Source organism: Capra hircus, chromosome 13, assembly GCF_001704415.2.
Source record: "Capra hircus breed San Clemente chromosome 13, ASM170441v1, whole genome shotgun sequence".
Lineage (NCBI taxonomy): Eukaryota > Metazoa > Chordata > Mammalia > Artiodactyla > Bovidae > Capra > Capra hircus.
Window position 1 is genome coordinate 15,943,526 of NC_030820.1, and position 127,086 is coordinate 16,070,611.

Here is a 127,086-nt window from a genome sequence, read left to right on the forward strand (position 1 = left end):
TGAGACTGCAGTCCCGGCTCCAGCATTTACGAGCTTGACCTGTGGGTGGGTTACCTGATATCTCTACCTCTGAGTTTCCCATCTATAAAACAGAGATCACCGTGCCTATGGCATGGGGCGTGTGAGTCATGAGTGGGCTGGTGCTGGTCAGCAGGCCCTGGGTGACACCAGCCACCCCTACTCCTCAGCATCTTGGGGCCTCCACTCCCGAAGCATGGAAGCAAGGAAACTGTTCCCACACCCAGCAAGGGACACTGAGGGTGAATGTCTTGCAACTCTAGCAGGTTCTCTGTGTGTGCATGTTCCCCTCTTTTTTCTTCTCTGCTTTCCTGGGTCTGGCTTCTCTACAGAACGGAGGGAGGCAGGTGACTATCCCCACCTGCCCCCCAGAGAATTCACATGCATGTGTGTGTGCTCACTCGCTTCAGTCGTGTCCGACTCTCTGTGACCCCAAGGTCTGTAGCCTGCCAGGCTTCTCAGTCCATGGGATTCTCCAGGCCAGAATACTGGAGGGGGTTGCCATGCCCTCCTCCAAGGGATCTTCCTGACCCGGGGATTTAACCTGCATCTCCTGCACTCCACACGGATTCCTTACCACTGAGCCACTGGGAAGCCCAGAGAATTCACACCAGCTCTCAGTCCAGAGATGGGTCTGCAAGGGCCCTGTTTGTCTGTGTTCTGGCCCATCATGACCATCGACAGGATGTAGCTGAGGACAGAGGAAGGCGAACAGGGCACCTGGTGCTCGCTAGAGACAAAGGGTGTAGGGTGGGGGGCAATGGCCCGGGAAGCCCTTCAAGCATCACGAAGAACATCATCACCATCAGCCCTGGAGCCCAAGGGGGCTGAGGGGTGCTGGGCAGAGGCACACCAGGAGAACATCAGGGTACTTCAGGAGGATAGAGGAGGACTTTGAGAAGTGACCCCAGGGCCCCGAGGGCAGGGTCCATCCTTGTCCAGTTCCAAGGGCAGTCCTGATCAAAACATGAACCCATCCACTTCCTTATTCACTTATCACTCCACCACCATGATTCATCTCATTTCTCCAGCACCCACTGACTAATGATAACACTAGGAATATTGAGAGAAATCTCATTGCAGCAAAACTCATCAGAGAGCAAACAGAAGCTTTGGAAACAGAATCAGATTCTGTCAAAAGTCAGACACCATGGCTTTGACCTGGAGATGGCTGGACTCCGGGGAACTTTCTCCTTTTAGAGACCCAGGACGTGTGGAGGTGCAGGAGGAGGGTAGGGGCCAGGGCACTGCAGAGCCCAGAGCTCCTGACTCTCCTGCTCAGGCCTTCTGTGATCTCCTTGTGATGGCCCTCTCACCCAGTGTCCAAGCTTTCTCCTTTTTCATTCATATTCTCAAGTCCATCTTTGCGCTCCTTGTACCATGTTTTGTCCTTGCAGCCTGTACTCTCCACTAAGGTTCCATGAACAGTTTCCACCTGTGATTTCACAGAGTTTTATATCTGGAGCAGTCAGGTTTGTACTTCTTAAAACTCTTAAACCTTTAAGTAAACATGAGCTCAGAAACACAGGGCAATCTGCTAGCTGCCCTTTTAGCTCTGTGTAAGGTCCAGACTGCGCAACGTGAGTTTGCACTTATACAAAGCCAAACCTTCATTTCAAAAATATTACTGGTTGTAGAAAAGCACTAAGTCCTGCAGAGCAGGTCTCTACCAACCAAGATGATATATGACTGTGACCAGAAGGGGATGTCCTGTCATCACTGGATGTTTCCACAGTCCATGGTGGGAGTAATCAGGTGGGAACTATGCTCCTCTGAGCTTTGTGGAAATAAATTTAACTATTGTGTATGGTGAGTAGACTCTTTGTCTTTAAAATCCAGGCAACTTTTTTCTTTTCATGTATTATTTTCTTTTCACTGAATAAAATGTTCCAGGAAGGTACAGAAGGTTATCTGGGTTATCCTGTGGCTCTGTCTGCTCCCCAGAACATCAGTATATATCCCCAGGGATTCATGATCCCTGTTTCAGAAGCCCAAGACTGAGGTCATGTCTAGCTTGTTAAAAAGATGGACAGAAAGGGGGGCTGCAGAGCTTTAAAGGGATCAGACACTTGAAGCAATCAGTCATTTACACTATAGTCTAAATTCGCCTCCCCTTTCCTAAGGAGATGTTGCAAAGTCAGGAGAGAGGAGCAAGGAAGAGGCCCAGGACAGGTAAGGGCAGCAGAAGGTACAAAGAGAGAAGGAAGCCGGGATTAACAAAGTCAGCCTTCACCTCTGCATCCAGCCCAGGGCCAGCCCTAATCCTCTGACATCAGTGAGCAAGCATTTGTAGTATTTGTTACACACCTGCTAGTACCAGAACATTCCATTCTGAGGCCCCCTGTCAGGGGAGGGCTGCATGGAAGCCCCAGGGAGACCAAGCCTCGCTGGGACCTGACTGGGAGTTCAAGCCACAGTATTGATCAGCCCAGGAGATCCTTTCAATCTCCAGGCACCTCTGGCTCCACATTGTCTCAGATTTTAGGCTGCCTGTCCCACCCTTGGAGAGCAGAAGGCCCTGATCTGGGGTGGCCAGACCCACCCAAAATGTGACTTATAGATTGGGCCAGAAATGATATCATGGCTCTGGGCCTTGAGAATTTTCCTGCAGGGCCCAGAGGATAGGTTGCTGGAATGTTCCTTGTGCTGTCTTCAGTTCCGGCTGCTGCACTAGCGGCCAGCTGCACTCCCAGGTCTCAGGGGTCTCGGGAAGGGGTTCGAGATGGCACATCTGAAATTAAAGCAGCCTGCCCCAGGCATCTCTGGGACCCCAGGAGCCCTTTCAACTGAGGATGATTTGGGGCCTGCTGGGATGGCAGGGGGTCTCCCTGACATCCCTAGCCTGAGTTTGTGATGGGGGTAGGGAGCAGAGTCTGATTATGAGAGCTCAGTTTATTGTTTAGGGCCTGGGAGACTCCTGGGAGGTGAGACTGTGCTGCTCGGGGTGAGGCTGGTCCCTTCACGTCTATGTGGGGACTCACTGTCTTCACTGCCGAGTCAGCAGTGGGCACCTCGGGTGAGCGTGCTCATGACCCATAACCGGTGGGAGCACCCAGGTTTTAGCGTTTCTGGGCCAGGTATCATGTTCAGGGCTGGGCGTGGGTCACCTTAATTTCTTCTTGTGACAGACTTGTGCAGTCTTTCCTTCACCATCTCCACTGAAGGACGAGGAAACTGAAAGTTAGAGAGGCCAAGGCCAAGGTCACAGAGCCAGCAAGTGACCAGGCGACCCTGGACAAAAAACCCGTCCTCTGATACCGGCTGACCCCACAGCCAGCGCCCTGTGGGTGGGAGGAGGATGCTCCAGGGACCCCCGGGCTGGTGAGGCAGCGTCCCCATGTCTGAGGTTGATCAGCCGGGCCTGGGGCACCATCTAACATCCTGTCCCCAGCTGGTGGATGTAGGAAGACGTACTGGTAAACGGAGGGCTTAGAAGAGGTCATGAGAAGGGGTTACAACCTCCATCCTTGCAGGGTGGAACCTGAGCACCCAGGTGAGGTCACACCCTGCTCAGCGGGCACCGGGACCCCAGGTAAAGGAGTGTTCCAGGATGGGTACAGATTCTGCCACGTCAGCAGGAAGCAGGGCCTTCCTCCATCCACAGAGGCCACTCTGGTCTCACATGCACTCATTTCTTCAGTAAACCAGGTGCTGAGAAGGCTCTGTGCCCACTGACCACACTTCCCAAATCAACAGTCTCCACCAGGGGCTGCCTCTGCAGACAGTGGAGCCAAGTGTTGGAAGCCAGGACTAAACCAAATCCTGGGTCCCGCCATCACTGGGTGTGACTCTCCCTCCCTCCACTCCCCCTCTCCACCAAGGGTGGGCATGGCCAAAATAAACTGAGCAAGCCCCACCAGCCTGGGTGGTTCCTCCACTGGCCAGCAGGTCCACGGAAGTCATGAGGTGGGGTGGAGCGTGGGATCCCATGGAGCATGGCTCTCTCCCAGAGCAGTCACAGTTCCAAGAGGTGTGTGTGTTCTAGAACTCTTTCAGAATCTCTTTACAGGGATAATGTGACTTAGATTAGCTGTGGCCGCACAGGCTTGGGGGCAAGTAGGGTCCTCAGCAGCAGACAGCACTCCCGTCCTCCCCATCCCCACCTCCACCATAGGTGTTCTTCCTGACCCCCTCCCAAGGGGTGATGCCTTTATTACACGGAGCCAGAAAACACTGGACTGAGGGCAGGCCTCTCTGGAGTGTGTTCTCCCACCACAAATCAGGAGGGACAGCGCTCAGAAAGGCAAACACTCTTTATGACCCAACAGGGCGGGTCTCAGGATCTCCTAATTTCCTAAAAATGGCATGTGTGGATCTGAAAAGGATTGCCTGCATTCAATTTTCAATGAAAACATTTTCTCAAAAAGAAAAATTCTTCTGGGAGAGGATCAGTACAGAACTTTGTTGTCAGGGGTGGGTTGTGGAGGGATGGGGAGCGTGCAGAGACTGCAGAGACAGAACAGCCTGGGAGAGCAGAGGGTGGACAGGGAGGGGAGGAGGGCGTGGAGACGGGCCTCTGGGCGGGGCTGCAGCTGCTCCTCCCCTCCTCAGGCCCCACCACAGCCCCTGACCTAAGGCTGGCTGCCCACTGCTCCAGACTGACCTTGCCCACCCAAACGTTGACCCCATCTGCAAACACAAACAAGGCCACTTATCTGCATTGCCTAACCAAGGTAAACAGCCCTGTGAGGGCCCAGGCCCTGCCCTCACCCTCAAGGTCGAGCTGCTGGGCCAAAGGTATGCATGGGGTGATTTTTTTTGGTGACTTATTTCCTCCTGGCAGGACTTCTGGATTCAAGTGGTTTCAGTTGAGTAGGTCTTTAATTGTCATCAGAGAATCCTAAGTCTAGGAGGAGCCTGAAGCAGTTGTAAAGTCCCTCCCCTGCCTCTTTGGCCAGCTTTCTGCCATTTTCAGAGGAAGAAGCCCCATAACCACCACTGGTCATACTTGGCAGGGACAGGAAGCCTTTGTGAGGTCTCAGCTAAATCCTTCTGGTTTCAGGGTGGGCTATTCCCCTCTGGCCCTGTCTCTCACATAAACACAGGGCTGGTACTGGAGGGCACGTCGCCGCAGGCCTCAGCACAAGCCTCAACAGCTAGAAGACACTGTCCTTTTCCTAGCACATTTGGGAGATGATGGGCCTGACTTCCTGTTCTGGATGTGCTGCCAGCCAGCTGTGTGACCTTGAGCAAATTCCCTAATGTCTCTGAGCCTCCGAGTCTTCACCAGTAAAGTCACAGGGCTGGACTAGAGGGTTTCTTAGATGTCTGTCTGTCCAAATTCATGTGTTGAAGCACCAAACAACCCATATTTGAAGACAGGGCCTTTTAGGAGGTGACCAAGGTTAAATGAGGTGGTTAGTGCTGGGGTCCCTGGAAGAAGAGGAAGAGACACCATAGCATCCTTCTCACTCCCACCAATGTACAGAGGACAGTCCGTGAGATGGCAGCGAGCTGCAAGCCAAGGAGGGAGGCCTCGCCAGGGTCCAGCCCTGCCAACACTGTATTGTTATTATTTATTTATCAATTTACTTGGCTGCACCAGGTCTTAGTTGAGGCACTCATGATCTCCGATCTTTGTTGAGGCATGCAGGATCTTTAGTTGTGGCATGCAGACTCTTAGTTGGGGCATATGAGATCTGGTTACCTGACCAGGGATGGAACCCAGCCCCCTGCATTGGGAGCATGGAACCTTAGCCACCAGGGAAGTCTTCCTGCCGACACTTTGACCTTGGACTTCCAGCCTCCAGCACTGTGAGAAATAAATGTCTGTGAAACTTGGTTATGGCAGCCCAGGCAGACAGGCCCTTCTGTCTCTGCCATCCTGGAGTCAGTAAGATGGCTGGAACCCCAGTAGGAAACCCTCGTCTGTCCAGAAGTTCTCACAGGAGCTCTGTCTCTGATGTCACCTCTGGCAGTGAGTTTCTGCTTCTAGACTTCTTTAAGTGTAGATCTTTCAATCCCTCTGGGTTCTGGGATCCCTAAGCTGGGGTGAGGGTGGGGGAACTGGGGCTTCTCCATCCTTCCCCAGGCTCTGGAGCATAATATGTGTCTAACAAATGCTGGTGGATGGCGGACAGATGTTAGGTAGGTGCACAGGTGTGTGGATAGATGGATGGATGGGTGGACACATGGATGGATATCCTTTTAGTTTTGCCTGCTCTGTCTCTCCATTGAGTAATTTCCAGGCTAATCTTCCTAATGTCCAGCTTGGCTCATGGCATGACCCAAATACCTTCAGAGGTTGTGCACTGCTTGCCAAATACAGTTCAAACTCCTCTGCTTGGAATCTGGCCCCCACCTCCTTCTCCCGTTCTGCTCTCCTCCTTTCCCACTGTTCTGCAGCCAAATCACATTAGGCAATCTCTGCACTCCTGCTACTCAGGGTGACTCTCCGACCTCCACATCTGCCCCACCTGAGAGCTTGTCAGAACTCTCAGGTCTTTCCCCAGACACACGGAATGAAAATCTGCACTTGAACAAGACCTCGCGTGAGTCATGCTCGTGAGAGTTTGAGAGCCACGGTGTCTGCAAAGCTCCTGCCAGTAGTCGTCAGTTAAAACCTTTTACATCATTTAGGGTTCAGCCTGCCTACAGCCCCCACCACTGCTCACAGCCCCCATCCCACCTGGCCTAACAACACCCCCTCACATACACCCCTACACAGACACGCACACACGTGCTATTTCCTTTCTCAGAACCACCGCAGCACTTGGTTTATGCCTCTCTAGCCCCAGGGCTCACATTGTTCCTAAGGTATAAGCATTTGAGATGCATCCCTGTGTTGTAAACTACAACTGTCTGGTGAGTAAGGACCTTGTTAGTCTATTTCATCCCACATTGTGTCTCAAAAGAAGCCTTGCACCAAGCAGGTATCAGACAAATGCATTAAATAAGTGAATGGATCAATAGAGGACAGGTTCCTAACAGGGAAGGAAGGTTCACAGGATCCTCATTGATGGCAGCTGCCCCAGGCATCCTGGGGCAAGAGTTTCACATGCCTGGTCCTGCCTTTCAGGAGCCTCTCAGTTTGCCTGCCCCGCTCCAGACCCCAACTCTGGAGTGATGGGGCATCACTGTGGGGCACAGGACCCCTACAGGCTGTCCGTCTGTCTCATTCATGGGTATGGTGGGGAGGAAGAGGAGGTCGACCTTGTCAGGGAAGGACAGCTGAGCTTGCAATAGCATCAGCAATGCTGAGTCTGTCCTCTTCAGCTGTCAGTTCCCACACTGGGATGTCAGGACAAATGCATAGATTTCCTAACCTCGGTGAGCTCGTTTTCCTCCCAACCCATCTTGTTGGGAAGCAGCTTCAGTTGCCCTCACCCATTCCTTCCCCCTTCTCAGGACCCTGGTATTGGGTCAGTATATGGTGCTCTCTGTAGTTCTTATATTACATGGTTAAAAACAGAATGATTCTCCGAAGATCAAGAGCAAGGCAAGGATGTCTACTCCCACCACTTCTACTGGTTACTGTACTGGAGATTCTAGCCAATGCAATCAGGTAGGAAAAAGAAAAGTCATCCGGATTGGAAAGCAAGAAGTCAAACTGTATTTGCAGATGACATGAATCCATTACTAGAAACAACTACCAGAACTGATTGGGTTGAGCAGCATCACAGGATACCAGACTAGTGTGGAAAACTCAGCTGCACCTCTAGAAATTAGTGATGAACAATCTGAAAGTAAGATTACAAAAACCATTCAATCCATGACAGCTCAAAAATAACACAATTTCTATGGAAATCCCAGCAAGATACTTTGTAGACAGAGAAAAGCTTATTCCAAATTTTATATGCAAAGGCAAAGGAACTAAATCAGTTGACAAGTTTAACAAAGAATAAAGTGGGAAGACTCACTCTTCCTGACATCAAGACTCACCATAGAGCTACAGTAGAACAGTGCGGTATTAGTGAAGCGACAGACCCAGAGGTCAGTGGAATAGACTAGAGAAACCAGAAAGAGACTCACATGGTAGGTTCTGTGGTTGTTGTTGGTTTGACAAAGGTGTAAAACTTACCCAGTGGAGAACGACAGCCTCTCCAACAAATGGCATTGGAGCAACTGATCATCCATGGGCAAAAAAGAAAAAAAAACCCTTAAACCTCATATCTTATATCAAAGTTAATTCAAAGTAGATCATGGACCTAAATGGAAAATGTACCACTATTAGACTTTTAGGAAAGAAGAACAACAGAAAACCTTTGAGTCTAGGGCTAGGCAAAAAGTAGAGTTATCACCAAAAAAGATAAGTTGGACTTCATCAAAATTTGAAACTTTTGCTGAGCAAAAGATGCCATTAAAAGGATGAAAGACGTGCTACAGATTGGGGAAAATCATTTGAAAACCACATATCTGACTTATACCTAGAATCTCTAAAAGAACTGAAAGAATTCTCAAAACTCAAAAACAACACACAAAAGCAGACCCTGCTTTTAATTAAATTAGAAAGGAGGAAGACACGAATAGACATTTCACCAAAGAGGATATGTGAATGACAACCACACAAAAAGATGCTTAATATCATTTGCCGTTAGGGAAATGCAAATCATAACAAGGAGACACCAGTACCCACGGACTATGGCAGCTAAAATAAAAAAAAAAAGCAGTGATAAGACCAAATGCTGGCAACAGTGCGAAGAAATTGGGTCTCCCCACATTGCTGGTGGGGATGGACAGTGGTGCAGTCACTCCAGAGCACAGATGGGCAGCTGCTTCTTAAGAAACTAAACATGTACTAGGCACAGAACTCAGCAGCTCTACTCTTAGGTATTTGTCCCAGAGAATTGAAAACTTACATGCGTACAGAAACCTGTACACACACTAAACTGTACACTTGAAAATGGTTACAATGGTAAATTTTATGTATATTTTACCAAAATTAAAAAAAAAAACAACTTGCACCAAAATATTTACAACAGTTTTATTCAGAATAGCCTCAAACAAATGTCTTTCAGTGGGTGCATGTTTCAACTCAGGGACATCCACCCAACAGGGTTACCACTCATCCATAAGAAGGAACCATATGCATTGGCGTCAGTGGAATCTCAAGGGCATCATAAATCCATCATTGATCTATACTGTGCAGTTTCATTTACATAACACTCTCAAAATGACAAAACTCTACAGAAGAAACCAGGTTAGTTGTTTCCAGGTACGATGACAAATTTTATGTGTCAACTTGACTGGGCTAAGAGATGTGCAGGTTGTTGATGAGACACTATTTCTGGGTGTGTCCATGAGGGTGTCTGCAGAAGAGATGAGCATTTGAATCAGTAGACTGAGTAGAGAAAACACCCCTCCCCAATGTGTGTGGGCATCCACCAGGAGATCAAAAACGTGAAAAGAAGAAGGTGGAGGAAGGGGTACCTGCTCACTCTGCTCGAGCTGGGACGTCCGTCTTGCCCTGCTCTCAAACAAGGGTGCTCTTGGTTCTCTTCTTCAGACTCAGAGTAGACTCACACCATCGGCCCCCAACTCTAGGGCCCTTGATCTTGGACTGTGAGCGCCTCTGGGTCTCAAGCCTTCAGACTTGTGTTGAACTGTAGAATTGACTTTTATGCTTCCCCAGTTTGCAGATGGAAGACTGTGAGACATTTCAGCCTGCATAATTCCATAATTGCCTAGTCCTATAATATTCCTCAATATTCCTATAAATAAAATAGAAGAAAACATACATCTGTTTATCCTTCGTTCTGTTCCTCTGAAGAACTACTCCATCAGGGATCAAGGAGTAGAATGCCAGGAAGGACTTCCTTTGTGGTGACAGAACATTTCCGTACCTTGAGGGCGGCAAATCTACCCATGCAATCCATTCTGCGGAAACACAGGTACACGCACATGTAAAGCTGTGGAAACTTAATGGGGCCTACAGTCTAGTTACCAATGTTGAACCAATGTCAGTTTCCTGGTTTCGATGTTTACTGTTGTCATATAAGACGTCACCACTGGGGGAAGCTGGACAAAGGGTTTGCAGAACTCGACTATTTTTGCATCCTCTGGTGAGTCTGTAACTATTTCGAGATAAAAAGTTTTTAAAAGTAAAGCACGATTAGAGATTTTGCAGTTGTTTTTGATTTCCTTCCTGCACTAACGCCGGGGTGGTCGACTGTCAGGCACTGGCCCTCCGTGCTTGTCTGCAGATCACAGCAGCAGGAACAGAGCACCCGGGAGCCGGTGCAGAAACCTGGGTGGACCACGCAAGGGGCAGGATACCAAAGTCAGAGGCTGCCGGCTCTAGGGACCTAAATACACAGATCTCTCTCACACTCCAGCACTTCCTCAGGCTTTCTCTTGAGGGGGCCGTGTGGGCCAGTGGCTCTAGCAGGTTCCTGCTGCAGCAGGCAGTGAAGAGGAGGTGAAGAGAGGCCCTGGTGGGTGTGGTCTGCCTGGTTCTGTGACTGTAGGAAGCCAGGGGTTTGCAGAGGGAGGCCTGGGCCTCTGGGAGGGCCAAGGGCAGGCTGAGGCCAGAAGGCCCTGGCCTGATCCGGATGTGCAGCCCAGTGCGGGCTGTCTCAGGTCTGTCTCCAGGGTCTCTCAGAAACAATGCAAAGCAAACAAACAAAAGTCAAATTAAAAGGAAGGGAAAATCAGGTCAGGCAGAACAGAGAGATCCATTTACAGTCAGCCCGTCTCCCCAGTCTGCACTCGGTCCAGTGGGAGCGTCTCCTGGCTCCACACTGCCAGGGCCTGCTCCTCACAGCAGGCCTCAGCTCCAATGCACAGTGGGGCAGCACTCTGGAGCAAGGGCCCTGTGCCCCTGCCCAGGGCCACATCATGGCCTCAGCTCTCAGGCTCAGACCCTGGCCTGCCCACCTGCAGGCTAGGCAACTCCAGAAACCAGAGCCATTTGGCAGTGGCCCTTTTCCCCAGCAGGCGTGGAGCCAGAGTATGCAAACCCTTGAACGGGGCCGTGGGGGCCTCCGGGCAGCACCCCTACATGAACAGCACCTGGGGACTGTCTGTACTCTCCATCTGTCTCTGCATGCCCCGCCCACCCAACTGCACAGCCCAGGACCCCACACTGCCTTCATCCCACCCTTTCCTACATCGACCCCTCCTAAGCCAGCCCTTTCCCCTTACCTAGGAAATCTGTCCCCTTCCCACCATCATCCCATCGTTTCTCAGCCGGGCTCTTCCCATTTCCTGCCTCCAGGTTTCCCCAGTTCTACTCCAGCCCCTACAATCTGACCTCCACTCAGCAGCTGGATGATCCCATGAAGTCGGACCGAGTCAACCACACCACACCCAGAAGAAAATTCACACGCCCCGCTCTGGCTCGACTCCTCTCTGTGCCCACCTCTCACTGGTTCTTCCCTCCATTCCTCAAGCAGGCCATGCTCATACCCCCATCTCCAATCTCTCGTTTGGAATGTCCTTCCCCATCTTCCAGGGGCTGATCCTTGTCACTCAGGGAATTGAGCTCAAGGGGCCACAGACCACGGCGCCTCACCCCCAGAGCACGTGGGCTGCAGTCTGGGTCTCAGGGGAGCAGAGCCTGGGAAGGCGGTTAGAGTGCAGCGTTCATGAGGGAGCACTCTGGGGACCAGCAGCCAAGCAGCAGGTGGGCAGGGCAGGCTTGATGACAGCTGGACTGGCCCGTGATGTCCTGACTCAGGCTAAGGACACCAGGCCTTCGTGCTCCTGCTCCGAGGAGCCCTTGCATGTGGGCCCCCAAAGGCCCCCTACCTCACCTGCAGCTAAGTCCGTCCCAGAATGGGGCCTTCGGCATCGCAGTATCCATCTCAGCTTCTCTCATTTTGATATTCTTCTTTTTGTTCCTGTGTGCTCTTCCCTCAAGAACAGAAGCTCCACAGAAGCAGGATTTGCTGTGTCGCCAGGACCTTAGCCTAGCACATGGCAGGTGCGGAGTGAATGCTCTCCACTCTCCATCACCCTGAAAAACCCACTATTTGATTCTCATTGCACAGGCGACATCAATGAAGCTTCAGCTGAGAAACTTACCCGAGGAATGGCAGGTGTGCAATCCCAGCCAGTGCCCCTGCCTTGCTGGAATCAAGGAAGAGGCTGCACATTCATGAGTGGCTTGGAACAGATTATCAATTACCGGAGGATTGGGGTCATACCTCACAATCCCTCCTGGGCTCAGAGTTAAGTCAATGGCCCCCCTACACAGAAGTCATAGCACCATGTGCCCTGCGCTGCACCCAGGCGGGAGTGGGGCGGGGCAGAGATCTGATGAAGCTGAAGACAACCTGCTTCCTCTTTTCAACTCTGCTGCATGTTCTGCTCCATCCGCTTCTTCCCCTTCACCATGCCCTCTCGAGGAAGCCTGGCAAAAATCCCACCCGCCTCAAGGGGGCTAAATCTTGTCAATCTGACCCTCATCCATATCTGTTCTGGGTGAAAGGGTATATTTCAGACAAAAGCCCATGCTTTTCTGGGATGCTGGAAGACCCCGAAGCCACCTGTGCTACTTCTGGAGTCAGAGGAACTAGGACCTTGTGTGTTTCTCCTTAATATTCAACCCTGTTACTGGCAAGAGATATATAGAGAAAACAATTAAGAAAATAAAGAGGTTTATGCCTGAAATCAAGTGGCCAGTGATCTCTGGGGAGAGACAGAAATTGTCTCTCTCTGACAAGGTAATGGGACGTGGTCCAGGCCTGTTTCACTGAAAGGTGGCATTCCCACAGCAGTTCAGGAACATTTTTCTGTGGGTAATAAAGTGGAGCTTGTTGGAAGTTCTCTGTGATCTTCAGCCACCCAGGTCTGAATGCAGGATTCTCTGCACACTTGAAGGGTCTACGAACTCAAGGGCCAAGCTTGGCCAACTTTGAATCTAACTACGTATGATGTGCGTAGCACACAGAAGCTCTAGTGTTAATATTACTACCACCACTGGTAAACCTTTATTGTGCACTTCCTATATATCAATCTTTGTTAAGACCCTCAAGTCCATTATCTTGTTAATTCCTCAGACAACCCTAGTAAACTGTCTACAGACTGAAGTTTAGAGGTCAATGACCATCCAAGTTCATACAAGTAGGAAGACAGGAGTTGGTGCTCAATAAACATCTAATGAGTTACTGAGGGTGTCCGCCTGGCACCTCCACATCCTCTTTGGGAATAGGTGTTTCAGGCCTCTGGGCCACTAGTGAGAAAATGTTCCAGGCCTGAGGGCTCCTTAGTGGCAAGTGTGTACAGGTGCACACAGATCTCAGGGGACATATGAAGTCCCCCTGCTCACCTCCTAGATTACAAAGCAAACAATGCATGGAACTAGATTGACAATTTGCCCGTCAGTCCAAATGAGAAATGCCCTGCGAGTGCTGGCCCCAAAGTCTTCAGGCCAGCATCCAGAGTCAGAGTGAACTGGGAAATGGGAGACTAGTGGGACTTGTGTCCAATTCCTGAGTTCACCTGGTCAAGCAGATGAGAACCCATCACATACCCAGCCTGGGGTTCAGTGGCATTTGGGTCAAGTGCAAAAGTCCTGCTGTGGAAATGGCAGGACAGGTGGTTGAGAATATAGCCACATGCGCTTCCTGGGGTAAAGCAAGTTCCCTCAGATTTCTCAGCGTCTAGGGGGAGCATGTGATGAGCACCTTCTAGGGTCCCCTAGTGCAGCCTGGTGCTCCTATAGATAGGAGTTCCGTGTAACTCTTGCAGAACAGCTGCTAAGCACCACCCTGCAATTAATCTCATCCTCACCCGGGGGCAGGTGGGCAGCACCTTTGATGAAAGCTCAAGGTGGTGGTTTAGTTGCTAAGTTGTATCCGACTTTCGTGACCCCATGGACTGTAGCCCACCAGGCTCCTCTGTCCATGGGCTTCTCCATACTGGAGTGGGTTGCCATTTGCTTCTCCAGGGGATCTTCCCAACCCAGGGATTGAAGTCGGGTCTCCTGCATTGCAGGCAGATTCTTTACCAACTGAGCTACAAGGGAAGGACAGCATCTAAATCAAATGAGGGATGAGGGAACAGCAAGGTGTCCTAGAGGAGACGAAGCTTGAACTACATCTTGAAAGTAACCAAGCCAGGCAGTAAGGAGAGAACAAGGATTCATAACAACAGTGCCATCAAAGGGACCCTTCCTACATGCCACGCACTGCATAAGCAGTTTACACATATGGTCACCTAACTTCACAGAATTGTCACATTTCTCCCTTACTGGAGTATCAGTCCCATGGGAGCAGGGATTTCCCCCCCCCGCCACCTCTGTATCCCCAGTGCCTGGTAAACAGAATGGGGTCAATCAATCCTTTCCTTTCCATGGTCGCAAAGTATTCATTAAAATGTTTAAATCCATAAATCCAACCAGACTGACTGTCCAGTGTCACATAGGAAACCAAAGAAAAGGTTAAAAAAAAAAAAAAAAGCGCTCTTGTAGACATACATGCACATACTCAGCAGAATCTGAAATGCTTTCCCCAATAACTATAAAACTAAAACCTCCTCCAAGGAAACAAAACATCTGAGTAATAACCCAACAATTTCCAAAGTTACTCCTCCAGAAAGCAGCACTTACTGAGATAACAGAAGATGGCTGACTGTCCTTTGTACTTTCCAAAGGTTTAAAAAAGCATCACAATAACAATGCCAAAACGTGATTTTACTCATAGCATGCGAAGTATTTTTAAACTGACTCCACCTCCACTTTGTCTTTATTCAAAACAAGCCTAGGGAAGAGCACTAGACAGAGCTAGCGCAGCTACTCCAGTGCCGGCCACACAGAGCGAGAGATGTTTTAATGAGATATTGTATAGATAAAACATTTGGAGTTCTTTAAAAGCCAAACTTTAGAAATAAACGTGTAGCTATGTGGAAAAGCTTCACGTTTAAAATCTGAGTGAACCCCAGTTATGGATGAGTGTAGGAAGTGGCCTCGTCCAGGTAATTCTTAATGCTCCTGCCTGTGAAGCCAGTGGTTTCACAGAACTGGCCCCCTTGACCGCTGATCACTGGTCCAGGGATGGATGCTGTGCCAAGTGGGGCCGGCAAGTAAAATGGCAATGAGGGCTGGGAAACAGTGTTGAGAGAATTGAGTTTTGAAACTTTATTGTCTTTTTCTTTTCAAATATGAATGACTCTCAGTTGAATTTTGGCAAGAGTGATTGACTACAGTCCCACCTTCTGGATTGTCTCAGTCAACCTTGGAATGAACACCTGAAAGAAACGGAAAACAATGGTTCTCGCGATTCCCTTCTGAGCTGCCCGGTCTTACAGCGGCGTTTATCAACCCTGCACACCCTCAGGTAACAACATAAACACCACCCAGACCAGATGGTGCTGTGCCAGCATTTTCCATTGTAACTGGTTCAAGCCTCTTCAAAACATGTTTATTCGATCGGATTCCATGGCCTACTTTCTGTACTGACCCCAAGGTAAGCTGACTCAGGCACCCAAGAAAACAATGCAAATAACAGATGCTAAAATGAAAGCAACGATACAAGTGAAATGCAAACAAAATCATCTCTAAGACTATGAAGAACAAAGATACCCGTGGAAGATACTGATTTACCCATTTAATAGGTTTCCAAAACCCAAACTAAATAAAACACAACCACACCAAATCGAAATTACAACACTTTATTGCAGCATCGGCAAAGGTCAGATTTCTGAAGCTGGTGAAGATCGGGCAGCATTTCCATGTGAAATGTTACAACTTTACAGTTTTGTTTCTTATTTAATTCTACATGCAGAAACTAAAATATGGTGAAAGAAAAAATGCAAAACAGCTAGAAAAAAAGATGTAATCAAGTTGTAGCTTACAGATGTGCTTGCTCTTCAACTAAATTCACTATGCCTACTGGAAAGCAAACGAAAGACAACTATCCTAATAAATTAACAGATTGGCCAGAAACAGACTAAGAACTCTCATTTCTATGTAGTGGGGGGAAAACAAAACAAAACAAAAACAAAAGCAAAATAAAAGCTCTACTGTTTCCATACTTTGTTTAGAGACAGAGGCTGTAAACCCATGAAGGTCAACAAAATCTCCGGATCCTCTTCTCGCTGTCCTTCGTCCATCTTCTGTGGTGTCTGCCTGGCACGCTGTTTGTTTTCAATGATACTTACAATGGGCTCGCCTATCCCTGTTCTGAGGCTGGTGTCAGACTCCCCTAAGCCATCTGGGTTCATGCTGTGTGTACTAATCGTCTTCACATTTTCCCTTTACCCTAACAGGCAATGTTGTATTACTGACTCAGATGGATAAAACTGATTTTTCTCCCCCATCCCTTGTTCCTCATGAAAGAGATTCCTAAACAAAAGCCTTCCTGGTGGATTATCTGGTACCTGGATATCTTTCATCATTTTGCTGTCCTGCATGTAAGTTTTCACTAGAAGATTTCACTGCTTGCTCTATACTTTTCTACTGTAGTTCTGGAGCCCCCAAATGTATCTTCTTTCAACATAGGATGTTCAATTCAGAGACACTGAAACTCAAATCAAGTTTAAACTCAAGTTCATTTCCCCCATACCATTACCATTACAACCGTCTCTTCTCCGGCTCAGTCATCTCACTGACGCTCTTCCTGGTGTAACTGCTCAGGAGTCAAGTCAACCACCTCATTTCTTGACTGCCATTCTCAAGAGAAGATGAACCCTCACGTGATTTCCATTACAAAAGGCCTTTTCCGCCTTGTCTGGAAGCGTCGGCTTGTTCCGGTGTTGGCAGAGGCTGCTGTTTCTGCCTCATGGCCCCAGCCTGTCCCAGGTTTAGATTCACAACTCTCTAGACCGACATGCTGAGATGTGTCCACTGCTCTCATTCAATTGCTGGAGGACTCCACTATCCACAACATCAGATACAGGACCTAATGAAATGACACGTGCTGCTGGATCAACGTCTCCTAGAGGCACAAACAGGGCAATGTTAAAGAACCAGGACTGAGGATGCCCCTCCAGCAAGAAAATGCCCCTTGAGCACCACCAGCCACTGTTCACTGACTGCAGAGAAGTCAGTGTTTTTTAAAGAGGGTACAGATTCCTACTGAAGAAACAAGAGGGGGCAGAGGGGCACTAAACGGGGCAATTCTGACAGTGATGGGGAGGGTGGGCCCGTCAGCTTTTCTATAACTACTTTCTAAGATGCTGAAAACTCATGGTTTGTGTCACAGCTGAACTGCGTAACCCCCAAATTTATGTGCTGAAGTCTAACCTCTGAACCTCAGAATGCAACCTTATTTGGAGAAAGGGTCACTGCAGATGTAATTAGTTAAGAGGAGGCCGGACTGGAATCCGATGAGCCCCTAATCCAGTATGACTGTCCTCATAATAGGAGACACCTGGACAGACACACACCTGAGGAGAGCCCCACATGAAGAGAAAGGCAGGGATCAGAAGGTGCTGTGGAAGCCAGGAGTGCCAGGGGCTATTGGCAAACCACCAGGAGCCAGCAGGGAGCTGGGAGCAGACTGTCCCTCTCAGCCTTCAGAAAGAAGCGACCATGACTTGACCTTGGATTCCGGCCTCCAGAGTTGAGATGGGAGTTCTGTTGTATGAATCACACCATGTACTATGCTGTCTTTTGGCAGCTCTAGCAAATTAACACAGGTTGCCTACACAAGGCCAGCTGCATTAGCAAGAAACTTCCCAAGACTAAAATGCAAATAAGGAAAAGTCTATCTTCAGTTGGATACATCTGCAAGTTGTACAAAACTGAACAGAATGGAAAAAGGTCAGTAACAGGAGTACTCCCTGAGAGAAAGAAACAGTCTCTCTCTTGATGTCAAGACAAAGCAATGGTCTAAAACAGAATATTTCAGACAAACGCAGTGAATAAAGGAAAAGTGTTCACAGTCTTTGATAAGTGAGACACACTTGCCATATAATCTCTCACTATATATAATCACTCTGAGAGTGGTCCACACTCCAGCAGCTTTGACATCACCTGACAACTTGTTAGAAACTAATGAGAACCAGCAGTTTAATGACAGTCAAGACGGTTAAAATGTGTATTTAAAGTTTGAGGAGCAACGGTATAATCCACACGAATTTACAGAGTGTAAACTGTGTTAGTACTGACATTTGCCAAAGATGCTATTGTTCAGTTGCTAAGTCATGTCTGACTCTCTGCAACCCCATGGACTGCAGCACGCCAGGATTTCCTGTCCTTCACTATCTCCTCGTGTTTGCTCAAACTCATGTCCACTGAAGTCAGTGATGCCATCCGACCATCTCATCTTCTGGTGCCCCCTTTTCCTCCTGCCCTCAATCTTTCCCATGATGCTGAGTTTCACAGTTTTTTCAACACTAGCAGAGTGGAAAGTAACCCTGTCCTGCCTTACAAAACACCTGGGTAACTGTATTAGTTAAGAGTGCTATTGCCATTTTAATTCATTATAAGCAAAACACTTATACTTTGTTAGAACATTAATACCCAGGGAGAAGGGCTGAAATTTTAACTTACAGCCTATTTCAATCCTGATTAGAAAATATAAAAATCATTACAATTAATGTCTGAGAGCCTTATCAAAATCTAGGGATAAGAAAAACTTAAAACTGCTTTAATAACCAGGTTTCCAGTTTCCCTTCATCTGCCATACAATGTCAACAATATTAATAACTTTTAAAAGAATACTAGCCAAGTTAGGAGTCAACTGAAAACAGTTCTTTAGACCTCACAGAATTTCTTCTGCTTCCTCCTATAGGAATTCAGCACCAGGTAGCCAAGGATCATGGCTCTAGATAAACAGCTTCCCAATGAGTCTGGCCCAGCATTAAAAATAGAAGAAAATAAAGAGGAGCCAAACCACCAAAAGACACTACCCCATCAGCTAATGTTCTTCCATATGACTACACTTCACTTAAATTTAAGTTTAAAAAACAGCAAAAAACACATGGTACTTGAAAGGCTCAGAAACTCATTTTTATGCATTTGTTTGTTCCTCCCCAATATTCATCCATACCGGCATTTTGAGAGCTCTGGCTTTAAAAATACCACAATACCATGAGACTTTACAGAGGGTCATTTTAAAGAGCACTGTACAAGTTAGGATTTTATTTTCCAAATCAGTATTTTAGGAAGAGATTTAAAATAGGTAAAGGAAGTAGCTGAAGAATTGGAGTCTCACAAAATCAGGAACACAAAAGGGAATGAGTGCTGGGTAGCATAACATAGGAAGAAAGTTTATTAAAAGATTAAACACAGATTGGTTTTTTTTTTTTTTGAAGTTTCTCTGTCCATTCAACATTTACTGGGGATCTACTACATACTAGGCACCAAAAGCTGTGTAGGAGACAAAACGGAAAGCAAGACAAGGCTCCCTGGGTCCTCAATTTTCTGGGGGACGGAGACAGGCTGGCAGGTGATGAAGCACTGTAAGGTTTGGGGAAGCACTGTGACTCAGGGCACCAAAGTGAGACTTCTGAGTATCAGGGTGAGACCAGATGGAGAAGCAAGAGTTATCCAGAGGAAGAGCCCAAGAGGGTTCCAAACAGAGAGAGGCAAAAGACAGCAAAACTAGGAGAACTAAGAGGCCAGCTGGGTGGGGAGGAGGGCAAAGAACAGTAGGAGAGAAAGCCAGTAAACAGAGTGCACCCTATCATCCAGGGTCGTGTTATCAAGTGAGGAGCTGGGACTTTATCCCATAAGCCATGAGTAACCCTGAAGGATGTGAGAACTCAGTGACAAACCAATTTCCTAAACTTTGAAATTAGATTAGAGTTGTCTGAGCATATGTGAAGTGACAGTCACTCAGTCACGTCCTACTCTGTATAGTCCATGGAATTCTCCAGGCCAGAATACTGGAGTGGGTAGCCTTTCCCTTCTCCAGGGGATCTTCCCAACCCAGGGATCAAACCCAGGTCTCCCACACTGCAGGCAGATTATTTACCAGCTGAGCCACAAGAGAAGCCCAAGAATATTGGAGTGGGTAGCCTATCCCTTCTCCAACGGATCTTCCCGACCCAGGAATTGAACTGGGGTCTCCTGCACTGCAGGTGGATTCTGTACCAACTGAGCTATCAGGGCCTGGGCATATAGTTCAAAGTAAAACGTTAGCAGGAACACAAATATTCTTAGTGAGTAAAGACACAGGATGAACATCTGCATTTTCTACAGTGCTACTACTCCAGCAGTGGACCATTTCTGCAACCCCAGCACCTTTCTCCTACACCTGCTCGCCTATTCCCAACAACACGTTGATATCTGACAGCTCTGACAGCCTCAGTCTAAACACTAATACCCCGAGGCAGACCTGTCAGAGCAGCGAAGCCTATGCCACTTTTGATAATAACCCAAACACAAGAGAGAGAACAAAATCGATGGGGAGGGGTCTTCAGATCAGATCCTGGCTAAACTTTCAACAATTTTGTTCCTTAAAAACAAGATGAGTGAGGTCTTATTAGGGAATATCTTCTATGTGAAATACCTTACAGTTTCAGTTATTTCACATCAGGCAACTCAAGTTTAAGAAGAACCGGCATGGGTCTCAGCAGGATATTTTATAATTTAAAAACAAACAAAATACCCCCCAAAAAACTCAATCTGCATGCCTCAAAGTCTAACAACAGGTTTTAGGTTTTTATAAACATTATGATTACTTAACACTGGCTTAAGAAATTCTAACAAAAAGCCTCTGACTTCTCTCCAATTAATTAGTAACTAGTCCTCTCGATAAATGCCAAAGAGAAAACTTTTAAAAATCCAAAAAAGTCAAAGAAAATGAAAACCAATACTGGTATGACTAAAATCAAGATTTTATAAAACAAACAAAAAAAAGGTAACTATTTTATAAACAGGTTTTTTTTTTTTCCTCAAATATCTGCAACTCAAAGACTTTTCTATTGTGCTAATCCTTGGGCCTTTATCACTAGGTATAATCCAGAACTATCTAACTTACTCACACAGACACCATGAAAAAGAACTAGTTAAGGCAGAAACAAGCGAGATCGTCATACCTCCCACCAGTCTTAAAGATTAGATCCGCATTAGGTGCTCCCTTTGGGTGTTGGTAACGAGGCCGCCGCTCCCGATTGGTGTTTGCTGGAGCTGGGCGTTGGGCAAGAGACTGCAGCATCTCTGTAGTTAGGAGCAAAACAGAAAAGGCATTAACATTGGTAAATGTACTTCTCCCAATAAGCAAATAAAGGGAGATCAAATTTATTAGTTCTGTCAGGTAGCTAACTAAAGAAAAATCACCATTATATGGACTAAAATAATTGAGAAGTACTGGAAGAGCAATCAAGAGAGGAGATATGCTCTTGTGTACCATATAACACCATGCTCCCTTACAGGCAATGGGGCCACAACTGTGTGTCTTGTGAGGCAGTGAAACAGCATAAGAAGCAGTAGAGTACAATAGCTGAGAGCATGGTGTTTGGAGCTAAGCAATATTAGATTAGATCCTAGCTCTGCCACATACTAGCTATGGGGCTTTTGGCTCAGTTTCCCTAAATATAAAATTTCATTTATCTCATGGAATTATTGTGAGGATTAAAAGCTATGATCAAGTACACAAGCATCTGGCCATAATAAGCACTTCTACTGAGTGTTAGCTACCATTATTTTATTATTAAGAACACTGAGTATTGGGAATTCCCTGGTGGTCCAGTGGCTAGGACTCCATGCTTCCACTGCAGGGGGGACATGGGTTCGATACCCAATCAGGGAACTAAGATCCCGCATGCCTTTAGTCATGACCAAATAAATAAATAAACACAATTACTTTTTAAAAATTGGCATCAACCAAAAGAGAAGATTCTAAAAGTGGGATTTAAAGATAGAAAATCAAATACTTATTTATACAACAATCTCTTGCACAAAAAGCAGTATGTGAGTACAACACTATATAAAAGCCATGTTATAGCTCCGAGGGCCTTTTAAGGTGTCTGTGGACTCCATATGTAGAGTTTAGCTAATCCAAGTGTGCTGAGTATGTCTGCATAAAACTGGAATCCTAACTTGATGCCCTCAAATCTGGAAGGAAGAGGGTCCTCAAGACCAGGATTCCCAAGCAGACAAGAGATGATATTTGCTGAATAATAATTTGCTCACAGTTGACTGGTAACACAAGGCAATTAAAACTTGGTACTATCTCACCTGCAATCCAGCTCTTACAGTATGGAATCTAACTGAATTATAAGGGAAGCAAAATATGATAAAAATTACATTAGTGTTATTTTATAAATAAGTTAAAGAAAAATAAAGACAGAAAGGAATATAAGAAACAATCAACTTCTCAGGCTAAATATAAACAAGTATGACATGAAAAGGAGCAGAATAATAGCTCTGATGTTCTATATTTTAAAAACCCAAAAGGCATCACAATTTTCCACTTCTGTCCTGGAAATGATCTGATACCTTGATAATCTTCTTGTTCTTGCCGTTCATTGATATCTAGTGTGAGCTTTTTCATTCTCATCCTCTCTTCTTGTTCTGCTTGTTGCTGGTTCCAATGATTTGCAGCAAGTTGGGAAGACATGGGTACATTAAGGATCTTAAACTGAGAAAAAAAAGTAAAGAAACCACAAATGGCTTGAGAAAATCAAGAAACAAAGATTTCAAATAAATCAGTGCATGCATTTGTTCTCAGTCACTCCCAGCTCGCTGTGACCCCAAGGACTGCAGCCTGCCAGGCTCCTCTGTCCATGGGATTTCCCAGGCAAGAATGCTGGAGTGGGTTGCCATTTCCTACTCCAGGGGATCTTTCCCAACACAGGGACTGAACCCACAAGTCTCTTGTGTCTCCTGTACAGGCAGGCAGATTCTTTACCACTGAGCCACCTGGGAAGCCCAAATAAATAAGTAGAGCTAAATGAGGTTAGAAAATTAATTTTTCCTTTCCTAATAAGTCAATAAAGATAGTACCATCTCAAAACATACACAGACAATAGTGTTACTCTACTTAAGAGATAAACTCATCAGGGTTGGATAAGAAGTGGAAGGCCATCAAGTTCAACGTCCATAAAAAGCAGACACTCCTCTTTCCTTCACCCTGTTTTGAAGCAACACATCTAAGAACAGGGGATCATTTTCCACTGTGCAGACCCTGTTACATATGGCTAATTGTCAGAAAGGGTCTTATACAGCAACCTGTAATCTGCACCCTTTTCATTTCTACTCTCTGGACTATACAGAACAAATCTAATCCACCTTTAGGATTATCAAGTCTTCACAGTCTAAAGATAGCTGTGATGCTGGAAAAGAGAGAGAGTTTAGCAACTGAACAATTAGTTATGGGGGAATAATTCTTATCTATGGAATGTTTTGTTTTTAGCAGGATGTTCCTGGTTCAGGATTGTTAACAACTATTAAACCAAAATAACTATCTTTTGCATTTGCTTAAAACTAAAAATTCTTTAAAACATTACATAATGGCTCTATTACATTAAAACTTTTGCTTTAATAAGACATTTTCTTTCAGTTCATTATTCTAATTCATAGACATCTGAATCTAGAAAGAAATTATCAACAGGATTTTCCTTTCTTTTCAACTACTTACTTCACTGGTACAAATTTTTCTTTTCCTACTGACTACAGAAGAAGGTTATTTCTGGGCACAAATTTTGTGCACAAAGAGATCTTTCACTTAAGAACTAAAGATTCCTATAAGGCTACGCATTTTACATTTCTAGAAAAACCGTTGCACCAGAAGAACCAACTCCCAAAAGTCAAATAAAGAAATAAAAAATCAGAACAAAATATACTTTTTATTCAGACCACAAAATAACAGTGATGTTTCTTCAAATAATATTCCTAAAATTGAACATATTCCAAAATTCCAAATAATGTTTATGAGTTGAAACTTTACTTAATAACCAAGTACTCTGAGCTCTCATGTTTGCTAACATTTCAAAAATAAAGTTCAATAAAAATGTTTCCTTAAACAAAATTTCACATTTTAAGAAAGACTTCACTCCTCATTCTGAAGTTGCATGGGTTACACAGTATATAATCTATCTACTTTGAACCAAAAATATGTCTGTTAAAATACAGACACGTAGTCTTACTTTGACCCATAGAATTTAGAATTCAGGGCTACTGAAATGAATTTACTTTTCAAAGCTCAAAAGTTTCTGAAGGTAGGTTTTAATTTTATGCCTACACATTCTGAAAAGATCAAAAGGGTGTGCAAACTGACACAGGTATTGTGAATTTTTCATATGTGCCTCAGGAAACAGAGGGATGAATGAAGAAAATTGATTATTTATTGTTGTATAAGTTGATCATCCCCCTTAATGGATCACTGCCTTATTGTGGTAAAGGGGCTTGCATAACTCAAAGCTGTGAGCCAAGCCAGTCAGGGCCACCCAAGATTGACAGGTCATAGCAGAGTTCTGACAAAACGTGATCCATTGGAGGAAGGAATGGCAAACCTGGTTATGCCACATTATACCCACGTTATACCACCCTAGTATACCTGCTGAGAACCTCATGAACTGTATAAAAGGCCAAAAAGATATGACACCAAAAGATAAGTCCCCCAGGTCTGAAGGTGTCCAATACGCTACTGGGGAAGAGCAGAGAACTACCAATAGCCCCAGAATGAATGAAGCAGTTGGGCCAAAGCAGATACGATACTCAGTTGGGATGCATCTGGTGATAAAAGTAAAATCCGATGCTGCAAAGAACAGTACTCTATAGGAACCTGGAGTGTTAGGTCCATCAATCAAGAAAATTGGACATGGTTAAGGAGATGGTAAGAATAAAGAGAGACATCCAAGGAATCAGCGAACTAAAATGGATGAGAATGGACTAATTTAATTCAGATGACCATCATATCTACTACTGTGGGCAAGAATCCCATAGAGAAACGGAGTAGCCCTCATAATCAACAAGAGTCCGAAACACTGTATTTGGGTACAACCTCAAAAATGACAATAATCTCGGTTCATTTCCAAGGCAAGCCAATTCAACATTACAGTAATCCAAGTCTGTGTCCCTACCACCAATGCTGAAGAAGCTGAAGTTAATCAGTTCTATGAAGATCTAGAAGACTTCCTAGAACTAACACCTAAAAAAGGTGTTCTATTCATCACTGGGGATTGGAATGCAAAAGTAGGAAGTCAAGACATACTTGGAGTAATAGGTAAGTTTGGCTTTGGAGAACAAAACGAAGCAAGGCAAAGCTTAACTGAATTCTGCCAAGAGAATGTACTAGTCATAGTAAATACCCTTCTTCAACAACACAAGAGATGACTTTACACAGGGACATCACCAAATGGTCAATAGCAAAGTGGAACTGATTACATTCTGTGTAGCTGAAGATGGAGACGCTCTATACAATCAGCAAAAACAAGACCTGGAGCTGAGTCTGGCTCAGATCATCAGCTTCTCATAGCAAAACTCAGGCTTAAACTAAAGAAAACTGGGAAAAACAATAGGCCAGCCAAGTATAACTTAAGTCAAATCCTGTATGAATTCATAGTAGAGGTAATGAATAGATTCAAGGGACTAGATCTTATTAACAGTGTGCCTGAAGAACTGCGGACAGAGGTTGTAATATTGTACAGGAAGTGGCAAACAAAACCACCCCGAACAAAAAGAAAAGCAAGAAGGCAAAGTGGTTATCTGAGGAGCCTTTACAAATAGTGGAAAAACAAAGAAATGAAAAGCAAGGGAGAGAGGGAAAAGTACATCCAATTAAAACTAGAGTTCCAAAAAATAGCTGGACGAGGTAAGAAGGCCTTCTTCAATGAACAATGTTTAATAACAGAAGAATACAACCAAAGGGGAAAGATGTAGATATCTCTTCAGAAAAACTGGAAACAGCAAGGGAACATTCTGCCCAAAGATGGGCACAATAAAGGATAAAAACGGTAGAGACCTAGTAGATGCTGAAGAGATCAAGAAGAGATGGAAAGGATACATGGAAGAGCTGTATAAAAAAGATCTTAATGAACTGGATTACTGTGATGGTGTGGTTAGTCACCCAGAGCCAGACATTCTAGAGTAGGAAGTCAAGTGGGCCTTAAGAAGCACTACTGTTAATAAATCCAGTGGATGCGATGAAATTCTAGCAGAACTATTCAAATCCCTAAAGGATGATGCCATCAAGGTTTTACATTTGTTACATCAGCAAATCTGGAAGACCCAGCAGTAGCCACAGGACTGGAAAAGATTAATCCTTGATCCCAATCCCCAAGAAGGGTAGTACCAAACAATGTGCTAACCATCAGATAATTGCACTCATCTCCCATGCTAGTAAGGTCATGCTTAAAATCTTACATGCTAGGCTTCAGCATTATGCAAATGAAGAACTTCCAGATGGCCAAGCTGGGGTTAAAAAAGGATAAGAAATAAGAGATCAAATCACCAATATTCGCTGGATTAAACAGAGAAAGCAAGGGAATTTCAGAAAAACATCTGTGTCATCAACAACGCCAAAGTCTTTGACTATGTGGATTATGACAAACTGTGGAAAGCCCTTAGAGAGATGGGAATAACAGATCATTTTACCTGTCTCTTGAGAAACCTGCATGTGGCTAAGAAGCAACAGCTGGAACCCTGTATGGAACTGATCCATACAAGATCGAGAAAGGACTATGACAGGGCTGTCTGCTGTCACCCTGTTTGTTTAACCATACGCTGAACACATAATGAGAGATGCTGGGCTGGATGAATTACAAACTGGAATTAAAAGATAGGTGGGAGAAACATCAACAATCTCAGATATGTGGATGATACCACTCTAATGGCAGAAAGCGAAGAGGAACTAAAGAGCCTCTTGATAAGAGTGAAAGAGCCAGCTTAAGAGTAAATATTAAACTAACATCATGGCATCTGGCCCCATTACCGCACGGCAAACAGAAGTTGAAAAGGTGGAAGCAGTGACAGATTTCCTGTTCTTGGTCTCCAAAATCACTGCGGACAGTGACTGCAGCCATGAAATCAGAAGACAATTGCTTCTTGGCAAGAAAATGATGACAAACCTAGACAGTCTGTTGATAAGCAGAGACATTACTCTGATGACAAAGGTCCGTAGTCAAGGCTATCATTGTCTCAGTGGTCATGTACGGCTGAGAGCTGGACTGTAAAGAAGGAAGAATGCCAAAGAATCGATACCTTCGAACTGTGGTGCTGGAGAAGACTCCTGAAAGTCCCTTGAACAGCAAGAAGATCAAATCAGTCAATCTTACGGGAGATCAACCCTGAATATTCACTGGAAGGACTGATGCTGAAGCTGAAGCTCCAGTACTTTGGTCATCTGATGTGAACAGACGACTCACTGGAAAAGTCCCTAATGCTGGGAAAGATGGAGAGCAGAAGAGGGCATCAGAGGATGAGATAGCTGGACGCCATCACCGATGTAATGAGTATGAACTTGGACAAACTCAGGAGATGGTGAGGGACATGGAGGCCTGGTGTGCTGCAGTCCATGGGGTAACAAAGAGTCAGATGCAACTGGGTGACTGAACAAGTCGAGCTTCACAGAAAGATATTCCTAAAGCTCCTTTTAAATAAGAAAAATCAAGGCTCAGTAAATGTGTCAATGTAGCAAAGAAAGTTCAGGAACTGTATAGGAATAGGAATCAATTCCCATGTGATAGTTCAGCCTATGGAACTGAAGTTGCCATGTACTGCCCTCGACAATTATTAAAAACAAACAAACAAACAAACAAACAGGGGAAGTCTGCTCAGAGAACTAAGTTATCCCTAGAAAAGAAAAGCAGAAACTCTGGACTTTGAGAATCCTGCGAGCCATGGTCAACCAGCAGTTCCAAGTGCTGAGATGAGTAGTTTTACAAAGACTCCAGCACCAAGTCTAGGGTCTTGATCAAAAACAAACCCTTATTTTTCTAGGGACTGGGTAGAGGATGAGGGAGAAGGGAAATGTCAGGGCTCAACTCTGGCCTGAAGGTGAGAAAGTGGGGAGCTTTTGTAAAACCTTGATAACCCTAAAGTCTAGGACAGAGGAAAGTCCTGTTGACTTTACGGAATTATGAAGAATATCTGACAAAGATCCAACAGTGCTCAGAAGTGAAGTCAAGTTAACTATATACACGTGAGTCATGATGGAAAGCCTGTTCCCAGCCCTCCATTATGTGATCCTAACTGGTATTCAGCTTTCACATCTCAAGACTTATTTGCACCACAGCAAAATGATGGTATGCTCTACAACTTTGATCTTTTGAGTAACAAGAAATTACCTGACAAAGCAGAGATAGAAGATGAAGGTAGGCACCATCTCCTTCAGCCTGTTCTGGAAGGGAGGGAACAGAATGTCCCTCGCGTCACAGAGGATATTCTGGGCCTTCCTTGGTCACCCTCTACAACAGCAGTCTCCCTCTCATCACCTCCTTCCCACCTCAGTCTCCTATCCTCTTAACTTGCTTTATTTTCCAACAGAGCATTGTCCTCAACCTGACATTATTTCTTGTCTGCCTCTCAATACTAGAATGAAAGCTCCGAAGAGAGGAGGGACTTGGTTGACTGCTGTATTTCTGCACGTGAACAGTGCCTGGTATGTAACAAGTCAATAATAAGCAGCTGTTAAGTGACAATTTAAATGAACGTGGGAACCAGGTATCAGACTGGTCTGACAAGCTGTTCTAGCCACCATATTTCATAGATGCTTCTGTTAATTATAAGATGCACCATTATTTTACATACCACTAAAACAGAAAAAAATGCTGTCAATTATCCTAAGATTCCAGCAACTCTAAGAGGCAGCTTGAACTCAGAAATAATTAAGTATGAATTTTTTTTTTTAACAGAACTAGTAATAAATGATGTATCCTTGAGTTAGATCTGGGAGCTGGGCTCCATTTCCTTCAGGGCACTTTCCACAATCAGCAAATGTAATATTATGCTTGTCTCTCTCCTTCAGCTGGTGTGTGCTCACATGGCCAGGGGCTACATCCTGCTCATCACGATAGCCTCACACTAGGGCTGGTATTTGGCAGAGCAGACAAATAATATTTGAGGACTGAATGTATGAAGCAAAGTGATAGCTTAGTAGACAGGGGAATGATTGTGAGGGCCATCTGTGAGATAAGGGAAAGAAAGAGGAGGTGGTTTAAGGAGAATGGAGGAGAAGGATCAGGGGTCAGAAAACAATTTTTTTTTTTTCCCAAAAGCCATTTGGCAAGTGAGCATTTTTTTTCAAGACTATCTGCCATCACCCTCCTTTCTTTTCTCACTGTAAGCTTACTGATGAAACCTTCCTACTGAAAGTCAGTATGTGTATCTTCTAACAAATGCATATGACTTAAATTTTAAATGTTCTTTCCATTAAAAAACACCCATCTATTTGATGGAAGTTACATGTGTCTTCTGTGCACAAAACAGATAAAATTATTTCTACCACTGAATACCAGTCTTTTCCCCCTGTAAGCAAGAACCTATAAAACAAAGTTACCACTTACACTTGGTAACTACCAATGAACTGGGAATACACTGCGGACAGATTCTCACCTGTTGCTTATTGCCTTTTCGGGTTAACATGACAAACGGCATTGTGTCTGCAGACTCTGTCTCTCCCTCCCCACCACCAAGTGGGGGTCCTTTCCTCAGCTGGCTTTTGAGGTGCAAGGGAATGGCAACATCAAGTTGGTGCACTTTAACAGATTCGCCACTTCGTTGCTTAAAGACAGAAATGAAAAAAATGTAAATAGCCCAATAAATTGTTTGTAATTCCTTCAGTGCTATATATTTTGGGACAGTCATTAGAGCCAAGTAATCTTTCTGAAACCAGGGTTGCCCACCACCAGCACACATCCCTTAAAAGAATACAATTTGGCTCCTGCTGATGGGTCAGGCCTCTCCCAAACTCAAATACACAGTGCTGCAGGTTCTGCTGTCTTGTCTAAGTACACTGTGCCCTTTCATTCACCCTCAGAGCACACATCTTCCTTTGTAATTATCATGGGCCACAACCGCCTCCTTATCTATGAGAACCTCTACCTGACCGATGGGTTCATCACTGTGCCCTTTCTCAGTTTCCTGCTGTGAGCACATGCGGTCAGAGCTCAGTATTTAAGAGTGAACAGATTAACTTCCTACTTGTTAGTATCAATTCTTTTTAACATTTACACTGGATTTATCAACAATTATTAAAACAAATCTTCACTGATGGATGACTTACTACGTGTTAAGCTTGGAGACACTAGTATTAAAAAGATAATCTCTATCCTCAAAGAGCTCATAAGCTTGTTAAGAAATAAAGAGAAATTAATTACGATTCATCTGAGTTGTGTATAACGTGTACAACAGACTGAGTACATACGACTGGTTCAGAGTGGGTGGGTGCTGAGATTTCACAAAAGGTTGAATGAAAACGGGACATTTGAGAACGTTAAAGACTTCACAGGCCTTCTTCCAACCAGATGGTAAAAGGGCAGTTTGGGGGACACACAGAGAATTTAGAGAGTGGAAGAACAGGTGCAAAAGCAAAGACGTGAAACAGCAGGTGCATTTAGGGGAACTACAAATAATTTTCTAAGTCTGAATGAATGGAGCACGAATGAGGAAAGAGATGAACATGATACTTCAAATCTAAGCAAGTAACGCTAAAAGGGCATGAAGGTATTAAAACTTCTTTACTGCCATTTAAATACTCTTTTGATACAGGCACCATATTTGCAAGAGACTTGCAAATCAGCAAAACGGTAATAAAGGTGTAAGGTTTTATTGTTTTTGATTTCTCGCTCCAACTGTTAGAATTTGGCTGAAGTTCTCCCAGGTTCATAGATTATTTATAAAGATTTTTTAACTTAAAATTTGAAACAATCATGTCAGAGGAATTCTGATATGTAAATTATCTTTCTTTCCTGACTATAAAATTAACATATTCACTTCATAAACTAATAAAAAAATAAATTAGCAAATGTGTCCATACCAATTCCTACAGCTATCTCCCTCTGCCTGGCTCTAAGACGCAACAATTATTAACAATGGGTCGTGTCTTTCCAGATCTTTTTCTTGCATATATACATATATGAACATATATATATGTGACACATACAACACATATGAACAGGAACAACCATGATGAATATTATTCTATACTAAACATACATGTTCCTTCTTCTTTTAGATTCTTTACCTTAGGCATCTAGTACAGAGCTAATTATTTTATTGGCCCTCTACTGACAGCTTAGACTTTTTATTTCTATTACAGTGTCACACTTATCATGCACTTGAGAGACTATTAAGGCTACACTTTTAGATCAAATGGCAAGTCATTCTGACAGGTTTACTAAATTTCTCTCTAAAAAAGGCTGGACTCACATTTACCAAGCAGAGATGTTTACCCACACTTAACCACAATAGGTACCATCACTTTTTAAATCTTTTAATATTTTATGACCTGATAAAAAGGCCCTGCTTAGTTGGCTTGTCATTTGATTATCAGTGAGCTTTAGCACTATATTCTAACAACAACAAAATGAGTCATTCATTTCTTCTCATTGGTTTGTACAATCACTTTAGCTTAGTACAGATACTGACTCTTGTGTTGTGTCAGCTGTAGATTTTTTTCTCCTGGTTAGTTATTTCTAAAAAGATTTCTATGGCATTTCGTGCCGGAAAGTAGTGTAACAAATGGTTGATAGAAGACTGCACCACTCACTACCCTTTCACTTTAAGCAATTTTTTTTTGTTTTTTTCTAAGCCTGTTTCTTTAACTGAAACATGGGAATACGAATAGTATCTAACAGCTAACGGCACTGTATGAAGAATAAACGTAAAGTCAGTGCAGTGCTCAACAGTCTTTATAATCATTAAAATTATTTGAGAGATTTGCAATTAATTATGGGGTGGAAATTAAAAACAGAAATCCAGCATTATTTTTTATTGACAATTTGTTGAAGATACCATTTTCCTTCATATGATTTGAGATGTTAACTTCATCAAGATTAAACTGCCATGTTCTAAGGTCTATTTTAGATTCTGGCAACTCACTCCAGTATTCTTGCCTGGAAAATCCCATGGAAACAGGAGCCTGGTGGGCTACAGTCCATGGGGTCTCAAAGAGTTGCACATAACTGAGTACACACGGAATGCAATGCAAGGTCTATTTTGGACCCTCCTCTGTTTGATTAATCTATCCATTCCCGTACCAAACTACTGTTGTATGTTTAAAATGTTTTATTATCTTGTATGTCACTTCTACAAGTTTCTTAACTGTTCAGTTATGAAGAATTTAAGAATAATTTTATTAGGTTCATTCTACATCCATGTCCCTGTTCTTCTCTTCCTCCAACCCTCACCTCATCCCCCAATTTCCCTGATGGGACAGAATGAGGACTGCATGAAATTTAAGGACATGATTTATGGAGAAATGATGTCTTTACAATACTGTGTCTTCCTATGATTTTTAGCAAGAGGAAAAAGTCTGTACAACTGTTCATTTTGGGTATCTGATAATGATTTAAAATCAGGGCCTAACAGTGGATGAAGTTTTCTCCTGTACATAAACACAACTGCAAAAATGTGTATTCAAACTTCCCTCCTCTCTGATCACAACCTCTCACCCTTCCAGCTCGCTTCTTAAGAACTCTCAGTAAGTGATGACCACGGAACCACACCGAAATCTCCCATTCCTTTGACTTCATCAGCTTTTCCACCTTTTCTAAATGTTGGTGTTTGTCAGGGCTCAACCCTGAACCTGCTTCTCCTCTGTCTCCACACTTTACATCTGGATGAGCCAGTTATTGCCATGGCTTTAAAAGTACTCTAACAACTGTTCTGTTTATGTTTCTCTTCTGCTCTCCAGACATTTCCACTGACGCCTCACAGGCTCCTCAAACTTACCAAGTGCAACTCCTACTCGCACTCTCCTGTTTCTTAGAGACAAGCCAGTGGTCCAAGCCACAGGACTGGGTGGCATCCTTGACTCCTTGGGCCCCACATACTGCTACCTAAGCAAGCACCAAATAAATCCAGTTCATTCTGCCTCCCAAAGAGCTTTCAAATCCAGACTTCTGTCCATGTGCCCTGCCACTCTCCTAGACAGATGACCATTATCTTTCAGCTAGGTTACCACCACAGCCTTCTAACCACACCCCTGGTTAGTCTCTCTGCTTTTAGTCCTGTCTCAGGAGACCAGGGTTTGATCCCTAGGTTAGGAAGATGCTCTGGAGAAGGGAATGGCAAGCCACTCCAGTATTTTTGCCTGGAGACTCCCGTAAACAGAGGAGCCTGGTGGGATACAGTCTGTGGGGTTGCAAAGAGTCGGACACGACTGAGCGACTAACACACAGTCTGAGTGTGTGTGTGAAGTCACTCAGTCATGTCCGACTCTTTGTGACCCCGTGGACTGTAGCCCGCCAGGCTCCTGTCTCCATGGGGTTCTCCAGGCAAGAATACTGGAGTGGATTGCTATTTCCTTCTCCAGGGGATCTTCCCAACCTAGGGACTGAACCTGGGTCTCCAGCATTGCAGGCAGATGCTTCATCCTCTGAGCCACCAGGGAAGCCCATAGTCTGAACCAGCTCCTTCAAGGACTGTGCCACTCCCAATTACCTGTCTCATGCTGTGACCCTCCCACAGACAATGTTCTATTACTACTGGCGCCCTTTTTAAAGTTTTTCAGACAAGTACTTTTCTGCCCTGATCTGGACCTCTGACACAGTTTTTGCATTAATCCTAATTTTTCACCTGGATGGTTCCTTTGTACCTGTCTTGTCCACAAGTCATGATCTCAGAGATGTCTTCTCTGATTATCTCATCTGAAAAAGGCTCTTCCTTTACACTCTACCAAAGTATTCTGCTCCTTTGGTTCCTGAGACTAATGTACCTGCACTGCTAATTTATACATTATCATAGCTTTTGGCCTTAGTAGCGACAATGAAAGTAAAACCCATCTTCTCTAAAGGATTATTCCATCAGCATGTACTCCATAACACTCCTCTTTCAACTGACTTTCTCTAGCCACATGTCCATTTTTCTCCTCTTTCTAGTAAAAACTTTTCAAGTCAGCTCTACCTGTATCCAGTATGTTCACTTCTCCCTTTTCCATTTTCCACTGAGCCCACTCTGTGGAGCTTTCACCTACCACTCCAACGACAAAAGCCCTCAAATCACCAAAGGGCTTAACAATAGCTACAAATAGGGCTTAAGTAAATAGTTCATGGGATTTTACTCCTAACTACAGAAAAACATAAAACACAATTACCTAAATCACTGGAAGATGGAGCTTTTAATAAAATCCAGTATCTTAATATCATGAGTACTTTAAACATCAAATAACCAATATTCTTCCAGATATTTATATACAAGTTATTCAAATTATAAATCAAACTAAAGAATTTGCTAAATTAAATTTCCCCAAATTCTAATCTTCTGTAGTTTGACTCCTAAACAAACTGCAAGTAAAGGGTCTTAGAAAGAGAAAAGGCAGAGGGTGATACAATGAAATTACTCTGCTCCAAGTCTGATAACATTTATTTTTTCTACTCTATTTCAAAGAAGCATGGCAAATCAGGATGTAGGACGCCAGAAGTATTGGCAGCCTCAAACTGCCTAAGTTAGGAAAAGCTGCTGCAGAGGTAAATGTTTAGAGAGCAGAGACTCTCCCATCACAATCAAGTGTGCTGCAATATTTTATATTAAAGTACTTTGGAATAGAGCAACATTTAATACCTGAAGGTTTTCTAGCATCATTTTATCCAGAGCTTGAATGAAGTCTTCATCTTCTACACAAGGTACATGTTTCAGTCCACCTCCTTTAATCATTACCTCCTTATGAAAACAAAACAGAAACAATTCAAACTGGGAATTCTAACTGTAATGTTTTCTACGGCAGAGCCTTCTGTATTGATAACTTGTTCAACATAAGTCAAGGAATGAGTTAGGTAAAATAATAACATTATTAAATATTCAAAGAACCTGCAAATAAAGAAAAGTGTTTAGATAATAAATCAAAAATGAATTTCTAAAGAAATATTTCAGTAATCACAAAAATCAAAACCTTGGTGGCTAAAATTGAAATATGATGAACAATTTCAAAGAGCAAAGTTTTAATGATACGTACAGTATTTTCTTCATCAGTTTCATTCTCTTTATTTGAATCCGTGAGATAATCTGTATTCTCTTCCTCTTCCTCCTCTCCTTCATCATCATCATTATCAGAACCCTCCTGAAATTGTTTAATATTTGTAGAAGATTAAAACTTTTGAAAAACTTTACTAATAACTTTACATGCCTTAAAAAGATGTTAAAATTTATGTATAATTATTTCTTATTCTCCAGTTTCAGGCTTTTATGCAGTCTGCCTAGAATGGTAGGGCAAAGTCAGCTGGCAACTCTTACTACACACCAATAGCTAAAAAACCCATTTTACATCTTCCACTGACCTAGTAATACAAAGATCCTTTTTAGAAACTTATCCATGAATTCCACAAGGAACAAGTTTCTCACACCTTTCATATTTTTCTCCTTCCTAACAAACTTGAGACTGATTTTTCTCACAGTAGTTCTTTAATACCCATGTAACTCTGCAATGAAAACTGACAATTCAAATTTAACATCATTACCATCTGAAAGCAATGACACTATATTTTATAAAGTATCTCACTGCATAAAGCATCTCAGGGTGGAGCGTACTCTCACAGCGTTTTGTTGCTCACCCAGTTCTGAAGAAGGACGGATAAGCTTTATTGTCTTCATTTTTATATGTGAAAAAACTACTGCTTGGAAAAGTTAAATGACTTGCTCAAGGACATGTGCTTTTTTAAGCCAAAAAGCTAGACATTCTGACTCCCTTTGCTGGTGGCTTTCAAGTATTATATCTCCCCTATCTCCTGTCAGTACCCTGACATCCTCGTCTACCAGCCAAAATTCCTCTTCAAATGGAAGACTGAGCAGAACTCCAATGGATTTTCAAAGAGACACAAAAAAGAAACCATAACCAAACCCCCCTCCCCCCCAAAAAAAGCCACACAGTGGCAGCATTCCATCTGAGGAACCTTTCAACACAATTCACTCCCACTTTGTTCCATAAAAGTTAAGGGGAAAAAAAAATACTGCACTAAACCCAGCTGCTTCTCATTGTGCTGAGAGAAATAAAGTGAATGACAAATAATTCCTATGAGAAAACAAATGATTTAAATGTGTTATAATACACTTAGTATACCTAGCAATTAATTTCAAAAATCTAAACTATTAATACTTTACAGATACTTGAAAACTTTTAGAATTTCTGAAGTGGAAATATTTGAGCAAAGTACAGAAATGCATTAAATTTTTTGACAAAATTCTATACTTCAAAATTAAATCTGCAATAGAAATGCACTTCAACTGGCTCTTGGAAAAAAAAAAATCATTTCTTTACACTGGAAAGATACTTCCTATTCAAAAACTAAGCTAAAATGCATGAATTTTTTTCTTTCACCAATTTTTATATTACTTTGGCCACCTGATACAAAGAACTGACTCATTGGAAAAGACCCTGATGCTAGGAAAGGTTGAAGGTGGGAGGAGAAGGGGACAACAGAGGATGAGATGGTTGGATGTCATCACCGACTCAATGGACATGAGTTTGAGTAAACTCTAGGAGATGGTGGAGAAGGCAATGGCACCCCATTCCAGTACTCTTGCCTAGAAAATCCCATGGACAGAGGAACCTGGAGGGCTGCAGTCCATGGGGTCGCTAAGAGTCAGACATGACTGAGCGACTTCATTTTCACGCATTGGAGAAGGAAATGGCAACCCATTCCAGTGTTCTTGCCTGGAGAATCCCAGGGACGGGGGAGCCTGGTAGGCTACCATCTATGGGGTCACACAGAGTCAGACACGACTGAAGTGACTTAGCAGCAGCAGCAGCAGCTGGGAGATGGTGATGGACAAGGAAGCCTGGTGTGCTACAGTCCATGGGGTCGCAACGAATTGGACACGACTGAGCGACTGAACTGAACTGAGGTGTTAAGAATAACTTCAAAAGGCCATCCGGAGCTTGGAAGAGTTGCGGAACAAGATGGAAAAGAGAAATACAACGTTTCTGTAGAGTTTCACTCTAGCCCTATTCTTTTCTCAGTCGAGGCACATATTTATAGGATATTCTACACACTGTCCTCACTACTTTATAATCAACCCATCTTCTCTCTCTAAAAATATTCTCCTATGTTTGGAGGATAGTCATGGGAAAGGGTGGTCCTGGGTGGGAGAGTAACAATTCCAATTCCATTTCTTAAATAAACCAACCATACTCCTTTCACATCTCCTCCCAGCCAAGACTCAGGAGTCATCCTGTTGAATTTGTTTTCCTATTTAGCAAATTCACATATATTATGTATAATATCCACTTCACAGCCAGAAAGAAATAGTTTAAAATGATACAATTTTTAAAATTATAAAGTTCACTTTTTAAAAGCTGAAATGCATTTGGAGAAAATATCACAAGTATTCAAATGAGGAATCTATAGGAAAATGAGCTATTCTTTAATGTCACATTTACTGAGGATGTTTCATTTATTAGTTTCTTTATCAAATTAGTGCAAAATCCATAGACAGCTATAAGATTAGTCTAAAAATACGAAATGGAATATTAGTCTAAATATACAAAACACTTATTTCCTTTTGTTGTTATAAAATACTTAATAAGCCAATTTAAATTATATAATTGAATGTTTCTATGATCTCATTTTTTAGAAAAGCAATATAGCAATATCTATTTCATAGAAATGTATTATAGAAACATATTCCAGTTCAAAATTTTTATCAGCTTATTTATATCTACTTTAGGGGAGCTGTCAGGTTGGAAAGAGAAAGTGATGACAATACTGTACTGTTTCAAGTTTGCTAAGAGAGTAGATCTTAATAGTTCTCATTACAAGAAAAAAACATTTATAACTGTGAGGTGATGAATGTTAACTAAACTTATTATGGTAATCATTTCTGCCTTTCTCTCTCTCTCTCTCTAGATTATATATATCAAATCACTGTTGTATGTACACCTTGAACTAATGCAATGTTATTATCAACTATATCGCAATAGAACTGGGGGGAAAGTGGTAGCAAAATAACCCAATATAAAGATGTACTTCCACTGCCTATAAATGCTAGCCAAATTTAAAGTGAAAGTCCTTCAGTCAAGTCCGACTCTTTGCAACCCCATGGAGTATACAATCCATGGAATTCTCTAAGCTAGAATACTGGAGTGGATAGCCTTTCCCTTCTCCAGGGGATCTTCCCAACCAAGGGATCGAACAAACCCAGGTCTCCCACACTGCAGGCGGATTCTTTTACCAGCTGAGCCACACAGGAAGCCCAGCCAATTTAAAAAGCCAAACAAACAAGCTGCCTTTTATACACTCATTCATTTTTAATAGCGAAGCTATTTGCTATGTAGTCAAATTAAACAAAATGTTCACTAATAGCTACAGACCCTCAGGGCTAATAGAAACAAAGACTTAGGGATTTTTACTTCTAACTATAGAAAACCTTAATTACTTTAAATTATGGGTCATTTAACTCACTCCAGTATACTTGCCTGAAGAATCCCATGGACAGAGGAGCCTGGAAGGCTATAATCCATAAGGTCGCAAAGAGTCGGACACAACTAAAGCTACTTAGCATGTATGCATGCATGGTCGTTTTTCTTTCATGCTAAATGAAGCTTTTAAAAAATCTAGTTTAGGGCTCCCCTGGTGGTCTAGTGGTTCAGAATTCACCTTGTAAGGCAAGGGACACCAATTTGATCCCTGGTCTGGGAAGATCCCACAAGCTATGGAGCAACTAAGCCCAAGCACCACAACAACAAAGCCTGTGCACACTAAAGCCAGCACTCAACAACAAGAGAAGCCATCACGATGAGAAGCCGTCGCACTGGAACCAGAGAACACCCCCCGCTCACCACAACTAGAGAAGCTCATGTGCAGCAATGAAGACCCAGCATAGCCAGAAATAACCCAGTTTATGAACCTATCTTATGAATGCCTTAAATAATCTATACTCCTTTATACATTAAACAACTCATAACCTCTAAACATTTGCATTCTATTTACTATGAATCAAAACTTTAAAATTTAATAAATTCCATTTCCATAAAACACTGTATTGATTATAAGTATTGATTATACGTTTATACTTTTTCAGTATTTAATTAAAATCACACTTCTAAATGATCACTCTCTCCTAAATGCTTTTAGCACCCAAGCACAAAAAGCCATGCACATGATGTCATATTATAAGCTTAAAAAGTGAAAAGGTCCTAATTTCATGGTATACATTTTATTCATCAGTATGTTATTGTAATTCTTACCTGACTTTCCATTTTCTTAACCTTCTAACTTATATATATATTAATGTAGACAGAACAGCATAACAAACCCTTACTTATTCATTACACAGCTGAACAATGATCAGCTAACCAGTCAGTTACAGTGTCTTCTATATCCCTAACTCACTGCCCAGTCTACTTCCAAATGATGAACCCAGACACTCAGTCTTTCAGGTGGAATTTTTAAAACTTAAAGCAGGCTTAAAAGAAAAAAGTGGAAAGAATTAGAACTATTATGTTGAATCATATATAAAAATGACAGTTTGGTAGGTCCAAAATGGTAGAACAGTCATTTCATACGGTCTGGCCTAACAGACTTGTAACAAAGACGATGGTACATGATGATTTTCAGATTTCTTATACTATCAGATCTGGGGAAAACAAAGTTACTAGTATCTAGTCAGCAACTTCTTCATAAAACCCATAGGTTAAAAAGTCCACACTCAAAAATGAGATTAAGTTACAAAGCAGATCAAATCATTTTTTGTCTTCAAATTGCTTATTAAATAAAAATCCTAACCATACTGATGGTTAACATGTCATTATACTTTTACCTAACTCACAGAAACTATACCACCAAAAGTCAACCACAATGTAAATGACGGACTTAGGGTGATTATGACGTGTTGCTGTAGGTTCATCAACTATTAACAAATGTACCACTTTGGTGGGGGATGCTGATTGGGGGAGACTGTGTGAGTAGATAGGAGAAGGTGATATACAGGAAATCTTGCTATCTTCCCTTTAATTTTGCTGTGAACCTAAAACTGCTCTTTAAAAGTAATTTAAAAAAATCCTATCATCAGTATTTTCTTACTCATAAAAACCCCTCTTAATTAATCCAGCAGTTTTATAATAGACATAAACTACTAGTTACATTTACTCTAATAAAACTAAGAGGAAGATCTCTTTTATAAAGAAAATTTTGGCTCTTATAACCCAAATACTCTTGCACAAATGTTATCTGCTATAAATAAAAGTCATCACCTCTTCCTCTGGCTCATTCACTTCACTTTCATTTCCAGATTGTTCCTCTGTTTCAGCTCCTCCTTCTTCTTCTTCTTCATCTTCTTCAAGATTTTCTCCTTCTGTCATAGAATCTTTAGAGTCTTTGTCATTTACGAGGCCTTGAAGTGAGAGGAAAGTAGAAAAAGACTTTACAAAACAAGATAAAGGCAAAATTTCCAAAGTGAATATTATACCATTTAAAGTATATATGAAGATAATTCAACAGTCATGTTCTCAGTTCAGTAAATTAAGAACAGAATTTAAAGCTATTTTAAGAACCATTAAAAAAAACTAAACAGTCCTTTATTTCAACAAAGGAGCACAGATATATTTCTTTAAAACTAGCAAAAAAATAAAACACAAAAAAACCCCACAATTATTTTTTTTACTTCCTCAGAGCTTCAGACTATCTGAGTCTCAGATGAACAAACAGCAGCCCATATAGTGCAGCTTTAGCCACACACAAGGCAACCACAGTTACATATTTTATCAAATGGCATTTCAAGAATCTCTAAAAACTTAAAGATACAATAAAATTACACTGCTTTAATGCAGAAATCACATTTGACTCTTAATTTGAATATCTGCAAATTAAGACAGAGGAGGCAGATACACGGTGACACTTCTAACGTGTGTCATCACAGAGCTGTTTTTTCCTTCCTAACAGTGTGTTCCTCCAGAGGCAATGCCCTCGTGTGAATATGGGCCACCTACCATGTTCATCCACATCTCACTGCCTAGTAAATTCTTTATTATTATGTGAGTTCCAAACTACACTCTACTTTGAAGGTGCACATTCCACAGCCTCATATGATCTGACTTTTCCCCACAATTTCAAGTCTTAATCAAGCCTTCTCCCGTAGTTGGGGCAGACTCTTCTGTATCATAAAGCATATTTCCTTGGGGTCCTGCTCACCAAATTGCTTCTCAATATAGAATATCTTTCAATATGCTCTTTTAAATCCTATACATTCTTCAAATTCAGTCTAAGTTTCCTTTCCTGAATAAACTTAATGAGTATTACTTTTCCTCCTACTTGTTCCTAAAGCTACTTGGAGAATTGATCATAGAATTGATAAAGCTACTTGGCGAACTGCATTTAAAGATACACCATGCAATGGTTTTTCTAATGATTTCAATAAATGTTATGTCACAGTACAAGGCCTTTGAGAACAAAAAACTTCTTTTATATATTCAAAACTTATTAGAGGCCATATATTGATAAATACACAGTAGGTATTTAGTAAACCCTTGTTTATTCACAGAATCTTACACAATTAGAGCAGACAGAAACTTTAGTAATGATAGGATTTAGCCCTCTCTTTTATGAGGTATACTGGAGTCCAGAAAGTCTGAAAAATTAACACAATCAACAACAGCAAAAAAAATTACTCGTGTCTTAAGTCTGAGCAATTAACTAAGAACTGACAAAAACAGAGACTACAAAGTGATGAAAGCAGTACAATCAAGTTCGGAAATTAAAAAGGTGAGGAGAGATGGATGAATCTGAGCTAGATCTATTTTGAAAAAATATAATAATACTGACAAAAAAACCCTGCTGTCTCTGATTGATACCACTAACTCACTATTTTATTCATGTATTTATTTGAACGAGAGCAAAATACTGGGCTTTTATGTGATCAAAGGCAAAAAATTAAAAATCAGGGCCGTATAAACCTAAAAATGTCACAGCACTGATAAACGACATGACCTAATATATCATTAGAAGGCAATGGCACCCCGCTCCAGTACTCTTGCCTGGAAAATCCCATGGATGGAGGAGCCTGGTAGGCTGTAGTCCACAAGGTCGCTAAGAGTCAGACGTGACTGAGCGACTTCACTTTCACTTTTCACTTTCATGCACTGGAGAAGGAAATGGCAACCCACTCCAGTGTTCTTGCCTGGAGAATCCCAGGGACAGAGGAGCCTGGTAGGAGGCTGTCTATGGGGTCGCACAGAGTCGGACACGACTGATGCAACTTAGGAGCAGCAGCAGCAATATATCATTACATCTTTTTTATAGCCACTTTAAAATATATGTCATGAGGAGAACTGTAATGGTAAATACCTTTGTTTTGATAGCCATAATTTGTAAGGAAAATACTACTATTTCTAACACATTTTCATTTGCATTGCAAGTTAGTTTCAAAAGGAGTTTATAAACATATTTTGCATTTGCTAAGCTGGATAATAAACTATTCAGTTTCTGACCTCTAGGACACACTCAGTCTAAAATAAGCAAGGCAGATAAAAATGCACATATAAAGGACATGACGTTAATAAAATGTAAAACCTAGAGAGTAAAATGTTTACAGTATGGGTCAGAATGAAGTGTACTTGGACCAAAGTCAAATATTGTTCTCTTGAATGTGAGCTACTTTGGTGCCTCAGTTTTCCTGTTCTTGACAGAGAGTAATAATTGTAACACTCCCTCTCTTCCAAATGGTTTTTCATCTGTTATTTCTTTGCTCAACTAGACATACTGAGCATTTCCCCCACACACCCAGTATGTCAGAAAGAGCAGTTTGAATTCTGGCTCAGTTGGTTAACCCAGTGTTTTGATTTGGGCGTTACCTAACTCTTTGGTCAAGTATGAACAATACCTTCCACTTTAATTTTGGGAAACAGATAGTACTTAATAAAAATACCAACTCTTCCTGCCCTCACTTATTTGACTATGTCATGTTCATTCATCTACTGGGTGTTCTACTTTCATCAGTTTGCCTGTGCTCTTTATGTAAATAATAGCTCCTTGGCACAGGAGCTATTTTCACTTCGAACTTATTTTTTCATTGTACGAAAGTCTTAAAACCCAAATATGTCAACGTATGCATGCTTTCCTGTATCATTTTAAAATTTAGGAAAATTAACACCTCTCCAAATATCTGATGATCAGATCTATTTTTAACTTTTTAAAAATAAATATTTAACTCTTTAATACATCTGGAGTTTGATGATGTAAGACGTGGCTCTGTATCAATTTTCCTCCCAAATGCTCACCTGTTGCTCTTATCCTATTTTAAGACTCCTATTTCATCATACACTAAATTGTTTTATATTAAACTGGATGACTTCTGGGCATTTTATTCTGCTAATTTTATTTCTAATTTATGAAATATACTCTTCTGTTGTATAAACAATTTATTCATGACTTCTTTCATTTTTATTACCTCCATTTCTGTTCCTTATGATATAATCTACAACTTCCAAACCAGAGTTATATTACATTGCTTATTACCATGTTGGTTTTGTTCTTAAAGAGAATGTCATAGAGCTAGTAATTCTCTCTACCTTGAGACAATCAAGATACACACAAAAATAACAATGTTATTTACAGTGATGCAAAATTAGCAATAACCCAAATGTCAAACAGAATTAATGCATTCACACAAAGGAAAATAAGACCGCTGTTTTAAAATTAAAGGTTTAGAAAAGTATTTTGTCAGAAAATTTCATTATATATTAGACAGAAAAAAGTCCAGTTATAAAACTGCAAACGTAAAAAAAATTTTAAACAGAACATGCATCAAAATGTTAATAATGTGATTATCTTTGCATACTAAATAAGTGATTTTTGTTTTCTTACAATTCTTCAAATTTTCTGTCATGAACATTTTTATTACTTTTAATAATATTAAAATGGTTTTTAAATATAAGAAAATTCTATTAAGTTAGCACTGGGTTGCTATAAAATTAGAATGATAATAAATTTACAAGTGGTTGAAAACAAAAAACTACCAAAGGCAAGACGCTGTATCATCTTATGGTTTAGCAAGGAAACAGATTTAATATATATATATTCATGTGTATCTTCTCTCTGATATTTAGACTCTAAAACAGAAGGGAAATGGGTCTACTTGAGGGCATAATGATCCCAGTTGACACCATCTTTAGAACTGCATTTGCAAATGACGGCCTATTTTTTTCCTTTCCACATTCTAAAGAAGGACAGATTCTTCAAAAGAAGCCTCAAGTTCTTTAATTCTTTGCTCTATAACGTGTAAATCATACTGCTCTCTTTACTGCTACCAAATTGGGTATCCAATTAGTATTTCCTTATGTCCACTATACAGGGAGTGCCATTCATTCTTAAGTCTTTGGGTAACAAGACTATTTCAAAGCATATAAGTAAATGAAATAAACAAGTAGATAAACAATCTGCTTGAAATAATCCCTGTATACAATTAGAAATCTGAAAAGGAAAAGAAAGTGGATTATTTGGGACAAAGTTAAACAATAAAAAGAACCACATGTGTCTTTATGGGTTGGTAAGTAGGAAAGTGAATAGTTACATAATCAGTAGCATCTTTAAAGCAATGCTCAGATAGATAATAGCAATCACATTCTTCAAAAAAGGGTTTGCCTTGGAGAAAGAAACCCTATTAATATGATGATGTAATATGAAAAAAATTGTTTTAGAGGAAAAGAATCACCAGTGCCTTTGCCATGAAAGTGGTTTCTCAGATATGCAACATAGTAAATTTATACAATTATTACAATCGGTCATGGTAAGGATCTCCTAATAAAATGCTAAATTTGTAGGCTGAAATCATGTCACTTTGAAATGACTACAACATGCTAAGAACTATCAGCAAGCAAACCACACTGGAAAGGCCCCACCTTATTCCAATTATTTCCACTAGCAAGGCTAGTCAGCTTATCCAGTTCCTTACCAATTCTGCTTCCAGAACAATAGCTAAAGGACACTGAGACAGTAAAGAGACCAACTCTCCTGCAGCATGCTTCTCACATGTCCTCTAGTCTTTAGAGGGGGAGACAACTTCCTCAGTGACGAGGGTCTGAAATTCTGTAGGATAGTTTCAAACTTCTAATTGGCACTCCCTTTATAGCGTCAAGCCTGCTCTGTCTTAGGAAATAGTGTTTGTTGAAAATATATACAGTATATGAGATGCTTTAATCAAAGGTAGACTTTTAAATTAGCAACCAAAAACTGTAAAATTCAGAGATGCTGACAGGATTGTTTTTCCATCACCATCATTTGTTTCAAGTTTTACATGACTGTTTTCCTCTAATTTGGGATTTTTAATGAAGAAGTAAGCCCCCCAGATCTTACCTAACACTATTATGTAACACTCAGCATCAAAAAATTAAAAGTATACAAAAAGTAAAAGCTAACTGAAAACATTATAAAGCAAATCCTAGAAACAATCTGCCAAATATCATCTTTACCTTTTCTCTGTAATTAATTGCTTACCTAGTTTTATTAAGAATTCTCGTTCCAAGTCGTGTACCTGCCTGATGGATTCTTCCAGAGAATTACAGAGTTTGATCTTTGGTCTTAGCAGTTCTAGTGTGTCACTGATCATGTAATCTATGTCAATAGGAAATGGATGGTCTTTTGTCCAAACCTCCAAACTTTTCTTCCACCAAACATAACGCTGATAACAAATGAAAAATAAATTTAGCTATAAGAAATTAATAACAAAATATTTAAAATAATAATCTATATTGTGACTTCACCTAGTTATAACAACTAAGCTAAAGAGTTGGACAAGACACCTACATTTTTATTAATGGTCAATAGCAATGATCATAACACATTTATTTCCCTCCATCTAGTCTGTTTCTAAGCCATTTGGTAACTTTAAATACACTTTTTTACTATATCTGTCGTAATCTTTTTTAAAAGCAAGGAAAAATTATAAATAAACACCAAATACAGGTACTGAAACCAGGCAGAAACTCCATTCCCACATCCCAAAAAGGGCTTGAAAGTATTTAATTTTACAAAAACCACCAAACTTGAGGCCATGGTTTTGATACATGTTTCTCTATACTACTTGCTTTGATATTTTAAAGAGTCAAAGTATCTAAAGACAGGGCTACTGAATATATAAAAATCAGAAATCAACAAGCATTTATTGAACATCTACTGTGTATATGGCACTGTTCAGATATACTCCCTCTCATATTCTAGCCTGGCTCCTTCCTTCTATTTTGTACCTGTAATTCTCAAGTTTAACTAAAAAGCACAACCCACAAATTTACTTGTATATAAACAGCTATTTCTCTGGTTGTTTAATCATCCTCTCCAATTTGTTCTGCTGCTGCTACTGTCACTTCAGTCATGTCCGACTCTATCTTTGCTATTCCAACTGTGGGAACCCACAGCCTGTTAGACATACGGAATCTTATGACTCCCCCATCATAGGCCAGCTGAATCACAGCGTGTGCACTGTAAAAATATCCTCAGGCAATGTGTGTGCACACTGAAGTTTAGAAGCACTGCTGCAGGGGATCTTTCTATCTGACTTCCAGTACAAAAATGGACACTATTACAGGTAGCATACACTGACCACCTCTCCCAGGCCTCACCCACTTCTTACTTCCATGCTCTAAGTATATCCTTGCCACACAGTCCTGCTGTTAATCATGTGGAGAATACTTTTGTCTCTTCCTACTTCTGAATATCTCTGAGTGGCTCTTTTCTGTCAGTGATGTCAGAGTGAGTGCAAAGAAGGACACTCTTCTCAAAGGAGCCCTGCTTTTGGGCACTGACAGTGACAGCTGACATTCTGCAGCAAAATTTGTTTTCAATACAGTCTGTCTCCAACTTAAGGCATTCCTTCCATGCAACAAGGAATCTGAGTCACAAATCTGCAACACCATCTCCCCATTGCTGGCTCATCAATTCAGAAAATAAGGGGGTAACAAGTTATCCTTTAATGCAAAGGTATAGTGGTAGAAGAAAGTTAAAAAACAGCTCTTCCCCAAAGAGTAGTTACTCCCACCTAAACCCAGCTACTATTTGGATGTATTTTTGATTCTTCAAGTTGTAGTTTTAAATTTATTTTCATCAATGGATAAATGAAAACAACTCTAACAATAGATTATATAGAAAGGAATGATCAAACAGAACTGAATGCTACCACTGGTACTTTATTTCAGTAACATCTGAAGAACTCAAGGAGCTAGCCCCCCTAACAGCACTTATAACATTGCATTTAATGGGAAATAGTGACTGGATTCCAAACAACCAAGCTACAGGCTAACTTTTGGAACACAAACTGCAAAGAAGTTGTAGAAATGTCTCTGTATTTGTATGTGATTTAATTTACACTGTATTTGCTCTAAATCACAAGCTAACATAAGTAACTTAAGACGTGGAAAGCACAACCCAAGAGTTTAACAAAGAATGAATAAATATTTCTTGTAGTGTTAACGATGGGATTTTTTTCTCTTTAAAAAAAATTTAGAAAGATGAATTTTAGATATAAAACCAGAACACAGATGAGTGAGAAGATTATCATCAAATGTAAAAACATTACACAATTCGTGAGTTTCTGTACCAAATAAAAAAATAACCCATATACCAAATTTATAAACTGTACCAAAATAATTTCCCAAAGTAATGATTAATCACAAAACTTAAAATGCAATCAGAATGTTTATGATAGAACATATCATATATTTAAAATATCCAAAGCTAAGCAGCCTTACAAGAATTAATCTATGAAAATATCTTATACATAATATATGAATGCTACAGCATTCTTCTCTAATGGCTTTTTCCTTTATTTTTTTTTGGGGGGGGTAGTGCATGCTGCACTGTGTGGCTTGCAGGATCTTAGTTCCCCAACCAGAGATTGAATCTTGGTCTTCTGCAGTGAAAGTGTAGAGTCCTAACCACTGAAACACCAGGGAATTTCCACTGCTTTAATATTTTTGTAACACAAGCAATGCATTATATGATGGCCAACTGCATATTTTAATTTGTATACCTGAAAATACACAAGGAAGCAATCGAGTTTTCGTTTACTGGAACCTCTGTCAAAGTACTGGCCACAGGTATCCAAGATAGTGCACACCAGTCTAATCCTGAAAAGGTGCTCAGGAGGGTCCAGTGAACTTGGAGAGCCATCAGAGTTAACACCAAATGAAGTGAAAGAATAAAGAGTTCTAAAAATAACGGCCGATTCCACCATTCTGTAATTATAAAGTTCCCCCAAGAACTTGGCACTGCTGATACGTCTCTGATTAAATTTAGGTTGATTAACCTAAAGCAGGAAGAAAAAAAAAAGCAGATTTCCATTAATGAACAGAAATGTGTTTGGGAAGAGCTAAAATCATCTCTGTCACTTGACAACATCACTCACTGAACAGAGAAAAACTAATGGGTTCTTTTCTTCTTTTCCAATAATAGGTGTCCTTTTTTATCTCTGCAGGAAATGTCTATCTTTAAAATGTTTTAGTAAATAGAGCATGTTAAATATTAAATTTAATAATAAATTGTTAAATGAATAGTTCATGAAAAAAGTTAAAATGTAATTCTCCCTATCAGCCCTCTGTAACTTATTTTCTCTGTAATCCATAAATTTTAAGGAAACAAGCTTATAGAACAAGCTGCTTACAGAAATTCTTATCAAGTGAGTATCAATTCTCCTAATTAATAAATTTATGAGTTCCTATAACGAACTCTAAGAGTGACCTAGAAAGAATAAAAATTTACTATATTCTTCTAAAATAACCTTAACTGGATTGAGAAAAAGAGGCAAAAAATATTTTAGCATTAGCATGAGAGGAAACTAGAAAATCTGACACAAGTAGGGTTTATTAAGAAATCACTATTTCCAAAAGAGTAACAGTAAATGACATCATATGGGGAAAGGAAGGTTTTAAAATCCCTATTTTTCAATAATAGGATTTATAAGCTGTCTAAATTGTCCACAGATTTCAATTTGGTGCAAATCTTTGTTACCTCCATTCCTAATCGAATATCTTCTAAAACTCCATCCACAACATGGATTCCAACATCTTCCTGGTAGAGCACTAGTCCTGCTAAGAGGTTGGCTACACAGTGAATGCTGTTGTATTTCACATTCCAGATGTTTATCATACAACAAATCACATAGTCTTTCACTTCCTGATCCTGCCAAGGCAACTTTCTCATCTGTCTCAAAACCTAAATGAAGAGAATTTTATTTAAATTACTAATATAAGCACAAAGCAGCCCAACATGTCCAATAATACAGATATTTTATGACTGTACAGTCACAGAACTTTTGAAATGGAAAATACTTTAGAGGTTCCCTATCAGCCTCTTCATTTTAGAGATAGGAAAAATAAGATTTTTCTAATTATTGGCAAAATATATTCACATTTTCCCTGTATCTTTCATAATATCCTCAAATTTCCTAGAGTTTCCAGGGTTTCAATCAAGCTAGCAGTATACACTCATACTCAGGTCACTGAAAGAAATACCCAAGACTTAACAAAAATGTTTTCTTTTGTGCATCATTTGATGTAAATAATCTCAGACACTTCTTTATATAAATGAAAAATGTCCAATAAGGAAATAAACTAAAGATCAATTGGTTAAAAGACCACTTAAGTAGTAAGATGGGGACACAACATCAAGACTGACACACAGTTTCCTTGCATGTAAAGCGGGGATGACACTTAGGGCATAAGTCTGCTCTAAGGTTTTGACAAGTTAAAGTGTGAGAAGTACACAGGAACATGCCTGGCACATTATAAGCACCCCATAGAAATTAGCTATTACTTAAAAAAAAACTCTACTGGTAATGAGATCATCAGCAGAGCTCTACTTATCATCTGGTTCTTTCCACATTTATTCTGAAAGAAAATAGATACTGTTAGCAGCTTGTAAAGTAGTCCTTTTACCTCTACTCTATATCCACAATCCAGCTTTCAAGCACTAAGTATGTTCTTGTATCAGCTTCAATGGAAATGTTAATGTCATCTCAAATGCATAAACATTCCATACTTTTCAAACTTTTAGCCAATTCTAAAGCCCCTTCCAAGTCCTATTTTTTTAAACAACTACTGTCTCTGGCTCCCTGAAGGTGGTTTTGACGTTCAAAGTTGCACTATCATTCCTCATCACCTTCTACCCCAGCCACTTATAACACATGTATTATTCCTTGCCTCTTTTCCATAGGTTTCCTCTGTCCAGAATTTGGTTTTTTTTTTCCTAAAAAGAAAAAAGTCCCATACCATGTTGTTTCAACTTGTTGAGCTGACCAAGAAATGTTTATTCAACATGTCTTTCTTAGAAGTGAAGGTTCCAATGAGGTAACTACAATAATTAAAGCTAATAGGTCAGTGGTTCTTAATTTCTTCTGGAAATCAACCCCTGCTGAGAATCTAAAGAAAGCTATAGACCCTCTTCCAGGAAAATACAGTCAGGTCCAGAGATTTAAAATCATTAAATGTCAGAGGATCACAGGCCTCCAAAAACTTACTAAAAGTTAAGAACACTGGTACTGAAGCAAAATATTTAAAGGTAAATTCACTACAGAGTGTCAGAGACTAAGTAATTGTTTCAAATATACACAGCATCAACAGTAAATACGGAGAGAATTACCATTTTAATTAGGTTAGAAAGGAAAACAAAACCTATGTCCCATAAACTAAGTATCATCATGTAAATTCCCTCTAGTGATGACTTATATGGAATCAATCACTCCACTGCCGAGACTTTAATAGCTCTGCTTCAATTTCTCCATTTACAAGATTTGAACACTGCAAATTACTTACATTTCTTATCTATACTATGTAGGGCACTGAAGCAACTGATAAACTGAGTTGATTTAGGAAAACTGAAATATCTGTCCTTGACCTAAAACAATTTGGTGTGGGCTACAAAGAAAGTGAACTGCATCAGTACAATTATCATTAGGATGAAAAAGAATTAATTTGGTTGAATGTTATTAATACACAAGCTCAGCACTACCACAAATCTCAAGTTGACTACTGTTCTATTTCATTAAAATTTACCTTCTCGGTGGTAACCTTGGAGAGATCTTTGTACAAAAGCTTCCGGACATATTCCTGAAGAGGAGGACGTTTCTTTTTCACTGTTTTTTCAGCTGGAGGTGGGTTGCAGTAGTAATATGCATTTTCCACCATTGTGACATATCTTGCATCGAGATGCATTGCTTGTTTCTTTCTCATCATTTGTTCCTAAAATGTATAAAGCTTACATCAGTCAAAATACTTTCTTCTAAGGTTTCTTTGTTCCTTACTAAAGGTGCCCTTTCAGGGAAAAGGTTTCAAGATAAAGAGCCAGAAAAGGGAAAAAAATAATTACTAGGTATTTCTAAGAGTATACAAGCATACTAACTGCTATATCACTAGTCATGTTTTTAGAACAAATTACTCCATACCTGCTTGGTCTTAAGCTTTCTCCAATGAAATACTCAGAGAACTTTGCTACAAATTTAACTTCACTTAAAACTCTGCCAAACTACAGGAACTCTACATAAAACAAGACTTACATATGAGTGACTGAAGTTAAGGGCTGAGACAAAAACAGAATAATTTTTTTTATTCATAGAGCTTGGGCCATCCAATGTTGTACCAGGTAAATCTGACATATCTCTACAGACAAGAAAACTAAAAGCCTTCCAATGTCTTACAACTCGTCCAGTGACCTCAGCATCGGCTCAAGGAGGTTATTAAAACAGTCAATAATCATCTACTTCAGGCTTCTTAGCCTCACAATACTGACATTTTGGACTGGAAAGTTCTTTGTCTGGCAGGAATGGGAACTGTTCCATACACTGTGGGATGTTCTGTAGCAAGCTACACCTATACCCACAACATGCCAGTTGAGAACCACAGATGAACCAGTTGAAGATCTTCAAACAGCACTCCTAGTTCTTAAAACACCACTATAGTAAGAATTAAAATTACTGAGTTTACTCAGCCATTCATCAAACATTTTACTTGGCACCTGGCACTCTGCTGGAAGTCACCAATGAACAAGAGAGACACGGTTTGTACCTTTGTGAAGCCTAAGAGTCTGCTGCAGGAAGACAGAACAAACAAGCCAACAAATAAACTAATCTTTTAAATATGAATTGTGATTAGTGTTACGAAAGAAAATAATGAGAGTAAGAAGAGCCCACTTTAGTCAGGATAGGTTAGGGACAGCCTCTCTGGGAAAGCGACATTGAAGTTTGTGCTCTGAAGGATGACAAATGTTGAGAGCAGCTGAGGCAGAAGCAATAGCCAGACAAGAGACAATGAGAAAACAGAAGGATCCGCTACAGGAACTAAATGCAGGCCAGCATGGTGCCGGGACGAAATGGCATGAGATCAGCTCTAAGTGGGGAGGGGTTCAGGGACACCAGACTCTGCAGAAGTTGGTAGGAACAGAAGTTTGAAGCATGTGGAGGGAAGCGCGATGAGCTTTAAGAAGGTGTCTGGACTAGGGTGGCAGGGGGTGGCAGATGGAGGCAAGATTTCATGTTTTGGAAAGACAGTTGTGTCTGTTAAGTTCAGGAAGGGCCGGGGTGGCAGCAGGTTCATAAACTCATCACCTAATCAGTGCCCGGCCTAGTATGTATGGGAGGTTTGCAATTAACGTTTACTAATACACAAATTAATAAATGAATTTAAAAAAAACATTCAAATCTTTCCCATGGTCTGTGTTTCTATAATGTAAAGCCATCACATACTGGGGAGAAGTGTGATATTCATAAGTTCAGTTATGGGTATACCAAGGTTCACAACTGTTTCACTTGTCTATGAATCTGCTAAAGTACATGGGTTGTAGCCTAGTCCTCTCCTGACATCTACTCTACAATCTGTGAATACTTATTTAATGCTGGCTCCTCCAGACAGAACAATTCCCTGTTGAACAGGGCTAGAGATAATGACCACTCCTTTTAGGTTCTCTGGACAAAACATCACTTATCATTTGTACATACATAACCCAGTTTTTTTTTCTCTCTTTTGTATGTTTTTTTTTAACTTTTTAAAATTGAGATATCATTAATTTACAATGTTGTGTTAGTTTTAAGTGAACAGGAAATTGATTCAGTTATACATATACTTGTTCTTATGTGTATATATGAGTCTGTTTCACAAATAAGTTCATTTGTGACATATTTTGGACTCCACATATAAGTGACATCATATGATGTTTGTCTTTCTCTGACTTACTTCACTTAATGATAATCTCTATGATAATGCCATAATGTTGCAAGTGGCATTAGGTCATTCTTTTTTTTTTTTGGCTGAAAAATATTCCATTGTATGTGTGTATAAATATATGTATATACACACCACATCTTCTTCACCCATTCATTTGTCGATGGACATTTAGGCTGCTTCTCTGTCTTGGCTATTGTAAATAGTGCTGCTAAGAACACTGGGGTGCATGTATCTTTTCAAAATATCATTTTCTCTGGATATATGCTCTGGTGTGGGATTGTAAGATCATATGGTAACTCGATTTTTAGTTTTTTTTTTTAATTATTTGTTTGTTTTACAATATTGTATTGGTTTTGCCATACAGTGACTTGAATCCACCATGAGTGTACATGTGTTCCCCATCCTGAACCCCCCCTCCCACACCCCTCCCCATAATCCAGTTTTAAATCAACACAAGTTTCAACCTGTTATGAAGACTACTGTTCTGTTACTCAGAACCACTTCCCCTAACACACACAGCAAACTACTTTTAACATCAGTCAAGAATAATTTTAAATGCCAACCAGTTTAAAGGTTATATGTGTTCCCAAATAAATATGAATATATTTTTTATATCATCCCATAAGCATTTGGGTGCTTTACATGTTCAGAGAAATTTCTCTAGTAACAAACTATAGAAATGATCCCTGAAAATACAGTTTTATCCTTATCCATCAGAGGGCGAACAGAATGAAAACCACAATCACAGAAAACTAATCAAACTGATCACATGGACCACAGCCTTGTCTAACTCAATGAAACTATAAGCCATGCTGTGTTGGGCCATCCAAGACAGACAGGTCATGGTGGAGAGTTCTGACAAAACACAGTCCACTGGAGAAGGGAAAGGCAAACCACTTCACTATTCTTGCCTTGAGAACCCATGAACAGTATGCAAAGGCAGTAAGATATGACACTGAAAGATGAAATCCCCAGGCTGGTAGGTGCCTAATATGCTACTGGAGAAGAGAAAGAATAAGGAGATGGAGCTAAAGTGAAAACAACACCCAGGTGTGGATGTGACTGGTGATGGAAGTAAAGTCCAACGTTGTAAAGAGCAATACTGCATAGGAACCGGGAATCTTAGGTCCATGCTGCTAAGTCACTTCAGTCGTGTTCAACTCTGTGCAACCCCAGAGACGGCAGCCCACCAGGCTCCCCTGTCCCTGGGATTCTCCAGGCAAGAACACTGGAGTGGGTTGCCATTTCCTTCTCCAATGCGTGAAAGTGAAAAGTGAAAGTGAAGTTCCTCAGTCATATCCAACTCTTAGTGACCCGATGGACTGCAGTCCACCAGGCTCCTCTGTCCATTGGATTTTCCAGGCAAGAGTACTGGAGTGGGGTGCCATTGCCTTCTCTGCTTAGGTCTATGAATGAAGGTAAATTAAAAGTCGTCACACAGGAGACGGCAAGAGTGAACATCAACATTTTAGGAATTGGTGAACTAAAATAGACTGGAATGGTAGAATTTAATTCAGATGACCATTGTATCTACTACTGTGGGCAAGAATCCCTTAGAAGAAATGGAGTAGTCCTCACAGTCAACAAGAGTCTAAAATGCAGTACTTGGGTACAATCTCAAAAATGACAGAATAATCTCTGTTCATTTCCAAGGCAAACCATTCAATATCACGGTAATCCAAGTCTATGCCCCAACCAGTAATGCTGAAGAAGCTAAAGCTGAACGGTTCTATGAAAACCTACAAGACTTTCTAGAACTAACACCCAAAAAAGGTGTCATTTTCATCACAGGGGACTGGAATGAAAAGGTAGGAAGTCAAGAGTCATGCAATCCTCAAGGGCAATTTGGTCTTGAGGAGTACAAAATGAGGCAGAGCAAAGGCTAACAGTTTTGCCAAGAGAACACAATGGTCATAGCAAACACCCTCTTCCAACAACACAAGAGAAGACTCTACACATGGACATCACCAGATGGTCAATACTAAAATCAGACTGATTATATTCTTTGCAACCAAAGATGGAAAAGCTCTATACAGCCATGAAGAACAAGATCGGGAGCTGACTGTGGCTCAGACCATGAACTCCTTATTGCCAAATTCAGACTTAAATTGAATAAAGCAGGGTAAACCACTAGACCATTCAGGTATGATCTAAATCAAATCCCTTTGATTTAGATACAGTGGAAGTGACAAACAGATTCAAGGGTATAGATCTATCTGATAGGCAGAGTGCCCGAAGAACTATGGATGGAGGTTCGTGACACTGTTCAGGAGGCAGTGATCAAGACCATCCCCAAGAAAAAGAAATGCAAAAAGGCAAAATGGTTGTCTGAGGAGACCTTAAAAATACCTGAGAAAAGAAGAGAAGCTAAAGGCAAAGGAGAAAAGGACAGATATACCCATTTGAATGCAGAGTTCCAAAGAATAGGAAGGAGAGATAAGAAAGCCTTCCTCAGTGATCAGCGCAAGGAAATAGAGGAAAACAATACAATGGGAAAGACTAGAGATCTCTTCAAGAAAATTAGAGATAACAAGGTACTATTTCATGCAAAGATGGGTGCAATAAAGGATAGAAATGGTATGGACCTAATAGAAGCAGAAGAAATTAAGAAGAGGTGGTAAGAACACACAGAACAACAATACAAAAAAGATCTTCATGATCCAGATAATCACGATGGTGTGATCACTCAGACATCCTGGAATGTGAAGTCAAGTGGGCCTTAGGAAGCATCACTGTGAACAAGGCTAGTGGACGTGATCGAATTCCAGTTGAGCTATTTCATATTCTAAAAGATGATGCTGTGAAAGTGCTGCATCCAATATGCCAGCAAATTTGGAAAACTCAGCAGTGGCCACAGGACTGAAAAAGGTCAGTTTTCATTCCAATCCCAAAGAAGGGCAATGCCAAAGAATGTTCAAACTATCGCATAATTGCACTCATCGCACACGCAAGTAATGCTGAAAATTCTCCACGTCAGGCTTCAACAGTACATGAACTATGAACTTCCAGATGTTCAAGCTGGATTTAGAAAAGGCAGAGGAATCAGATATCAAATTGCCAACATCCACTGGATCATCAAAAAAGCAAGAGAATTCCAGAGAAACATCTACTTCTGCTCTAATTGATGATGCCAAAGCTTCTGACTGTGTGGATCACAACAAACTGTGGAAAATTCTTCAAGAGATGGGAATACCAGAACACCTTACCTGCCTGCCAAGAAATCTGTATGCAGGTCAAGAAGCAACTGTTAGAACCAGACATGGAACAACAGACCAGTTCCAAACTGGGAAAGGAGTACGTCAAGGCTGTATATTGTCACCCTGCTTATTTAACTTGTATGCAGAGTATATCATGTGAAATGCTGGGCTCAATGAAACACAAGCTGGAATCAAGATCGCCAGGAGAAATATAAATAACCTCAGATATGCAGATGACACCACCCTTATGGCAGAAAGCAGAGAGAAACTAAAGAGCCTCTTGATGAAAGTGAAAGAGAAGCATGAAAAAGCTGGCTTAAACTAAACAGTCAAAAAACAAAGATCATGACATCCCGTCCCATCACTTCATGGCAAATAGATGGGGAAACAATGGAAACAGTGATAGACTTTACTTTCTTGGGCTCCAAAATCACTGCAGATGGTGACTGCAGCCATGAAATTAAAAGACTCTTGCTCCTTGGAAGAAAAGTTATAATCAACCCGAGACTGCATATCAAAAAGCAGAGACATTACCTTGCCAACAGAAGTCTGTCTAGTCAAAGCTATGGTTTTCCAGTAGTCATGTATGGATGTGAGAGTTGGATTATAAAGAAAGCTGAGCACCAAAGAATCGATGCTTTTCAACTGTGGCTTTGGAGAAGACTCTTGAGAGTCCCTTGTACTGCAAGAAGATCAAACCATCCTGAAGGAAATCAGTCCTGAATATTCACTGGAAGCTGAAGCTGAAACTCCAATACTTTGGCCACCTGATGCAAAGAACTGACTCATTGGAAAAGACCCTGATGCTGGGAAAGATTGAAGGCACGAGAAGGGGACAACAGAGGATGAGATGGCTGGATGGCATCACCAACTCAATGGACATGGGTTTGAGCAAGCTCTGGGAGTTGGGTGATGGACAGGGAAGCCTGGCATGCTGCAGTCCATGATTCGCAAAGAATCAGACAGGAGTGAGCGACTGAACTGAACTGATAAGCACTGGTGTATTTCAAACCAAACTCACCCTCTCTTCCTCTCTTCTATTTTCTCATCTCTGTGACTGGAACCATCATCTGCTGGGATGCTCAAGATGGAATCTGGGGTGTTACCTTAGGGCACTTTCTCTTTCTCATTATCTCACCACGTCTCACCAGTTCTACCTCGTAAAATTCTTCATATAGCCAGTTACCATTCCTCATCTTCCCAGCCTAACATTTCTTTTTTTCTCTGTAAGATCTGAAAACAGCCATTTCACTGTTCTGTCTATCTCCAGCCTCAGCCATCTCAATCATCTCCTCTATACTGATCTTTCTAAAAAATTAAATCTGATCATACCTATCCTATCCATACATATCCATCTTTCAATAGCTACTCACTACCATCGGGGGGAGGGGGTATCAGTTTTATAGCACAGCACTCAGACTCAGGGTGCTTTTTATAATCTAGGCTGTGTCTACCTCTCCAGTCTTATCTGCTGCCACTTAACTCAGTGTGTCTCTCTTCTCTGCCTTTGAGGTTCAGGTTAGTCTCTAAAATAAATACTATTTTTTCAGGAAACCTTTCATGACATATCAACACTAGACGAAGCACCTCTCCTATGTAGACACATATTACCCTATGCTGACCCACAGTATTAGATCACATTCCCCCTCTGTGTATTTCAATTGTCTAATTACTCATCTGAGTTATAAGACTATAAATTTCCTGAGGCCAGGGACTATATTTTTCACTTTTATATCCCAAGGGTCTGACAGAAGAGTCTGCACTCAACGAATAAAAGCATCTATTAGGGAAGATCCTTTCTGACTCATTAAGTCTAAGTCCTCCCTCTGTGCTTAAGATCCTCTGAACACCTTTCCCTGGTAAACCACACAGAACACTATACTGGAATTAGCACTAGATAGGGACCACTTTAATGCCAACTATGTTTGTTTCTTTGTACTAACCCCAGCCAATCAGCAAGAACATCATCCCTGCAGTTCAGTGCCTGACACACAGGAGGAGCCCCGAAAATGTTATATGATAAATAAGGCTCCTATCCAGAAAGCAAGACAATCAATGATAAGGCTGGCTGCTCTTGCTACAAGACAAGGAAAGATACACTGAGCCACGAAAGCCAGTCAAGCAAGAAGGACTTTGTTTGCAGCAATGGGATAAGCATCCATACCATGACTAGTAAACTTTCCCCAGCAAACAGTAAACATAGACAGTTCAGTATTACAAACAAAATACAGTCACTTTTAAAAGCTAATCTTTCTTGGCATCTCTATTACATTATACTATGTAGTGTCTTATTTAGCCATATCAGCTTAAGCCAAAGAGGAGGAAGAGTTTTTCCTATGTTAAAATAAAAATTTGAACTTGGAATGATTATTATTCATTTGAATAAGCCTAAAAAGAATGTGGAAGTCAACTCCATATGATTTCACATTAATATCTTGTCTACTAGACAAGATATTAATGCTTGTCACATTAATATTTCTGTCTACTAGAAATAAATTACTATGTATTTTCATTTTAAATATCTTTGTCAGAGAAATAGTCAAGCTTATAACTAAATTCTAAAAAAATAACACACGTAGAGAAAAAGACACAATCAGCACTTCTATAAAAGAGACACTGATGCAAAGACAGTCTATGTCCAGGGATTCCTAACCCAGTGCTCTCTTTAACACTAATTCAAAATTAGTAAGGGGTAAAATTCTGATACCCCTCCCCCACCACACTCTCTCCCCTGTGAAGGCTCCAAGTGAATGCATGGATATTACCAATAAGCATAACTTAACTGCTTAATAAACTTGCTTGCCATTTTGGCATGCTAATTAGCTTAAGAAATATCTTCTCTACCAATTAATTTTTTAAGCTTATGTTTTGTTTTTTAATTTTAAAAATTTAAGCTCCATCATTTATGTGGTTATGGCACAGTAACAATGTACCAAAAATATTCAGAAAGATGGCTCTAAGTTTATCAAAAGTTATCTGGGGCTGAATTCAATCTCACTCTACAACAGTGTGAGCTTAACTGATAGCCAAATGAGAATATTTCCTATAGCTACTCAGGAATGGCTGGAGTTCTTGTTTAGGTAAAATGTTTAAATGGTTCAGCAAGGTAACAGGCACTGGTCAAAATTTTTAACCCCTGGAGTAAATCAAGAACTTCAAGCTCTTGCTAGTATCCTCAAGCCCTTACCAAAAGCACACTGGTCCTCAGGTGAGATTCTGGAGATCTGAAAAGAAATCTTCCACATGTTTCCAGTAGGGTACATGCCATTTCAATATGGTGATGGGAAAAGTCTGATAGAAGCATCTGTAATAATAATAATGATAAAAACCCACAAAGACAACATTTCAATCCTATTAAAGAAAACATTACATACCTAATATGTGGAACACCTTTAAAAACATTAACTGTAAAAAAAAAGAAAAGCTAAACACAACATTATAAATCAACTATACTTTCAACTAAAAAAAAAACTAGTCTACTTTAGATGTCAAGCTTTATCACAGGGTATCTTGTGTTCAACCATAAAATTTTATCTAAAAACTTCAATATATTCAATGTTATTCCTTTTAGAAAGATATGTGAAAATTTATTTATCAAAAAAATGCCACATATAAATAGCTAACATTTTCTAAATATTTTCTGGCTTGGGTTTATATGACATTTACCTTTAAAATTTTGAAAACAAAAGGCTTATTATATGAAGCTTATAACACATTACAACATTTTAGTATTTATCTCCCCAATATTTTTGTGTATATTTTCTAAACCAGAATTTGGCTTGTATTTTGGCTAACATGAGTATTTTCCATGTCCTTATTTTTCCTTCTATAGTTTAAATTTAAATAATTTAAAGGGTTCATTCAGTTCAGTTACTCAGCTGTGTCCAACTCTTTGTGATTCCAGGAATGGCAGCACACCAGGCCTCCCTGTCCATCACCAACTCCTGGAGTTTACTCAAACTTATGTCTATTGAGTTGGTGATGCCATCCAGCCATCACATCCTCTGTCATCCCCTTCTCCTCCTGCCCCCAGTCCCTCCCAGCATCAGTCTTTCCCAATGAGTCCACTCTTCGCATGAGATGGCCAAAGTATTGAAGTTTCAGCTTTAGCATCAGTCCTTCCAGTGAGTACCCAGGACTGATCTCCTTTAGAATGGACTGGTTGGATCTCCTTGCAGTCCAAGGGACTCTCAAGAGTCTTCTCCACAATTCAAAAGCATCAATTCTTCGGCACTCAGCTTTCTTCACAGTCCAACTCTCACATCCATACATGACTACTGGAAAAACCATAGTCTTGACTAGACGGACCTTTGTTGGCAAAGTAATGTCTCTGCTTTTCAATATGCTATCTACGTTGGTCATAACTTTCCTTCCAATGAGTAAGCGTCTTTTAAATTTCATGGCTGCAATCACCATCTGCAGTGATTTTGGAGCCCCAAAAAATAAAGTCTGACACTGTTTCCCCATTTATTTCCCATGAAATGATGGGACCAGATGCCATGATCTTAGTTTTGAATGTTGAGCTTTAAACCAACTTTTTCACTCTCCTCTTTCACTTTCATCAAGAGGTTTTTTAGTTCCTCTTCACTTTCTGCCATACGGGTGGTATCATCTGCATATCTGAGGTTACGGGTATTTCTCCCAGCAATCTTGATTCCAGCTTGTGCTTCTTCCAGCCCAGCGTTTCTCATGATGTACTCTGCATAGAAGTTAAATAAGCAGGGCGACAATATATAGCCTTGACATACTCCTTTTCCTATTTGGAACCAGTCTGTTGTTCCATGTCCAGTTCTAATTGTTGCTTCCTGACCTGAATATAGGTTTCTCAAGAGGTGGGTCAGGTGGTCTGGTATTCCCATCTCTTTCAGAATTTTCCACAGTTTATTATAATCCACACAGTCAAAGGCTTTAGTATAGTCAATAAAGCAGAGACAGATGGAACTCTCTTGCTTTTTCTACAACGCAGCGGATGTTGGCAATTTGATCTCTGGTTCCTCTGCCTTTTCTAAAACCAGCTTGAACATCTGGAAGTTCACAGTTCACGTATTGCTGAAGCATGGCTTGGAGAATTTTGAGCATTACTTTACCCTGCTTATTTAACTTATATGCAGAGTACATCATGAGAAACGCTGGGCTGCAAGAAGCACAAGCTGGAATCAAGATTGCCGGGAGAAATATCAATAACCTCAGATATGCAGATGACACCACCCATATGGCAGAAAGTGAAGAGGAACTAAAAAGCCTCTTGATGAAAGTGAAAGAGGAGAGTGAAAAAGTTGGCTTAAAGCTCAACATTCAGAAAACAAAGATCATGGCATCTGGTTCCATCATTTCATGGGAAATAAATGGGGAAACAGTGGAAACAGTGTCAGACTTTATTTTTTGGGGCTCCAAAATCATTGCAGATGGTGATTGCAGTCACGAAATGAAAAGACGCTTACTCCTTGGAAGGAAAGTTACGACCAACCTAGAAAGCATATTCAAGAGCAGCGATATTACTTTGCCAACAAAGGTCCATCTAGTCAAGGTTATGGTTTTTCCTGTAGTCATGTATGGATGTGAGAGTTGGACTGTGAAGAAAGCTGAGTGCCAAAGAATGGATGCTTTTGAACTGTGGTGTTGGAGAAGATTCTTGAGAGTCCCTTGGACTGCAAGGAGATCCAACTAGTCCATTCTAAAGGAGATCAGTCCTGGGTGTTCTTTGGAAGGAGAGATGCTAAAGCTGAAACTCCAGTGCTTTGGCCACCTCATGCGAAGAGTTGACTCATTGGAAAAGACTCTGATGCTGGGAGGGACTGGGGGCAGGAGGAGAAGGGGACGACAGAGGATGAGATGGCTGGATGGCATCACTGACTTGATGGACTTGAGTCTGGGTGAACTCCAGGAGTTGGTGATGGACAGGGAGGCCTGGCGTGCTGCGATTCCTGGGGTCGCAAAGAGTCGGACACGACTGAGCAACTGAACTGAACTGAACTTACTAGCCTGTGAGATGAGTGCAATTATGCGGTAGTTTGAACATTCTTTGGCATTGCCTATCTTTGGGATTAGAATGAAAACTGACCTTTTTCAGTCCTGTGGCCACTGCTGAGTTTTCCAAATTTGCTGGCATATTGAGTGCAGCACTTTCACAGCATCATCTTTCAGGATTTGAAATAGCTCAACTGGGATTCCATCACCTCCACTAGCTTTGTTCATAGTGATGCTTTCTAAGGCCCACTTGAATTATAATAAAACTTCCCCAATTCTTACTGATGGAATTTTTTAAAAAAATTTTGCTACTATAAACAACAGTGTAATGCAACATTCTTGTAGATAAATTTAACTACATTTATGATTATTTCCTTAAACCAAATTTACAGAAATGAACTTGTATCAAGCAAATGTATATTCTTCCTACATATGTCAGTAATTAATACAAAGAGATATACTAATGTTTAAGTTGTTCATGGTATGATTCCTTTCAATGACAGCACTGAAAAAACATTCACAACCTCTCTTAAAATGCTGTCCAAAGTTTCCCTAATGTACTCTGTAGTCTCCTGAGATGCTCCAGGTAGGTTTAGGAAACTAAACCCCTTGAATATTTATGATGATCGTTTAAAATATTTTAAACGTTCTTAAGAAATCATGCAGTAAAGAAACATGTTTGTTTAACTCAGGGTTTTCCAAATGTATTTGAATCCATGAGACCCATTTTGTGTGACATAGGTAAGTGATATATCAGGGAAATCAACTTGATAAAACACTTGTTATTGTTAGTAATGACGAATTTCAAATGTAGAAAAATTATTTCATCTGTGCTGTTATGGTGACTGCAGCCATGAAATTAAAAGACCCTTGCTCCTTGGAAGAAAAGTTATGACCAACCTAGACAGCATATTAAAAAGCAGAGACATTACTTTGCCAACAAAGGTTCATCTAGTCAAAGCTATGGTTTTTCCAATAGTTATGTATGGATGTGAGTTGGATTATAAAGAAAGCTGAGCGCCAAAGAATTGATGCTTTTGAACTGTGGTGTTGGAGAAGACTCTTGAGAGTCCCTTGGACTACAAGGAGATCCAACCAGTCCATCCTAAAAGAAATCAGTGCTGAATATTCACTGGAAGGAGTGATGCTGAAGCTGAAACTCCCAATACTTGGGCCACCTGATGCAAAGAAGTAACTTATTTGAAAAGACCCTGATGCTGGGAAAGATTGAAGGCAGGGACAGGGACAACAGAAGATGAGATGGCAGGATGGCATCAACAACTCAATGGACATGAGTTTGAGTAGACTCCAGGAACTGGTGATGGACAGGGAAGCCTGCAGTCCATGGGGTCACAGAATCGGACACAACTGAGTGACTGAACTGATTTTGTTATCAGCTTTACCACACATAACTAATTAGTTACTAGTGAGTTTCTAGTTTGATTCCATAGTGGACAAAAAACTGTAATTTGAGTAATTTCCTTTTTTTTTTAACTTGCTGAGACTTTCTGATTGATTTTGGTTCATTCATGTGCATTTGCAGGGACTGTAAATTCTGATTCAGTTGAATATACTGTCAATTAGATTAAGGTTATTAATTGCATTGTCCAATCTGATACATACTTATTCACTTACTTACTTGCCTGCCTATGCTTTCAGGTGTTTTTCAGTATTTCACTATGACTGCAGATTTCTCTTTCTTTGTTGATTTTTGCTTCATGTATTTTGAAAATACATTATTGGATGCATACTGATTCATGAAGGTAACACTATCTTTATGAAGTATCATTCTTTATTTCTAACAATGTTTTGTGCCTTAAAGCCTACTTTGTCTGACAATAATGAAGCCAAGTGCTTTATCTTATTTTTTTAGTGCTTTCTTGATATATTTCCCCCATCTTTTCACTTTAGGCTTCCTGGTGTTAATATTTTAAGGGCATCTTCCTTGTAGGCAGCATATAACGTTGTTTAAATCAAGTCTTATATTCTTAAGGCTTTTACTTAATATATTTTGTCCTTCCACATTACATGTGATTACTATTATAGCTGTATTTATATCTACCATCTTATTATTTGTTCTCTAGTTTGCTCATCTATTTATTGTTCCCTTTTCCTTTTTTGTCTTCCTATAGATTAATTAAATATTTCTTAACTGTATCATTTTCCAGCATTTATAAACTAAAGCATTAAACTTTAGATTTACCTATTAAAAAATGTTTCAAATGATTCAGCACTTACCTTTAAACAATGCAGTGTATCATTTTTTGTGAACATCTTAAACTTAGTGAGTTCTCCAATAAAACGAACAGTTTTGTTCTTTGTTTCAATATTGATCTGGTCCTTTTTTCGTACCTACAAATGAAAAGAAAAGAGACACTGTTAATAGTCTGAAATCTGTGATAAAAACTGTTATTTTAATAAGATTGAATCACTCAAGATATTTTAAATAAATTTGGGTATAGTTTCTTGCTATATTCAAATTATTCTAAGACATAATTAGCTCCGTAGAACACCAGGGCCAGGACGTGCTTTCCAAAACAGTTTCATGGTCAAGTAATTTGGGGAAACAATGCATTTCATCAGCCTTAAAGAGGCTCTCAAACAAAGAAATTTGTTTAACTTAACTCAATGTTCCTTAAATTTCTTTGGCAACATAAAACATAAATCCCTCTTTTGAAATGTTAACAACTACTAGTTTGTTAAATTAATATTATAAGGAATATACGTTAGGAAGTGCTCCTTTAAAAGTAATAAATGCCTAAAGCTCACTTAGGCAGACAATATTAAGGCTTAGTTAGTGTATTATAGTTATGAACTATATACTACACTTTTTATTGTAAATGCATTAGTACAACAGAATTTCCAATATAATAGCTATTTTTTTTTTATTATCAACAGTCACAGTCATAGATCAAAGTTCAAATCCTTTGCAAATATAAGCCCTCTACTCAGGCACACATTTCAAAAAATACTGGACATAACAAAGTCCTATTACAACAGTACAATGTGAACAGACACATCAAGATAACTGTAAATGGATTTAATCTCAGAATTATATTTTCATCAGAAAACCAAACCTGAAGTCTAGAAGACTTTTCTTTGAACAGTAACAATAATACGGCAGTTCTCTATAATAGTTTACTGTCCTTATTTTTCAGAATACTTCCTATTTGTTCCACACAACAATACTGAGAAAGGAGTAAAATCTGTATAAATCTGATTTAATAGTTAAAACAACAACAGAAGAACACAAAGCTTTCAAATGACTTGACCAAGGATCAGTACCAAAACTCCAATCTCCTAACTCACATTTGAGAATTCAACCGCTCAAGCATGTGCTGGGGTTCAAAAAATAAGTCTTAATCAGGATTTCCCTGGTGGTCCAGTGGTTAAGACTGTGTGTGTGTGTCTGTGTGTGTCTGTGTTCTAACCTCACCCATACCTGGACAATGAGTGACAATCTTTTACATAAGTATTAATCTTCTACATAGACAATTTACACTTAAATGGAATTCATCATCTTCCTTTTAAGGACCAACTTTCTGTAGCAAGCAAAAGTAGGTGTTTATAAACTTTTTAGATCTTCAGGGATAATTTGTGAACAAAAATTTGCTAGGTTTAATTCCCAGCTCTATCACTTAACTGTTACTTAAACTTTATGCCTTAATTTTCTCATCTGTAAAATGGAACTAATCAAAGTAACCTGTATCATATACGGTTGTGGGTATTAAGTGAACTGATACATACAAAGCACAATCAATAGTGTAGTGACTGGGACCATAAAGAGTTCAATAAATAATAGTCATTGTGAGCTTTATCCACATTTGTACATGCATCACTAATACATGGGCACAAAATTAATGTTCACTGACTGAACAAATTAATGAAAATGCTTAATGTTTATATATACACTGCAGTGCCATGAAAGAATTAAGATGTGCAGTTCACAACACTTGAGCTCATGTGGTCGTTTTGTGCCATTTGGGAGTGAGGGTGGGAGTATATTATCCTAGACAATGCATATAAAACTTCCTGAACCTACTCACTCACTCAGAAAAATATGGATAAAAACAAGGATGATGACAGTGGGTGGTAATGATGATAACTATACTTCACCTAATACTAAGCAACTAATGTCCAGGACAAAAGATTATACAAATGATGCTTGCAAAGCATTTTAAATGATACAGTAAAATGCTTCGGGGAAATGAAAAATGAAAAACTGTACTAAATATAAATTCATCCATGAAAAACTACAGAAGCAAAAAAGTAAAAAAAAAAACTAAAATATTAACAAAGTTTAAGTGATGAAATTATGAGATTGCCCCCCCACTTTCTTCTTTATGTATTTTTGTATTTTCTAAATCATCCAGTCTGGGCATGTGTTTCTTTTACAATTAAAAAAATATAGAAACAGAAAAAGTAAAAAGAAACATTTCAAAAATGATATACTGAAGCTGAATCTTTAAAGGGAGAAAGGCTGGGAAATACATACATATGCTTCTACAAAGCTCCTTGGGCGATTCTAGATGTATAAGCTCTGTGCTGTGCAGAATCACACAATTTTTTAAATTATTTGTTTTTAATTGGAGTATAATTGCTTTACAATGTTATGTTGGTTTCTGCCATACATGAACCTCCCTCCCACCCCATACCATCCCTCTAGGCTGTCACAGCACTGGGTTGAGCTCTCTGCAGTCATACAGCAAATTCCCACTGGCGATGCCACTCTCTCAATTTGTCCCACCCTCTCCTTCCACTGCTGGGTCTACAAATCTTTTCTCTACGTCTGTATCTCTATTGATGCCCTACAAATAGGTTCATCAGTACCATTTTTCTAGATTCCACATTTATCATTAATATATGATATTTGTTTTTCACTTTATGACTTACTTCACTCTGTATAACAGGCTCTGGGTTTATCCACCTCACGAGAACTGACTCAAATTCGTAAGGGCCATACGATTTTAAGTATTACTGAGCATCATAAGTTTCCAAAACACGTAACACAGTGTATCATTCACAATTATTCTTACATATTATTGAGGTTAAGGTAGTACAATCTAACTAAAATGACAAGATTACAGACTTTTAAAATGAGGTATGAATTATCTCACTCCCTCATTTTCAATGAAAAAAAAAAACACAAGGTTTTTCAAAAGACTGTGACTGACAAAAAAGACTTATTCTGATTCCTCATTCAACATTTTCTAATCTCATTTGTTGATTCTTTATGATCAAATGGTACATCAAACACTTCTGCAAAAGTAAATACAGATTAATTAACAATGTAAAATTTTCTATGTGTTTAGTTCAATAATGTCTTAAAAGATTTTATTTATATAATCAAATGTAGCAAAAATGCTGCTTACAACTCATGTATTAGAGACAGCTAAAACCAAGATTAATCGAATAACTAGATTCATATAATGAGTTAAAATCTCTTCAGCTATGTCAACATACAAAAGTAAGAACTTCCAAGGCCTATCATTCATTATTCCCCTAAAGGAAGAACTCTTTGCCTCAAACTGGCCCCTTAATAACTTCACGCAAATATTGTATATCCTCCATAATTAGCTCATTTGTTTTATACAAACATTCAATCATTCAACTAATATTTTGGAAAATCTACTATACACTAAACACTAAGTAGGCACTGGGTTTATAAATAGATAAATCTGCCTTCAAAGAAACTTAATTTATATTATTCTAGGGACTACTGATTGCCAAAGTAGGGAGGATAACACTCTTATCTACTGGGGTGGTGCGGATCAAACTTCTACTTAGGTTTTTGTTTTTTATCTCATACTTTAAAGTTACCTTTGTATGTTTTATGATATACATAAAATATCTGGTAGAATTAAAAATGCATATAACTTATAAATACGGTCAACTTATGATATGTGGTCAACTCATTTTACCAAGAGAGAGGTTTGATCAAAAAAGTTAAAAAACCAGATTTCAAAAATGTTGAACAGTGAGGGTGATTATGTCTATGTTTAAGTAAAAGTTGTCTTCTCCATTATTAAAGAAGCAGCCCTGGCTAAAAATGTGGAGAACACGGAAAACTAGAAAGGAGTTTCTCGTAAGTCCACTATCTAACAGCCACTGCTAATATACCGATAGATACCTTTTTCTATTGGTTACTTTCTAAGCATTTTAACATAATTGTCAATTTATTATGTTTAAGACTTTAGAGCTTGCTTTTTCTCCCCTAAAAGTACTTTACACATAATTTGAAAACTTTTGGTAAATAAGACTTTCAATGGCTCTATATCATTTCAGCATTGTGATTATACAACCATTTTTTTAATCAATTGTTGGGCTTCTAGATTATTTTCCTTTTTCCCCCTATTACAATTCATGATGTGAATAAAGCTTTTGGGGTACTCAGGATCATTTGCTCAGAACAGATTCTCAGAGTTGTCTACTGTATGAATTCCTCCAATGATCTTGAAACATACTGCCAAATTCCCTTCTTCAAATTACAATCTCAAGTATATGATAATGGTTTCTCATTTCTATTACCTTCACTAACCAATTAGTCAAATTAGCAAACCTGTTGTTTTAACTAGAATTTCTTTGACTACCAGAGAAGATTTTATACAGTTTTGCCAACCAACATTTTTTCTCAGGTGAGGTTCTTAAGCAAGAAGCAAATAGGATCAGATTGTGACAATATGTTACAGCTAGAGAGAAGGCAAAGATGGGGAACCTGGTTACACAGCTATTCTAATTCAAGCTACAGAGAGTGAAAGACAGTGGCACTGGGACTGAAGGAGAGACACTAGCCTAAGGACGTGTTTTAGAAGGTATTATCAATAGAATTTGGCAAACATGGGTTCCTGAATGTCAGAGGGACAAAAGTAGAGCTATTTCCCTTGGTGATTATATAAACTATATTGCAAATTTACAGGAAGAATACAGAAGTTTGTATGAGGAAGTGAAAGATAAAGATATTTTTTATAAGAAAATGAGTTTGTCTTATGGATGTATTTAGCTAAAAGTACATGACAACTAATTAAGCACCAGGAGAGAGGCTCTGTTAAGAGACAGGTATGTGAGGCTGCTGGGAAATAGATATCAACCAAACCCCGGGGAAACTGCATTCTGTCAAGGAATACTACGACATAACTCAGCTGGGAAAAAGAGCAAGGGGATACTGAGAAAAGTAGTCAGAAGTGAAAAGCAGGAGAGCATGGGACACAAAAGGGGTCATTATTATTACAAGGGCATCTGTGTCCGGGCACTGTGTGATGAGTTTTGTATGCATTATCTCATTTAATCACAGAGAACAATCCTATTTTAAAAGATAAAATTATCTCATTTAATAAAAGGAAACCGAGGTATGGAACATTTAAGTAACTTGGCCATTGTGGTGGAGCCACAGTGATAGTCAGAATCCTCAGGGACATCAACTAGGATGAGGTGCTTAGGAGAAAGTGAAGGTTGCTGCCAGGGCACTATGATGGAAAACAAAGAGCTACTGTCAGAAGTGTAAGAGACAAGTATACTCTACAGCACTCGAATAAGAAGGAAATGAAAGAGGATGGGGAGGGGTGCAGCTGTGTAAAAATTCTTGTTTATCCTTATTTTAAAGATAGGACAGTGCTGAGCACATTTACTGCCTGATAAAGTCAACGGAAAGTCTGCAGATCTGAGGGTGGGAAAGGCTAGATCAAGAGGAAGCAGAGGTGATGGATGACAACAAGTGCCTGCTTCTCTCCCAAGAGAGCGGCTCCCAAATACTCTCTGGAATCCTGATACTTTCCTCGTAGTAATGAAACCTTACAACAGTAACAAAAATGCCATTTCCCTCAACTCTCACCCCAATTTTCAAAGATGGGACTGAAGTACACAAGAACAGAATTTTCTTAATTTTAGGTTTCTCACCAAAAGCACTAATCATGTGTGGTCCAGCAACTTATATTGTTTGACTGTAGCTTTGGTGGAGGGGTACGTGCATGTAACTCATACAATATTGTCATACTGCTGCTGCTGCTGCTGCTAAGTCACTTCAGCTGTGTCTGACACTGTGTGACCCCACAGACGGCAGCCCACCAGGCTCCCCCGTCCCTGGGATTCTCCAGGCAAGAACACTGGAGTGGGTTGCCATTTCCTTCTCCAATGCATGAAAGTGAAAAGTGAAAGTGAAGTCGCTCAGTTGTGTCTGACTCTTATCGACCTCATGGACTACAGCCTACCAGGCTCCTCCATCCATGGGATTTTCCAGGCAAGAGTACTGGAGTGGGGTGCCGTTGCCTTCTCTGATATTGTCATACTGCCTGATAGTAAAACACTGTCTTGTCTGTATCTGCCTGATGGGATATCAACTATATGCCTTCAGGCCCATCTGCCCCTAAACTAGTAGCATTTATCAAAATGTGTCCTTCGAGTGTATAGTCAGCCCCTTCCAGGAGGTTCACAGTGCTCATTATCCTATTAAAGCATTGAGAATTCTTACCATAAAGCAAAAGCAAAATGGTTTGACTTTCTTGATCTCAGTGTTTCCAAACTTTTCTAGACACAGAAACCTGTCCTTGTGTAGTAATATCTACAAATGTCTAAAACACACTTCAGCAGAAAAGCTGGTTCAGAAAAATTTACCTACAAATCTCATACTAACAGATTAACACTTATGGCAAGAAGCCTTCAGAGACCACCTACCTCCACAGAGAATTTGCCTCCTCTAGACTCAAGGCACTGAGTCTCCAACAATTCATTTGGCAAGTAAACATGCATTTCCTTATAACATCAATATACATTTACATTTAGGGTTTAATTTTTTATTTCACTCTTGCTTTTGTATTTATGCCTTATCTTTCTAATTATATCATGAGACTCCTGACCTCGAGAATTATTTCTGTTCTGGTGCTCAGCCCTACTACTGATGTGGCCAGAGTGAGTGTAATAAAGTACATATTGAGCGCAGCAAACATTTATGTGCATTCTAAGCAACTTGCTATATAAAGCTAAATTTTACAAACACAATTTTTCCACTGGCATACATGAACAGTTGCATTTCAGGTCTTTTCAAATTCTACCAATGTTCACTTTGTCACCCCTAAGGTATCACTGTACTTCTTTCAAGCCAAGATGATGGGGTAACATGGGTCTGGGAGAACCACTCGCACACACTCTATTAAGAATCTTTAAGGTAAAGATTTTTAAGGCAAGAATCAATAAAAACATGGTCTATGACCACATTCACTGAGATCAAAACTTCATGTGCCCCAAATACAGGACCCCAACACCTAAAGAGGCATCCTACTGGCACTGTGCCCTGAATCACAGCCAACCCTATGTTTCTTCTGGTGACCCCAAGGAGGCCTGCTGGCTCTCCTGACCTTGGAGAATGGTTTTACTTTACAAAAGCAAAGAGTACAGTACGTACAATGGGAAAACAAGGTAGCAGCAGCCACTCATCTCCAAACTGGAATAGCATTTGTAAAATTCAAGTGTTGTTGAATAGATTCACATTTTAAAAATTCAGAAGTCCATACATTCTGAACTGTTATACCACTATCAGATTTCAAAACGTGCTTACCAATAAAATAATCATATTCTCACTCATAAGTATATATATATAAAACACAAAATAAATGCTTAAATACATACATGAAATCTGAAATCCCCCCTCAGCATGGAACAAAGATCCTCTGCTACATCAGACATGCAGGGATGCAATGTAGCAACCAATCTTGCATAAAATGGTAGCAAATCCAACCTGCAAAAGTTATATGTGATATGTGTAAAACGAAAAGCACACCAGAAATAACTCACTTTAAAATAATTTAAACTTTCTCAGATATAGTCACACATTAAAAGACTATAAAAACTAGTAATCATACAGACATGCCCATTAATTGCCCTCATAATGAAGTGTTTGGAAATTCAATTCGCCTTGTGAAAGTTTATTAATCATCTGGTATTTTCCATTCAGTGCAATTATCGCACATCTGCAAATTTCATCAAGTATACAATTTTGATAAAATATGAAACAGCAAAGAAAACATGGCTTAAAATTTTAATCACACAGTACTAGGAAGATAAACATAAAGATAACTTAAAAAGAACAAAACAATCCTTTTAAATCATTTCCTTCATTTATCCATGGATAAGTTATTTAGAAGCCTCAAAGTAAAGTAAAAGGGTTAACCAATAACCAAAAGAGTATCTAAGAAGTAAAAAAAACAGCACAAAACCTATACACTAACTTATTTTACCCATTATAAAGCCCACTTGGACTCTCACATGGGGCCGACCTACCCTTTCTCTAGACAATCAGTACAAATATGCATTGCTGCCACCCTCTTCCATCATCAGAGCACTTTCTCACCAAATTTGGATACAACTCCAGGATTCAGCACTCCAGACAGCCAATACTAATCAGAATCAACACAGAAACTAAAAATTTATTTTCCATTCCTGCCACACATTTTTTTATAAAACTCGATTATCCCATGAGTCAACACTCAGCAGATCAGACTCTGAAAATGAGAAGTCATGAGGAAAAAATAAAAGCAGCAAGTAATGGGACCTAACAGTGAGGAAGGAAGCAAAAAACTAGAAAAATTCAAAACAAGAGCTCAAAAACTACAACCGAAAGCCATTTAGCACAGAAATAATTCTATAAGTCTTACACATCTCTGAATATATCATTATACTACAGAACCATGAAAATGGTTTATCATCAGAGAAAACTCTACCTACCATGAAAGACTTAAATTAGATCTGGAAAACTCCCAGTGCGGATCAATATAAGCCTTAGCTGGGAGAAGGGACATGGTGAGGAAGGAAGAATGGAGATAAACTTGAAAGGTGGAGCCAAGGGGAGGAAAGTACTCATAGCCTCAAACACTTTGTTTTCCTCTTTGACCATCACAATTTTTAAAATTATCATTTATTTTTTCTTATGAACGTGCCAGGCCCTGTCCTAGGCATCTGATATCCATTATTTATCTTGTTGATCCTAATAACCATAATCAGCACTTCAGAGATAAGGGTACAGATGCTGAGAAGTCAAGAATATGGTGCCTCCACGGTAGTACTTCAATTTATTTTAAATGCATTTTATCCTTCTTTAGGCTTCCCTTGTGGCTCAGCTGGTGAAGAATCTGCCTGCAATGCAGGAGACCTGGGTTCAATCCCTGGGTTGGGAAGATCCTCTGGAGATGGGAAAGGCTATCCACTCCAGTATTCTGGCCTGGAGAATTCCATGGATGGGTCGCAAAGAGTCAACTACAACTGAGTGACGTTCACTTCACTTTGTCCTTCTTTAAAGAAATGAAAAGCACAATCCACTCTGTAAAGAACTGAGGTATCCTGTAAAACACTCTCACAAATTTGTAATAATTTTCTTAACATCTGCTAGTACCCCCCCCTCCAAAAAATGCCTAGGGCAACTGCAGACTTAATTTTCAAGCATAATAGATGGATTCATACTAATATCAAATTTACTTTCTAAATTTTCAAACTTCAGTTAGAATATTACATTTTAATATATTGCTATTATATTTTAGTTACAATGTTGGTTTTTTCATATTCACTTTAGTAACAAATACTTTTTTTCCCCTTCAGTTCATGATCAATTACAAATATAGGACTTTAAATCTGTGCCCAAGCTCTACCCCTCCCAACTGCCACATTGCAGGTCAGTAAAATTAAGACTCAAATATTGAGGTCATGGGATAACAAAGAGTTATGCACTGGGAGTTGAGAGGCTCAGGTTCTAATTCTCCCAAACAGTACCTCTGTGATCTCAAGAACTGACCTGACCTCATCTTCTATTAGTTTCTCCAGTCTCACCGGACCCCCCTAATCCTCAGAGCCTCAGTACAGGCTGTTCTCAGCAGCTGGAGTCTACTTTCCCCAAAGATCTCTGCCACTTACTCCCTCACAAAGGTCAAGCCTTAGTTCCAATGACACTCCCTCCATGAGACCCATTCTGAATATGCCACTGAAACTGCAAATCCATCCCACTCCCATCTCCTTATCCCACACAGTTTTTTAAAAAATAAAATTTATCACTTTCCAACAGACATAGTTTACTAACTTGTTATGTTTGTTATCTGTCACCCGTCCCCACTAGAAGGTAAGCTCCATGGGAAACAGTTTGTCAGCACTCACAACAGTATGTAGAATATCGTAAGTGTTCGATAGATACTTCTTAGATAAATACTTTTACCTCTTACTCTAAGACATTCTACAGCATATTAAGAAAATATCATCCTATTTCTATAAGAATAATATTAAATTGATCAAGTTTTATATTTTATCAAATAAGAGCTTATCAAATATCTTTTATGCAGTTAGTGGGGTAATCATATAGTTTATTGTCCCTGCTGTTATATATATTAATAAATTTCCTATTTAAAGTATCTTTTCATTACTACGATTAATTCTCTTTGATCATGCTGAATTTTTATCTTTAATATACTAGTAAATATAATTTGTTAGTGTTTTACTTAGAATTTTTGTATCGACACTTCAAAGTGAGACTGACCCATACTTTTGATTTCCATGCTCTTTTTTTGTTGTTGGTAAGATTTTGCCTGTTTTTCTGTATTTTTTTCTTTCCTATGCTCTGGCAAAAATGATAGAACAGAGAAATTACTCTGATAACTTTTTACATTTTCTTCCATAATCACTGGTCTATTTAATTTTGTGTTGAATCAATTTTGAAAATGTTTATGTTTTACAAAAAATTACCTGTTTCACTGAGGTTTTCAAGTGGTTTCTAAATATTTCTAGCATATCAGCTGGCTTATTCTTAAAGTTTTTATTTTTTTAATATTTGCTAAATAGTTCTCTATTTGGATTTTTTTTTAAGAACTAGCTTCTGAGTTTACAAAATCAATTCTCGGTTGTCTTTTTCAATGTATTTTTCAATAAAATTTTAGATTATAACATGTAGCATCAAAACCTAACTGAAGCACGTCATCTTTTTTCTTCTTTTCCTGGGCAAGTCATCTATACTACTTTGCTGCACTATTTTCTTCTTCCAGTTAGTTCAATCTACTTCAAAGTTTTTTTCTAACCCTAAAAGAAAGATGGACAGACCCATCCATTTTAAAGTAAAGCAGCCTGGGCTTACCTGGTGGCTCAGTGGTAAAGAATCTACCTGCCAGTGCAGGAGACAAAGGTTCAATCCCTAGTCCAGGAAGATCCCACATCCCATGGAACAACAGAGCCTATGCTCTAGAGCCCAGGAGCTGCAACTACCGAACCCCATGTGCACTCAAGCCAATGCTCTGCAGTAAGAGAAGCCACTCCAAGGAGAAGCCTGCACAGCACAACTAGAGAGCAACCCTCACTATCCTAATTACAGAGAGTCCACACAGCAACAAAGACCCAGCACAACCAAAAATATAAATAAAATCATACATATATTTTTAAAAAGTAAAGCAGCTTTTGCTATTCACGGAGACACACATCATTAAACTATTAACAACAGGTCAGTGCTTTCAGCTTCAACAGGAACTTTAAAATTAGTTTAAGGAACCACTGCTGCTGCTGCTGCTAAGTCGCTTCAGTCGTGTCCGACTATGTGAGCCCATAGACAGCAGCCCACTAGGCTCCCCTGTCCCTGGGATTCTCCAGGCAAGAACACTGGAGGGGGCTGCCATTCCCTTCTCCAATGTATGAAAGTGAAAAGTGAAAGTGAAGTCGCTCAGTTGTGTCCGACTCCTAGCAACCCCATGGACTGTAGCCTACCAGGCTCCTCTGTCCATGGGGTTTTCCAGGCAAGAGTACTGTAGTGAGGTGTCACTGCCTTCTCCTTAAGGAACCGCTAGACGATCTTAACTCTTTAAATTATACCTTTCCAAGTAGTCAGTAGCCCTAGTTTTTGTTTCTTTTGGAAGTAAAGTTAGATAGTCCATTCCTCAGAATCCTCTACTCCTAGTAAATTCACCAAATCCTCCTCAAACCAAGAAGTTCCTAGTTCCTCTTTTACACTATATTTTTTACAATTAAATGAACAGTTGATACTAAAAGTCATCTTGCCCCATTTAAACCTTCAAGTTCTGTGAACATTCATTACTTCACAAAATAAGATCCCTTACATTGTACATAATGTAAGAAATTACATATTTTTCAACATTCATAATCATTTAAGTAAAATCTTCTGACTTTTTCACTTTCCTACAAACGCAAGCTCAAAGGGAATGGAGTGCTAAATGCTGTACCAATCACATAAATGTTATAAGACACTTCAATCAATATAGAAAGCAAATTTCTGCATTAAATTTTAAGCTAAATATATTTTATTTAACCTTTCTGAAAGTGAACTAGAAAATAAACTTAGATCCTTCCTGTGAAAACTGAATTTTATAATCTTCTGAGTGATAATTATTTTTACCAGCAGTTAATGAGTGAACAATTTAAAAAGAATATTTCTTTCTTAAACAATAATGAAACCTTGCTTATACTTTCAAGGTCTCCCAAATCACACATTTAAGTATCCTACAAGCAGTTAATGATCATCAAGTAAGTAAACATCTAGTCACTAACTACAAGTAAAAACAAGAAAGCAGAATTACACGGTTTTATTCCTGACCGGGGCAGGGGGGCAGGGAAATTTTAAAGGTTTTTAACCTCATAATCTATCAGGTTTTTAGCTGTTTTCTCTCTAAAATCTAAATAATTTAACTGTTGAAAGCTATTATATTTCTGTGCTCAAAAATGCCTGGAAAAAAATTAATGTGAAAGAACACTGTTACTGCTTATTTGAAGAATACAAAGGTTTTTCTTCATAGGAAACACTAAAGCAGATGATGATTCAAAAGGGACAAAACAAAAAAATGAGATCATTTACTCTGAAACAGACAAGCAAATGCCCTAGTAACTTTTTCCACAACATTCATGCTCCTCATGCAACAGTGCCATCAAGTGGTACAGTGCTAACAGATTTCCCAAAACTCAGTTTCTCATTCTTAGCGAGGGAAGCTTCAATTAGAAACTCTCTCCCCCAAATTCCAGCAAATGCTCCTAAAAGCTGGATCAGGAAAAGCTAAGATTGAAGTAAAGCACTTCACTGGTGAATAGTGTTCTGTCTATATTAATGTAAAGAGACTCTGAACATCCATCCATCTGCTACAACATGGTAAAATCCACAGTCTTCAAAGTCATGAAAACCAATACCAGGTTCATCTATTTTCAGAATGAAGAACTAAGAGATGCTTAGGAACGTTCCCTGATTCCAGCTGACTTCATACCTGAAAGTTCACTTAGGTGAGGGAGCCTTGGGAGGGGGCTAGGAGTGTTCTCTACCTTGATCTAGGTGTGGATACACATATAATACTTAAGATGTAAACACTTTATGCCTTATGGTCCAGCAATCCCACTGCTGGGCATATATCCAGACAAAACTATAATTTAAAAAGATACTGCACCCCTATTTCATACAGCAGCACTATTTATAACAGCCAAGACATGGAAACAACATAAGTGTCCATCAACAGGTGAATGGATAAATAAAGTACTATAATGGAATACTACTCAGTCATAAAAAAAAGTGAAATAATGCCATTTGCGGCAACATGGATGGACCTAGAGATCATTATACTAAGTAAAGTAAGGCAGGAGAAACAGAAATACCGTATGATATCATATGCAGAACCTAAAAAACAACACAAACAAATATATCTAAGGAACTGAAAGAGACTCACAGACAGAGACAATAGACCTGTGGCTGCCAAAGGCAAGGTCAGGCACTGGAGGGGAGGACTGGGAGCTCGAGATTAGCAGACGCAAACTAGTATATACGGGATGGATAAACAAGGGCCTACTGAACAGCACAGGTATATTCAATATTCTCTGATAAACCAAAATGGCAAAGAATATGAAGAGGAATACATAAGTCTGAGTCACTTTACTGTAGAGCAGAAATTAACACTGGAAATCAACTACACTTTAATAAAATTTTAAAACGATATTAACACCTTTTGTGAAATTTCAATTAAATGTGTGGACAGTTATATTACAAATTAACTATAGAATAATATGTAAATATATAATTAAGGGTATTTCTATAGATTTAATTTCAGTGGATTCATTAAAATTAACAGGCTAAGAGGTACAGTCCAGCCTTTTCAAAAAAAATTTTAACCACTATTTATTTAATGAAGGAAGAACACAACTGAAAATTAAACCAGTGCTTCAGATCAGACCTTGAAGAGCTATAAAGATGGAATAAATCAATTTTTAAAACTTTTGTCCTTCAAATGATACTAAGAAAGTGAAAGATAACTCACAGAATGAAAGAAACCATCTACAAATTATATCCCATAAAGGATGTGTATAAAAAATTTACAAAGAACTCATACAATAAAAAGACAAATAATACAATTTAAAAGGAGGCAAAGGACTTGAACAACTTTCCAAAGAAGACAGACAAATGGCCGATAAGCACTTAAAAAAATGCTCACAATCATTAGCCATTAGGGAAATGCAAACAAAACCACAATGAGATAAATTCCACTTCACACTAAGACAGCTAAAAGCAAAACAGGGACAGTAACAAGTATTAGTGAGGATATGGAGAAACTGGAACATTCATACACTGCTACTGGGAATGTAAAATGGTGCAGCCATTGTGACAAACAGTTCAGCAGTTACTAAAAATATTAAACATACATTTACCCTGTAACACAACAAGTCCATTCATATATATACCCAAGAGAACTGAAAACACGCTGCTGCTGCTAAGTCGCTTCAGTCGTGTCCGACTCTGTGCAACCCCATAGACGGCAGCCCACCAGGCTCCGCCGTCCCTAGGATTCTCCAGACAACAGCACTGGAGTGGGTTGCCATTTGCTTCTCCAAGGCATGAAAGTGAAAAGTGAAAGTGAAGTCGCTCAGTCCTGTCCGACTCTTCATAACCCCATGGACTGCAGCCGACCAGGCTCCTCCGTCCATGGGGTTTTTCAGGCAAGAGTACTGGAGTGGGGTGCCACTGCCTTCTCCAACTGAAAACGTATGTTCACACAAAAACTTGTATAGAGTCACAACAATACACTCATAATAGCTACAAAGTGAAAACTGCTTAAACGTCCATCAACTGACAAATGGGTAAACAAAACGTGGTAGAGCTCTATAATGAAATACTATTCAGTCTTCCTTTTTAATACATGCTATGACATGGACGAGCCATGAAAACATCATTCTAAGCCAAAGAAGTGAGGTGCAAAAGGCCACATATTTTATGATTTCACTTACAAGAAATACCTAGAATAGGTAAATCCATAGAAACTGAAAGGAGATTAGTGGTTTCTTAGGACAGGGGAGAGAATGGGGAGGTGGGAAATGGAACTGCTTGCTAAAGGATATAAGGTTTCTTTTAGGGGGACGAAAATGTCTTAAAATTTTATTATTGTGATAGTTAAATATATTTAAAAGACTAAGCTGTATATACTTTATAGTGGTGAACTGTATTGGTAAACTGTTATGAGAATTATATCCCAATAAAGCTGGTTGCTGTTATTTTTTAAACTAAAAAAAAAAAAAAAACACCTGTAAAGACCTTCTTAAGATTTATTTAGTTTAGTGCTTCCTTAACCAAACTATACAGACAAGGTAAGGCAGCTAAATTCTCTATCACATATACACACATATAAAACCTTTGGGTCCTTATAGGTACTCAAGTCATAAGCACTCAAGTAACTACTAAGTAATTTTCTGTTTTTTTTGGTCAACTCAGACTAGATGGACTAAATGGACAAAGAGGGACTCCTGGCCATAGAGAAAAATAAAGACAGTCACTAGGATTCACGTCCCTTACAGGACGGGGAGGGAAATGCCACACACAGAGGGAGGCACCCCCCTTTCCCAAATATGTTTGAGGATGTTCATGAAAACTGACTGTGTAAGAGGCCACAAAGAAAATTTCAAAAAATTTCAAAAAGCAAAAATCACACAGTATTCTCTAATCACAGTACGATAGAAATATGAATTACTAACCAAGTCAGAAAATGAAGAATTTCTAGAAAACACAAAAATAGAAATCACATGTCAGAACTAACAGATACAGCTAAAACCAGGGTAACAGGACAGCAATATATTAAATGCCAAAAAGGGAACAAAAGGAATGAAAGAAAACAAAAAAGAAGAAAATAAAGATAAAATCCAAAAATAATCAGTAGGAAAATAATAAAACAGTAGACTACATAGGTAATCTAGAAACTGAGTTTTTGTGTGCATGTGTGTGAAAAAACCTAAAATGAATAAACCACTAGCTAATATAACAAAGAGAATGAAGAAAGGAAAAGTACAAAAACGGGATTGTTTGTAATGGCAAAGACTAGAATGTCCAAAATGATTAAATATAGTACATTCATAAAAGGAAACTCCTGCTAAATTTAAAAGAAAATAAAAATAGAAGTCTTTATTATTGATACGAAAAGATTTCCAAGCTATACTGTTAAGTGAAAATAGTAAAGGTTGGAAGAATAAGTACAGTAAGTTGCTCCTGTGTAAAAAACAGGAAATATAGAACGTTGGCATGTTCCTGCATATGCAAAAGAAATTTTGGAAGGACACACAACAATCAAGACAGTGGCTTCCTACTGGGAGGAGAGTAGATGCGGAGACAAGGATAAGGACACTTTCTAGCACAAGGTTTTTCACTTCAGTGTTTTCAGTCCTATGAATGCATTCACTTATTTTTTAACAAAAATTTTAATTGCATATGACCAATATTAATTCATCAAATACTTTCAAGCACTTATGTGTACCAAACAATATACTTGATGTTGGGGATGTTCAAAATGAAAAGATCTGGTCCTCTTTTAAAGGCCCCATATTTTTAGTTTCATAGGAATACAGGCAGCAAACCAACATTGGGCTGTAACTAATATGCCTAATGTGATGTGCCAAATTCTTCGTATGTGTGAAGACATTATGTTGAAAGTCTACAAAAGAGCACCTATATATACATAAGGAAAATAAGGATGGTTGTTCAGAGAAGATAACTCTTATCCTAAGAGTTCAAGATTAAGTCAGAGGTTTTCAGTAAATAAAAACAGGATATCCCAGACAGCAGAAAGCAGAGGCTTGGAAGTAGAGAGCAGAGGGTATTCAAGAAATCATTACAGATCAGGATTTTGCAAGATGAAGAATAGCTAGAATGACGACTGAAGAAGCTGAAAAGGGGCTAGATAAGAAAAGGCATTAAATACCATGTTACACAAGTTTATCACTTTCTGTCTGTGAGGCATTGTGCTAAGCACTGAAAAAAAAGAAGTAAAAATGCCTCCCTCCTGCAACTTAGTCTAGACAACAATGTCCAGGGAAACCAAGAAAGAGGTTTTTGCAGTAGTCTCCTGTGTGACCTCTCCTGTCTCTGGCTCTGCACATAATGTTGCCTCTATCAGAAATGCTCTGGACATTTCCTCTCCACACCCATTCCTCACCTCGCTCATTCCTTTCTCAGGAACCGAAGTCTTGTTCACTACTGTACCTCCAGCACTAATCACAGTATAGAGTAGATCTTTAGTGAATGAATAAATTTTAGAACATAATTTTAACCTTTCCTGATCACTCAAGCTGACTATAAAAAACCTAAATTATTATATTTTTGTATTTCAGGTATATAAGACCAAGTGGTCTCTTCCTCATGGCTCCAAAAAGCCATGCATTCCAAGTACTTATATCTTTATTTTTTTCTCTCCTCTCAGACCATAATCTGTCACTTCCTACTACTTTGAAGTCTGTTTCTAGCAGACTCCAACACTTCTAGTTTGCAGCTAACTGCTGAGCTAAGCAGATAAATCCAGTCACAAAGAATGTAACTGGCATAAGACCAAGTAAGAGTATATATAGATAGATAGATAGATTTTCAGTCTTCTCCATGGACAGGGGAGTGGGATGGAATGGGGACAAGGAGAGACAATATGCTCTCTTATAAATGAACTACTTAGTATCACTGCATAATTCTTTTGTTAAAAAAGCCTTTTATTTTGGCTAAATTTGCTTCATTCTATGCTAGAAGTTCTGATAATTGTTACTGTATGTTTATTCATTCATGTGAACAGATGAAAAGAAAACTATGCAAGTAAACATTCCATTGCAAAAGTAAAAAAGAATTACTTTTAAAAATGGTCCAAAATATTAAGGCAAAACTATTTGAAATTCTGAGTTTGAAACCAGAATGTGTCTGACAGTCAAAAACCTTTTAAGTAACTGGCAATATTATTTATTCAGTTGTTCATGAAATAATGGTGCACCTTGTAACTGATGGCACGTCAGATCTGAGGAAATGTAGCATATAATTTTACATAATAAAAGTAATTAATCTAAGATATTCTCAATTGGATAATTCTGAATTACTACTCACTACATTAGCACATCCTATCTCCCTTGCCCCACTAAAATGAAAAACCAAATGCTCATATTAAGGCTGCTGACAGGGATAAAAACAAATATAAATGAAAAAAGTAGTGATTTGTTTTCACTGAGAAATGGTACCAATGAGAGACCAACAAATGAACCAAATTAAAATTTTGCTTAAGAAGTCTTTAGTGAAATCCCACAGAATCTTTCTGGGGGAAGTATCTATATTAGCTATGAAGTATGTAGTCATCATAATAGTTAACAAAATCCTTTAATTATTCCCTGTTGAATAAACAGAAACAGAGCTTCTCCAAGTTCCTAAAGTCAACAACCTATGACCTGCTATGGTCATCTCCTAAAATATGTGGGTGAAGTAGGGACTTTAACCTAGTTTAGGAGCATTAGAATTCCCTATCAGCATTATGAAATGGAATACACTTCTTGAATTACTAGCAACATAATCACCAATGTGACCTTCAAGTCCAAAACAGCATAATGACCAAAAAAACCTTGAAAATTTTCATTGAAACACAACACTTAAGAACTAGATAAAAGAACTAGATAAAATCAATTTAGTCTGATCTTTCCACAAAATAAAAATTCTCCAAAAAAAAATATACTATTTATTTTTTCTCCTCAGAGGAAAAGGTGTAAATAAATTGCTTTTAGCAATGATTACGTTATTATTAAGTTCCTATTATTCTTAAAATAACAGGAAAGCATCAGAAGGAATATTTCCACTAGAGCTCATGAACAAAAATCAGGGAGAAGTAAATTTTAGAAAATATGCTAACAACAATGATAATAACTTATGTTGATAAGGGATATTTTTAAAGAGATAATTATACAAGAACTTAGCTCTTACAATCACTGCAGTGTAGAAACACTAAGAAATTACTCTTTTTTTTTTTTCTCTTTTCAAACCTACCTTTGTCTGGGAACTATAAAGAGGGCCCGTACCAACTTCTTCCTATTTGCTTTAGTGTTCATGTTCATGCAAAAGTCCATTGCTGCCTAAAGGAGAAAAAGCAAACATTTTTCTTAAAAACAAAACAAAAACCCTCAATTTAGCTACTAAAACAGCATGCTAAAATGGATTCCTAATAGTTCCTAAACAGTTCACAATGGTTTTAAGACACTAGTATTACAAGAAAATTCCAAACTTTAACAATCATCAAGCTTAAGCTCCTCTTTCCTTATATATCTCAAAACATATTTCACAAACTTATTAACTGCAACCTAGTGCTAAAAACAGAACTTCCAAGGGATAGATTGAAGACCTATGGTGACATGTTTGGTAAATAACTGCATGAAATATGCAACCCATGCTTTTGATCTCACAGATCAATGTTAATATCAGGAAAGTTTTCTGATAGAAGTTACAAAGTAGCAAGAAGCCAGGAACCAAGAAAATTATTAACGCTAATAAGGATTAAAAAAGAATAAAGACAAACCATGTACAAGAGAGAGAGACAAATTATAAGCAGAAAAATTTAAGAGTTAAGTGCTAAAATGGTTAAAGTGCTAAAACCAACTAAGATGGTTTACTGTTGACAATCAGATATAGCAACAAACTAAAGAAACCACATCATAGGACTATAATTGTTATTTAGTATAGCAATCCACTATTTTATATTTTAATAAAAAAATGTGTTCAATATTTTATCAATGTATCTAAAATCTAATGTAAGTGTAGAAGAAAAGCTGGGAGAAGTCTATGCTCTGGGAAACCACTAGAAAACAAAATTATCAGTAATTGGTATTTTTAAAATACAGGTATATATATTATTTAAATATTAAAGATTTTCAATATACATAGTTTATGAAAACAACATTTAAGATATATTTTAAAAAGAAAATAACTACTATCAAATAACCCTATTGGGTATCACCAGTATTTTCCTTCTATAACTTCACATAATTATTTTATCATTAATTTCTCAAACTTTAGGTAGAGTTGAGGATCAAATACAAAGATTCTCTGGTGGCTCAGAGGGTAATGAGTCTGCCTGCAATGTGTGAGACCCAGGTTCGATCCCTGGGTTGGGAAGATCCTCTGGAGAAGGAAATGGCAACCCACTCCAGTATTCTTGCCTGGAGAATCCCCATGGAGAGAGGAGCCTGCTGGCAACAGTCCACAGGGTCACAAAGAGTTGGACACGACTGAGCAATTTCACTTTTCTTTCTTTCTACAAAGATTCTCTGACTTCCCTATAAAGGATGTCAACTCTTCAGCGACACTCACTGAAAAACCTTCCATTTGCTAAAAACTTTTGATGAAATAAAACACAATTAATGTTGATTAGATTCAAACCCAGTAAATGCACATTGAAAGTATTCACCAAGATTGAATTAGTCAAGAGTAAAACCAATTTAAACTTTTTCTTCTGCTTGTAAAGGGAGTATAATAAATTTTATTAAAATATATATTTTATAACATTAAAGCTTCTTACAGCTAATTAGAATAACAAACAGAAAAGCTGAAAGCACACTAAAATTCCTTCAAGTAATTCACCCACATGAAATACTGAAAAATTGTGGACTAGGATAATAAAAATCCCAAAGGTCACCCACTCAGAAAAAAACTAGTTTACACTATAAAATGTCACACACAGACACACACACACCCCTTTCAAGTCAACATTTTTTGAAAAAGAAAAAATAAAGAAAAACATTTAATGGCTAATAATGGACTACGTTTCAGCAAAAATTAGGAAACTGATAACCACTATCTACTGTCAGTAAATACTTTTAGTTGTTTCCCCTGAACTGAGAGGCTCATTTTGTTCATGTTAGAAAAATGTCTGTTAAATACCCAAGTCTGAATAACCATGTTTCATCCCTCAATTCTTTCAAGTAAAAATGGTACTCTAAGTAGCAGTTTAGCTTGCAACTTAATCATACAAATGGCTTTTCTCAAGGCAACCTTGAGTCAGCAGACAGGCTTTACACATCCTTCTCATTTTATCAAGTTAAAAGGAAGTGTACTCAGAGGTTGTAATGAAACAAAATCACTAATTTTTACAGATTCATCAAAGAGATCTATAAGTTAAAGTGACACTGTTTTTTAATCGCAAATGCAGAGCAATGAAGACCACAACGGCTATTATTAGAGTCTGCTACCAATGTAGCTTGACTTCACGTTAATCACGTTAAAATGCCAGGTTTACCCATCATCACTTTTGCAAATGTCAAAAACAGTGAAAAAGTGGGGGGAAAACTCCTAGTATTAGTATGAAAAGAGTTTTGACCTTACAGACGCCCTGAAAGTATCTATAAAAAGACACTGGGAATCTAAAGAGAGTACTTTAAGAATATCTGATCTAAAACAGTATTTTCCACACCGTGGCAATATGTGAAGGGGAGAGGTGTCAAGCCTACAGGACTCTAGATTCCACCCCCAAACACAGCATCTACAAATTGGCTCCAACTGTGTTCATTTTGAATTCCTATATTAATTCCATTTGAAGAAATGGCTCATTCTACAGCCAAAACTGCAAAAACCACAGACACACCTAATTTCAGCTATCCTACAAGGTCTACGTGCTTTGAGTAAAGTCACACAGAGGCACTCATACCTTGTCTATCAGATCACGGTTGACACAGTTGGGTAACTGCTGGAGGAAAGCATCTACTATGAGCTTGAGATGAGATCCAGTGCTGGCTTCTTCATCTTCTTGTTCTAATATGAAATTGGATTTTAAGTAGGTTTAGAAATATACATAGACAATGTCAGAATAAAAACCTTCAATAAGATGTTATCTGAGGCACAGATAATCTAAAGCACTTTTCTTATGAAAAATGAAGCACTTTTCAGATATTACTCTTGAAAGAAAGGATATCTTTAGAATCATAAGCCTAAATCACTAATCTTTATCAACTATAAAAGGAAAACTTTTACATGAGAAGTCGTAAGTTGCATGTAGTTTTAGAGAAGATCTACTATTTCTATCTGTTGAACATCCCTTTTCCCATGTCTTCAACTTAACAGTATTATCACTGCTTCCCCTCAAAGGCAATCCATGGGATTCTGATGGGAAAGGGTGCTGCCCAAGCACAGATACCATTACTGCTCTCGCCATAGGCAAGCATGACACAGGACTAGCCAACTCCTCCAAGATGCTTATACACAGACAGTGGGAGAGTATCCCTCTTTTCCTCAGATGTCACGAGCTAGTCTGAGCCAAGGGCAGCCTCCAGCCATGCCTCCCTCCCTTCATGACATGGAGAACTAGAGAATCTGCAGCAGGAAACAATGAAACCCACAGAGAGAAAGGCAAACCTGACAAAGGCATTCTTCTAATAAAGAATCCTAACTAATAAAGAAACTTGATAGAAGTATTCTGGAAATAATGAACAATGTGATATTTTTATTACTAAATACAAAACATTACTCAATAATAAAGACAGATAAAAATGACAGATGAAATGATATACCAATTGAACTGATATACCAACTGTCTTTTTATCTCTCAACTTTCAAATGCATTTATGTTAAGATTGTAAAGATTATATCAGAAATAAAATACATTAAGGACAATACTAAAAGCACTGAAGTGCAAGAAATATCTATTAAGATTTAGATTATCACTAAAGTTTGTAGTTACATAATATGGGACATGTAGTGTTTATGTTCCAAATCAAATTCCAAAAAAGTGAGGGCCTAGAAACAACAGGAAAACAAGGAATTAAAGAGTAAAGACCCATATCCACAGGCAAGAGCTCTGCGTATAAACACTAATCAAAAGTTAGGAATTCCCTGGCAATCCATTGGTTAGGACTCCGCATTCTCACTGCCGAGGGCCTGAGTTCAATCCCTGGTTGGGGAACTAACATCCCACAAGTCACATGGCATAGCCAAAAATTAAGTAAAACATTACATTAAAAAAAAACTAATCAAAAATTTAAAATTTTGGCAAAAATGTTTACCTTGCTCATCAAGAAGTTTCTTTGTAAGATCTTCAGCTTCATCTCCACCCTCTAGCTCCAATGTGTCATCATTAATTTCCAGGTTCTCCAACTCAAGTTCCAAATCATCAGGACTTGATACTTCCTTATTATCCTTAGGTTCCTTTGTCTCTGTTTGAAATCAAAGAATCAGTATCACTGAATTAAAAGTCATATTGAAATCCTGCTGCAAAAGATAAAGATTCACAAAATCTGCAACATTTTTCTTAGAATCTACATTTATATCTAGGAAATTTGATATTTAGATTCTTAAAAATACACTGTGCTCATGGAGGACAAAAACCATAATTTCTTTGTGCATGACATCTGTTCAGCGAAGAAATGAATGGATGGGTGGACTGATGAATGGAGACATACAGGCCATCAGGATTTGTGGTAATCATGAGAAAATAAATCTGATTAGATAGTGGACTCAATTAAGATGTCCATATTATTCTGTCACTCATTTAATCTAGTGACAATGCGCATATAACAAAACAAGTAAGTAAAAAAATTTTTTTACAAATATTATTTGAAACTAAAATTCATAGCACTTTAATATAAAAATTTGTCCTCCAGCATTTACCTTTGGAATCATCCTTGCTGGACTCTTTATTCTGACAACTTTTTTCATTATCTTTAAACAAGATGGCTGGAACAAAAGCTTTCAAATCAATGAGGTTCTCGTAAAAATTCCGAGCATCTTCATCTTCCCATATACCACCTTCTAAGTCATATTCTCCAGGTTTACCAGGTGTAAATATATCAATTCCAGGCCCATGCTCTACAGTAAAATAAATCATGGGGAATTAAAACCAATGAATCTTGAATGTTTCAATCAACAGATACCTCTTCAGTCAACAAGTCCTCTTGATTATGCATGTAACCATCTTTACCAGAAAATCACAAATTCTGTTTTAAGTAAAGCTCTAAACCAGGACAGATCAAAGCAAAGTGCAGGGTAACATGCTTTTCTCTCGAAGTTTTAAGCAACTGATATGAGATTAAGTAGCTATTTGATATATTAGGCCCATCTTCACAAAGCTTAAAACCAACCTAAGAAATACATAAGCCTGGCAATTCCTAAATATCTAGCTTGAAGTCCCACCTCCCCCATGAAGCATTTTTTTAATACTCCCAACACTCTGTATGATTTTATCTCAATTATGTTCACAAGTTTATGGTTTATCTTACCATAAACCCTTAAGAAGCATCCCTCCTTTTGGTATTAAACTTGGTATAAGACAGACTGCCATAAATGGTCAACTGATAAATAACTAGAAAGGAAGGGAAACAATGATGAAGACATATATATACATTTCAGTAGAGAGTGGAAAACCATGTGTTTGTATACACACACAAGCTACATTTACATACAACTATAGATGCTTAACATTCAGAACATTAAAAGCAATTTCCTACTTCATGATCACAAGACCATTCATGATTTTATCTGTTCTCACTGTACTTCTCTCCAAACTAGAATTACAAGAGAATGATAATGCAGATTAAAAATAGCCCTGAGAAAATCAGATTATTCATTAAAAGTCATTTAGGAAGAACAGGACAAAAACAATAAAGTACTGGCTCTCTAACTCATTACTTATATGCCTTACAAAAAACATATTTAAACTCAGGACACTAAACCAATGTAAGAGAAAAGACTGATAAATTTAATTTCTTTTTAACAAAAATGTAAATAAAAGCAGGGAATTTCCTGGTGATTCAGTGGTTAGGACTCCAAGCTTTCACTGCCAAGGGCTCAGGTTCAACCCCTGGTTGGGGAACTAAGATTCATAAGCTACGCTGTGTGGCAAAAAAAAAAAGAGCAAAGGACAAACTAGAAGCCAATACTGGCAATATTTATACAAAGGAGTTAATATCCATAATATAAAGAGCTTCTGCAAATAAAGTCCAAAATCTCAATAGAAAATAATGGATAAAGCCTCTAAACAGGTAAGTCAAAGAGTATATCAAAAGATCCTAACCTCAGTACTAATCAGAATAATGCTAAACGAAACAAGCATTTATCACTTTGACCCATTAGATCATGTTTAAAAGATTGATATCACCAAAGTAGAAAAATTACCGAAGGTACAGAGATCAATCAATCAATCAAATAAATGCAGAAGTGATATAAATGATATAATTAAGACAAGGACATTAAAACAGTTATTACAACTATATTTCATATTCTCAATAAGCTAGAAGATACACTAAGCATGTTGGAGACCATGGAAAACATAACTAGCTTCTAGATCTCTACATGAGACTATCAGACACCAAAAAAGGAAAAAAGAGCGAATTGGAAGACACAACAATAGAAACTAAGCAACAGAAACTAACCAATACCAAACAGGGCGGAAAAAAAATACTAAAGCAGAGAAGACAACTTCAAACGTAGTGGTATTTGAATTCCTATAGAAGGGGGGAGAGGAATAGAACACATATTTGAGAAATAAGGTCAAGATTTGCTAAATTTGATGATTATAAACCCAGATTCAAGAAGCCCAACAAACCCCAAGCACAAGAAACATGAAGCAAACCACACCAAGTCATTATCATAATTAAGTTCTTTAAAGTCAATGATGGTAATATTTTGAAACAACCAGAAAAAAAAATACACATTTTAAAAGAACAAAGACACAAATGATAGTAGCTTTCTCTCTGGAAACAATGAAAGACAGAAGACAGTGGAACAACATCTTTAAATACTGAAAGAAAAAAAAAATCTCACCCTTAAATTCTGTACCAAGTGAAAATATCTTTTTAAAATGATGGCAGAATTTTGTTAATTTTGTTGCATAGCATTTACATTTATACTGTAATAGGTATTACAAGTAATCTACAGATGATTTAAAGTATATGGGAAGATGTGTGCAGGTGGCTCAGACGGTAAAGCGTCTGTCTACAATGCAGGAGACCTGGGTTGGGAAGATCCCCTGGAGAAGGAAATGGCAATCCACTCCAGTACTATTGCCTGGAAAATCCCATGGACAGAGGAGCCTGGCAGGCTGCAGTCTATGGGGTTGCAAAGAGTCGGACACGACTGAGCGACTTCACTTCACTATATGCAAATACTAAGCCATTTTAAATGAGGGACTCGAGCATCTTCAGAGGTTCTGGAACCAGCTCCCTGAAGATACCAAAGAAGGACTATAAATGTTTTCACAGTATACAATGGATATTTTCTTATTGAGGATGTAAAATACAAAATACTTTCCTGTATTATAAACAGATACTTTACAAATACTTCACTCTTAAGATTTTAAGTAAATAGGATTTTCAGATAGTTTTAAAATTAATAATGTGTTAACATTTATCAACTTACTTCTCAAATAGTTGGTATATTACAGTAATGTATTAGGAACCCTACCTAAAAGGAAGTTTAAAACACCTTTGCAATAATAGGAGAACTCATTTTACAAAATGATAAGTTTATCTTATAAAACTGCAAGGTAGGTTTTAGTTCTAAGTAACAATTTATCATAATAAACAATTCAAAACAACTAAATTTAAAAAAAAACATAGAAATATTACTATCCCAAAGGTCCAATCCACCTCATTACCTACCTGAGAAATACAGTAAATCTTTATATAGTCCCAAATACAGTTTAAGACAAGCCCTGTTAGATACAATCTGAGAATACCTATTACAAAAGAACCTAAAGAAACCCATCATATCATTGTAAGTTAGGCTTCACTGTTCCAACCACAAAGACTTTTCCATTCAGAGAAGCATTTTAAGTAGCTTTAGGTTTTTATTAGGTCTTAAACTACTTCATAAAAAAAATTTTAAAGGCATTTCAAAACACCTAATTTTAATAATGTACATCTGAGAAGACTAGATAGATAGAAGTGATTAATGCTTACTAAAAAAAAAAAAATCACAGTGTTTATTTTTAAGGATATCTTACCTTCTGGTGTTGGTTTATCTTGAGGAAGATCTGGCATATTTTCATCCAAAAGGTCTGCTAAGGATTGAGAATTTGCCAGTAGCTTTTGATAAGACATAGCAAATTCTTCATACTGTTTATGTCTATCTTCACTTAACTCCCCTTTAGAATGTAGAATACGCCTATAAACAAATGATGAAATAATCTGACAATCTTATCAAAACAGATAATGATCATCTACTATTATACTGGGAATGTTCCGTAAAATCTGATTTTACCAAACAAGCTTATTAGCACAACCTTCTTTAACAACCTGTTTAATACTTAACACTTTCAAGATGTATCTAAAACTCAAAACTTACATCATCAAATTCACCTTAACAAATTAATTTTTTAAGCAATTAAAATTTAACATTGGTTCTTCAAAAAATATGAAGTGTGATTAACAAGTATGCCTGCAGAAATACAAAATTTAACAGTATGCCACTAATCAATTTTTAGTATTTTGTTATAGTCATATACCTCAGACATACAAGTTGGTTTTCAAAAACAGGTTAGAGACTCAAGTACCTTTAAACTTTCGCAATGATTTGATTCAAGATTATCTTGAAAAAGCCTGCATCTTCCCTACAGTGAATTCTCAATCTTACTGTTCAAGCACTCTTTATTTAGTCATTTAACAAATATCACTGGAGCAACCCACTTAATCAAGGTCAGGCTACTCTGAGGAGCAGAGGACATAGTATTCTACCACTCTGAAACAGTTCACTAATAAACCACCCACAGTTATTAACAAAAATGTAAAACTAATGAAAAATTTTCAATTGTACAGTCGAGTAAAAGTTTACTACATTAGCTTAGATGGTTGAAATGTCTATAGCTGGACTCAATTTTTCTACAACTAAATACACAGTAGTGTAAGACATGAAATTTATAAACCTTATTGCAAATATAATTTCAAAAAGTCAATTATAAATTATAAATTAAGTCATTTTCAAAAGTAATATATAAAAGAATTTTTATTCCTTGAGTTTTCTTCTGAACAGAGAAGAAAATGAGTTAGATGGATTTTTTTGGTGTGTTGTCATTTTCTGAAAAGTTATAGAAAATGAAGTTTTCATGAAGAAAAAATCCTTGCCTACACTTACTTATCTCTATTTATTTGGAACATTTCTAAACTTTCCCAACTTCCCTCATTCTTATCAACAGGAACTTTTGTTTCAATGCTACAATATTTAAAATATTAACATTTTCTATTTTTAGGAATATCAGGTCCCATTTACAAATATAAGATAGATCAATACAAAAAACAATTACAATTCATTACATTCAATCCTTTTTTCCCCAACACCTGGCCTAGTAGATCTAAACTGAGATTTTTTCACTCATTTTCTTATTATTTTTTTTTGAAATTATTTTTTTTAATTTTAAAATCTTTAATTCTTACATGCGTTCCCAAACATGAACCCCCCTCCCACCTCCCTCCTCCCTCCCCATAATCATTTTCTTATTATTTAAATACACACTAGACAATATCATTTTACAGACAGATTAGTAAAATGCCAAGACAGTTTAACCATAATAATCCAGGCTAAACAGTATTCCTCTAATAACACTGTCATTAAAGAACAATTTTTCTCTTCAAATATTTATTTCAGACTAACTTTCCTTTCATTAAGCTTTATGAATTTTTTTAGATTAAAGCAAAAACCCAAGCATTTAAAACTATTCAAGCCATGATGAGCTTGGTAGAACTTTTAATTAGAAGTCACATTATTTTTCAAGTTAAAAAAAGCCATTAAAATTAAATGATTTGAATAAATAACACTCAAACGCAGGCTACTCTAAAATGTTCCACAACTATTAGGAGAAATATTAATAAAAACTTTAAAAGTTTATTCAGAAGCAAATTATGTTAAAAGAGATATAAGGTCCAAGGAATTTCAAAACCTCTAATGACAACTAAGATTCAAAATTATTTCAGTGCTTAAAACAAAATTGAAAAATATCTCAAAATACCATAATGTGGAACTTTACTTCTCTAATAATTTGGGATTCTGATCATATGAAGAAAACACATCCAGTTTAGGTTATAGAATATTCACTAAAGATTTATGACATACAAGCTGTACCAAGATGGTGCCTATTCCCGTATCAACCTCACTTTGAAACTTTTGCCTGGACTTTGCATTCAGTCAATTAAATGACTGAATTCTATGAGGGGTCCCAATGTGTGCATTCAGTTCCTATCCAGTCCTCGTGCATGCGCGTGCACACAATCACGTCTCTCTGCAACTCCATGGACTGTAGCCTGCCCGGCTCCTCTGTCCACAGAATTTTCCAGGCAAGAATACTGAAGTGGGTTGCCATTTCCTTCTCCAGGGGATCTTCCCGAGCCAGGGATGGAACCCACACTTCTTGCATCTCCTGCACTGGCAAAGGGATTCTCTTCTAGTCCTCCTGCAACCAGTTAAAACTCTGAAGTTTCGGAGATACTCCTCGCTCTCCTCAAAACCTCAATTCCATGATTAAACTTTTAATAGTACTAATTTACTTAACTACTTAATTCATACATGTTTAGGGTACTATCTAATAAGAACAGTCCCAAAGGGCAGGCAGCTTAGACTTTGGTTGATTTTCTAATAGAACCTTATACTGTACAGTCAGAAAGCTGTATAGGACAACAATGAAAAGGCATTAGAAGAGATCCGTTATATGCAAAACATACATAGTCATATGTATTTTCCTTGGCCATTTATTTAAAATATATTTTCTTAATATCTAATTTCACAGCACGTAGTAAGACTACAGACTTCAAGCAGAGAAAGAAGCCATCGCAGGTGCCTGAAAATTCAAAATTCCTCGTCATTTAGAAGTTCTAATGAAATTTAAATGAAACAATTTCTAATGAATGTACTACATAAGTCAGTTCTTGTAAGTTCATGAAGTCCACAGGAGAAGTTTTTCAGTTTTAGAAGGCCTGTATGAGGGATCTACACATACACAGCACATCTGACCAGAGTACATTTTCTGTACATCAGTGCACATCTCACCAAAATTTCTTATGTGAATTCCAATTCCACGGAATATAACACTAAGCAAAATCAAACTGAAAATATGGTTCATCATGTATCATTTTAATTACAATCTTTTCAGAAGCACACCATTATAGAAAGTTGCACTGAAACCGTTCTTTTGAGGCCGTCATAAATCAGAGGTCAGCAAACTTTCTGCCAAGGGACAAATAATAATTTTAAGCTTTGCAGACCATATGGTCTTTGCTGCAACTCAAGTCTGATAGCATAGCACAAAAGCAGCACAGACAATATGTAAACAAATGAGTGTGACTATGTTCCAGTAAAACTTTATGCACACTGAAATTTGAACATCATGTAATTACTAATCTGGCCTGAAAGCCATAGTTTGCCAATCCTTGTCATAACTGGAGATAACCAAGTATCACTGTTAAATATATTATAAACAAGTTCATTCCCTCTCCTGGTTTCATTGCATGATAGGGAGGAACTGGTACTATTTTACAGATATGAGAAGCAAGCAATAAAAACAAAATTAATTCCAAGTCTTATTCACTATAAAAAAAACAAAGTAGATGTCTTGCATCTAAAATATGAGATATCACTATCTAGGAGCACCTATAAGGTACATCAATCCTTGATTTCTGGAGTGTTTTTTATATTATATTTAACATTAATTTAATATTATAAATCTGACTATCTCAAATAGTCCATTCTGGAATTAAGCAATATATCTCATAAGGAAAGCCACATATGCCTCAAAAAATTCTTATATTGAGTCATTCATTTTTTCCATTTTTAAAATTTTTATTGTTATTGCCTGGCCTTCATGCTACTTCTTTTATTTTGTACAGTGTTTATTCTGTTGTTTTATATTGTTTTTAAAAATGAATTTTTAAAAATAAGCTATGAAAATTTAAGAAATTTAACATACACATTTTGAGAATCATAAAAAGGCACAAAGAGAAATTCTCATTTGAAAAACTTTCTGAAGACTTGAGCAGGCAATATACTATGAGCAGTGAACTAACATTTATTGATACTTACAATGTGCCAGGTACTGTTATAAATGCCTTTACACATATGCATTCACACAGGCATCATGCGCACGCACCTCGAGATACAGTGCTACAGGCATCCCATTTTACAGAAGAGAAACCCAAAGCAGAAATGTGAGGGAACTTGCCCAAAGTCTCAGAGGGAGTGAATGACAAATCTCAAACTGGAACCCAAGCAGTCTGGCTCCAAAGTTCACTCTCTTAACTCCTGGATTACACTGCCTCTCAAATTATCCACTTGGTACCATATATTGAATTAGGATGTCTCTCAAATGCATATATCAAAGACAAGTCTTCCCAAACCAAGGTGCTGGTTTTATATTCTCTTTTGGGTCCTTCTTTTATTTGGATTTGACTTTATAAGTTCTGAGTAGCTAATGGGTTTATTAGATACCTTAAACAAAATGCAGATGAAGATGAATACTATGGAAGATGTGAAAAAGAATGAAGAGAGAGGAAAGAAACTGATTCTGTCATTTGCTATCAAAGTCACACTGGGCAAGGTCTTTAATAACTAAATCTGATCTATCACCTTCAAAATACAGGTATTTCTTTCAAGGGTACTGTGAGGATCAACTGAGATTATATACCTGATGCATTAAAGTAAAACAGTATTTTCATGGAAAAAAAAAAAAAGCCAGAGTCCACTGTAGCGAAGGCAAGAACTTAAAAGTTTGATTTTTTAAATCTTCTATCAGCCAAAGTAAAAGAGAAAAAAAAATCTTGAATACAGAAAATCTATTTTAGCTTTGTCCTTGACCACTCATGTAAAATAACATAGAACACATGGCCAAATCTTGACAAAATAACCATGAAGCAGACCGATGAAAACCACTAGGTTTCACTTTTCATCTTTACTGCTCTGTCAAATTCTCATGAGAACTTGAATTTTCTTGTGGTTTCATTTTAGAATTTGGTTATGCATGTTGAACAATCTTACATGAAGAGAGTAGAGCAACAGTTAAGCATAACTGTCCCTGAAGATTTATTAATCAGCTAATATCAAAATCATTGACTCAGAATTAGAAAATATCTAGAAGGATATTTTGAAGTTGAACAATTTTGAAGTTGGTTATGAATGTTGTACAATCTTATATGAAGAGCACAGAGCAACTAATAAGCATAACTATACCCAGTGATTAATCAACTGTATCAACGTCACTGACTCAATCAGAAAATATCTAGGAGGTAACCATTTTGAAACATTTATAAAATTGCTAAAGCCTCTGTAAATATAATGCACAGTGATATATAACATTTTAATAGTGCTTAATACTTGCTGTTCAGTCGCTAAGTCATGTCCGACTCTTTGCGACCCCGTGGACTTCATTTAACAAACAATCTTCCTGTAAAGGCAAGGTACAACTTAACCGGAAAGAATATGAAAGGTAAAAGCAACACCACTGAATGTCAGGTTAATGTGTTTTCAGGTTTCAACACTGTTAAAGTAATGCCTCATGAATTTGCATTAATAAAAGAAACCTCTCTGGTTACATTAACAAGGGAAAAGCCTACATTTGTTTCCTTCCCAAACTTTAAATCAAATCATTTACTGCTGTTGAACTGAGCATGCAATCATGAAGGTCATAATTCACCGGTACTGAAAAGAGAAATGTGCTCTCATTCCCACCAATAAAGGAGAAAAAAAAGAAATTAAGACACTTCAGAATTACTGAAGTATTCTGACTTAATATCTGAATTCATTTCACTATACTGCAAGAAATTAACCTACATAATTAAGTTATATCCAATAAAATTAAATCATTTATTCAACCAATTTTTATTAAATGCCAAAAAAATACTAGGTTATATTACCTCAGTGAGAATAAAATCTCAAAGTACAAAGCATTTTGAGTATAAAGTAACAGCACTGAAAATAATAAAAAATAACACTTGGCAAGAAGTAAAACTATTAATGCTAGACTGGAAAATACTATTAGATGATATTTTAAATGTGCAAATATTAATTTTAACTCTTCAGATCAATTACTTAACCAAAATGAATTTAAAAATAAGATTTTGTACTTAACAAGTATAAAAAGCTTATAAATTCACATTTATTAGAATTCACCCAACCCTAGGATCAATTTTATTGCTCGCTAACAACCGTAAATCCTCAGGGGCTTGTAACAAATACATATCAGCATAGCTAACAGTAGAAAAGAACAGCTGAGACTCAACAGGTCTCATTCAGTCATGCCTTCACTCATCCACTACAGTGTTTTTAAGAAAACACGAGAGATTTTATTACTCTATTTTTTAATTGGTTAAATAAAATTTTAAGTATAGACTTCAATGAGTACAGACTAACATTTCACAACCCCTAAACACCATGCCATCTCCCAAGTTAACCAGAATGACCAAGAGCATTTACAATCCATAAACTGAAAACACAGGCTATTTCACTTTTTTAAAAACCATCATTAAAGACAATCAATAAAGGCTTAAAGTAGTTTAACTACATGAGTCTTAAATACTCACTAGCTTGGCACCTAGATTTTTAGCATTATCACACCTAAGAGAAACCTTACTGAGAAAAATGACCATCTGTGATTTATTCCTATGATAAGAGAAAAACTTCAAGACATCTACTGGATAATGATTGGCAAAAAGAAACTTTTAACCGTAACATACCCTCTTAGAAGTAAGGAGACTAATATTAGGCCAAGTAGGGACTCTGCATTACTCCAATTCGTGTCTTTGCTCATTCAGGCACTTAAATCCTCACTTACAAAGGCTATTCAAACTGAAGCTATCCTAAGGCATGAGTGACTTACTCAGCTGTATGCCAATTGTTTTCTACACTGTGATTAAGATTCTCACATCCTCCAAATAATTACATATAATTAGACAGTTCCTGTGATAAAATAACTGCTCCCAGGCTAAGGTCAATTTACATTTAGTAAATAGCCTCCTCTAATAACCAACCATAGGTCAATAGCTCTGTATTAACATGAGGAAAAGGCCATGAAGCTATGGTCTCAACACTGTATCCTGGTTCAAAATTTTCTTCTGTGACTTTAATCATGAACAAAAACAGGTCTGCTTATCTAATCTAAATGTGACCAGTGGATAAGTATAATTAATAATATATACATCATTGAGAATTCCCTGGCAGGCCAGCGGTTAGGACTCAAGTGCTTTCAATGCCATGGGCCATCGTTTCAATTCCTGGTCAGAGAACTAAGATGTCAGAAGCCATGTGGCATGGGAAAAAAAAATACACACACACACACCCCATCAATTATCATTAGGCTAACATAATATGCCAGAAGTACCTAAAGTTTAAGAGTTAAGTCTGTATCAGGAATAAAAAATTATGTCTATAGTTCAAAGTGAAGAACTGGCTCGGCAGCACGTTATCTGAGAAATTTGTCTTTAGGTATAACAAAAAGTCAAAAGACTGCAGCTATAAAAACTGTAGGCCACAGGCAGATACTGCTGCTGCTGCTAAGTCGCTTCAGTCGTGTCCGACTCTGTGCGACCCCATAGACGGCAGCCCACCAGGCTCCGCTGTCCCTGGGATTCTCCAGGCAAGAACACTGGAGCGGGCTGCCATTTCCTTCTCCAGTGCATGAAAGTGAAAAATGAAAGTGAAGTCACTCAGTCATGCCCCAGTCTTAGCGACCACATGGACTGCAGCCTACCAGGCTTCCCCATCCATGGGATTTTCCAGGCAAGAGTATTGGAGTGGGTTGCCATTGCCTTCTCCAACAGGCAGATAAGAAGGCATCAAAAACAAACATCCAAAGTGTCTGAAAATCAGGCAGCAAATTGAGGGAACCAGAGATACTCAGCCTGGAGAAGATCAAAGGGAAACATCTTGGCAGTCTGCAAATATTTTGAGACATCATGGTGTAAAAGAAGAGACACGTCCCATGCCAATGCTTCTCAAATTATCTGTCGTAAAGGATTAATTTTCTTTCCAAACACTGCACGGCTATAAAATATGATGACAATATCATGGCAATGAAAAATTGCTATCAAAATGTCTAACTGTATTGTCTCAGTTTCTCTACTTAATTCACAGGCAACAGGTAAACAGTTCATGGAACCCCACTCTGAGTAGCTTTATTCTGTCTGTACCAGAAAAAACAAGTAAATCAAAGGCAACCATTTTATGGGGAGTTAAATTTCAGCTTAAATTCCCAGCAAACAGGCTAGGAATAGGTGTGTCCAACAGTGGAATGGCTCAGAGCACTAAGCTCAAGAAGTTTTCAAAATAATTTATGTCAGATAATCTATAAAATAGATTTCATTTTGCATTGGAAGGATGACTAGATTAAATCATTATAGACTCTGCCCTAAAAGCTTCGGTGAGGCCAATCAAAAACACAAAATGTTTCACATGAGGAAAAAAAAAAACCCACAAAATGTAAAAAGGATACATGTATATGTATGGCTGAGTCTCTTCGCTGTCCACCTGAAACTATCAAAACACTGTTAATTGGCTATACTCCAACACAAAATACAAAGTTTAATTAAAAAAAAAAAAACCTTAGAAAGTAGCCAAAAAAAAATCAAAGACCATACTTTCAAAATCACCTGCGACATATTAGGTAAAACGTATGTGAAAAAGAAAAAGACTGTAAAAATGACTATGTAAATTGTAACTAAGAAAGCTAATATATGTGAAAATTATTAATAGAGGACCACTACTTTCTTTTTTAACCCATTACTGGCTATAGAAGTACATTCTGAAGTTGGCTCTTCAAAGTTTAAAACAGTCCTCGCTATTCAAAAGCACAAAATGAGGATTGTTTTATGAAACATTAAGGAACACCACTGCCATCTTAAATTCTCACCTCTGAGTGAGCTTCAGCCACCACAGATTTATCCATATAGCCTCTGCTCCAATCTTATCTCTTACCTAAGCGAACAACTCACTATTGCAATCTTTTGTAGCTAAGTTAAAAGTACCTTCTAGAGGTAACTACGTAAACCAGTCCTCCCCAACTACAGGCTTATAAGAGTAAGTGTTCTCCCCACACACGAACTTTAAAATAGGTGCAGAGTATTCAGCCAAAGGCTAATGCTTGTACCTCCTTTCCGCACACCCTCAGCCCTGCTCCACATACACACCTCCATACTGATCTAATATCCACCAACTATATCAACTTCTAGCCTTTTGATGCCTTCTAGGTGCAGATAATACACAGTAGTCTACAGTATCTTGTAACAATCAAGGGTGGCCTAAATCAGGGATCTTCACCACAGGCACACACATCATTCCTTTAGAATTTTGAATGGATGTCCCCAGGAGAAAGACTCCTGTAAATGCACTTTATAGTTGCATTGAAAGAATTTTTTCACAGCTACTTTGGTACACTATTTTCCAAATTTCTGATCTAAGATATCACTCATGAATGACTTACTCTCTTGAAAAGAGCGAGTATCAATGGTGACATCAATAAACTAAAATACAAAACAAAAGCAAACCTGCTATAGAAAAAAAAGTGAAAGACACAAAAAATAATAGCAGATAAGTTAAAGTGATAGAAAAAGAAAACTTATCCCTCAATGTTAAGGAGATTTTTAAATCACAGTAAAAATCCACAATGTAAAAATCATCATATACTTGCTGAATTTCTTTTTTTGAAATCAGAAACAAAATCTATCAAAAACTCACATTTAAACATGAGTATTTAGACTGTTATTACCCTGTGAAATTTTCCTGGAATGTTAAGAAATCACCTGCAATAAGCCCTTTTCCACACGTTCTTTCAGTGGCATGAAGACTTTACATTTTTTAAAGTATGAGCTCCAAAATATATTCTCAATTCTGAGAAACGTTTGAAAATCACCTGTTTTGTCTCTCAGTATTCTGTAGCTCCCTGTGGTCCCTTTTCAGATGTTTGGTCAAAGACGTAAAGTATTCTTTTAAAAGATTCTGGAAAGGTTGCTGTTTCTCTGGACTAATTATCTCACTAGGAGGAAAACTCAAATTAAACTTCTCTGCAGCACTCTTTACTTTCCTTGGTACAAGTCCAGCAATATCATCTCCACAATGTCGACAAAAACTAATCACCACAGAAACGTGAGTATGGGATTCCCGATCAGCATTAATAATATTTTTTAGCTGTTCATAGATTAAGGAAAGACCTTCCTTGTCAGTGAAAATCCCAACTATTGTCAATTCTGCAATGAAACGCAAATCAGTTCTTAACTTGGTAATGTTAGGTGTTTTCTCTTCTTTCCTGGCTTCAAAATGTTTTTTCCAAACCTGAAGAAGTGATGGGGCAAAGTCGGCGTAGCGCTGGTGAAAGAGCGAGCATAAGTGCACAGCACAATTCACGTCAGATATTTTTAGCTTTGCTTCCACAATAGAAGCGACAGCCTCTGCAATGTATTTGCTTAAATTTAGGCCATTAAAATCATGAGACAAGGAGTCTCTCTGTTGTTCTGTAATAGTTTTTAGTTTCTTGACAAAAGCGGTATTTTTCTTCAAACTTGAGTCTAGTCGGCTAAAGAAATTTTCCTCCGGTCGGTTGTCTGGAGCATTTTGGTTTTTGCTACGAAGTTCTTTCCTTAGCTGATGTCGTTCCCAAGCTTCCTGATGAAGCTGAAGGGATTCCTCTTTCTCTCTATATAACAAACAAATAAACAAACAAGTAAGATACCTTGTACATTTTGAAGCGTTAACTGATGATTCCCATAAAAGTGAAAGCCAATGAAAAATTAGAAAAGCAACAAAATCCAAGAGGAACAAGAGATGCAAAAGGCCCTTTCACCACTTTAAAGACATCTGATTAATGACAAGATAATGAGAACTCATTCTACTGATAACACCAAAAGTGGCAGAGTGGAGCATTTTTAATAACTAGATTAAAAATCATTCTGCCAACTGGCACGCTAAATGAATATAACTATTTACTTGTCAATTGTAACTCAACAAAGCTGAAAAAAATAAATGGATAAAACACAGGATTCTTAATACAAAAAAACAAAGTAATATGTTTGGGAAAATATAAAGCCTAAACCAAATAAAAGCACCGGGCAAACGGGAAAAAATCCACAAAAAAAAATAGTTAAAGAACAAAATTAGAAAATACATTAAAATGCTTTGAGTTAGGTGCCACTTTTCCATACTTCAGCATTAAATAAACCTTTCTTAATAAAAGTACCTTTCTTAATAAAAGTTTAGGCCTTAAAATTCAAGTATAATTAAAAGCTCATTTAGGAACCAGAAAAACTATAGGATAAAAACACTTTATATAAAAGGTTAGCAGACTCAAGTTTATCCTGAGAAGATTTAAAATCAAACCTGGTTATGTTTCCACTAGAAAGATGGGACATGTTTAAACTGCAGAACTAGTAAAATAACCCGGGCAGGAGTGGGAGAACGAGGACAATCTGAGGTTTCTAAGACACTAAAATATGTAACTTTAAAATATAAATTTCTAATAAAACAGATTTTCATCTTTCTAAGATAACCAACCCTGAGTTACTCTATAATTCTACGATTTTTCCACTAATAGCTACAATATGCTAACAAAGAGTTACATCGATCTCTGAGAACAGGGATATGAATCTCGTAGAAGCCTCCCAGCCACACAAAAACAAGATCAGCAGTGAGAGTACTCGTTAAGAGAGTATAACTCATTACTTCCATGCATTCAACAACTCAATTATCATCTTTATTAAAAATACTTTGATATATATAATGAATATATACACACACACAATGAAAATATTTATACTTACCTATTTATATATTTACAGGTGAAATAATGTGATGCTTTAGAATACTCAAGAAAAAAAAAGAGTAATTGCAGATGCTGGGTAGATGGGAAGGGGTACTAATTTATTCCATTCTATCTTTTACATGCTTTAATTTTTCCAAATAAAAAGTTGGCATTTTGGTTACCATTGTTTTTTTAAGCTCTTTATATCGGAAGGGTGAGAGAACAAAAGTTACAATGAAATGAAATATCCTTCCAAATTATTTTACGTAAAATAGAAAATAAGCAAGAAATTCTCAAGAATCATAGTTCTGAATATTCTAAAACTATTGCTATTGCTTTTCAGACCTAAGACTCCAGTTCCTCATTAAAAATAGAGGTACTAAAGAACTTTGGTAAGTAGGTAACTGAGCTGTTCAAGAAACTCATAAAAATTCGTATTTGCAAACAGCTTTTTAAATTACATATATGAAGGGAAGAGCCCATGCACTATTGGATTAGGACTCATGCACTATTCATCAACTGTCATTTCTGCTACATCCTGGTAGTCTTCCTAAGAGGACTACCTCATTTTTCACCAGTTCATTACATCACTTGCACAGATTTACAAGGTTACAAATAGATTTTGATAAAGATAAAAAAGGGAAGCATTTTTGAATTGTACTTAAAGACAATGGTTTTAAGGTCAGCCTAACCTAGGTTCAAATCCCAGCTGCTCTACTATTTACTGTGACTTTAGGCAAGTCATTTAATCTCTTAAAGCTTCATTTTATTAATCCACAAAACAATAAGCTTACTTCATTAGGACTGCCTTAAAGACAGGTACTGATACAACTGTAGAGTTTGGCATATAAGAAACTCAACAGCAGCCATTAAGAATTGAAGATTTTTGGGAATTCCCTGGCAGTCCAATAGTTAGGACTTTCACCACCAGGGCCCAGGTTCAATCCCTGGTCACAGAAATAAGATCCTGCCAGCCACACAGCATGGTCAAAAAAGAAAGATTTTCAACTTAGAAAGATTACATACTATACCATGAAAAAAATTTTCTAAAAAGCACAAACAGCTCAAATTGCCCCACACCTCAAAAAAATACTTATTAAAGGTTACTATTATTTAATTTCAAGAGTTAAAGCACTGTAAGCATGCCTGTAGTCAGTGAAACTAACAGAACAAGTAAACTGAGATACTCTCAACTCTCAAGCAACTGTACCTTGCAAATTTTATTTCAAATAATCATTGTTTTTCTAAAACATTTCAATCTTCCTATTTCTACACATCAGTAGTTAGAATAAATATTCTTACTTCAACTGGGCAGCCTCTTCTTCCTGCTGACGTTTCACCTGTTCTTCTTGCTTCTTTCTCTCTTCTTCTTCATGTTTCTTTTTTTCTTCTTCCTCTTTTTTCTTTAATTCCTCCTCTGCCTTCACCTTTTCTTCTTCTTTTTTCTTGCGTTCCTTGTCTTCTTTTTTTCTTTTATCTTCTTCCAGTTTCTTCTTCTTATCTTCAGGGACCTTAATAACCTCCTTCTTGGCAGTAAGCTTGATCTCCTCTTTTGGTTTCTCCCTGCTGCTCACTGGCCGCCTTTCACTGCAGTCTTTTTCCTTGCTGTTTAGTAAAGATTCTTTTTCTTCCATACTTGCTGGCTTTTTACGCTCAGCTGGCATTATGTTACCCAAGACAATCTGTAAGAGTAGAAGAATGTCAGCATTATAATCGCAGTGACTTCTTTTTTAAGTAATGTGACACTACTTTGTTAAGTGGAACATATTCATGCAACTTGGCAACTGTGAGAGATTAAATAAATTGCATACAAAACAAATACTATTTCAGTGATAAAATAAATCACTGATCATATTCCATATTCTATCATTATTATTATGCTTATGTCTAAGCACTTTTTTTCTTTTTACTTTTTAGTCAGAAAATAGTCTCTACAAGAAGTAGAGAGCCCAATATAAGGAACCTCCATGTACCCATTACATTCAACCACTATCAACTTCACAGCTGATATTAAATGACATCATTTAATCATAAATACTTCAGTACTATCTGAGAACATTCTCACCCAGTTTCACCCACCATACTTCACAACCATTAAGAAATGCTGGTGACACTACATCATACAATATTCAATTACAAGTATTTAAGTGGGAGCATAAACCAGCTCTTACCTTCTACAAAGCAACTAATAAAATGGACAAGACTAATAAATTTCATCTCACTGCTCTAACTGTATCAAACACAAAAATTGCTAACTATCCCAAACTAGACTAGACCTTTCAACTCTTTATTAGTAGTCAAAATTAGTCTATAAACATCATGATTACTATAAATAAGACATAAATGAAATATTCTGTTCTATACTTGACAATACAAGAGCCACCAGCCCAGGGTTTCCCAGCCTCAAGAGTACTGACATCGTGGGCAAGAGTTCTCTGGTGGGAGGAGGAAAGGCTACAGTGTGTATTGCACAAAGTGTAAACGAAGCATCCCTGCCTTCTACACAGTAGAGGCCAGGAGTATTGCCCCAGTTTAAAAAAAAAAAAAAAAACTACTCAGATATCACCAAATTTCCCCTGGGGGCAAAATCACTACCAGCTGAAAACCACCACACTAGCCACACGTGGCTACTTACACTATAAATTAATTAAACAGAATCTGAAATTCAGTTCTCCATCATTATCCATAATCCAACTGCTCAACTCCACATGCTGCTGGTGGGTACAACATCAGACAGTGCAGATATAGAGCATTTTCATCATTATAGAAAGTTCTATTGGAGAGCACTGGTGTATAGTACAGGCTCCATACAGTTAACTGGAATAAACTCTGGAACAAAAAATGTATTCTCCAGCAAAATTCATGATTTTCTTTTCTAAAAATACGTGTCTACTTAGAGATTAGTGTTCTCATGTCTTTTCTTTTATGGACAATACTTCATGTTTTAATTCCTAAATCATTTGAAAGTTGTACACAAAATCAAAACACTTTTCACTTAAGAAGTATAGAATTACTTAAACTACCGAGGGTTTTTTAAGCTAAACACGGTGGTCAAGTATTTTCAATATGTTTTAAATTACATCAATAAAAACTATGTTAGCAAACAAAACATTTGCAGTAATAAATATTTTATAAACACAAAGCATTTATTTCAGCCCTCTAATAAAATATTACCACAAAAAGACAATCTAAGCCAACTGAAGCACTTTCAGTGATTATGGAGGCACATGTCATAGTCTGTATCTTATCTCAGCCACCTCTTCCTTCCCCTTTTCTGTTTTACTCTTATTCTCCTCCACTTCCATGTTCTATGCATTTTTTGGGCAATGACACCCAAAGGCTTCAGATAACCCTACTTGTGGAACTTGAACAAAAAATGGCTGTTAATCCTGTTCAAACAATCATTAAAATATACAAGAGCTTAACTACTTATTTATGTGGCAAGACAGTGTTAATATTTATATTACCTGGGAAATGTAGTATCAACTTCTCATGCAGTTTCAATTAAATATCCACCACTGCCCTAAAGTGACTGGCTGCCCTAATGCAAGCAAACTTTCAAGAGCGAACTAATAGCTACTAGCTACTTCTCACAAAGTAAACATTTTACATACATTATCTCATTTAATAATAAAATCTTCATGAGATAAGTATTATTTTCCCTATTTAATAAATGAGTAAAAAGAGACCTGACCAAGTAAGTTGACCAAGGCTTCTACAGCTAGTGACAGAGCTGAATCAAAGTTATTAAGAATCCTGAAGAGGGTGCAGCTAGAAAACCTGACAAGAGATTCTGACTACACAAATCAGGACATCTCTCAGAGTAGAAAGAGTCCCTGATAATACTTAAGCAGTTTCTACATTGTTTTAACTTTCAGCCTATTCTAGCTAAAAGATATGGGGACAGCTAATTCCCAGGTAATCAGGTAAACTTACTTAGGGATATCTGTAATTATATGCAAAAAAATAATAAGTTTTATATAGAATTTGTACTTTCTGATGTGAAGCTGCAACAAGCAACACTTCAGCTAATACGAGAAAGAACAGTTCTCAACATATAAAAAAGAATGGTACCAAATTTTATATCTCATTTATGAAGACAAAATTAGACACTAAGTTCTGTTAAAACATTAAGAAACGTACTGGGAATCTGACAAACTTATAAAGGATCATCATTTATCATTTAACAGTCCCTCAAACTTTTGTGATTTTTCCACAGTACTCATATATTCAATAGACTTTTAAACGCCTTCTATATCAAACTGCAGAAGTCTTTCACGAATTAGATTCTGCTCTAGAACATGGCAAAACAGATTTTCAACAAGACCCTCAAGTCTTGGCAGTGGTATCTTCTTTGAACCATTTCATCCTTGTATTACAAACACATACCCAAAGAACACCTGGAACTAAATTTAAGTGAACAAAAATATGATGAAAAATTTAAGGTTCATGTAAAGGCAGCAATGCACTATGAGAAAATAATATGAGCTTTAAAGTCAGTCAGACTTTTAAGTTTGCAAACTTTACAACCTGCTGGCTATGAATACAGGGCAATGTAACTTCTCTGAGTCTATTCATCCATAAGGTGGAGATACTGCTACCTCTCTTACAGACGTCTTAAACTTCTCTAAGTCTAGAAGAGAGCATGAGAGAGCCATTCAACAAATGCTTATTCTCTTTCACAGAGAAAACTGAAGAGTTAAGCCTAAAATAAGAATTTTTTAGAGTTAGGAGTACTAGATTTTAACTACTCCAATTCTCAATTTTTACACTGAGTGAACTGCCCAAGATTACACAACTAGCTTAGTGACTGGGTTGAGACTGTGTCCAGTGCTCTTTCCCCCTATATACCCTAAGACTTAAAAAGTCAAGTAGGGACTTCCCTGGTGATCCAGTGGCTAAGACCCTGGGGGCTAGGATTGGATCCCTAGTCAGGAAACTAGATTCTATATGTTCCAACTAAAGATCCCTAAAGATCCCATATGGTGCAGCTAAAGATCCTGCATGTTCCAAGTAAGACCTGGTGCAACCAAATAAATAAATATTTTTTAAAAGCCAAGTAAAAAATACAAACTACAGAATTCAGATTAAGTATGTATTTGTATCACATCAAATTTCAAATATGAAACTGAGCATTAAATTATGTTGGGAAATGCTAATTGCATTTCAAATTTTAATAAACTCATGCTTTAATATTCTACCTCATCTTCCAAATAAAAACTATAACTTTTAAATAGAGTCTGTAAGATAAAAATTAGTGATCTTTTAATTGGAATATGATTAGCTCCTACAAGCCAGTATAATTACATTCACACAGTCCTTAAAAGGAACCCACGCTTTAAAACCACCTTTCTAGCTCCCAAAATAGTGTCCTGGCCCTTGGGCTGTATATTTTATCTGGTTTTCTAAATATACTCTGAACTTCCAGAAGAAAGAAAAACTACTTTACTAGTAAAACAGGTACTTTCAATGGTCTGTTCGGAGAGTGCAGAGAAAGGGATGTTTCCCTTTAAAGCTATTTCTCCACAAAGTACCATATGGGTTATGTATGAAATCACAATGAGACTGCTCTGAAAATGCTCCAGAGTGAAAGAATGATATTTAATCTTTTCATTTTGTGTTATTCATTTAAAATGGTCTAAGGGCAGAACAGCACAAGGGCATTACCTCCCAGTCTCTGACTTTAAAGAACGTCCTCAGAAAAAAGAACTCATTCAAAGTTTTTACAAATTCCACCAGAGTTCAAAAATGGTTTTCTTGATGAGTCGTACAGTTTTTCTAAACACTTAATAACTCTGCTAAAGGGGAAAAGTGAGGGAGAGTTTTTCCTCAGGTCTGATGCATCACTGCGTGCAAGTCCTAAAAGAGCAAGAGAGCCAACGGTCCGGTCCAGACTGTCCCCTCAAGCTTATAAGCTGGCTCTGCTCCGCCAAAAAACACCCCGCGATCGCCTCTTTAGTTCAACAGGAGGACCGGGAAGCCCGGGATGAAGGCAAAGCGAAGAATCCTCAGCTCATGGGACTAAAAAGAAGTCCACCCAGGAACCCCTGCCCACCACTCTCCGATCCACCGAACCCGGTCCCCTGCACCCTCTTCTCCCACAACCCCCTGCTCCCGCTCCACACGCCTCAGCTCCGCTCGCTTCCTCGCCACAACTCCCCTTCCCACGGGGTCCACGGTCACCTTCGCGGACCGTCCCTGCCCCAGCCCTAACTTCGCACCCCACACTCCCTCACCACCGGAGCCCCACACGCTCCGGCCGGTCTCCCGGCTCCACATCCTCCCACACACACACCCACCCTCCCCATTTCCTCGCCCTCGCTTCCCTCCCGGCTCCCAAAGAGCTCTCCTCAGCCTCCCCTCGCTCTCCTCCACACCCCAAACCTCTTCACCCCGCCACGGCGGGCTCCCCGCCTCCGGCCCCGAGGCCCACCCCAGGCATACAGGGCAGGCACCCCCTCGACAGCCTCTCCTGCCTCCCTCCCGCGTTGAAGGGAGCCTCCTGAGGAGAGGGGTCTGAGGAGAACGACGCCAGACCCGCGGTCCGTCTCCTGCTCGCCGTCCCCGGAGCGCTGGGGTGCCGAGTCGCCTCACGGGTCCCCGGGGGAGTAGGAGTCCAGGCCGGTGCCCCCCAACCCCGCTCCCTCCTGGTCGTTGGGGCGGAGGGGAAGGAGGTTCCCCGGGACTTACCTCGAGCCTGTTGTCAACATTAGCCCCGGGTTTCCCAGCACCAACTCCAGCGCTCGGGCTCTCCCCTCCCCTCCCCCCACCTAGCTCGCAGCCGAGGGCCCGCCTTCCCTCACCTCCCCCTCCTCCCTCCGCCCGCCGGCCCTCCCGTCCGCCACTCACCAGCGCGGCCAGGCTGCGAGTGGGGGCGGGGCGGAGGACGGCGGAAAGGAAGCAGCTGTCCGCACTATTGCCAGGTCGAAAACAGTCCGGGCTTTCCTTCCGCCGGCATTCCCTCGCTCTTAGCTTAGCTCCGGGGCAAAGGATCGAGAGTGAATGCTCAGATAGGTGCCACACACAGAGCGGCGGCTTCAAGCTGCCCAACTCAAGGAGAGGAGCTAATTTTTCAGACAGGCAATTAGCAGGGCAGCCATAACCTGCACCTCCAGCCAGGGCCTCAGCGGAGGGGAGGAGTATTCAGAGGCCCGGAGGCAGGAAGTGGATTGGTCGCCAGGAAAGGGAAAGCGCCTGAATTGGAGGTGCGCAAGCGCAGGCGCTGGGGGAGGGAGACCGGAGGGGGAAAGCGAGAATGGAGAGGGGCGGAGCTAACAGGAGGTGAGGAAGGGCGGTGGAGGAGTAGACGAATTACGGAGCGCCATTGAGGACAAATTTAGCCACGTGTTTCTCAGAGGCTTTTCCTGGAGTGTATTTAAGGAGTCTAAGAAGGGAGCGTTTGATTGGACTAATTCGTGGGGTGAGGTTGAGGATTTAGGAAGCTGAAAGCTGGAGAAGCTAAGAATATGTACGGTGAGGAAGGTACAGGTTGGTAAGGGACGGATCTAGGTTTAAGAAAGTCCCGTAGGGGAACTTCCAGAAGCAGTTTTAGCTGTTCAATCTGTAAGTACCCCACGGCTGAAGAAGGATCAAGGCTTTTCTCATACAGGTCTTAGAAAGTACCCTGTTGTAGCCAGCAAGTTTTTTACAGTAGCATCATATCCGCGAATGAAATCACCAGGTTAAAAAATTGGACAGTGTTGCCATTTCTTCTAAATGTGGAACCAAGTCAGTTTTTTTTTAATGGCTCAGCTTATCTAAACTTATTTTCTCTTAAATTGATGAATTCGTGCATCAGGCCTCTGATACTTATCGAAAAAGTGTGAGGTTTGCCAACAGAATCTGTCTGGGTGTTAAGTACTACCGGCTTTGGCTGGTCAGGAACGAAGGTGCAGAACTGGTCTTCATTCTTGTTTTTTCGTGCGGTGCTTCTCCCACAAAATAAGCTACTAGCCACCTCAAATCCTTGACGCATGTCTGAGTTCACCTGTGTTCAACTTTTGTACATTTGTCTCAATTTACTGGTTTTACTTACCTTTCTTTTTTCAAATTGTGTATTTGATTTACAATCATATAAGATTCAGGTGTACAACATAGATTCACGATTTTTATTTATAGTGATTCACAGTATTGGCTATATTCCCGAGCTGTATAATATATCCTTGTAACTCATTTATTGTACATAAAATTAATACTTCTTAACCTCTACCTCTGTTTCCCCTTCCCCTGCCAGCTCTCTATTGGTAACCATGGATTTGTTCTCTGTATCTGAGTCTGTTTCTTTTCTATTTACTAGTTTCTTTTCTTTTTTAGATACCACACGTGAGTGATAATCTACAGTATTTGTACTTCTCTCTCTGACTTCCTTCACTAAGCACAAAAGGCTTCAAGTTCATCGTGTTGTTGCAAATGGCAAAGTTTCCTTTTTTATGCTTGAGTGTGTATGTGTGTCATCATCTTTATCCATTCATCTGTTGGTGGACACGGGTTGCTTACACTTAGACCATTAGCACATAAGTTACTCTTCCAAACTGAGTGTTGATGCTTCTTGTACTTAAAAAAACCCTACCGATAGGCCCACCCTTTAAAGGACAGTGAAAAAGAAAGACAGACAAATACTGCTTTTATATCATTGATGAGCCATTATGAGAGAACTGTCCTAAAACACCAGGCCACCAAGTTCTCCTTGAAGTTTTTTGTATTTTGTCTGATTACCTTGAGAAGATTCACCTGTGCCGTTGATCAGTAAACCTTCTCAATCCTTTGCCTGTCATCAGGTGTTAAAAAGAAACCGTGTGAGTACAGGGATCAAAAAAGAGAGCATTTGCTATTTTACATTTGTTATTTTAATAATTAGAATAATGCTATAGGTAAGTATTCTGAATTTTATAGGAACTGAATCACAAAAGATTAATTTATTAAAGATCAAAAAACTAGTAAATATATTCTCTACTATCATACTGAACTTTTTTTTTTCATACTGAACTCTTAACTGCAGAAAACCAAGCTCTTTTTGCTATATCCCACTGCCTTAATGCACATTTTTACATAGACTGAAAATGCTGCCAATCGTTTTGTTTCCAGAGGAGTATGTCAAGCAAACCACCAAAAGCCCTCTGATATGGGGATGTCATTGAATCTTACCTTCAGGGAATACATTGCTCTGAAGAAGCCATCATTTTTGCATTGTGATGACTCAAATTTCACTATTTCTTGAAGCTAAATTATATTAAGTTTTTAAGTGTTTATTTAAGTATTTCAGAAAATTCTCCAAAATGTCCATTCTTTTTCCTGCTTCACTTGACAGAACTATACCATATGAAAAAAACAGGGCAATTCCCTGGTGGTCTAGTTAGGACTGCACTTTCTCGATCAGGTTCAGTCCCTGGTCGGGGAACTAAGATCCCGCATGCTGTGCTGTGTGGCCAATAAATGCACACATACATAAAGTCAAAAGAAAAAGTGAGATCAAAGAAAATGTGATAAGAGAAGAAGGTCCAGGACTAAGCCGTGAAAAACTTCCAAATATAGAGGTTAAGTCCCTAAAAAGGAGACAGTGCAGAGAGGGAAAGCTGGAGTGAATAGCTTTGTAAAAGCCTAGAAAAGAAGTGGCTAACTGTCTCAAATGTTAATGAGAGAACAGGTAACATCAGGCAGGAAAGAACCCATTGGATTGACACTGGGGCTCAACACTGAGTTTTTCAGAACCAGATCAGTGAAGTAGTGGGCATGGATTGGAATAGTTGACTAAATTTGGTCACAAAGAATGGGACACAACTGAGCCACTGAGCTGAACTGAAATTGGAGATGAAAAAAGTGAAGACAAGTATTTGAGGCATTTTACTCTGAAGATCAGTAGAAAATGAACTATGGAGAATGTGAAGTCAGGGAGGATTTGTTTGTATCTTTTATGTTATTTTTGTATTTTTTAATGAAAAATATAGAGAATGTTTATTAATGGGAATGATCTAATAGGGAAATACTGGAGTTGCAAGAGGGAGGGAAAAAAAAAGATAGCAAAGGAGGAAAATCATTGTGATGGAAAGGAATAGCATCTAAAGTACAAATGGAGGGACTTCCCTGGTGGTCCAGTGGTTAAGACTCCAAGCTTCAACTGCAGGGCACACAGGTTCAATCCCTGCTCAGGGAACTGGGATCTCATATACTGTGTGGCACAGTCAAAAATTAAAGTACAAATGGGAAAAGTGCCTTTGATAGAAGAAGGGGCTTTTCCAATGAGTCAGCTCTTCAAATCAGATATGACCAAAGTATTGGAGCTTCAGCATCAGTCCTTCCTATGAATATTCAGGGTCGATTTCCTTTAGGATTGACTGGTTTGATCTCCTTGCAGTCCAAGGAACTCTCAAGAGTCTTCTCTAGCACCATGTACTCATAAGTTTAAAACCATCTGGACTACATTTGCCAATATCCCCAGAATAGATGGACAGTTAGATTTAATCAGCTTGCCTTTTTTTTTTTCCCCATGAGGGTAATGGCAGAGAGACAACTACAGGTATCTATCGTGGTGTTTGCAAAAGAACAATTATAATGCAGGATCGTAGGATCTACACTGGATTTGGAGGGAAGTTAAAGGGAAATGAGGTTTATATGTGAGTATGGATGGGGTTAACAGATTGATAGGAGTACAGGTTGCAAAGAAAACTGACAAAAGAGCCAAACCTTGAGTGAGTGAATGGGGACAGACAAGGACATCAAAAAGTGGTTCTGAAGAGTTACCATAGCAGGAGAAGAAGCAAGCCCAACAGGGTCAAAGTTCTTGGAAGAGAACTGGTTTGGAAGCTACAATGGGAAACCAAAAACACTGTAGCATCTCTGAAGTGAGGCTCACTTCAGTTCAGTTCAGTTGCTCAGCCGAGTCCGACTCTTTGTGACCCCATGAATTGCAGCACGCCAGGCCTCCCTGTCCATCACCAAGTCCCGGAGTTCACCCAAACTCATGTCCATCGAGTCGGTGATGCCATCCAGCCATCTCATCCTTTGTCCCCTTCTCCTCCTGCCCCCAATCCCTCTCAGCATCAGGGTCTTTTCCAATGAGTCAACTCTTCGAATGAGGTAGCCTACATAAATCCAAATTCTAGTCCCAGTGTTTACTAGCTATTCAAACGTCACAGCTTTTTATTCTTGAAAATTGTAATAATAGCAGTACTTTTTTCTAAGGTTTTGTGAATAGTAATTGAGGTGATTTAAATAAAACCACTTAACACAGTGTTCATAGTTTATGCTCTTTGAGTGTTAGCTATTACCAAATCATTTTGCTAACAATAAACACTATCATCTGAATGGCTTTGCAATTTGAATAAATATGGCTTCAAGGCCCTTTCTTTGCCCTCCCACTGGTATGAAACCGGTATACCAGGAACTTTTTACTCCAACATTATGTATCCTGCTAAGAAACAAAAAAGGAAGATAAAAAAGAAAGGAGAAATGTCAAATCACCTCAGTTTACGTTTTACATTTCTTACAATTTTGTCAATTATACCCCAATAAGACTGAGAGAAGAAAAAAGAAACTGTGCTCTCCACTACTGTAAACAATAAAGACAGAGGTGTGTAAATATCTCTAATTCTGGTTTCACTTCTATTGCCCAGTAGAAGAAACATCCTCAGTATTCTTTGGGGAAACTAATGGGTAAGTAAGTGGTGAGAAAACTAACCCTATGTCATCTAATTGATCTCAGTTCTTTAATTCCTGACTTACATTTCTAAGTCTTTGCTGTGAGATAATTGTGATGAAATACACCACATACACTTCAAACCTAAAATGTCCAAAATTGAACTTAATATTGGCCTCCAACCCCACCTGTTTCTTTTTCTGTTTTTATTCTATCAGTTAATGATGCTAAAGGGGACCACATACGCCACACCGAAATGTGCTAGTTTATCATAAGGATTGTTCTGAAAGTGAAAGTGTGAGTCGCTCAGTCCTGTCTGACTCTTTATGACTCCATGGACTGTAACCCACCAGGATCCTCTGTCCATGGGATTTTCCAGGCAAGAATACTGGAATGGGTTGCCATTCCCTTTTCCAGGGGATCTTCCCTGACTCAAGGATTGAACCTGGGTCTCCTGCATTGCTTTACCTTTTGAGCCACCAGTAAGGCAATTAAGAATCAACAGATTCAGAAAGAGTTCTATAGAACTCTGCTTAACTGCCTAAAAGCAGAGCGTGGATTTCCCTTTGTGAAAGTGTCTACCCCAACCCTCCAACCCTGGCATCAAGAACTGTCTCATCACCAGAGATGGAGAGACAACACTCAGATGGGTTTACATAAACAGATCTTACTAAAATAATCCTTATCTCCCATCAGTTCCCCTATATATTTTCTAGTGACTTAACAAAAGTTTGTCATCCCTGGAAACCCAAGCTCCCTTTCCTCTGTTAGAATGGTACCTAAGCCCAGAGTCTAACTGCTTTGTGTTTCACTTTTCTGTGAACTCACATAAATATAAGTGAAAATTGTATGTCTTTTCTCGTAATAATCTATCTTTTGTTAGTTTAATCTGCACAGTCTCAATTAAGAACATAAATTCAGTTCAATTCAGTCGCTCAGTCTTGTCCGACTCTACAACCCCATGGACTGCAGCACGCTGGGCCTCCCTGTCCCTCACCACTCCCAGAGTTTACCCAAACTCATGTCCATTGAGTCGGTGATGCCATCCAACCATCTCATCCTCTGTCGTCCCCTTCTCCCACCTTCAATCTTTCACAGCATCAGGGTCCTTTCAAATTAGTCAGTTCTTTGCATCAAGTGGCTGAAGTATTGGAGTTTCAGCTTCAACATCAGTCCTACCAATGAACACCCAGGACTGATCTCCTTTAGGGTGAACTGGTTGGATCTCCTTGCAGTCCAAGGGACTCTCAAGAGTCTTCTCCAACACCACGGTTCAAAAGCATCAATTCTTCGGTTCTTGGCTTTCTTTATAGCCTAACTCACATCCATCTATGACTACTGGAAAAGCCATAGCCTTGACTAGGCAGACCTTTGTTGGCAAAGTAATGTCTCTGCTTTTTAATATGCTGTCTAGGTTGGTCATAACTTTCCTGCCAAGGAGTAAGCGTCTTTTAATTTCATGGCTGCAGTCACCATCTGCAGTGATTTTGGAGCCCAAGAAAATAAAGTCTAACACTGTTTCCCCATCTATTTCCCAAGAAGTGATGGGACTGGATGCCAAGATGTTAGTTTTCTGAATGTTGAGCTTTAAGCCAACTTTTTCACTCTCCTCTTTCACTTTCATCAAGAGGCTCTTTAGTTCTACTTCACTTTCTGCCATAAGGGTGGTGTCATCTGCATATCTGAGATTATTGATATTTCTCCCAGCAATCTTCATTCCAGCTTGTGCTTCATCCAGCCCAGAGTTTCATAACAGGATAGAGGAAAAGTTATTCCTCCCCAATAGTTTCTTTGTCCTCCATCATCTCTTAACCAAATGCAATCAGTGTCTTTTTTTTCTTTTTAAATTTTATTTATTTATTTATTTATTTTTGTCTGTGCTGGGTCTTCATTGCTGCAAGGGTTTTTCTCTAGTTCTGGCCAGCAGGGGCTACTCTTTAGTTACTGTAGCCAGGCTAATTTTTGTGGTGGCTTCTCGTGTGGAGCACAGTCTCTAGGGCACACAGGCTTCAGTAGTTGCAGGACACAGGCTCAGTAGCCGTGGCTCCCAGGCTCCGGAGCACAGGCTCAGTAGTTGTGGCTCACGGGCTTAGTTGCTCTCTGACATGTGGTATCTTTCAAGACCAGGGATCTAACTTGTGTCTCCTGCATTGATAAGCAGATTCTTTACTACTGAGCCACCAGGAAAGCCCAAAATCAGTGTGTCTTAAAAAGATCTTGCCTTGGGAGTTCTCTAGCAGTCTAGTGGTTAGAACATTTTCACTGCCTTGGCCCGAGTTCAATACTTGGTTGGGGAACTAAGATCCACAAGCTGCACTCAGCAGGGCCAAAATAAATAAATGAATAAAATTTTAAAAAAGATCTTACCTCGGTCCTCCTCTGTATCCCACTGCCACAATCTTAGTTGAGACCAACATCAATTCAAACCCATACTATTGGCAACAATCTTAATTCTAAGTAATTACTTTTAATTTTGTCCCCTCTGACCTTAGCAACGTTTCAAGCACAAATCTGTTTAACTCCTGTGCAAAACACCCTCTAATGGCAATAGTCTCCAAACTTCTCTGGTCGTACAATCCATGGGAAGGGGAGGAGGGCATACACTCCCAAGTCATGTCTATTTACTTAGATATAAATTGTGTGTATATGTATTACTACCTAAATTTGAACATAATACTACACATCCCAAAGTAGAAGAAATTTAAAAAAAAAACAAGTTCTAATATTTTTGCCTAAATAGATCATTTTGCATATCTCCTTGTGCCAAGTGACTTTCGAAGCCACTGATTTACAGGGTAAAAATTCAGTCTTTAGCAGGAGATCTTCATAGTTCTTGCCTGTATATCTAGTTTCTGGCTCATTCTCCACAGGTCTGAGTTCTAGCTATAGTTAATAAGTTGCATGTACTGAATTGGGCTTCCTACGTAGCGCTAGATGGTAAAGAACCCATCTGCCAATGCAGGAGACATAGGTTCGATCCCTGTTGGGAAGATCCTGTGAAGGAGAGGTGGGCATGTCAACATACTCCAGTATTCTTGCCTGAAGAATCCCATGGACAGAGGAGCCTGGTGGGCTACAGTCCATAGGGGTCACACAGAGTCAGATGCAACTGAAGCGACTTAGCACAACACAGCACATGAACTGAACCTCCTCTTCCCTTGGTGCACATATTATGACTTTGCCTAGAATACTTTCTCCCGTGAATGTTTTCAGCCTAAATGCTAAAGGCATTATTTCTTTGGGGAAGCCATTCTTCATCACCACCACCCTACATATGTTGGATTAAGTCTCTGTCCCTACTTGGGTTCCCATAGTAGTCTCTGAACAACTCAATTCCAACATTCATTATATTGAAGTAATTTGTTTGTATTTGCTTTCCCATTAAGACTGTGAGCTCCTTGAGTCTATGATTTGTATCTTATTCATCTTTGTGTCCTGGGGCCACAATCACATTTTGAGAGAAGAATTAAAAGTAAATGAATACAACATTGTAAATCAACTATACTCCAATATTTTTTTTTAAATGAATGAATATAGACTTTGGCCTATGGATTATTTTGAGCTGAAGGCAATTAAGAGTCAATCAGATGAAGAAAGAAAACTTCTTGGAGCTCCCTTTATCTGACTAAAAGCAGAAACTTTTGAGAAATGGAGACTGCCATAGTATCCTCCCAGGGAGATTTATGGCTCTAAAGAAGAAAAGCCAACATGAAGATGAATCTACACAAAACCCTGTTAAAATAACCCTTACATATAGTTTATACAGGTAATATACCTTATATTAGTTCCATTGGTTACTTCATGTATTTGCCTTCCTACGGTTTTCCGCCCCAGAAGTTCACCCCTTTTTTTCTCTAGTCACCCTTTGTTAAAATGATATATAACCTTCTGAGTCTAACTGCTTCATTGGGCTTTCACTTCTTTTTCGTGTAGCCCCGTTCATGCAAAATTAAAAGCATCAGTTAAATTTATATACTTTTGCCCTGTGTTAATCTGTTGTCAGTTTAGTTCATACACCCCAGGTACTGAATATAAAAGGATAGAGAAAAAAAATTTTCCTTTCCAAAAAACATTTTCTTGGAAGAGAGAGAAAAACCTGCGTACTTATGCAGGCATGTGTAGGATTAAACTAGAGTGAAAAGAACAGAATATTTTAAAGACTGAGATTTCATTTTCAGGTGCCTCAACAGTAAAAGAATCTGCCGGCCAATGCAGGAGATGTGGGTTCAATCCTTGGGTTGGGAAGATCCCCTGGAGGAGAAAATAACAACTGACTCCAGTATTCTTGCCTGGAGAATCCCAGTGACAGAGAAACCTGGCTGGCTACAGTCCATAAGATCACAAAGAGTTCAGTTCAGTTCAGTTCAGTCGCTTAGTCGTGTCCGACTCTTTGCGACTCCATGAATCGCAGCACGCCAGGCCTCCCTGTTCATCACCATCTCCCAGAATTCACTCAGACTCACATCCATCGAATCCATGATGCCATCCAGCCATCTCATCCTCTGTCGTCCCTTTCTCCTCCTGCCCCCAATCCCTCCCAGTATCAGAGTCTTTTCCAATGAGTCAACTCTTTGCATGAGGTGGCCAAAGTACTGGAGTTTCAGCTTTAGCATCATTCCTTCCAAAGAAATCCCAGGGTTGATCTCCTTCAGAATGGACTGGTTGGATCTCCTTGCAGTCCAAGGGACTCTCAGGAGTCTTCTTCAACACCACAGTTCAAAAGCATCAATTCTTCAGCGCTCAGCCTTCTTCACAGTCCAACTCTCACATCCATACATGACCACAGGAAAAACCATAGCCTTGACTAGACGGACCTTAGTCGGCAAAGTAATGTCTCTGCTTTTGAATGTACTATCTAGGTTGGTCATAACTTTTCTTCCAAGGAGTAAGCGTCTTTTAATTTCATGGCTGCGGTCACCATCTGCAGTGATTTTGGAGCCCAAAAAAATAAAGTCTGACACTGTTTCTGCTGTTTCCCCATCTATTTCCCATGAAGTTATGGGACCAGATGCCATGATCTTTGTTTTCTGAATGTTGAGCTTTAAGCAAAGAGTTGGACACAACTAAAGCATTCAGACACCAACAGCAACTCTTAACAATCCAAATATAGGATTCCATTTCCCTTTATGTGATTTCCACTAAGAGTAATTCAGATTTTTAACACTGGGTGGTTAAAAACTTGAACTACTTTTGAATGGATGAATGGAGAGATAGACACTTCTTTCTTTTCTTTTTTTTGAAGCAAGGAATACAACTTTATTTGGAAAGCTAGGCATCTTAGAAGATGGCAGGCTAGTGCCCCAGCGTATCATCTTATCTGAGTCTGAATGCCAGTTTCTTTTATAGACAGAGAAGAGTAGGTGAGGAAGGTGAAAGTGAAAGTGATGTCACTCAGTCATGTCCGACTCTTTGCGACCCCACGGACTGTAGCCTACCAGGCTCCTTTGTCCATGGGATTTTCCAGGCAAGGGTACTGGAGTGGGACACCTCTTTCTTAATGTGTATCAGGCATTTATCCACCTAATGTTTCTATTTGGTAGATACTGTTTTTCTTGTTTTTAAAAATGAGGAAACTAGGATTTAACATAGTTTAATAATGTGCCCAGTATGATACAGCTACTAAATAGAACCTCCATTCTGGACCATCTGATTCTAAAGTTCACAGTCTTATTTAATATTTCGTCTTTTTCTAGAGTGTTTTCTCTACCTTATACAACTGCGTACAATACCATACACAGGTTAATACAGATGGCTGTTTTACACAATCAGAATATAGAATAAGAAAAGACATAATTTTATAATTCAGTCCTAACAAGACCAACCAACACATAGACTAAAACAAGAATCTCTGCCTGGGTCAGTCCACAGTGTCAATAAATCCATATCCATGAAAGCAAAATGCAAAGGGAAGAGAACTGGGTTTGGTCTTCAGTTCAGTTCAGTCGCTCAGTCGGGTCCAGCTCTTTGCGACCCCATGAACTGCAGCATGCCAGGCCTCCCTGTCCATCACCCGGAGTCATGTCTATCAAGTTGGTGATGCCATCCAACCATCTCATCTTCTGACGTCCCCTTCTCCTCCTGCCCTCAATCTTTCCCAGCATCAGGGTCTTTTCAAATGAGTCAGCTCATCGCATCAGGTGGCCAAAGTATTGGAGTTTCAGCTTCAACATCAGTCCTTCCAATGAACACCCAGGACTGATCTCCTTTAGGATGGGTCTGGTCTTAGAGCCCTGCTAATGTCCATGGAACTAGGGCAAGTCGTTTGTAACTTGTCTGTGACTCAGATACTTCATTTTAAAAATGAGTACATTAGACTTTATGATCCCTAACTTCATTATTTTAACTTAATTTTGGCAACGCACTTTGTCACAGCTTCCAAGTATCTAAGCATTCAAAAGAAAAATGGCTACCTTCCTATACCAGGACAATATCGTCACATTGAGAAATATAGCTGGAAAGAAACAAAGGTATTACTCAGGGAGTCATCTGGCATCACCTCAATTCTTGTGCCAGTTGCTAAGGGGAAGGGAAAGGAGTGAGTGTCATTTCTAGCTTATTTTTCTTCTGGAAGTTTCTACACTTTAGACAGGATACTATATACATTATACTCACCTACATTTCCCCCACAGAAGCTGTAGAAACAGCCATTCCATTGTGTTTTACCCTCTTTCTTCCAGTTGAAGGGAAGACTCGTTTAAATAGGGATGTCACTTTGTATTAATGTTCTCATACCCAAGATTTAATATCAGTTTAATGATAATAATAAGCTAGTCATCAAAACATGTATATCACAATATGTAAAATAGATGACCAGTGCAAGTTCGATGCATGAATCAGGGCACTCAAAGCTGGTGCTCTGGGACAACCCAGAAGGATAGGGTGGGGAGGGAAGTGGGAAGGGGAGGTTCAGGATGAGGGACACATGGGCACCAGTGGCTGATTCATGTTGACATATGGCAAAAACCACCACAATATTGTAAAGTAATTAGCATCTAATTAAAGAAATTAATTGAAAAAACAAGAAGCTAGTAACTATAGTTCTTTGAAATGATATGGTATGTTTTATCATCAGAACTGTTTATGTAGCATCTAGAAGAGGAAATGGCAACCCACTCCAGTATTCTTGCCTGTACAATCCCATGGACAGAGGAACCTAGTGAGCTACAGTCCATTGGGTCGTAAAGAGTCAGACACGACTGAGTGACTAATAGACACAACTATAGTTCTAATTCTTTGGGCAGAGTGTCACAGCAGCCTGTGCAAGAGTTATTTGAGAGATTACATGATTGATAGGCCAAGGATAAACACTGCATATACTGGAGTCAAAGCTTCCTAAAAATGGTCATGTGGGTACAGTGTTGCTGCTGCTGCTAAGTCGCTTCAGTCGTGTCTGACTCTGCGACGTCATAGACGGCAGCCCACCAGGCTCCCCCATCCCTGGGATTCTCCAGGCAAGAACACTGAAGTGGGTTGCCATTTCCTTCTCCAATGCATGAAAGTGAAAAGTGAAAGTGAAGCCGCTCAGTCATGTCTGACTCTTCGCAACCCCATGGACTACAGCCCACCAGGCTTCTCCATCCATGGGATTTTCCAGGCAAGAGTGCTGGAGTGGGTTGCCATTGCCGTCTCCAGTGGGTACAGTAGGTGACCTCTAAAATGGTTCTCAAGGATCCCTTTCTCCTGATCGTCATGCGCTTGTGTAACGTTCTCCCTCTGAGTGTAGACTGCATTTAGTGACTAACTTCTAGTGAGTATAATAATACAGCAGAGGTGACAGGATGTTACAACTAATATTAGTTTTCAAAAATACTGTGATTCATCTCCCCCATCCTACCTTACTCCCACCCCTGCCCACTCCCTAAGAGCAGTTGGCTGCCATGTTGAAAGCTACCCTTGGAGAGACCCACAGGGCAGAGAATCAAGGAAGGCTTCTGGCCAACAGCCAGTGAGGGACTCAGCCCTGCCAACAAATAAATGAATGGAATGAAAGTTGACTGTCCCCTGCTTGAGCTTTCAGGTGAGATCATAATCTCAGCCTGCAGCCTGACTGCAACCTTGGAGCAGTCTTGAGCCTGAGGTCCTGAGCCAAGCTGTGTTTGGAACACTGACCTACAAAAACCACAAGGTGATACAGGTTTGTTGTTTCAAGCCATTTAGTTGTGAGGTAATGTCGTATGCAACAATAGATAGCCAGTAGGATGATAAGCATTATTATTTTAACATTACATTTTGTTTTTGTTTTGGCCATGCTCTGCAGCATGCGAGATCTTAATTCCTCGAATTGAAATCAGGAACCCTTCAGTGGAAGCCCCAAGTCCTAATCACTGGACAGCCAGGGAATTCCCATGTTTTATACGTATAGTTAAACAAATGTATTTTCTAAGTATGACATATTTCAGACTTTAAATCTGGCCTAAAGTCTTCCTTTTCATAAACACTTTTTTTTAACTCCATTGATTCCTGAATTAACCACACAATTTGTTTTCATGCATTCATGCGTGCATGTATCCATCTAATTTTTCTTTTTTTTGAGATTTGTTTTTTAAGAGCAGTTTTAACTTCACAGCAAATTGAGAGGAAGGTACAAAGATTTCTCATATACTCCCTTCGCCCACATTTGCGCAACCTCCCCCACTACCAACATCCCTATCTCATTGTTGGTTTAATTTGCAATTCCCAAATGAGATATGTCATGGAACATCTTTTCATATGCTAATTTGCCATCTATTTATCTTCTTTGGTGAGTTGTCTGTTAGGGTCTTTGGCCCATTTTGTTTTCTTATTGCTGTGTTTAAGAGCTCTTTATACATTCTGGATACTAATTCTTTATCAGATATGTCTTTTTTTTTGAAAGACAAATACCATATGATATCACTGCTACATGGAACCTAAAATATGACACAAATGAATTTGTCTACGAAACAGAAATAGACAGACTCACAGACAAAGAGAACAGACTTATGATTGCCAAGGTGGAGGGGTGGGGGAAGGAAGGATTGGGAGCTTGAGATTAGGGGATTAAAACTATTATGTATAGAAAAGATAAACAACAAGGTCCTATTGTGTAGCACAGGGAACTTATATTCACTATCCTATGATAAATCCTAATGGAAGAGAATGTGTATATATCTATAACTGAATCACTTTGCTGTACTGCATACATTAACACAACATTATAAATCAACTATACTTCAGTAAAATTTTTAAAAATATGTCTCTTTTTTAAGGTTATATTTTAGGGCATATAAATATTTAATATATTAAATATATAATATATATTTAAGGTTCACAGCAAAATTGAGGGGAAGGTACAGAGGTTTCCTAATGTACTCTGAAGCCCTACACATGCACAGCCTCCCCCACTGTCAACGTCTCTCATCCTAGTTATACATTTGTTGTGGCTGATGAACCTATACTGACACATCTTAATTACGCAAAGTTTATAGTTTACATTAGAGTTAATCCATAGTGCTATACATTCTGTGGGTTTAAACAGATGTATAAAGACATTTATCCATCATTATGGTCAGATCCATCTTTTGCAAATATTTTTCACCCATTTGTGGCTTGTCTTATTCTCTGGACAATGTCATGCATCCAATTTTCAAAGTGTTACTATGAATCAATCACTGTATTGGAAATAAAATATAAAAATGAATAAAGCACTATTTCTGGCCTCAATGAAGATAGGCAGAAAATGATAGTGACAAAATTGCATGAGAGACCCACTATTATTCTAGCCCATTTCATTGTCCATGTAGAAGAGTCTGTCCTGTATCCTTACTTCTTTGGATCTTAACTGGAGCTTTGCTAGTTTTAACCTTCATCTCACTTCAGTGTCATAAACAACTCCATCATCTCAATCGCTTTATTTCTTTAATAATGACAATAATAATAGTGGTAGCTAATACTTATTGAGCATCTTCTTTGTTCTAATCACTTAACTTTGTGTATTTTACATAAATGTTTAAATATTTTACAGGTAACTATATAGACTAAGAGTTTAAGGAATCTGCCTAAGGCCTATATAGTGAAGGGGATTAGGGCATGCTACCCCAAATATTCTATTTGGCATATTCATTATTTTAAGCTGAAGGCAATTGAAAAACTGGCTTCCCCCTTTCTACCTAAAAGTAGGCACAAATTTCCCTTTGTAAAAATGACATAGAGTTCCATTTGTAAAGATGACATGTTTCCTGACTCCCATACTAGTAAGAGGAGAATGATTCTTACCAGCAGAGATGAATTGCGTCTGCATAAGAAACCATACCAAATGCTAACCCTTCTCTACCATACCTTTCCTAGTCACTTTTCACAGTATACCATTCCTAGGAGCTCAAAACTTTTTCCTTTGCCTAGTGTCTTCTTCATAATAGTGTATATTACTCTTTGTTAAAATGGTATACGAGGCCCAAAGTCTAGTCACCCCTTCAGATTTTCATTCCTTTCTCTTAAGCCCTCATGCATGAAAAATATTAACACCAAAAAATATATGCTGTAATTTCCCCACTGGTACAGTGGCTGAGACTCCATGCTTGCAATGCAGAGGGCATGGGCTCAATTCCTGGCTGGCGTACTAAAATTCCACATGCTGCTTGATCACACACACCAAAAAGGAAAGAAATGTATGCTTTTCTTATTTTAATCTGTCTTTTCTCAGTTTAATTCACAGTCGCCCAAAGCAGAACATGAAAGGATAGAAGATAAATTTTCTTCTCTCCTACAGTAATAAGTGGCAGGGCCTGGATTCAAATCCTGGTTTCTCTGACCCAGATCTCATATCACTATACCTATTCTTTATCTTTTGAAAACATATTAGTTCTGATAGAAAAGCATTATACAATTTTATACTGGAACCCAAGTCTAAGAATGCATTGCATTATTGTCTTCAATTTAAGGATGGGTAGAAACTGAAGATTGTATTTTAAAATGTATTACTTTATTACAAGGTTTGTTAAGGATAGAGGTTTTGGGGACTTCTCTGCTGGTCTAGTGGCTAAGACTCCAAACTCCCAGTGCAGGGGCCCTGGTCAGGGAACTAGATCCCACATGCCACAACTAAGACACGGTGTAGTCAAATAAACTAAAAGAAAAAATAAAGAATGGAGGTTTTAGAAGGACAGATCTCTAAAATGAATAATGTTTTTATAATATAACAAGCACCATAGCAATAAGGAAGAGAATGGATAGTATTAATGTCAAGGCTAAAAATATGGATGTAGGTCCTATCTCTGTTGCTTATTAGTTGTATGTGCCTGGGATTTATCAGCCCTCAAACATGCAAAATAAAGTTGCTGTTACCCACCTTAAAGAGTTTTCTGAGCTCTAGACCCATGAGTCCAACTAGGTACCAGGTGTCTACACTCAAGCAGTCTTACAAACATTGAGTATCAGAATGTCCAAAACAGAATTAATCCTGCCTCACAGCCTTCTGTTTGTATTGTGCACCTTTATCTGTTAATGGCATCACCAACCACATAGTGGCTCAAGTCAGAAGCTAAGAGGTCTTGTCTCCCCACCTCCCCACTTAGTTTTCATATCCAATCACTGCAACCTATGTTCTTCTTCTTTCATTAACTCATACTCAAAACTTTTTACTCAGCACCTACTGGTGAATTACTGGATGTTTGATCTCACGTGGCTTGTGGGATCTTTGTTCCCCGACCAGGGATTGAACCCACACCCTAGCACCAAGTCCTAACCTTAGCACTGAATCCTACCCACTGGACCACCAGGGAGCTCCCCCATATCAGGAGTTTAGATGGGACCTGTGGGTCACCAGTAAATTAGGTGCTGGGAACAGAGCAATGCAGTAGACAGACATAATCGCACACTCTTGTCATTTACAATTTAGTGGGAGAACCACCCACAAAGGAGGCACATCATATTTATATTTAGCTTACATTAATTTAATCAAGTTTGTAATTATGCATGGGAAGGTAGAGATAGAATCATTGTAATGCTCTAAGTGGATAAAAATTTAGATTCCCACAATTATGATACATCTGGTACTCAAGAAATGTTTTTCAAAATTGTATAATAAAATAAGGAAATTTATGGAGTACTATGAGGGCATACAGTAGGAAGAACTAATTTACCCACGATGGCCAGGAACACTTTGTTTTTCCCCAGAAAGTAACTCCGGGGCCAGTGGAGAAGGAGGATAGGAATCTTCCAGGTGTATGTGTTATTGGGGATAGGATGGGGTCAGGAGGAAGAGCCTTCCTGGCAGAGGGAATAGGTTGTGTGAAAACCAT

The 127,086-nt window shown here is 38.9% G+C and overlaps 1 protein-coding gene across 1 annotated transcript; it reads right to left on the bottom strand.

The window, feature by feature from the left end:
- On the bottom strand, nt 15,555-110,056 carry UPF2 (UPF2 regulator of nonsense transcripts homolog (yeast)). Its single transcript, XM_005687853.3, has 22 exons — nt 109,888-110,056; nt 104,500-104,879; nt 101,317-102,096; nt 91,441-91,601; nt 88,110-88,307; nt 87,506-87,655; nt 86,155-86,258; nt 83,505-83,590; nt 71,864-71,972; nt 64,484-64,597; nt 59,466-59,582; nt 50,919-51,104; nt 48,877-49,080; nt 47,900-48,175; nt 45,373-45,556; nt 40,137-40,276; nt 34,905-35,009; nt 34,514-34,612; nt 29,345-29,512; nt 22,289-22,430; nt 20,887-21,007; nt 15,555-16,835 (listed from the first exon to the last, which is right to left on the bottom strand). Exons 2-22 carry the CDS (start codon nt 104,859-104,861, stop codon nt 16,826-16,828), a joined length of 3,816 nt encoding a protein of 1,271 aa, XP_005687910.1. The 5' UTR covers nt 104,862-104,879; nt 109,888-110,056; the 3' UTR covers nt 15,555-16,825.

Coding starts and splice junctions, on each gene's coding strand:
- UPF2 (XM_005687853.3), bottom strand. CDS start 104,861: ATGCCAGCTGAGCGTAAAAAGCCAGCAAGTATGGAAGAAAAAGAATCT. Junction 64,598..71,863: donor GGGGGGATTTCAGATTTCAT/GTATGTATTTAA, acceptor TTTCATTTGTAG/GTACGAAAAAAGGACCAGAT. Junction 29,513..34,513: donor TGATGCTAGAAAACCTTCAG/GTATTAAATGTT, acceptor TCTGTCTTTAAG/CAACGAAGTGGCGAATCTGT.